The 127,572-nt window shown below is 48.1% G+C and overlaps 2 protein-coding genes across 4 annotated transcripts; one reads left to right on the plus strand and one right to left on the minus strand.

Moving 5' to 3' along the window:
• Positions 1-8,715: 8,715 nt before the first annotated feature.
• Positions 8,716-12,675, minus strand: CCDC185 (coiled-coil domain containing 185). Its single transcript, XM_083175581.1, has one exon. The coding sequence runs from the start codon at positions 12,497-12,499 to the stop codon at positions 10,925-10,927; it is 1,575 nt and encodes a 524-aa protein (XP_083031707.1). The 5' UTR covers positions 12,500-12,675; the 3' UTR covers positions 8,716-10,924.
• An 18,503-nt stretch (positions 12,676-31,178) lies between these two features.
• SUSD4 (sushi domain containing 4) lies at positions 31,179-109,580 on the plus strand. Of its 3 annotated transcripts, none has more exons than XM_083175584.1 (9): positions 31,179-31,327; positions 33,161-33,313; positions 67,093-67,305; positions 77,341-77,520; positions 89,212-89,400; positions 102,878-103,069; positions 103,714-103,858; positions 105,974-106,326; positions 109,028-109,580. In XM_083175584.1, exons 2-9 carry the CDS (start codon positions 33,199-33,201, stop codon positions 109,063-109,065), a joined length of 1,425 nt encoding a protein of 474 aa, XP_083031710.1. In that variant the 5' UTR covers positions 31,179-31,327; positions 33,161-33,198; the 3' UTR covers positions 109,066-109,580. The 3 variants fall into 3 exon arrangements, with proteins under 3 accessions (XP_083031710.1, XP_083031709.1, XP_083031711.1); XM_083175583.1 differs by lacking the exon at positions 31,179-31,327 and adding an exon at positions 31,557-31,711; XM_083175585.1 differs by lacking the exon at positions 31,179-31,327 and adding an exon at positions 31,747-31,766.
• Positions 109,581-127,572: the final 17,992 nt, after the last annotated feature.

A 127,572-nucleotide genomic window follows, 5' to 3' on the forward strand; every position in this document is an offset into this window, starting at 1 on the left:
ATACGGCCCCATACACCCGGTGTGAGGCATAGAATACGGCCCCATACACCCGGTGTGAGGCATAGAATACGGCCCCATACACCCGGTGTGAGGCATAGAATACGGCCCCATACACCCGGTGTGAGGCATAGAATACGGCCCCATACACCCGGTGTGAGGCATAGAATACGGCCCCATACACCCGGTGTGAGGCATAGAATACGGCCCCATACACCCGGTGTGAGGCATAGAATACGGCCCCATACACCCGGTGTGAGGCATAGAATACGGCCCCATACACCCGGTGTGAGGCATAGAATACGGCCCCATACACCCGGTGTGAGGCATAGAACACGGCCCCATACACCCGGTGTGAGGCATAGAACACGGCCCCATACACCCGGTGTGAGGCATAGAACACGGCCCCATACACCCGGTGTGAGGCATAGAACACGGCCCCATACACCCGGTGTGAGGCATAGAACACGGCCCCATACACCCGGTGTGAGGCATAGAACACGGCCCCATACACCCGGTGTGAGGCATAGAACACGGCCCCATACACCCGGTGTGAGGCATAGAACACGGCCCCATACACCCGGTGTGAGGCATAGAACACGGCCCCATACACCCGGTGTGAGGCATAGAACACGGCCCCATACACCCGGTGTGAGGCATAGAATACGGCCCCATACACCCGGTGTGAGGCATAGAATAAGGCCCCATACACCCGGTGTGAGGCATAGAATACGGCCCCATACACCCGGTGTGAGGCATAGAATACGGCCCCATACACCCGGTGTGAGGCATAGAATACGGCCCCATACACCCGGTGTGAGGCATAGAATACGGCCCCATACACCCGGTGTGAGGCATAGAATACGGCCCCATACACCCGGTGTGAGGCATAGAATACGGCCCCATACACCCGGTGTGAGGCATAGAATACGGCCCCATACACCCGGTGTGAGGCATAGAATACGGCCCCATACACCCGGTGTGAGGCATAGAATACGGCCCCATACACCCAGTGTGAGGCATAGAATACAGCCCCATACACCCAGTGTGAGGCATAGAATACAGCCCCATACACCCAGTGTGAGGCATAGAATACAGCCCCATACACCCAGTGTGAGGCATAGAATACAGCCCCATACACCCAGTGTGAGGCATAGAATACAGCCCCATACACCCAGTGTGAGGCATAGAATACAGCCCCATACACCCAGTTGTGAGGCATAGCATACAGCCCCATATACCCGGGTGCGAGGCATAGAATACATCCCCATATACCCAGTGTGAGGTATAGAATACAGCCCCATACACCCAGTGTGAGGTATAGAATACAGCCCCATACACCCAGTGTGAGGTATAGAATACAGCCCCATACACCCAGTGTGAGGCATAGAATACAGCCCCATACACCTGGTGTGAGGCATAGAATACAGCCCCATACACCCGGTGTGAGTCATAGAATACAGCCCCATACACCCGGTGTGAGGCATAGAATACGGCCCCATATACCCGATGTGAGGTATAGAATACGGCCCCAAATACCTAATGTGAGGTATCGAATACGGCCCCATACACCCAGTGTGAGGTATCGAATACGGCCCCATACACCCAGTTGTGAGGCATAGCATACAGCCCCATATACCCGGGTGCGAGGCATAGAATACATCCCCATATACCCGGTGTGGGTATATGGGGCAGAGCTCCATGTCACCAATGTGCAGTGACCATAAATAAGATGCCATACAGAGCCCCACATCACCAATGTGCAGTGCCCCAACCTAAGATGCATACAGAGCCCCACGTTACCAATGTGATGTGTCCCAACCTAAGATGCCATACAGAGCCCCACATCACCAATGTGCAGTGTCCCAACCTAAGATGCATACAGAGCCCCACGTCACCAATGTGCAGTGCCCCAACCTAAGATGCATACAGAGCCCCACGTCACCAATGTGCAGTACCCCAACCTAAGATGCATACAGAGCCCCACGTCACCAATGTGCAGTTCCCCAACCTAAGATGCCATACAGAGCCCCACGTCACCAATGCGCAGTACCCCAATCTAAGATGCCATACAGAGCCCCACGTCACCAATGTGCAGTGCCCCAACCTAAGATGCATACAGAGCCCCACGTCACCAATGTGCAGTACACAAACCTAAGATGCCATACAGAGCCCCACGTCACCAATGTGCAGTGCCCCAACCTAAGATGCCATACAGAGCCCCACGTCACCAATGTGCAGTGCCCCAACCTAAGATGCCATACAGAGCCCCACGTCACCAATGTGCAGTGCCCCAACCTAAGATGCATACAGAACCCCACGTCACCAATGTGCAGTGCCCCAACCTAAGATGCATACAGAGCCCCACGTCACCAATGTGCAGTGCCCCAACCTAAGATGCATACAGAGCCCCACGTCACCAATGTGCAGTACCCCAACCTAAGATGCATACAGAGCCCCACGTCACCAATGTGCAGTGTTCCAACCTAAGATGCATACAGAGCCCCACATCACCAATGTGCAGTGCCCCAACCTAAGATGCCATACAGAGCCCCACGTCACCAATGTGCAGTACCCCAACCTAAGATGCATACAGAGCCCCACGTCACCAATGTGCAGTACCCAAACCTAAGATGCCATACAGAGCCCCACGTCACCAATGTGCAGTGCCCCAACCTTAGATGCCATACAGAGCCCCACGTCACCAATGTGCAGTGCCCCAACCTAAGATGCCATACAGAGCCCCACGTCACCAATGTGCAGTGCCCCAACCTAAGATGCATACAGAGCCCCACGTCACCAATGTGCAGTGCCCCAACCTAAGATGCATACAGAGCCCCACGTCACCAATGTGCAGTGCCCCAACCTAAGATGCATACAGAGCCCCACGTCACCAATGTGCAGTACCCCAACCTAAGATGCATACAGAGCCCCACGTCACCAATGTGCAGTACCCCAACCTAAGATGCATACAGAGCCCCACGTCACCAATGTGCAGTGTTCCAACCTAAGATGCATACAGAGCCCCACATCACCAATGTGCAGTTCCTCAACCTAAGATGCCATACAGAGCCCCACGTCACCAATGTGCAGTGCCCCAACCTAAGATGCATACAGAGCCCCACGTCACCAATGTGCAGTACCCAAACCTAAGATGCCATACAGAGCCCCACGTCACCAATGTGCAGTGCCCCAACCTAAGATGCCATACAGAGCCCCACGTCACCAATGTGCAGTGCCCCAACCTAAGATGCCATACAGAGCCCCACGTCACCAATGTGCAGTGCCCCAACCTAAGATGCATACAGAACCCCACGTCACCAATGTGCAGTGCCCCAACCTAAGATGCATACAGAGCCCCACATCACCAATGTGCAGTACCCCAACCTAAGATGCATACAGAGCCCCACGTCACCAATGTGCAGTGTTCCAACCTAAGATGCATACAGAGCCCCACGTCACCAATGTGCAGTGCCCCAACCTAAGATGCATACAGAGCCCCACGTCACCAATGTGCAGTACCCCAACCTAAGATGCATACAGAGCCCCACGTCACCAATGTGCAGTACCCCAACCTAAGATGCATACAGAGCCCCACGTCACCAATGTGCAGTACCCCAACCTAAGATGCATACAGAGCCCCACATCACCAATGTGCAGTACCCCAACCTAAGATGCATACAGAGCCCCACGTCACCAATGTGCAGTACCCCAACCTAAGATGCATACAGAGCCCCACGTCACCAATGTGCAGTACCCCAACCTAAGATGCATACAGAGCCCCACATCACCAATGTGCAGTACCCCAACCTAAGATGCATACAGAGCCCCACGTCACCAATGTGCAGTACCCCAACCTAAGATGCCATACAGAGCCCCACGTCACCAATGTGCAGTACCCCAACCTAAGATGCATACAGAGCCCCACGTCACCAATGTGCAGTACCCCAACCTAAGATGCATACAGAGCCCCACGTCACCAATGTGCAGTACCCCAACCTAAGATGCATACAGAGCCCCACGTCACCAATGTGCAGTACCCCAACCTAAGATGCATACAGAGCCCCACGTCACCAATGTGCAGTGCCCCAACCTAAGATGCATACAGAGCCCCACGTCACCAATGTGCAGTACCCCAACCTAAGATGCATACAGAGCCCCACGTCACCAATGTGCAGTGCCCCAACCTAAGATGCATACAGAGCCCCACGTCACCAATGTGCAGTACCCCAACCTAAGATGCATACAGAGCCCCATGTCACCAATGTGCAGTGCCCCAACCTAAGATGCATACAGAGCCCCACGTCACCAATGTGCAGTACCCCAACCTAAGATGCATACAGAGTCCCACGTCACCAATGTGCAGTACCCCAACCTAAGATGCATACAGAGCCCCACGTCACCAATGTGCAGTACCCCAACCTAAGATGCATACAGAGCCCCACGTCACCAATGTGCAGTACCCCAACCTAAGATGCATACAGAGCCCCACGTCACCAATGTGCAGTACCCCAACCTAAGATGCATACAGAGCCCCATGTCACCAATGTGCAGTGCCCCAACCTAAGATGCATACAGAGCCCCACGTCACCAATGTGCAGTACCACAACCTAAGATGCATACAGAGCCCCACATCACCAATGTGCAGTGCCCCAACCTAAGATGCCCTACAGAGCCCCACGTCACCAATGTGCAGTACCCCAACCTAAGATGCATACAGAGCCCCACGTCACCAATGTGCAGTACCCCAACCTAAGATGCATACAGAGCCCCACATCACCAATGTGCAGTACCCCAACCTAAGATGCATACAGAGCCCCACGTCACCAATGTGCAGTACCCCAACCTAAGATGCATACAGAGCCCCACGTCACCAATGTGCAGTACCCCAACCTAAGATGCATACAGAGCCCCACGTCACCAATGTGCAGTGCCCCAACCTAAGATGCATACAGAGCCCCACGTCACCAATGTGCAGTACCCCAACCTAAGATGCATACAGAGCCCCACGTCACCAATGTGCAGTGCCCCAACCTAAGATGCATACAGAGCCCCACGTCACCAATGTGCAGTACCCCAACCTAAGATGCATACAGAGCCCCACGTCACCAATGTGCAGTACCCCAACCTAAGATGCATACAGAGCCCCACGTCACCAATGTGCAGTACCCCAACCTAAGATGCATACAGAGCCCCACGTCACCAATGTGCAGTACCCCAACCTAAGATGCATACAGAGCCCCACGTCACCAATGTGCAGTACCCCAACCTAAGATGCATACAGAGCCCCACGTCACCAATGTGCAGTGCCCCAACCTAAGATGCATACAGAGCCCCACGTCACCAATGTGCAGTACCCCAACCTAAGATGCATACAGAGCCCCACATCACCAATGTGCAGTGCCCCAACCTAAGATGCCCTACAGAGCCCCACGTCACCAATGTGCAGTACCCCAACCTAAGATGCATACAGAGCCCCATGTCACCAATGTGCAGTACCCCAACCTAAGATGCATACAGAGCCCCACGTCACCAATGTGCAGTGCCCCAACCTAAGATGCATACAGAGCCCCACGTCACCAATGTGCAGTACCCCAACCTAAGATGCATACAGAGCCCCACGCCACCAATGTGCAGTACCCCAACCTAAGATGCATACAGAGCCCCACATCACCAATGTGCAGTGCCCCAACCTAAGATGCCCTACAGAGCCCCACGTCACCAATGTGCAGTACCCCAACCTAAGATGCATACAGAGCCCCACGTCACCAATGTGCAGTACCCCAACCTAAGATGCATACAGAGCCCCACGTCACCAATGTGCAGTACCCCAACCTAAGATGCATACAGAGCCCCACGTCACCAATGTGCAGTGCCCCAACCTAAGATGCCATACAGAGCCCCACGCCACCAATGTGCAGTACCCCAACCTAAGATGCATACAGAGCCCCACGTCACCAATGTGCAGTACCCCAACCTAAGATGCATACAGAGCCCCACGTCACCAATGTGCAGTGCCCCAACCTAAGATGCATACAGAGCCCCACGTCACCAATGTGCAGTGCCCCAACCTAAGATGCATACAGAGCCCCACGCCACCAATGTGCAGTATCCCAACCTAAGATGCATACAGAGCCCCACGTCACCAATGTGCAGTACCCCAACCTAAGATGCATACAGAGCCCCACGTCACCAATGTGCAGTGCCCCAACCTAAGATGCATACAGAGCCCCACGTCACCAATGTGCAGTACCCCAACCTAAGATGCATACAGAGCCCCACGTCACCAATGTGCAGTACCCCAACCTAAGATGCATACAGAGCCCCACGTCACCAATGTGCAGTACCCCAACCTAAGATGCATACAGAGCCCCACGTCACCAATGTGCAGTACCCCAACCTAAGATGCATACAGAGCCCCATGTCACCAATGTGCAGTGCCCCAACCTAAGATGCATACAGAGCCCCACGTCACCAATGTGCAGTACCCCAACCTAAGATGCATACAGAGCCCCACGTCACCAATGTGCAGTGCCCCAACCTAAGATGCATACAGAGCCCCACGTCACCAATGTGCAGTACCCCAACCTAAGATGCATACAGAGCCCCACGTCACCAATGTGCAGTACCCCAACCTAAGATGCATACAGAGCCCCACGTCACCAATGTGCAGTACCCCAACCTAAGATGCATACAGAGCCCCATGTCACCAATGTGCAGTACCCCAACCTAAGATGCATACAGAGCCCCACGTCACCAATGTGCAGTACCCCAACCTAAGATGCATACAGAGCCCCATGTCACCAATGTGCAGTGCCCCAACCTAAGATGCATACAGAGCCCCACGTCACCAATGTGCAGTACCCCAACCTAAGATGCATACAGAGCCCCACATCACCAATGTGCAGTGCCCCAACCTAAGATGCCCTACAGAGCCCCACGTCACCAATGTGCAGTACCCCAACCTAAGATGCATACAGAGCCCCACGTCACCAATGTGCAGTACCCCAACCTAAGATGCATACAGAGCCCCACGTCACCAATGTGCAGTACCCCAACCTAAGATGCATACAGAGCCCCACGTCACCAATGTGCAGTGCCCCAACCTAAGATGCCATACAGAGCCCCACGCCACCAATGTGCAGTGCCCCAACCTAAGATGCCATACAGAGCCCCACGTCACCAATGTGCAGTGCCCCAACCTAAGATGCATACAGAGCCCCACGTCACCAATGTGCAGTACCCCAACCTAAGATGCATACAGAGCCCCACGTCACCAATGTGCAGTACCCCAACCTAAGATGCATACAGAGCCCCACGTCACCAATGTGCAGTACCCCAACCTAAGATGCATACAGAGCCCCACGTCACCAATGTGCAGTACCCCAGCCTAAGATGCATACAGAGCCCCACGTCACCAATGTGCAGTACTCCAACCTAAGATGCATACAGAGCCCCACGTCACCAATGTGCAGTGCCCCAACCTAAGATGCATACAGAGCCCCACGTCACCAATGTGCAGTACCCCAACCTAAGATGCATACAGAGCCCCACGTCACCAATGTGCAGTGCCCCAACCTAAGATGCATACAGAGCCCCACGTCACCAATGTGCAGTGCCCCAACCTAAGATGCATACAGAGCCCCACGTCACCAATGTGCAGTGCCCCAACCTAAGATGCATACAGAGCCCCACGTCACCAATGTGCAGTACCCCAACCTAAGATGCATGCAGAGCCCCACGTCACCAATGTGCAGTACCCCAACCTAAGATGCATACAGAGCCCCACATCACCAATGTGCAGTACCCCAACCTAAGATGCATACAGAGCCCCACGTCACCAATGTGCAGTACCCCAACATCTGATGACCGTTATACAATACTAAGCCCTATACCAGAACAGCAGCAATGTGACTGCACTTATAATGCACTGGGCCTGATTCACATGTGGCTGCAATTTCGATGGTGCCACAAGTCGATGTTCCTCACATCTGTGTGGCGTTTGTGACACGTACGCAGGTGTTTGGCAGGTTGCGGTGACTTCGGTGGCATCTGTTATACTTACACAAGTATATGCTGCGCCGGCATTGTGACCTGTTAGCTCAACCACTGAAGGCCAACAGGGCTTAGGTCGACAGGATTGGAAGGTGGACACAAGCATTAGGTCAAAGGGTCGACATGAGTTTTTCACTTTTTGTTTGTTAGTGTCGACCTTCCAACCCTGTCGACCTATGTGGGGTGGATCTAGTGACCATATCCAGATCTTCCAATCATGTTTACCAACTTGCTAGACAACTATCATATATAATTTGGTCGGATCATCGCCCCTGACTACAGTCCATGCTCCGGTGACCAGACAAAGTTGTGGTATGAGGGGGTAGTGGGCACATGCGTTATTCTGGTGATTACTATGATAGCTCACCACGCTGTCACACTGTGGGGGGATTCAGGTTGATTCCCAGCCTTGCAAGTGGTGGCCTGGCCGTCACCCATTCGCAGCGTGTGTTCGCACACGCTGAAGGCACATGAACACCTAAGGTTACTCAGAACAACCTTAGATGTGCGTGAGCATTCTGAAGGAAGTGGGCGGTCAGCTGACATCTGCTCCCATGGGCGACTCCCCAATTCGCATGGGAGCGAACAGACCAGAATAAGATCCTGTGTACTGTGACCCTTCCTTGTGTTATTTCCCTGTTCTACAAATCACGCAACGTCAGCTGTGTAAAACGACATTTATTTTGTTATGCATCAAACTCACAAAAATAGATTTCTAGACATAATATAGAAAATAATCTCCATGTTTCAATAACTCACTGCGGACTAACGTATCAATATTAATACATATGGAATACAAAAACAATTGAGCAATTGTGAATTGGGGTCTTTCTGTTTGAATCATTTGGCATCACATCGTACATCGCATTGTCCCATCTGATGTGCAGCACATCGGACAGAATCATGTGACCACAAGTCACCAAATGATGGATTGGGGGTACTCACTATAGGATGGAAGCTACAGTCCGTCGCAGGTCACAAAACTGGGTTCTCCTGCTCTGTTCTCCTAAAGCAGGCTTGGCGATCCTGAGGCTCTCCAACTGTTGTGAAACTACAAGTCCCAGCATGCCTTGCCACAGTTATGCTATTAGGGAATGCTGAAACTGTGGCAGGGCATGCTGGGATGTGTAGTTTCATAGCAGCTGGAGAGAGGATGGTTGGTCAGGCTTGTTGTAAAGGGACCCTTTGGCTATGTAAAGAACATTGGTTGATTTGTATAAAATACTGCTGTTTTTTCTAATCTCGGATACTAGTACACATCCGAGGCGTGTGCTTATAATACCATGTACTGCAATGGGACATTATATTATTCAGTGATACCACCACTTTCAGATGCCCGCTATCCGCTGAATTGGGGACAGGGGCTGACGTCATGCGTTTCCATGGGTGCGCCCACCATTTAAGTGTGCATCGTTAATGATATAGCGGGTACACACAAAATGACATACACTATAATATACTTAAAGATATCACTGTCCTGCATATCATTAATGAAAATGGCATAGTGTGTACCCAGCGTAAGAACGCCTCTTACACAAATCTATAGAATGTATCTCAAGATAATACTTTAAGTAACCTTGACTACCAGAAATTCCGAGGTCAGTATATACCATTAGGTGACGCATTGTCTCTGTATGAATACAACATATATATGAGGGTAAAAAACTATAACATAAATATGAAAAAAAATATAGATATATATATGCAATTCAATGATTAAAATAAGGTTAAGCGACCAAACACAGCTGTGCAATACACTATATAATATTATACCCTGCAAATGATAAATGTCCTCTACTGCCAGCAGGGTAATGTCATTAGGTTGTCAGTGTCTAGGTCGTCAATCAAAAGGTCGACAACCAATAATGGCCGACAGTCAAAAGGTCGACACAAGCAAAAGGACGCCATAGGTTTTAAAGGACTTGTTATGCTTATGTGAACGTGTGTGTGTGTGGGGGGGGGGGGGGGGGGATATAATAGTGTGCGAGGCACCATGCCATGGTACACTAATATGGTGTCCATGTCGACCGATAACATGTTGTCCATTTCATGTCGACATTTTGCATGTAAACCTTTTCACGTGTCGACATTTTGCATGTCGACCAAGAGTGGTCAACTTATTGACTGACGACCTTACTTGTGTCGATCTTATGACTCGTACCCTTGCCAGTAGCCATATGCTTCTGCAACAGCAGCACCTGAGAGGTAAAACAATATAATCCAAATAGATCTCGTTAAGTAGCACAGTTCCATTATTTGTCATTTCACAGAATACACTTAAAAAATATATTTTTCTCCCTAAAACGTTATTTACCAGCTCGCCTGTCTCAATAAGCAGGACTGTGGGGGTCCCATGCCAGGGGACTTCCACATTCAGGGGGTACTCACAGTAGCTTATTTTTAACTGACGGAAGAACCTTTGAAGATGACGTTAAAAGAGCAGAATCCAAATAAAGTTATAAAGAGCCAACATCAGGGTAAAAGGGGCAATAACAAAAATAATGAAAAATAATCCAAGTAAATGGTGATTTGTTCTCATGTAACCTTAAAAAGTCCCATGTTCAAAATACATGTCAGGGGGTAAGAAAAACTAGGACATGGTGTCTATGTACTAAGTCAGAGAGAGATAAAGCACCACAGCCCATTACTGTCATTATTCAAACATAGCCTGTGGTGTGACAGTTAGGAGCAGACTGGCTGCTGCTGCTTTATCTCCGTCCACTTTAATCTCTGTCCAAGGCTTATTAAATAAAGTCCTTTAACTCTGTCTACTTTATCTCTCTCCAAGGCTTAGTACATAGGCACCAGTATCTGTAAAGGTACTTTGGGAGCCTCTTGCCAAAGACTTGTTCTGCTGCACCCCACTTTACCATCACAGGAAGGATTTCATAAGACTTGCGTTTAATTGTGCCTGCAGAGCCATTTGGTCAAAGGTTCTGCTTTTGGTCTGTTCTCTGATCTTATCCCGAATATGGAAAGCAGCCTGGGCTACCCTCCTCCCTTGCTCAATTGTGGCTTCTTTCTCCTTGAGGAGCTGGTCACTTTTTCGATCTTTAATCCTGATATGGTGGGCTATCTCTCTCCTGTAGCTGTCCTCTTCTTGCTGGACTTTTTGCATTAAGAGGCGGTGGGCCCTGTCCTTGATGACGTTCATCTCTCGGGTCCTCTCAGCCTTACTCTGTATACTTCTCCCTAAAGAATCCTTTGCTTGTTTCGCCTTTAGATCAGTGAGCTGAAGCAGCACCTTCTTGTGCTTTATCTGCTCTTTCTCCTGCTTCTCGACCCTAATCTTGGCCATGAGTGTCAGCTCCTCTTCCCTGGTCGCTCTCTCTTGTAACTCCTTGTTCCTTTCCTCCACAATCTGATCATAGAGCTCTTTGAACCTCAGCTCCTTCTGCTGGATGGTCATCCTCTTGGAGCGCTCCTCCGCCCTCACCTGGCTGTCTACCTCCTCCTTCAACCTGGAATGTCTTAGTTTCTCATACTCATTTTTTACTTGGATGTTCTTCTTGTTCTGGAAGTCTTTGACCATCTTGGCCCTGATGGCCTGCATCATCCGTTCTTCCAAAGGACAGCTACTTGCTTCTCCTGTGTTGAAGTCCAAAGCTTCAGTCTCTTCTTGGAATCGCTCCTTGGTCTCTAGATCCTGCCTGGCTTTCGATAAGCCTCCAATTGACACAGTCTTTTGTTCTTTTCCAAATGCATTCCACTTGTTATTCTGGATGGGCCTGTGATGGACTGAGTTCAGTTTGGAGCCCCCGGGTTTTCCCCTGCGGTTTTGCAGATTACCCATGGTGCCCTTCTTGTTCATGGCCGCCCTAAGGGCCTGTTCCTTTCTCCGAAGTTCTTCCCAGGCCTGCTCAGCTTGCATCCTCTTCTGCTTGGACATTTCTTCCTCCTGGTGTTTGAGTAACATCAAGGCTGCGATTTTCTTATCTTTGTCGGGAACGGACAACCCGGTTTCCTTCTCGACCTTCCTGGCCAGACGATTCACCTCCACCTCGGGGCGAAGCAGGTCGCCATGACTCAGGCTTCTCCTCAGGCTCTCGTCTCCGCTTCTGAGGCTCTTACCCATGGAGTTCTGAGGGGCCAAGCGGAGCGAGGCGCTGGCTGGGGGATGAGGGCGGCCTCGGTCAGACAGGGAGGAATGGGGCATTTTATAGTCATTCTCCAGCATCTGGTGCCTCAGCTCCCGACACAACCTCAGCTTTCTGAGGCGCTGCCTCTCCTGTGCTTCGTACAGGTCGCTGACCTCCAGGCCCCCAGCACCAGGGTTCTCTTCTCTTACCTCAGCATAGGACTTGGACAACAGGTCCACAGGCCTCACCCCTAGCCTGGCACAGGCTTCCAGGGACCGGGGGCTGGTCAGTACATAGCGGCTGCCCGCACACTGCTGGAAGTTACTGAGGTCCAGGTGCAGCGTGGGTGACTGCCTGCCGTCCTCCATCTCCAGCGCTGGGTATGCGTTCCGTTGTTGCTAGGCTCGGGCCCGACGCTTCTCACGGTTGCCCAGGGTGACCTGCACGCATAGGAGGACGGTTAAGGAGCCGGAGTCGGACATCATAAACAAGAGGGCGCCCTCTAGTGACAGCGGAGGCTGCTGAGACTCGCCGGACGATTCCCCACTGCGCATGCGTAGCTGTTTTTTTTCCTAACACTAGTGGTAGCTGTTAGTATGTTATCATTGATTCTTAGGACCGCAACACGCTGACAGCCCGCCGCCATTTTCCCGAAGACACATTAATGCCCAAACTTTTGTACAGGTTAGCAATTCCTGACTAGTTTCAAATGTCTCTCAGAAGACAGATTAAAAAGCGAAACCAATAAACAGACCAATCTAAATATGATGTAGTTTTAATGGTGTTATTTGTGGAAATGAGTAAGACATTTTAGTGCTAGTTATAATATTTTGATATAATTGCACCAGTGACGGATACCAGACCAGTCCATATCTGGTTTTTCACACTGAGATTGTGGAGTAACTTACTAAAGCTACTAAAAATAAAAAAAGGTGATGTTGTTCATAGCAACCTGAACCAATCAGATTATGTCTATAATTCTAGGATGTAACAGAGAAATGTATTTATTATTACCAGTTATTTATATAGCGCACACATATTCCGCAGCCCTGCACCGAGAATATTTGAACAATCACATCAGTCCCTGCCATACTTGCCTACCTGACCCTCTCCATGCGGGAGAAAATGCTCTGTTCTTGGACTTCCCTGGTAATGTATGATTGCCAGCACCTGTGGTGAAACACCTTTACCTAGCTCCCCACAGGTGCTGGCAATCATAAATTACCAGGGAAGTCCAGGAACAGAGCATTTTCTCCAGCATGGAGAGGGTCAGGTAGGCAAGTATGGTCCCTGCCCCAGTAGAGCTTACAATCTATATTCCCTACCACAACACGCACACACAGACATTCTAGGGTTAATTTTGTTGTGTCATTTAACCTACCAGTATATTTTTGGATTATGGGGGGAAACCCATGCATACCTCCCAACTTTGTGTGATCAGCCGGCGGGACGCTGCTGCTGCGCGCCGTAGGCGCGTCAAAATTTTCGGGGGCGTGGCCTATACTAGCGGCTCTCCCGCGAGGCCACACCCCCATTTTGCCGCTATGGGGGCATGACCCAGAGGCTCTGTAAACCTCTAGCCATGCCCCCAGCCCCCTGGCTACGGGAATAGACGCTGTGCGCATGTGCACAGCGTTTATTCCCCGCTGCTTAGCAGCTGACAGGGGGGGACTCCCAACAGCCCCCCCCCCACACCGCGGGACACTGCCGCCCGCGGGTGGGACAGCGGGACAGGCCCTGATAATCGGGACTGTCCCGCTAAAATCGGGACTGTTGGGAGGTATGACCCATGCAAGGACGGGATAATATACAAACTCCGCACAGTTAGGACCATGGTGGGAATTAAACCTATGACCTCAGCGATGATTGGCTGCAATGAGCAAAATCACTTCTTTTACTCTTTAGAAGCTTATGGGGCCCATTTATCATTCAATATTTGTGGCAATATCCTTGAAAACACCCAAATATTAAGTATCACTGGAATGTATGTAGGAGGGACTGCAGCCAGAATCTCCGATCCCTGCTGCGATCCCTCCTGCACCGCCACCGGACGCATCCCCCATAGGTTTCTATAGGGAATGCGAAGCTGTCCGATGTATGAACATCGGGCAGCAGCGCAGCTCATCGCATCCCCGGGCTAACGCCATTCTGAGATGGAGGTAGTCCATTGTAGCCTATAGGCTTCAAATCGTATTGCTGCTGGGGCAGTGCGGTCAGCGAGGTCGGTGGAGGGGTCAGCGATATGCCAAGACTGACTCAGCACATCGCAGGGACAGGCTCCTTTCGGAGCCGTGTCCCTGCGAGTCAGTATTTATCCTCACGCAGCATAATGGGTTGAGGGTGTGCGTTTGCTGGGGTGTCGGGGCACAATTAAACTGCTCTCTAGGCTCCGAATAAACGCAGCCTAGGGAGAAGATCTGAAAGGGGCCCACTGTGCGAATTCGCAGCTCTGCGGTCATGAATCAGGCACTAAGTTATAGAATAAAAATAACGGTACTCTTTACCTAGATGGGCGCCCGTCGCGGGCATCGCGGGTACATTTATGTCTGGCCGCGACGCGACCGACGCGATGCCCGCGATTTCCCATTGAAACCAATGTTAAACTTGGAAATCGTGTCGGTCGCGTCGCGGCCGGCTATAAATGTACCCGCGATGCCCGCGACGCGATGCTCCCGATTTCCCATAGGAATCAATGTTAAAACGCACGATGGACCCGATTTTACTGTTAAATGGCTCAATCCACCCGATTTGGCCATAGGAATCAATGTTAAATGGGCCACAGAGCCCATTAACCCTTAAATGTCCCCCCAAATTTTTAACGCCACCCCACGATCCACGCCAACCCGAAGCGTGGCGAGCGCAGCGAGCCCGCGAGGGGCGGCGGTACGCGTCCTCTGACCTTTTCATGCCCTACTATCCACTAGGGCGTGGTGTGAGAATATAATAGTGTGGCGAGCGCAGCGAGCCACCGAGCCCGAAGCGTGGCGAGCGCAGCGAGCCCCACGAGGGGACGCGGATACCTTCACAGTTATGCGCGTCCCCTCGCGGGCTTCACAGGTGTCCGTGGCGAGGCGGACACCTGTGAAGCCCGCGAGGGGACGCGTCTACCTGTGAAGGTATCCGCGTCCCCTCGCGGGGCTCGCTGCGCTCGCCACGCTTCGGGCTCGGTGGCTCGCTGCGCTCGCCACACTATTATATTCTCACACCACGCCCTAGTGGATAGTAGGGCATGAAAAGGTCGGAGGACGCGTACCGCCGCCCCTCGCGGGCTCGCTGCGCTCGCCACGCTTCGGGTTGGCGTGGATCGTGGGGTGGCGTTAAAAATTTGGGGGGACATTTAAGGGTTAATTTGGCCCCAAATCGGGTCCATTGAGGCATTTAACAGTGAAATCGCGGTCAATCAGCCGTTTTAACATTGTTCCCTATGGGAAAATCGCGGTAATCGCGGTCATCGCGGGCATCGCGGCCATCCCGATTTACCCGCGATGCCCGCGATGACCGCGATTTTTACCCCCGACGACCGCGATTTCAATCGCTGGCGCCCATCTAAGTAAAGAGTACCAAAATAACATCAAGCGCATAGATAAGGTTCGGTTGCCCTCAAGATGCGCACAATTGCGTAAAATGTGTATATGGCTGTTACACGCTCACCTCTGCGTCAGCTGTGATCTAGCCCTTTAACAATGCTATACTGTATATTCAGATAATCTGATTGGGAATCTTTTTTTTAGGATCATCCACTTGTGGGGGTGTGTAATCATTTTCAGGTTATAGCCTGGGGTGACAGTCCTTTGATGGATGGTGTGGTCTATGTGGCAGCTCCAGAGATTTAGAATATGAAAACAACCTTTTCCCGATTCACGTTCCTTATTGTCAGTTATTTCCTCGCTCTACATCATGGGGTAAACGTTACCTCCTAACACATGCAGTAGATGCTCTTATATATCTAACACTCCTAACACATGCAGTAGATGCTCTTATCTATCTAACACTCCTAACACATGCAGTAGCTGCTCTTATCTATCTAACACTACTTACACATGCAGTAGATGCTCTTATCTATCTAAAGCTGGGTACACATATGTACAATCGTCGGGCCGTTCTTCCGATCTGCGGACGAACGGCCGTTCGATTGTATATATGTGTACGCTGTCCCGATCCCTTCGTTGCGATCGATAAACGGCCAAAAACGCTCTTGGCCGTCCACGGTCGGTCGGTCGCAGGTTCTTTGCTGCTTAATATTCTTCCGACAGGACGGCTCCATATCGAAAGAAAAGTGACATGTGTACGCACGTTCGATCGATATGCAGCCCGTTCCTGCGATCATTCCTCCCAAAAGCAGCACGCCCATGTGGGTGTTGACTAGCTGCGTCATCCCTCCATCAGCGCAGCATGTAAACAACAGGAAGTCTTCTCCCCCGTACTTTCCACGCCATGCTGTTAAAGAATATTCGTTGTGTGTGCATTCCTTTTGAAATAAATAATCGTTGTGTGTGCATTCCTGACAGATATAGTTATAGAAGATAGATAGATAGATAGATAGATAGATAGATAGATAGATATGTGATGTTCATTGTTCTGCATAAACACTTAACATTTATTAAGAAATACTGACAAAAAATACTGTGAACACTTTGTTTATTTGGGTGGTCGGACCTGAACAGAGTATATCACATACAGGTGCTTGCATTAAGGTGTAGCAGGAACGCCCACCCACCCAAAAAACATAAAAACACATTTGAACATGGTGGTGTATGTAGTGGAAAGCGGTCCCACGGCAGCAACGCATCACATGGGAACATCCCGGCCTGCTCACATGGGATGCGTTGCTGCCGTGGGACTGCTTGCCATGACATAAGTGCCACGTGTGAAGGTTTAGCAGGAAAGCCCACCCACCCAAAAAACATAAAAACACATTTGAACATGGTGGTGTATGTAGTGGAAAGCGGTCCCACGGCAGCAACGCATCACATGGGAACATCCCGGCCTGCTCACATGTGATGCGTTGCTGCCGTGGGACTGCTTGCCATGACATAAGTGCCACGTGTGAAGGTTTAGCAGGAAAGCCCACCCATCCAAAAAACATGCAGTATATCAGCTGTGGTACCTGCCAAAATCTAAATGTGCAAATGGACATATTTTCTCTATACAGGTGCTTGCGTTAAGGTGTAGCAGGAACGCCCACCCACCCAAAAAACATAAAAACACATTTGAACATGGTGGTGTATGTAGTGGAAAGCGGTCCCACGGCAGCAACGCATCACATGGGAACATCCCGGCCTGCTCACACGTGATGCGTTGCTGCCGTGGGACTGCTTGCCATGACATAAGTGCCACGTGTGAAGGTTTAGCAGGAAAGCCCACCCACCCAAAAAACATAAAAACACATTTGAACATGGTGGTGTATGTAGTGGAAAGCGGTCCCACGGCAGCAACGCATCACATGGGAACATCCCGGCCTGCTCACATGTGATGCGTTGCTGCCGTGGGACTGCTTGCCATGACATAAGTGCCACGTGTGAAGGTTTAGCAGGAAAGCCCACCCATCCAAAAAACATGCAGTATATCAGCTGTGGTACCTGCCAAAATCTAAATGTGCAAATGGACATATTTTCTCTATACAGGTGCTTGCGTTAAGGTGTAGCAGGAACGCCCACCCACCCAAAAAACATAAAAACACATTTGAACATGGTGGTGTATGTAGTGGAAAGCGGTCCCACGGCAGCAACGCATCACATGGGAACATCCCGGCCTGCTCACACGTGATGCGTTGCTGCCGTGGGACTGCTTGCCATGACATAAGTGCCACGTGTGAAGGTTTAGCAGGAAAGCCCACCCATCCAAAAAACATGCAGTATATCAGCTGTGGTACCTGCCAAAATCTAAATGTGCAAATGGACATATTTTCTCTATACAGGTGCTTGCGTTAAGGTGTAGCAGGAACGCCCACCCACCCAAAAAACATAAAAACACATTTGAACATGGTGGTGTATGTAGTGGAAAGCGGTCCCACGGCAGCAACGCATCACATGGGAACATCCCGGCCTGCTCACATGGGATGCGTTGCTGCCGTGAGACTGCTTGCCACGACATGCACCATGCTTCTGGCCTCCAAATAAACAAGAAGGAGAAAAAAAGTTAAATAAAGTACACAAACTATTTTTTGACTTTACAATGCAAACCGTTGTAAATTTTCTCATATAAAGAGTGTACTACTGCTACGCCTTTTTGGATTTTTGAAATTTTTTGGGCTACGGTATGGACTTTCCCGCTAAGTTCTTGTAGACATTTATGGACTTGTGTCATGTTTTCTTGCATTGTGCTTTCGTCGCTGGACGTGTCAGGTGATGGTGTGTTCTTCTCCCCCTCTGCACTGACATCTGAAATCTCGATGATATCTATAATAAGTACAGATAAAGAAAGGTTTACCTTTCCACAAATGATACGTCACTATCCCATAAAGATGATTTGCAGTATACACTCACCATCTACACTGCTGGTGATCGCAATCACTTGGTGGCCCTCTGCGGTCCCTTCCATCGGCTGCGCAGCCTGGATATCATCTATAGTGACAAGGTAAAGTGACATATTACTACCCCTTGTTGTGTGTATAAAACATGTGTTGTTCTGTTGGTGTGCTGGTACAAAACCTTACCTGTTGTACTCTCCTTCTTTATTTTTAGGTTGGAGGCCCTGTCTCTGCCTTCCTCATGTCTTCTCCTGGGATGGATTTCCTCTGAGTAAAAACAAGCAACATGTCAGCAAAACACACAAAATGTAATGGATCATGACAGTATATTAATAAAGCTACCTAGGGCATTGGACTCACTTCTTTTAATAATTCCACGAATTTTCTTGAGCTTGGCCTGCTCCTTGTGCTTCAGGTCCGACCACCGTTTTTGGAGCTGGTATTTGGACCTTCTTTTCCCAAACTTCTCCTTTATCTCCTTGCATACACGCTGCATAATAATTTCTTTTCTATAATTTGTCTTGGGGTATGTTTTTCTCGAACAATCGTAGTCCCTTCTATCCAGCATTTTGACCATCAGTTCCACCTCTGCAGATGACATGGCGGATGCGCGCGTCACTTTTTTCTCCTTGTTGTCAGCGATTTCTTTATCTGTTGTTATCAGTGCTGAATTGGAAAACAAAGGTTCTGTAGGTTCTGTACTGGCCTCCCCCATATGCGGTGGCGCCAGACCCTCCGACATGGCTCCTCGATGTCCCGTGTCTGTGTGACGCGAAGCACGTGAGTGGGGCGGAGATTCGTGTGCTCATCCAATCACTGTGTTTCAAGCCACGTTCAGCACGAAAGAATATTCCGTCGTTGCTGTTGGATTGATCGGAGCAGCGCAGCGAATTTTCCGGACTGTATCGACAATTATTTCGGTGAGTATTAAAACAAAATGTGTAGTTTTCTATGACAGGGACTTCAATCTGTGGGCCATGGGTATGCTGGGGCTTGTAGTGACCGTGTATCCTATGTCCCACAGAGTTTCAACTCCTGTACTATAGCTACAGTATATCTAGTGTCCCACAGACTGAACACCTGTACATTAAATGGTTTATGGTGTGCTTTGTGTATCAAGAAAATAATATGCCTTTTTATTTTATTTTTTGGAACAGAAATTCAACCATGGCAGAAAAAAATGTCGAATTTATGAAGGACTTCATTGAGGCCTACAGGGATCAGAATTGTCTCTGGAATACCAAATCCAAAGACCATTCGAATCGGCAGAAGAGGCTATCTGCTCTGGAGGAGCTGGTGAGGGTGAGCCAGACCTACTACCCCACAGCAAATGTAGAGTGGGTCCGGACTCGGATCGCTAATATGAGGACCGTATTTAAAAAGGAACTAAATAAGGTGGAGTCCTCAAAGCGGTCTGGGGCAGGGGCAGACCAAGTCTATGTGCCCAGGCTGTGGTACTACGACCTGCTGGCCTTCACGGTGGACCAGGAGCTGCCCAGGGATTCGGTCAGCAACACTACAAGGAACCAGCCTGCCCCCTCCACCTCCGCGTGCAACCAAGAGCTTTCTGATGACACCATTTGCGGCACAGTAAGTAGACGTATTTTATTTAAAAATTTTTTTTTTAAACCAGATAAATATAACAGCAAGTACAGTATAAAAATTGTGAACATGTAAAATGAAAAGGGGGGGTATCGCCCCCTGCAACTGACCTCTCTGTTGGGCACAACAGAGAGGTCAGTTGCAGGGGGCGATACCCACCCTTTTGGTTATACATCGTCAATTTGACCTTCTCTGTGGCCCTAATTCTGGTTCTTCTCAGTGGTGGAGGTATACTGTTATCCGCCTGAGAACACAGTGATCAATATTCAGACATCGCAAGTGCATTTACCACATTTTTTGTATTTGGAACTTTTGGTTGTCATTGGTAATCCCTGGTATCTACACTGTTGTAGTCTTTCTGGCGCGGATTATTGTAATATTTTTTGTTGTCTAAAATTAACGGAATAATATCATTCTGCCAATCCACAGCGCCAACACCAATAAAATACTGCATGTATTCATCCCTGTTAATTTAGCACGCATAGATGCATTTCTGGTGTTTAAATTAGTATTTGGTATGTCTGGTATCTAAATAATTAGTTTCCAGAGATGCCAGTCATAACGCCTCTTCAACTAGCTCACTTTCATCCATGGCAGCAACATGGTGGTGTATGGGCTGCGTTCTTCTGCGTAGATATAAAAATATATGGAAGTCTTAAAAATCGATAGTGATACATCATTGTCATCTTGTTTTGTTACAGCCATCGCTATTTGCCGAGGATGAATCTTCGGCATCGCTGGAGGTGGCATCACAGCTGCCTTCACCGGCCCTCTGCTCCACCCCCACACCAACCGCCATGACCAGCGCTGAACCGCAAACAAGCGCTCAACCTCCAGCAGAAGCGCCATCAAGAAGAGGGCGCAAAAGGCCGAGGCAGACTCCAGATGCTGCGGACGTGGCAACCACCAAGATCCTGGAGTCTGCCAACAGATTGATGAGCATGGATGAGGATGATGCGGACCGGGTGGGGAGTGTATTAGCTGACAATTTGCGAAAGTTGGACCCGGCTACAAGGGTGGAGGTAGAGCGCATATTTTATGAGACGCTGTACCGGGCCCGTGTGGGGACTCTGTCCCGGAACACACGTCTCACCGATGAGACCCCTCTGCCTAGGGTTGAATTTCAACCCATCAGCCCAGCTCCTATACCCCAACAAGCGGTATTTCACCCGGTGCAATATCCCCAGTATCAACATTTACAGCCACCAACTGGGCAAAGGCAGCACCAACCGGCAACGTTGGCTAATACGCTCCCACCAGGTCCACCTGGTGTCCCCTTCCAGAGTTTATTGGAAAGTCCATCTCCCTCCCAACCACCGATGGATACAGGGGATTATGGGGTGGGACAAGTTTACCACCATATGTAAATATTTTATATAGTTTATTTAAGTGCATTATTGTTTTAAATATTTTTATGTTTAAGTATTTCTTTATTATTTATTTACTTGTTATTTATGTTATATTTTTTATAAGTTTATAAGTTAATAATTTATATAAAAATTAAAAATTCTGTAATCTAGTTGGTGTCCGTGTGAAAATATCATTTACCATGCAGGGTGACTATAGGGCACAGATATACATACGTACAAAGTACCAGGAGAAATTGGCATAGAAATAGGTGTGGTGGAGCAACTACTTGCTAGTACATAAACACCAGTATACATAAACACCAGTACTGGGTACAGTCTGCACTCCAGGTGCCGTGGCATTGTGCCCTCCTGGAATGCCTGGCACCTGAGTACTACCACTCACTTGCCGTGATTCGGCCTCCACCTCCCCCTCCTTGCTGCAAGAAGACGCAGAGGACAACTTGTGCGGAACTGTGAGTATACAAATTTTATTGGCAAAATATTGATTATTACACACCAAAAAACAATATATTTACAATGACAAAAAGGTACATTTTTAAGCAATCATGTCATTCTGCCACTCCACAGCCCCAACACCATTGAAATAATTCAAGTACTCGTCTCTTGACAACTTTGCTTGCGTTGATGCATTTCTGGTGTTTAAATTAGTTGCCAAAGCTGTCAGACCAATAGGCTCGTCAACAACTTGGCTCTCGTCCACTGTAGCCCCCAGTTGTTGTGTGTGCACCGCTTTTCTGCGCATGTAGTTGTGCAGCACACAACAGGCCAGCACCACTTTGTCAATCTTATCTAGGCGCAGATTGATGGCACTGTGAAAAATTCTGAATTTATTACTCAGAATCCCAAACGCATTTTCAACCACTCGCCTGGCACGTGACAGGCGATAGTTAAAAATGCGTCGTTCCCTGTTCAGTGCCCTTTGTGGGTAGGGTTTAAGGACATTAGGGTGCAATGCAAAGGCCTCATCCGCCACAAAAACAAAGTTCAAACCGTGCTCATTTTCAGTCCGCTCTGGCAGATTCAGTTCATTTTTTTTCAGTTGGTCGTGGAAAAAGGTATTCTCCAGGGCTCCTCCATCTGAAACTCTACCATTTTTCCCAATGTCCACAAATACAAACTCGTATCGGGCATTAGCGATGGCCATTAGAACAATGCTGAAGAACCCCTTATAATTATAATAAAAAGATCCACTCTTTGCAGGGGGCATGATCCTGACGTGTTTGCCATCGATAGCTCCACCACAATTAGGGAAATTCCATAGATCACGGAAATCACGTGCAATATTTTGCCACTCCTCCTTGGTCGATGGAAACTGCAATATAAAAGTATATGCGTATTAATAATCTGTTTGGTTGATTTTAGACCCATCAGCCCTCCCCCATTGCAGCCTCAAAGCTATTACCCGCCTTATCAAAATGACCCCCCACCCACTGGTGTAAAAGATTAAATCAACAGGCATTGTAAAGATATACATATAGGGTACAGGTATGTGCACAGCTATACATATGGGGGACATGTATGTAATTTCCATATTTACCTTCATGTATTTGTCCTGAAGAACTTGGACGATGGCATCACAGGTGTCTGGTATTATCAACCCCAGCGCTTGAGATGATATTGCGGTGGTGAATCTCAGGTCGGCAAGGGTCCTGCCTGTTGCCAGGTAACGCAGCGTTGCCACCAGTCTCTGCTCTGCAGAAATGGGCCTCCTGAAATAGGTGTCCTCTCTCTCTATTAAAGGGGTAACCAGTGTCAGCAGCTCCATAAAGGTAGCGTCATCCATACGGAGATAATTCCTGAAATCATCAGGATTGTTCTCCCGTATCTCCTGTAGCAATGGCATGTGGGAGAAGGTGTCTCTCCTCAGAAGCCAGTCTCTGGTCCAGCAGCTCCGATTCTTGGTCCTTTTTCTTTTTTTAATAGCCCGCAATCTAATGGCCATAGCAGCCAAAATGCACGCACGAGCCTTCCTTCTCCTCAAGCTCATGATTAAAAAGGCCCAAATGCACCGATAGACGAACGAACGTACGTACGTATATCCAGTACAGCTAGCAATGATCTGAATAGTCACGGCTCTATTCACTGTACTACACGAACGATTCTTTGTTCCGTGATCACGCCTCGTTTTGGTATGCTCTTTTAAATCCAGCCCATTATGATAATGTTGTGTACATTTTTATCGTGCGAATAGCCAGAACGGGAGAGTGTGTACGGTGGTACAATCTTTTTCTTGCGATTGTTTGGACGGGAGTACATCGGACGTCGCAAGTAAAATTGTACATATGTGTACGCGCAGATCGGTCGTATGTTTCGGACGGCCGAACGTGTATTCGGTCGATCGAACGGTCGCAAGAAAAATTAAATTGTACATATGTGTACCCAGCTTAACACTACTTACACATGCAGTAGCTGCTCTTATCTATCTAACACTCCTAACACATGCAGTAGATGCTCTTATCTATCTAACACTCCTAACACATGCAGTAGCTGCTCTTATCTATCTAACACTCCTAACACATGCAGTAGCTGCTCTTATCTATCTAACAATCCTAACACATGCAGTAGCTGCTCTTATCTATCTAACACTCCTAACACATGCAGTAGATGCTCTTATCTATCTAACACTCCTAACACATGCAGTAGCTGCTCTTCTCTATCTAACACTCCTAACACATGCAGTAAATGCTCTTATCTATCTAACACTACTTACACATGCAGTAGCTGCTCTTATCTATCTAACACTCCTAACACATGCAGTAGATGCTCTTATCTATCTAACACTACTTACACATGCAGTAGATGCTCTTATCTATCTAACACTCCTAACACATGCAGTAGCTGCTCTTATCTATCTAACACTCCTAACACATGCAGTAGCTGCTCTTATCTATCTAACACTCCTAACACATGCAGTAGCTGCTCTTATCTATCTAACACTCCTAACACATGCAGTAGATGCTCTTATCTATCTAACACTCCTAACACATGCAGTAAATGCTCTTATCTATCTAACACTACTTACACATGCAGTAGATGCTCTTATCTATCTAACACTCCTAACACATGCAGTAGCTGCTCTTATCTATCTAACACTCCTAACACATGCAGTAGCTGCTCTTATCTATCTAACACTCCTAACACTTTCAGTAAATGCTCTTATCTATCTAACACTACTTACACATGCAGTAGCTGCTCTTATCTATCTAACACTCCTAACACATGCAGTATATGCTCTTATCTATCTAACACTACTTACACATGCAGTAACTGCTCTTATCTATCTAACACTCCTAACACATGCAGTAGCTGCTCTTATCTATCTAACACTCCTAACACATGCAGTAGCTGCTCTTATCTATCTAACAATCCTAACACATGCAGTAGCTGCTCTTATCTATCTAACACTCCTAACACATGCAGTAGATGCTCTTATCTATCTAACACTCCTAACACATGCAGTAGCTGCTCTTATCTATCTAACACTCCTAACACATGCAGTAGCTGCTCTTATCTATCTAACAATCCTAACACATGCAGTAGCTGCTCTTATCTATCTAACACTCCTAACACATGCAGTAGATGCTCTTATCTATCTAACACTCCTAACACATGCAGTAGCTGCTCTTCTCTATCTAACACTCCTAACACATGCAGTAAATGCTCTTATCTATCTAACACTACTTACACATGCAGTAGCTGCTCTTATCTATCTAACACTCCTAACACATGCAGTAGATGCTCTTATCTATCTAACACTACTTACACATGCAGTAGATGCTCTTATCTATCTAACACTCCTAACACATGCAGTAGCTGCTCTTATCTATCTAACACTCCTAACACATGCAGTAGCTGCTCTTATCTATCTAACACTCCTAACACATGCAGTAGCTGCTCTTATCTATCTAACACTCCTAACACATGCAGTAGATGCTCTTATCTATCTAACACTCCTAACACATGCAGTAAATGCTCTTATCTATCTAACACTACTTACACATGCAGTAGATGCTCTTATCTATCTAACACTCCTAACACATGCAGTAGCTGCTCTTATCTATCTAACACTCCTAACACATGCAGTAGCTGCTCTTATCTATCTAACACTCCTAACACTTTCAGTAAATGCTCTTATCTATCTAACACTCCTAACACATGCAGTAGCTGCTCTTATCTATCTAACACTCCTAACACATGCAGTAGCCGCTATTATCTATCTAACACTACTTACACATGCAGTAGCTGCTCTTATCTATCTAACACTCCTAACACATGCAGTATATGCTCTTATCTATCTAACACTACTTACACATGCAGTAACTGCTCTTATCTATCTAACACTCCTAACACATGCAGTAGCTGCTCTTATCTATCTAACACTCCTAACACATGCAGTAGATGCTCTTATCTATCTAACACTCCTAACACATGCAGTAGCTGCTCTTATCTATCTAACACTCCTAACACATGCAGTAGATGCTCTTATCTATCTAACACTACTTACACATGCAGTAACTGCTCTTATCTATCTAACACTCCTAACACATGCAGTAGCTGCTCTTATCTATCTAACACTACTAACACATGCAGTAAATGCTCTTATCTATCTAACACTACTAACACATGCAGTAGCCGCTCTTATCTATCTAACACATGCAGTAGCCGCTCTTATCTAACACTACTTACACATGCAGTAACTGCTCTTATCAATCTAACACTCCTAACACATGCAGTAGCCGCTATTATCTATCTAACACTACTAACACATGCAGTAGCCACTCTTATCTATCTAACACTCTTAACACATGCAGTAGCTGCTCTTATCTATCTAACACTACTAACACATGCAGTAGCCATTTTTATCTATCTTACACTACTAACACATGCAGTAGCCGCTCTTATCTAACACTACTTACACATGCAGTAGCTGCTCTTATGGAACACTCCTAACACATGCAGTAGATGCTCTTATCTATATAGCACTACTTACACATGCAGTAGCCGCTCCTATCTATCTATCTATCTATCACTACTAACACATGCAGTAGCTGCTCCTATCTAACACTCCTAACACATGCAGTAGCTGCTCTTATCCGTCTAACACTATTTAACACTTCTCTTGCTACACTAGTTTGATGCCATTGGGTGTTTTGGCTGGGCACGTTTGGGGGGGGGGGGGGTGTCCCAGGCCCTAGACTTGAACTCTTGGAATGTAGGGACTCACCCAATTAGGTTACCTGTATGTAACAAACAGTATACCCCTTTTACATCGCAAATGCAGGGTCGCAACCTGGGTTTGGACACTGGTCTGTCGCAAGAACGACCCGGTATTTGCACTTATTGCCAGGTCGCTGACATCATCCGAGGGTTGGGCCGGAGGCGTGGTGCTTCAGGCGGGGACAGTGGAGGAGGCATCACTAAAAATGTTCTCCAAAAATGGCCTAGCATCCATCATAACTGACTTCTTTAAAGCAGCAGCCATTTTGGGAGATACATTTTTTTTTGGGAGGCAGATGCAACTGACCCTCAGCGGAGACAACGAGCAGAACCCCTGAGATGGGTATCCCTTGACAATGAACAGGTACTAAGGGGGGGGGCTCCTATGCAGAGGTGGGTTTTCCACAAGGCAACCTAGTTGTGTGCCTAGGGCCCATCAGGTCTCAAGGGGCCCCATAAAGATATCCTGGCCATCTAAAACATTCCCAGAGGAGCTTTGAATGAAGTCATGACATCACTCAGACCTGCCCACAATCCCAAAGGTACTCTGTCAATGTCGGCTGCAATCGGCAGCAAACATATAGGGGGATATTCTGGTTCACTCCTTCAGACAAATTCATTCTTAGATGGACAAAACCATGTGCACTGCAGGTGGGGTAGATGTAACTTGTGCAGAGAGAATTAGATTTGGGTGAGTTATTTTGTTTCTGTGCAGGGAAAATACTGACTGCTTTATTTTTACACTGCAATATAGATTTTACTTTGAAGAAAAACACCACCCAAATCTAATTCTATCTAACACCACCCAAATCTAATTCTGCACATTTTACATCTGCCCCACCTGCAGTGCACATGGTTTTGTCCATCTAAGAAGGAATTTGTCAGAAGGAGTGAACCAGAATAACCCCCATAGTGCTATGGATTATTGGGGGGTTGGAGTTCCCCAAACCAGTATCTTGTCTAGGGCCCCAAAATGTCTAAATCCACCTCTGCTACTATGGTCTAGTTACACTACTGTCTGCAGGGCCGGCGCCACCACTAGGCAAATCTAGGCATTTGCCTAGGGCGCCGGCCACTGGAGGGCGGCATTTTGTGCCGCCCGGGTACCCGTCCTACGGCGCTGTGTATTTAAATCTGGCGGCGGAGGCAGCGGGGGTTCCTGCAGTCCATTACAAATCACGAGCGCTATCCGCCGGGCTATGCGGAAGCGCTTCTAGTGTGAAAACTCTGGCAGCACGGCGCACGCTGATCTCAGCCAATCAGCGTGCTGCCAGTGTTTTCACACTAGAAGCGCTTCCGCATAGCCCGGCGGATAGCGCTCGTGATTTCTAATGGACTGCAGGGACCCCCGCTGCCTCCGCCGCCAGATTTAAATACACAGCGCCGCAGCAGGACAGGTACTCCCCCCCCCCCCCCCGCACTGGGGCGCCCCCACCCCGACTCGCCTGGGGAGCTCCGGTGCCTTGCGCCGGCCCTGACTGTCTGGCACTATAAGCCCCAGCAAGATAACATGTATCATTACATGAGGTGTGCAGTCTAGTGCCCCTCCCCTGCTAGACTGTTCTGGGGTGCTGTATATTTTATTGACGTATACAATTACATTAATTATGTTGACACTGATGCTTTGTTGACATTATGGCAATATTATGGGACCGTTCACATTGTCTGCATCCCTGCGCCTCATGTCAGCATTCTGTAGTTTATGTGCGGAGTTTGGAATATTCATGTCTGTAAGGGTCCTTCCTGCACTGAATACAAATAGCCGCTGCACAGACCACAGGTTGGCGCGGCGAGCACATTACCAGGCGCGTCACTGACAGCTCCAAAGGTCTTGCCTAGTCGTCACTGCTGCAGAGTAGAGTTGCCCTACTAATTGTGCCAAGAGCTATATTGGCATTTATTCAGGAGCTTATTACAACAGAAGATACATGAGATAAAATCTATGTGAGAAGACTTTGCTCCTGTGTGCATCAGACTTTCTGACTGTAATCCCAGCAAATTACACTATAGTCATACCCTTTTGGTCTGGAGATACCTGATAACGGAGACCTATCTTGTGTTAGGCTACACAGCAAATACAGGCACCAATTCAGACCTGATGCTGTGCGAATTATCAATATACTGCACATGTGTATGGGCTGCCATGCGTGTGCGGGAGACCTGCAAGCGAAGGAATCCTGCTACATTTTTCCTTCGCTAGCTGTTTGCAAGGTGATTGACAGGAAGCCAGCATCTGGGGGGTGGTAACTATACATTTGATGCGAGTTGTACATTTGTGAGGATTCGCAAAACTATAACCCGCTGCGACAGCATGCCGGGCAGGGGGTTTTCCCCAACCCATGTCGGGTTCCACAGCGATGCAATCATAAAATACAGCAAAGTGCTTGCATATTACCGGCAGCCCATTGGCGAACGGCGCCATGTTTAGGGTGCAACGGCTGCGTGTGATATCACGCAGCTGCTGCGGTATGCCCCGCAAATGGTCCAGACATGCCTGCATTGTCCAGACTGCCCCACGCAATGCACAGTAGCCACCCCTTTGCCAATCCCATCGCACCTTAGATCACAGTCTAAAGGCCCCCATACACTAGGGCGACTTGTCCTTAGGACAAGTCGCCCCCGACTTCCCCCGGCTGCTCCCCGGGGGAGCTTGATTAGATTGGCACTTGATGTGCCATTTTTTACATGTGATAAATCGTCTCGATTTATCACATGTAAAAAACCCGGGGAGCAGGGGGGGGGGCTACAGAGGTGGGAGCAGGGGGGCTGGGGACGCTGCAGGGGACAGCATCTGTGCGGCGAGGCGGTAGAGTCTTATAAATAAAGGCGGTAGAGACTTATAAATAAAATTATAATAATAATAATAGAGGGAGCAGGGGGGGCTGGGGACGCTGCGGGGGACACAGGCGGCATAGAGCCGGCGGGAGCTGTCAGTGCTAGAAGAAAAAAAAATCTATTCAATGAATGGGCAGCCTGTGATTGGCTGAGCGCTCTCTCAGCCAATTGCTGACTGGCTGAGAGAGCGCTCAGCCAATCACAGGCCGCCCATGCATTGTATGGGCTTTTTTTTTTTTTATTCAATACTGACAGCTCCCACCGGCTCCCCCTGCCCGGCTCTATGCCGCCTGTGTCCCCCGCAGCGTCCCCAGCCCCCCCTGCTCCCTCTACTGCCTCGCCGCCCCACTAGGTCCCAAGTCGGGTGGTCGGACGTGCAGCAGGTCCGACCACCCGACGCAGATCCGATGCGCACGGGACCGCGCATCGGATCTGAGGGGACATCAAAACTAGCCGATTTTGGTCCGATTTCGGCCAGATCCGACTGATCTGGCTGAAATCTGACCAAAATCAGCTAGTGTATGGGGGCCTTAAGAGATCGCAGATTTGCGAACCCACCTGAATGAGGGTCATAGTAATCATTTCCAAACACAGGAACATGTCTGAATTGGAAGTGGTTAAAAAGGCCAACTATGGGGTGTATTTAATGCTTTCTGCAAGCTGTTTCCCCCCTCGCTAGGTTTTTGGAGCAAGGGGGAAACAGCGTGTGCAGCCACAAAACAGTGAGGCTCGCGGCTAAATGCAGCGTGCTCCCTGCTATAGCCACGAGCCTCGCTGTTTGGGGGAATCCTCCCCGTCCTCTGACAGCAAGGGGTTAAACAGCGAGGATTGCTTGTTTTCGGCGATCCCGGCCGTTTAACCCCCTCACCGGCCGCATTGAATACACCCCAGTGTCTAGGTAGACAGTCAGTAGGTTGACAAGACAAAAAGTTGACACACACTAGGTCGACATTGGAAAAAGGTCAACCTGCACTAATACACTAATTGGGGGGTCCATGTTGACAATTGGTAACATTAATAGGAAAACCAACAAAAAACTCATGGTAACCTTTTCATATGTTGACCTTTTCCATGTCGAACTTTGCTTGTGTCGACCTTGTTGGCCTATTGTATGTTGACCTTTTGTCTGTGTCGACCTATTGAATGTCGAATTTTTGTTGTGAACCTATGGACTGTCTAACTAGATACAGTAGACCATCAGAATGGTTAGCTGGCTGCCTCACAGCATTGAGGTCTTGTGTTCAACTCCCAGCAAGACACTCTCTGTGTGGAGTTTGCATCTTCTCCCCATGTACAAACTGCTTTACTCCCACATACCACATACATCCTAGTAGGTCAAATTGCCTACTGTGTGCTCTACACAAATAAAATAACTCTTAATAAATAAAAGTTCTAATTGATATAATGCTCTACAATGACTGGGTGCAATGATTATTACAATGCCAGTATCAGCACCATAGGATGGTATTGCATATGCGGAGGGGTCACTTAATGGCAGCACTACCTGCTCAATTCCAAAATTATACAACAGGTCTTCAACGTGCTGAGAGCTGTTGCTGCTTCAGGACCCTGGAGAGCGTCACCCGTGCGCGCTCCCGAGCCGAGAAAGGAGGCCCGGGGGCGCGCCTGTCAGGTGAAGCAGAGAGAAGAGGTGCACGGACGTGTTAAGTTCCCCTGTGAGCCCCCGCGTGGGTCTGCTGCAGGTAAGGAGCCCCCCCTGCCTGGGATGGGGGTCTGTTAACCCTAGAGATGCTGGCGAGGGGTAAATGAGCTGCAGGAGCCCCCCAGGGCTGATTAGAGTCACAGCAATGGAAAGGCTCCTGGCTGATAGCTTCTCCTTGACCTTATCAGGGTGCAGTAGAGGAGGAGGAGGAGAGCAGAGCCATGCATGTCTGATCGGGAAGGGGAGGGGCCGTACACTGTATTCCTGGGCTGACAGCCAATCAGAAGAGGGGACTGTTACATTGTAGCACAGAGATGAGACATTGTAACACTGTGATGAGACGGAGAGACCTGGTGAGGTAGAAGCCATGCACCTCTCCCCATACATGAAGCACGGCAGGGCCAGGGGGGACAGCCACTGACAGGTGAGTGTCCCCAATCCATCCCCAGCTGTCCATGTTACGGGGGATCCACTGCCAGGTGAGTGTCCCCAATCCCTCCCCAGCTGTCCATGTTACAGGGGGGAGCCACTGACAGGTCCCAATCCATACCCAGCTGTACATGTTACAGGGGAGCAATGACAGGTGAGTGTCCGAAATCCATCCCCAGCTGTCCATGTTAGGGGGGGGGGGGGGGAGACAACACTGACAGGTGAGTGTCCCCCAATCTATCCCCAGATGTCCATGTTAGAGAAAGTGGAGGAGCCACTGACAAGTGAGTGTCCGAATCCATCCCCAGCTGTCCATGTTATGGGTGGCACTGACAGGTCATTGTCCCCAATCCTCCCCCAGCTGTCCATATTACGGGGGAGGGGGGCGGCACTGACAGGTCATTGTCCCCAATCCTCCCCCAGCTGTCCATGTTACGGGGGAGGGGGGGCGGCACTGACAGGTGAGTGTCCCCAATACCTCCCCAGCTGTCCATGTTACGGGGGAGGGGGGGGGGGCGGCACTGACAGGTCATTGTCCCCAATCCTCCCCCAGCTGTCCATGTTACGGGGGAGGGGGGGCGGCACTGACAGGTGAGTGTCCCCAATCCCTCCCCAGCTGTCCATGTTACGGGGGAGGGGGGGCGGCACTGACAGGTGAGTGTCCCCAATCCCTCCCCAGCTGTCCATGTTACGGGGGAGAAGGGGGGCGGCACTGACAGGTGAGTGTCCCCAATCCCTCCCCAGCTGTCCATGTTACGGGGGAGGAGGGGCGGCACTGACAGGTGAGTGTCCCCAATCCCTCCCCAGCTGTCCATGTTACGGGGGAGGGGGGGCGGCACTGACAGGTGAGTGTTCTCAATCCCTCCCCAGCTGTCCATGTTACCCGGGGGGTGGGGGGCAATAACAGGTGAGTGTCCCCAATAGCTCCGCAGCTGTCCATGTTACCGGGGGGTGGGGGGCAATAACAGGTGAGTGTCCCCAATAGCTCCGCAGCTGTCCATGTTACCCGGGGGGTGGGGGGCAATAACAGGTGAGTGTCCCCAATAGCTCCGCAGCTGTCCATGTTACCCGGGGGGTGGGGGGCAATAACAGGTGAGTATCCCCAATAGCTCCGCAGCTGCAGCTTCCAGGTGTATCCCCAATCGATACCAGCCATCCATGTTACAGGGCAGGGGGTAGCCACTGACAGGTGATTGTCCCCAAACGAACCCCAGCCATCCATGTTACGGGGGAAGGGGTGGGGGGGGGGCTGCAGCTCCCAGATGTGTAGGAATGTGGTGCTCATAAGTATTATCTAGTGCACATGTTACAGGGTGATGCCCATAGACATGACCCAGTGCCCATGTTACATGGTGTGATGCCCATATACAGGACCCAGACCCCATGGCAGGTGGAGGGCAGTGCAGGATGTAAGCTGGTACCTCACCTCTGTGTCTCCTGGCAGGTCTCAGATCCCGCTCGGATGCCTCAGCTCGCTGAAAGATGTGTCATGGAATGAGAAGGGAGATATCGCTGGAGTGGCAGCAGTGGGCAGTGTTGGCGCTTCTCCTCTGGGTGCAGCTCTCGCTCTGTTTCGGCTCTGTCCAGCTCTCAGTGGGTAAGTGAGCACCAGAGGGTGATCCAGCTGCTGGGTGTTGGGTGTGTGCGGTTCCTAATGGGGATGAACTTATCTGTTACACACTTGTGTTAGATGATGGTAGAGCTGTATACACATCGTATCCAAGTCCCACATTCGGACCTACTGTAACCCTTCTGTTATTTGAACTTTATATTTGAATACTATAATGCTTCTCCATGGTGTCTCGTGGCAGGGAGGTCGAAATATGAAATGTATTGATAATAATATAATAAAGCATTAAGCGGCACATGGGGGGGTGGGGGGTACTTGACTGGGGCCCATTGATACTGGAGGTGAGGGTGGGGGCTTTGCCATGGGGACTGTTACCACTGCGGGGTGTCAGGATTAAGAATTCAGGGGCACTCATGACACAAGGAGGAATATTTCTAATTTGAAGTGGAAAGGAATATTACAATGGGGGCCAGCGGCCATTCTTCACTGAGTATATGTAATGTTTCCATATTGAGTGAATTGCATCGAGGCAGCTCACCGCCATGATTATCGTCTTCCTCAGAAAGTAACTAATTGTCTGCATTCTACATTTTCTTTTCTATGAATGGGGCCCGATGATGAATATGCCCCTTATCATCCACTGCGGCCTCGTGTGCTGCCTGTAGCCTTCTACAGAATCATATGTGTATTATGGAGAACAGAATATTAATGTGTTACAGGGAACATTCTGCTTCACCGTGGCATCAGTTTGTATTGTCCTGGCCGCAGTCTATGGATTATTGTCTTTCATTTATGAAGTTTTAATTATTAGGAGCTAGAAGGAGACCGTAGCGCCGCACAGAGGAATATAACTGGCATTACTAACTGTCACATTTCCCAGACCAATTAGCTGGTGCACAGGTGCAGTCATTACTAACTGTCACATTCCACAGACCTCCTAGCTAGTGCACAGGTATAGTCATTACTAACAGACATTTCCCAGACCTCCTAGCTGGTGCACAGGTGTAGTCATTACTAACTGTCATTTCCCAGACCACCTAGCTGGTGCACAGTTGCAGTCATTACTAACTTTCACATTTCCCAGACGACCTAACTGGTGCACAGGTCCACTCATTACTAACTGTCACATTTCACAGACCACCTAGCTGGTGCACAGGTGCAGTCATTACTAACTGTCACATTTCCCAGACCACCGAGCTGGTGCACAGGTGCAGTCATTACTTACTGTCACATTTCCTAGACCACCTAACTGGTGCACAGGTGCAGTCATTACTGTCACATTCCTCAGACCTCCTAGCTGGTGCACAGGTGCAGTCATTGCTAACTGTCACATTTCCCAGATCTCCTAGCTGGTGCACAGCTGCAGTCATTACTGTCACATTCCCCAGACCACCTAGCTGGTGCACAGGTGTAGTCATTACTGTCACATTTCCCAGACCTCCTAGCTGGTGCACAGGTGCATTCGTTACTAACTGTCACATTTCCCAGACCACCTAGCTGGTGCACAGGTGCAGCCATTACTAACCATCATATTTCCCAGACCACCGATCTGGTGCACAGGTGCAGTCATTACTTACTGTCACATTTCCTAGACCATCTAGCTGGTGCACAGGTGCAGTCATTACTGTCACACTTCCCAGACCTCCTAGCTGGTGCACAACAGCAGTCATTACTGTCACATTTCCCAGACCTCCTAGCTGGTGCACAGGTGTAGTCATTACTGTCACATTTCCCAGACCACCTAGCTGGTGCACAGGTGCAGTCATTAATAACTGTCACATTTCCCAGACCTCCTTGCTGGAGCACAGGTGCAGTCATTACTAACAGTCACATTCCCCAGACCTCCTAGCTGGTGCACAGGTGCAGTCATTACTAACTGTTACATTTCCCAGACCTCCTAGCTGGAGCACAGGTGCAGTCATTACTAACCATCACATTTCCAAGACCTCCTAGCTGGTGCACAGCTGCAGTCATTACTAACTGTTACATTTCGCAGACCTCCTAGCTGGTGCACAGGTGCAGTCATTACTCACGGTCACGTTTCCCTGGCCCCCTAACTGGTGCTCAGGTGCAGTCATTACTAATTAAACAGGACGCTGATTCCTTCTTTAACAATTAAATAAGCAACAAATTGATAACTTTCTGCGGAATCTGCAATCTCTATTCGGACTCATTAGCAGGCAATGCACCGGCTGTTTTCCCAGCGTTATGTGCTAATGTACAGGCAAACATTTCCAAGAGGAAAACCGTTTCTGTCCCCGCTGCAGGACTGTTGCTCCTTAATAGAAGATTGCCAATAGATTCACACAATAAGAAGCTAATTATGGAAGTGACAGCATTGTGCAGAGGTTGGAGAAGCAGCGCATATAACAGCACAGTGGGATGATGGAGTAACTGTTGTATTATGGTCATATGCGCTGGAAAATATTTCTCAGTTTATTCATTCAGAGAAAATATCTATTTATTAGCCATTATTTAACTAGCGCCAGCATGTTCCACTGCGCGTACAGCTGAGAACACCAGGACTGTGGCTCGGAGTGTGTGGTCGGTGCCACTGCGCAAAGCACCTCCTCTTCTAACGTAATGACATCATGTGCATAAGGTTGGGAGCTCAGGGGGCAGCTGGCACACAGGGCATTGAAGATGTTCTGGTCCTGGAGAAAACAATAATAAGACATGGCTGGGTAATGGCAGACAGAGAGGTAGGAGGGCCCTGCTCGGAACCTTACAAACCAAAGGGAAATAGGCACATGATACGGTATATGGTTGGCAGGTGGACATTAATAAGGTCAACAGTCATTAGGACAACAACTATTGGTCGACCTATGGCATCTAGACCAATAGTGGTCCTCCTATTGGCTGTCGACCTTATTACTTTTGAGAACATGGGAGAAGTGCTTCATGTTGCATGCTGGTGCTCTCAGATTACGGAGGTCCTTGGATGGCTGTATTAGTCCCAATGCAATGTTGGCCTTGGGTCAGAGGGATGGGTGAGTGTAGAACAAGAACACATGTAAGCTTTGTGTAAACTTTGTGTGAACTGTGCTGCGGGTACGTCATTGGGTAACTGTTGTAGTCTTGCCTGTGTGTATCACACCATCACTATGTATATTCGTCCATGCAGAGTTCCATGTGTCTGTATGTGCTTCCGGTCTGCTGCCGGCTATCATCACCAATAACCACTATCCCCTACCCAGGGCAGTATAGAGCCTGGATGGGCCCAGAGGGTGTGGATGCTTTTTAGAGGGTGTGGCTTAATTGCTGGAGGTGTTCCCATGGGTGGTGCTTAAAATAGTACTTTAAGCACCTCCTTGGCTGTGCTGGGTTGGAAGAGCTGCCAGGTAATGAGTGCCCTCCATCAAACTTGGGCCCGGATAATTAGTACCCCCCCCCCCCCCCCCCCTCTCACGGCATCACTTCAAACACCCTGCACTGGGACTGGTCCTGAGTTGTTTGCAAAAGCATTAAAAGCAGTATATCTGATCCCAAGCAAACCTATAATCCTAGGTATCCGGACTATTTGTAGACAACAAGTAGATAGACAGCCATTAGGTCGACACCATTAGTTCGACAACTCAATAGGTCGACATGCTTTTAAGTCGACATACCATTAGGTCGACATGTCATTAGGTCGACATACCATTAGGTCGACATACCATTAGGTCGACATGTTGTTAGGTCGACACTGCCATTAGGTCGACAGTGTCTAGGTCGACAGTCAAAGGTCGACATGGTTTTTTTCACTGTTGTTTGAGCCAACATGTGCCGACAGGCGGTATTTCATGCCCTACTATCCACTAGGGCGTGGTGGGAGAATAAAATAGTGTGCCGAGCGTAGCGAGACACCGTGCCCGAAGCGTAGCGAGCGATGCGAGGGGCTGCGGTTTACTTCAAACTGTGTCGAAATTTTGGCCAAAAAACAGTGAAAAAAACCATGTCGACCTTTTGACTGTCGACCTAGACACTGTCGACCTAATGGCAGTGTCGACCTAATGGCAGTGTCGACCTAATGACATGTCGACCTAATGACATGTCGACCCAATGGTATGTCGACCTAAAAGCATGTCGACCTATTGAGTTGTCGAACTAATGGTGTCGACCTAATGGCTGTCTATCTACTTGTTGTCTACAAATGGTCCCACAGCCATAATCCTAGGGGTGTAAATACATGTATTATGTCTGCATGCAGGGTAAATATTGGCTGCTTTTGCATCTACAGTAGCAATACAATTTAGAGTTGAGCATGGGCACACTCCTCCCAGCTCTCAGAGCAAATTCAGTAATGCGCAGGCTGCACTGCTCTCAGATTCCTGTTCTCACACTCCTCAGGTGCCAACAGAAACCTGCAGTAAGTAGGATTTCAGATTCCTCTCCGGGAGAAGCACAGAGCAGAATCTGGGCACTTTTTGGGGGCGGGACCAGGCTGTGGCATCATTAAGCTCCGCCCTTGTCATGGCGAAATGCTGGGATTCACATGTCCATGGCCAAATGAGTAAATTTTGTGTCTTTAGTGGCGGCCTGATGGAACTAAGAGCAGCAGACCCGTCAAGCTCTCCCTAATCTTCAGTGACAGAGATGGCATACACTGGATACAAGAAGTCTGTTTCTTTATTGGAAGCAGGTAGACATCATATGCGATTGGCCGCTTGGCAATTCACAGGTTACAGCATGGCAGGTTTAGAGGCCCCTAACCTAGTCCCCACACCCCAAGCCTATTGCCCAGCCACTAAATGGCATTGGGAACCCTGACCCTCTGCTCTGAACATACATTTAGCAGGAAACCACAGGTGTTGTTAATTAGCCAAACCATGATTCACATCACATTAGGAAAACCTGGACCGGATCTAACCAGTCCTGTTACTGCTGTAAACCCTGATCCTGATGCTCCACATTCACGTCATGTGGAATGATGCTGTCCCTGCCACGCCTCCTTAAGTCATACATTACCTCCCATATGCAGAAATGAAAAATGAGTGAGTTGGGTATGAAATTCCGATGGTCAGAACGCAGACGGACCCCACTGAGTATAATAATAGATCCTGTCTACTGTATATCCCAAATTAGTGAAGCAAACATGTATTGAAATGTCTGTTACAGTTCTGGAAGCGATTCGGGGGGGGGGGGGGGATCTATTTCTGTTTATGTCCTTGTCGCCTGGTGCTCGGTCTCTCTCTGATATACAGTACTAAGACATAAAGGCAGCTGTTATTCTAGGAGAAGGATCTGCACCAGGAGAAGCAGACTGCAGCAAGGCTGAGCTTCTGGTACCACGTCAGTGATTTATACATAGGCAGTCCTAGTAGTCCTGTACCATACGTATTAGCATTGGAGATAAGAGCTCTGCATAGAATGACAAATGCTGTGTATGGGGTGGCATAAAAGCGTAATGAGATCCTGGGGTAATATACAGAGAGGATCATTGATAGCATCGGTCACCTTCACATCCCCAGCAGCTGCCAGCTGTTCCGTTGGTTCTATACACTTATTACAGTTTAGCTGTAACAGACAAAGGGATTTATATGATCAGATTACAGTGTACAGAGAAACATCAGCTTGGCACGTCCTTGTCTCTGTATGGAGAACCAAAATACCCTGCCAAGTACCATGGGCTAGCTGGCATTGTCAGTGATGTGGTTTGCAGTATAGCCTGGCACACAGCCAGGGTCGGAGAGGATATGGTTAGGCTGTGGGGAGGGTTAAGTACTTAGAAGGAATGGGGGGTGGGTTGGGTTAGGCTACGGTGGAAGGGTTATAGGGCCTACACACATCCCGATTTTGGCCAGAGATATAGCATGCCAGATTTAGCATAGCAGATTTCCTTTGAGCACAAAATCATCTATATTGCTTAGAACGTGCAAAATGTGTCAACGATATGCCGCAGCGATTTTGCTTAGTGATTTAAGCATGCCAGATTGACACCACACAAAAGGCACCCGATATGCAGGGTCTTGCTAAACGATTTTGCTAGATTGATGGGACATGCTCATTCTTCATCTTAATGCGATTTAGACGCGCGGGGCCGCGCATCTATATCGGTTTAGCCCCCACACACACACCAATGTATGCTTAGTTTCTAAGCGACCTTGCTAAATCGCTTAGAAAATGGCACAAAATCGGCATGTGTGTAGGCCCCATTAGGGTTAGATTGGGTTGGTGCAAGGTTTTTCCGTTCAATATACACTGTTAAGAGGCATTCAGATGCTGAATATAGAGAGCATATGATGTGGAAGGGGGTGTGTATTGTTTTCTTTAATTAAAAAGCGGTTACAGAGTAAGATGTACATTGATAGTGTGGATGTTACAGTGACATTTGTGGGTGTGGGGGGTGGGGGGGGCTGTGTGTGCATGTTGTTTAGGTGTGTGTGTGCAATAGTATAGTAGGGTGTTTCTGAGTCAGCGGCTCCCCACTGGCGGAGGTCACGACACAGGAAAACAGGAGGCTGGGTAGTGATAGGGGTGTGTGGGCATAAGGGGGAATAAAGAGGAGGGTGGGAGATACTGTGCAGCTTCTGCCAGTGGGTGAGGGTCCAGCGTGGCAGTACAGGAGTACAGGATGGTGGCCCTTAGTCAGTGTCTCCTCCTACTGGGTGGGAGTTCGGGTGCATGAGAGCAGGAGGCTGGGCTATGAGGCATGATAGGGGCATGTGGGCAAAACAGCGTCAGCGACTCCCCAGTGGTGGAAGTTACGGTTCAGGAGAGCAGGAAGCTGGGTAGTGATAGGGGTGTGTGAGTATACGGGGTACTAAAGAGGGGCTTAGGGGTGCCGTGAATTGCGGGAGGGGCGCGGGGGTTGCTGTGAATCATGGAGGGGGGCCGCAGGTGTCGGTGAATCGCGGGAGAGGGCGGGGGTCCGCAAAGCGTGGGAGGGGGCGTGAATTGCGCGAGGGGGGGTTGCGAATCGAGGGAGGGGGGGTGCGCGGGGGGTCCGTGAATTGCGGGAGGGGGGGCACGGGGCGCGATGAATCACCTAGTTGGTTATATATTCTTGTAGAAGGATGGTAGGATGTTGCTGTCATTCAGAATGCATTTACATAAACAGTAATAGTAGCAGTAAAAGGTCTGACTTAAAACACCTACAGTAAAACAGAACAGGTGTTATATATTATACAAAGAATTGGTTGATGATGTGTAGGTTGACGTGCACATAGTTCATAGTTGTCACTGGAAAAAAATTGCTACAAGAAAAAATCAACACAGAAAGTTCAACACATGTAATTGTTGACATAAGTGTGGCACTTCATCGGTGTCCATGTCGACACATGAGAATGAATATGAAAACATTCCATAAAAGAAAAATAAATCTTCAAAAACTCATGTCAACCTTTTTCATTGTCGACCATAGCCGTGCCAGTGTTTTGCATGTGCCATTTAATCCTGGGGTTGCCGTGAATCGCGCGCGGGGGTGGGGGGGAGGAGGTGAGGGGTGTCCGTGAACCACGGGAGGAGGGGTCGTGGGTGGATGCCGTGAATTGCGGGAGGGGGGGTCGCGGGGGGGGGGGGGTGCTGCGAATTGTGGGAGGGGGGGGCGCGGGGGGTTGCAGTGAATCGCGGGAGGGTGGGTCGTGGGGGCGGGGGGGTTGCCGCAATGACAGGAGGGGGGTCAGGGGTGGGGAATCACGGTAGGGGGGGTCGTGGGGGGCACCGTGAACCGCGGGAGGGGGGGCCCGGGGGGTTGGCGCGAATCGTGGGAGGGGGGGTCGCGGGGTGCCGCGAATCGCAGGAGGGGGGGTGTCACGGGGTGGGGCCGCGAATTGCAGGGGGTGTGCTGCAAATCGCGGGAGGGGGGTCGCGGGGGGTGCCGCGAATCGCCACAAGAAAAAATCAACACAGAAAGTTCAACACATGTAAATGTTGACATAAGTGTGGCACTTCATCGGTGTCCATGTCGACACATGAGAATGAATATGAAAACATTCAAAAAAATAAAAATAAATCTTCAAAAACTCATATCAACCTTTTTCATTGTCGACCATAGCCGTGCCAGTGTTTTGCATGTGCCATTTAATCCTGGGGTTGCCGTGAATCGCGCGTGGGGGTGGGGTGGGAGGAGGTGAGGGGTGTCCGCGAATCACGGGAGGAGGGGTCTTGGGTGGACGCCGTGAATTGCGGGGGGGGGGGGTGTGGGTGCCGCGAATTGTGGGAGGGGGGGGTCGCGGGGGGTTGCAGTGAATCGCGGAAGGGTGGGTCGCGGGGGCGGGGGGTTGCCGCAATGACAGGAGGGGGGGTGGGGAATCGCGGTAGGGGGGGGTCGTGGGGGGCACCGTGAACCGCAGGAGGGGGGGCCCGGGGGGATGCCGCGAATCGCAGGAGGGGGGGTGTCACGGGGTGGGGCCGCGAATCGCAGGAGTCACCGGGGGTGCCGCGAATTGCGGGGGGGTGTGCTGCAAATCGCGGGAGAGGGGTCGCGGGGATGCCGCGAATCGCCACAAGAAAAAATCAACACAGAAAGGTCAACACATGTAAATGTTGACATAAGTGTGGCACTTCATTGTTGTCCATGTCGACACATGAGAATGAATATGAAAACATTGAAAAAGTGAAAAATAAATCTTGTCAACCTTTTTCATTGTCGACCATAGCCATGTCAGTGTTTTGCATGTGCCATTTAATCGTGGGGATGCCGTGAATGGGGGGGGGGGGAGGGAGGTGCATACCTCCCAACATGACCCTCTCGAGGAGGGACACATTGCTCTGTTTCTGGACTTTCTTCTTAATTTATGGATTACCATCACCTGTGCTTAAACACCTTTCTTATCAATTACCCTGTTTAAAACAGGTGAGGACAATCATAAATTAAGATGGAAGTCCACAACCCAGCGTTACAGCTCCAGACACACTTTGAGTGACAGATGTAGCCAAATATATAAGAGATGTGAGGTATACAGATGCTGAATATACACTGATGTGAGGCGTATAGATGCTGAATATACACTGATGTGAGGTATACAGATGCTGAATATACACTGATGTGAGGCGTATAGATGCTGTATATACACTGATGTGAGGCTTACAGATGCTGAATATACACTGATGTGAGGTATACAGATGCTTTATATACACTGATATGAGGTGTACAGATGCTTTATATACACTAATGTGAGGTATACATATGCTGTATATAAACTGATGTGAGGCGTACAGATGCTGTATATACACTGATGTGAGATATACAGATGCTGTATATACACTGATGCGAGGCTTACAGATGCTTTATATACACTGATGTGAGGCGTACAGATGTTGTATATACACTGATGTGAGGCGTACAGATGCTGTATATACACTGATGTGAGGTATACAGATGCTGTATATACACTGATATGAGGCACACCGATGCTGTATATACAATACACTGATGTGAGGCGTACAGATGCTGAATATACACTGATGTGAGGTATATAGATGCTGTATATACACTGATGTGAGGCTTACAGATGCTGAATATACACTGATGTGAGGTATACAGATGCTTTATATACACTGATGTGAGGCATACATGTGCTGTATATACACTGATGTGAGGCATACAGATGCTGTATATACACTGATGTGAGGCTTACAGATGCTGTATATACACTGATGTGAGGCTTACAGATGCTGTATATACACTGATGTGAGGTATACAGATGCTGTATATACACTGATGTGAGGTATACAGATGCTGTATATACACTGATATGAGGCACACCGATGCTGTATATACAATACACTGATGTGAGGCGTACAGATGCTGAATATACACTGATGTGAGGTATATAGATGCTGTATATACACTGATGTGAGGCTTACAGATGCTGAATATACACTGATGTGAGGTATACAGATGCTTTATATACACTGATGTGAGGCATACATGTGCTGTATATACACTGATGTGAGGCATACAGATGCTGTATATACACTGATGTGAGGCTTACAGATGTTGTATATACACTGATGTGAGGCATACAGATGCTGTATATACACTGATGTGAGGCTTACAGATGCTGTATATACACTGATGTGAGGCATACAGATGTTGTATATACACCGATGTGAGGCATACATATGCTGTATATACACCGATATGAGGCATACAGATGCTGTATATACACTGATGTGAGGCACACCGATGCTGTATATACACTGATGTGAGGCTTACAGATGCTTTATGTACACTGATGTGAGGCGTACAGATGCTGTATATACACTGATGTGAGGCGTACAGATGCTGTATATACACTGATGTGAGGCACACCGATGCTGTATATACACTGATGTGAGGCATACAGATGCTTTATATACACTGATGCGAGGCACACCGATGCTTTATATACACTGATGTGAGGCATACAGATGCTTTATATACACTGATGTGAGGCGTACTGATGCTTTATATACACTGATGTGAGGCGTACAGATGCTGTATATACACTGATGTGAGGCGTACAGATGCTGTTTATACACTGATGTGAGGCACACCGATGCTGTATATACACTGATGTGAGGCGTACAGATGCTGTATATACACTGACATACCTCCCAACTTCTGATCAAATGAAATAGGGACACTCGCCGCGCGAGCGCCCGAAAATGGGGCGGGGCGTATGCAAATGAGGGTGCGGCTTATGCTAATTAGCCGCAACCTCATTTTCATACGAGAATAGACGCTGTGCGCATGCGCACAGCGTCTATTCTATTAGATTGGGGGGTCTCCCAACTGCCACCCCCCGCAGCGGGACAATGCCTGCCGCGGGTGGGACAGCGGGACAGGACCCGAAATTGGGACTGTCCCGCTGTAATCGTGACAGTTGGGAGGTATGCACTAATGTGAGGCTTACAGGTGCTGTATATACACTGGTGTGAGGCGTACAGATGCTGTATATACACTGATGTGAGGCGTATAGATGCTGTATATACACTGATGTGAGGTATACATATGCTGTATATACACTGATGTGAGGCGTACAGATGCTGTATATACACTGATGTGAGGCACACCAATGCTGTATATACACTGATGTGAGGCGTACAGATGCTGTATATACAGTGATGTGAGGCACACCAATGCTGTATATACACTGATGTGAGGCGTACAGATGCTGTATATACAGTGATGTGAGGCCCACCGATGCTGTATATACACTGATGTGAGGCGTACAGATGCTGTATATACACTGATGTGAGGCGTACAGATGTTGTATATACACTGATGTGAGGCGTACAGATGCTGTATATACACTGATGTGAGGCTTACAGGTGCTGTATATACACTGATGTGAGGCGTACAGATGCTGTATATACACTGATGTGAGGCACACCGATGCTGCATATACACTGATGTGAGGCTTACAGATGCTTTATGTACACTGATGTGAGGCGTACAGATGCTGTATATACCCTGATGTGAGGCGTACAGATGCTGTTTATACACTGATGTGAGGCGTACAGATGCTGTATATAAACTGATGTGAGGCACACCGATGCTGTATATACACTGATGTGAGGCGTACAGATGTTGTATATACACTGAAGTGAGGCGTACAGATGCTGTATATACACTGATGTGAGGCGTACAGATGCTGTATATAAACTGATGTGAGGCACACCGATGCTGTATATACACTGATGTGAGGCTTACAGGTGCTGTATATACACTGATGTGAGGCGTACAGATGCTGTATATACACTGATGTGAGGCACACCGATGCTGCATATACACTGATGTGAGGCTTACAGATGCTTTATGTACACTGATGTGAGGCGTACAGATGCTGTATATACCCTGATGTGAGGCGTACAGATGCTGTATATACACTGATGTGAGGCGTACAGATGCTGTATATAAACTGATGTGAGGCACACCGATGCTGTATATACACTGATGTGAGGCGTACAGATATTGTATATACACTGAAGTGAGGCGTACAGATGCTGTATATACACTGATGTGAGGCATACAGATGTTGTATATACACTGATGTGAGGCGTACAGATGCTGTATATACACTGATGTGAGGTGTACAGATGTTGTAAATACACTGATGTGAGGTGTACAAATCCTGTATATACACTGATGTGAGGTGTACGGATGCTGTATATAAACTGGTGTGAGGCGTACAGATGCTGTATATACACTGATGTGAGGCGTACAGATGCTGTATATACACTGATGTGAGGCGTACAGATGCTGTATATACACTGATGTGAGGCATACAGATGTTGTATATACACTGATGTGAGGCGTACAGATGTTGTATATACACTGATGTGAGACGTGCAGATGTTGTATATACACTGATGCGAGGCATACAGATGCTGTATATACACTGATGTGAGGCGTACAGATGCTGTATATAAACTGATGTGAGGCACACCGATGTTGTATATACACTGATGTGAGGCGTACAGATGTTGTATATACACTGAAGTGAGGCGTACAGATGCTGTATATACACTGATGTGAGGCATACAGATGTTGTATATACACTGATGTGAGGCGTACAGATGCTGTATATACACTGATGTGAGGTGTACAGATGTTGTAAATACACTGATGTGAGGTGTACAAATCCTGTATATACACTGATGTGAGGTGTACAGATGCTGTATATAAACTGGTGTGAGGCGTACAGATGCTGTATATACACTGATGTGAGGCGTACAGATGCTGTATATACACTGATGTGAGGCGTACAGATGCTGTATATACACTGATGTGAGGCATACAGATGTTGTATATACACTGATGTGAGGCGTACAGATGTTGTATATACACTGATGTGAGACGTGCAGATGTTGTATATACACTGATGCAAGGCATACAGATGCTGTATATACACTGATGTGAGGCGTACAGATGCTGTATATAAACTGATGTGAGGCACACCGATGTTGTATATACACTGATGTGATGCGTACAGATGTTGTATATACACTGATGTGAGGCGTACAGATGCTGTATATACACTGATGTGAGGCATACAGATGTTGTATATACACTGATGTGAGGTGTATAGATGCTGTATATACAGTGATGTGAGGCGTACAGATGCTGTATATATACTGATGTGAGGCGTACAGATGCTGTATATACACTGATGTGAGGCATACAGATGTTGTATATACACTGATGTGAGATGTACAGATGCTGTATATACAGTGATGTGAGGCGTACAGATGCTGTATATACACTGATGTGAGGCGTACAGATGTTGTAAATACACTGATGTGAGGTGTACAAATCCTGTATATACACTGATGTGAGGTGTACAGATGCTGTATATAAACTGATGTGAGGCGTACAGATGCTGCAGGTTTCTGTAATAAATCTGCAATCTTTAATGTTCACATCTTTTATTTCTCATTTTCCCCATCCTATACCATCATGCTCATTGACCCGCAAAGCTGCAAAATTCCCGGCTCCCGCACGAATGCCAGCGACACGCACAGCGAATGTCCCCGCACGCATGCGATTGGATGTTTTGCATAAACATCCGTCCGCAGCTCGCGTGCAGGGGCAAAATCATTTGATGGTTGCCGATCATCAAATGATTTGCCAGTGCGCGCAGATCGAAGTCAGTCTCTGCTGGCCTTGATCTGTGGTGCCGCTGACGTCAGCTGCCCGCCTCCCGCACCCGCATGGGGGCGACGAATATCCATGGCAAGCCCAGCATTTTAATGGGAACGCACATGAAATGCTGGGTGTTCTCATGGCCCCACTCCCCACGGCCCCCATGCGCACCAGATAGTAATCGTTCTCTAGTAATCTACATTTGTATAATTAGAGTATATGATGTCCATAATGATTTGGCTAATGCTATAATGGTACAGAAAACAGCACATCCAATAAATATTGGTAGCGCCAGTCCTGTGTTCACAATAAAATAACATTTAATACACAGAAAACATACTTATATGCTTAGGGATGAATTCACACAAGGTCAAATTGCATTTGGAATTTATTGCATAGGCATCACATTACTCATGTATACTATATATATATAAATATCACAGTGAATATACAGTTGCAAACCAGAAACTCCAACACTTCCCAATTCTACTGTAATGTCCCTCATTCTAGATTTCAAAAGTAGGCAAGTGTGAGGAAAGTGTCTACCAAGGAGAACCCAGGGGCCATATGTCTACCAAGGAGAAACCAGGGGCCACAATACTTAAATGAAGGGAGATTGTAGTTCGCTGATCGGTTGCTATCGCTCCCTTATTTCCAATTCAGTACATGTGACCTGCTGAGGCATTAAGCATCTGATCTGTGAGTTTATGACCCTGCTCTTCTGTGCACAGCCTGCTGTGGGCACGTCGGCCCTGTAATCAGTTTACATTTGGAATTGATCTGTTGCAGCAACAACAACAACCCTTGTCCTCATTTGTTCCAGCGATACGGTTTTCATTTGTCTGTATCTCAGAACGCCAGTGACGGTGATGCTGATCGCTGCTCTGAATCCAGCTCACAAGAGATTATTGAGAAAGATGAAAGTTGAAAGAGATCTGGAACCGCCGCAAAGAAGGCCAACGGGTGCCTCCTGCCTGCATTACTGCTCGGATGTAACATCTGATCATCTGCAACACCATCGGCTGTGTGACCCATGGTGTTGCCAGATCCAACAAAGAGGCCAGGAAATGTCCGATGGAGATCGCGGCCTCATCACATCCCCACAAAGTTGCCATTTTGGGAAGCAGGGGCCGTCACTTCCCCCTCCCCGCCCCCAAATGGCAACAGCCTGTCAATCACTTGCAGTGTGCTGGCGATCTGATGTTGCAGATGTGAACTGCAGTACGGGACCGGAGCATGCGCAAAGTACCGATTAGAGAAAGACCCGTTGTCTCTCTCCCCATTGTGTCTACAGCACGGCTGTCGATAGCGATATCTTCCATCGTCCTGCATGTACAGACGACAGAGGACATCGCTAATGACCCGTGGGAGAGCGCATCGTTAACGATATAGTACCTACATTCAAGACGAGTCTAATTTATCATCTAGTGTGTATACATCATTAGAGTTTGCACCAATGATGCGACATGGCCCCCGACTGTCCCGCAATGCGTTCAAAATAGGTCGACATGGCTAAGGTGGACAGGGTCAGAAGGCTGACACACGCATTGCAGAAGGTCGACAGCCAAAAGGTGGACATAATTTTTCATGTTTCTTTTTCCAAAACAGGAGGTATTTCATACCCTACCATCCACTGGGGCATGGAGGGAGGAAATAATAGTGTGCCCGAAGCATGGCGCGTGGAGCGAGGGGGTGCGGTACACTGATACCGTGTCCAAGTCTACTTACAGCAAAATTCGACCCAAGAAAACGTGAAAAAACTCATGTCGACCTTTGGTACTTGTGAGTTATCCGGGCTGCCGATTTCTAAATCGGGTCGGATCGGGCACATCGCATCGCATCGCATGCGACCATCGGATGCGATGCGATGACCCGATTTTTCCATAGGAATCAATGTTAAAATGGACTGAGTCCATTTTAACATGGAATTCAATGGGAAAAAGGGGTCCTTTTCATACCCCTACTATCCAAGTGGGCATGGAGTTGGATATAAACCTGTGGTGAGCGTAGCGAGCCACCGAGCCCGAAGCGTGGCGAGCGTAGCGAGCCCCGCGAGGGGACACAGAATACCGTCCCCTCGCGGGGCTCGCTTCGCTCGCCACGCTTCGGGCTCGGTGGCTCGCTACGCTCGCCACAGGTTTATATCCAACTCCATGCCCACTTGGATAGTAGGGGTATGAAAAGGACCCCTTTTTCCCATTGAATTCCATGTTAAAATGGACTCAGTCAATTTTAACATTGATTCCTATGGAAAAATCGGGTCATCGCATCTGATGGTCGCATGCGATGCGATGCGATGCGATGCGATATCGCATCGCATCTGATTGTATGCCTTAACTTAAGGCATACAATCAAAAAATCGGCAGCCCGGATAACTCACAAGTACCCGACCTTTTGACTGTCGACTGTCCCATCGTCGACCTAATGCTTGCGTCGACATTCTGACCCTGTCGTTTTTAGTCATAACAACCTATTTCATGTGTCAACCTAAGCCCTGTCAACCTTTAGGGGTTGACCTAATGTATGTTGACCTCTAGGGGGGAAATTTACTAAAGGAAATTTGGAAAAAAAAAATTGGTGTATTTGTATCCAGAAATAAACGTATTTTTGACATTTACTATTCCGAAAATACGGCAATTCGTATTTGTATTGATAGCACATCAATACGACTACGAATTGCCGTATTTTCGGAATAGTTAATGTCAAAAATAAGTTTATTTCTGGATACAAATACACCTATTTTTTTTTACAAATTTCCTTTAGTAAATTCCCCCCCTAGAGTCAAATTGGTTCTGGCAAGTGAGCGCTAATACTGAGGGTCAGAATATTGGCGTCTCCCCCAGCCTCAGCTGGCCAGGTAACTGCCCCGAGGCTGTGCCCATACCCTCCAACATGACCCATTCCATTAGGTACAAACTGCTCTGTTTCTGGACTTCCCTGTCAGTGGCAGTTGCAGATGTGAGCCTGCAGCACAGTCCAATATTTAATAAGGGGAGCCACACCTACTGCCACTCCAAACATCACTGTCCTAGACTCGCTGGCAGTAGATGTGACCCCCCCTCTTTGAATTTTGGACTGTGCTGGAGCCCCACCTCTGTAACTGTCACTGGCAGGGAAATCCAGAAACAGAGCATTTTGTACCTAATGGAATGGGTCATGTTGGATGGTAAGCCAAGGCCTGCTTGGGTTCCAGCAAACAAGGCGTTTATTCCCAGACCTTGTCGCTGTTATCGTGTCATGTTCAGAGAAATGTTGTTGTTGATGAGACGACGCGGTATAAAATCAATCAGCGTTGAGTGTTTGTGATGATACAGCTCACACCGCTAGTCCATCTGTGCTAAGCTGTCTGCTGCCTGGGAATTGCGTATTATGGGAATGTCGCAGTAGTGGAGACACTTTGCAGCCAGTGTGTGTGTGTGTGTGTGGGGGGGGGGGGGGGGGTGGTGGAAGGGTTTCTGGAATGGGGTGCTATGCTAAGTGCTGGGAGTGCAGCTGTCAGCAGGACACATTACTCTGCAGGAGAGTGGTCATTATTTGCTGTCTCTCGGAAGGGTCTCCCTTACCTCAACCCTTTGTGAAATCCCCTGTAAAATCCCATACTACGCGCAATGAGGATTTATGATAAAAGGGATCTGAATGTAGACATGACGGGAGAGGGCTCTCTGGGCTCCGGGCCCGACCCAAGTGTTTCTGCTGATAAAGCCGGCCCTGTGCGTGATGGGGAGCGAGGCCGTATTAGGTGACACACAATTACATAACTAGAATTGGTAGCATGAGAGCACAAAGCCGGGAAGGAACCGCACAGCACCGGCTTGCTGTCACTTGCTGAGCGTTGGAGGCATTGCTGAGAGCAAGGTCACCCGGGACACCTAGTGAATGACAACGCTGCAGCCAGGCGTGGTCCTGAAGGAAGCTAGCGGAGCGTATCATCAGGCCAGAGAAGATGACGGTGACACGAGGAAGATGTGTCTGGCCAGTATCCGCTAAGCAGTGTTTACAGGTCCATCGCCCAGCACAGGCAAATGGTATAGGCAATGGTAGCGGCTTAGGGGCCTAGTTATTAGCAGCCGCCTCGTGATTTATCTATAACAGCAGAACGCAGGAGTAACCATGGAAATCTAACGCCGGATACCGCAAACCCAATGATCAACCAAACCGCCGCATTTCCACCACAGAGGGTAATGCCAGCTTTTTTCTGGTGTTACCCTATAGAAGCCTATGGGTTTCTTTTTGCATCCCCCGCTGTCCCACGTGGCCCATCCCCCTCATCTGCTGTCCGGGCAGCCTCCTGCTGTGCTACCCGGACCCAGTGACCTCCTCCTTCCTAGCAGCAGTACTTCCCCTTATGGGCGACGGGAGGATGAGGAGGAGCACGGGAGTCCCTGTACCCATCTGCAGCTGGAGGCTCCCAGGTGTAAGAGATAGGGGGACCCACGGGCATCCTCTCACCCCCCGCTGCTTGCTGTGCTGCCCGGACCCATGGACCTCCTCCCTAGCAGCAGTACTTCCCCTTACGGGTGACGGGATGATGAGGAGGAGCACGGCAGTCCCTGCACCCATCTGCAGCAGGAGGCTCCCAGGCGTAAGACATGTGGGGACCCACGGGCACCCTCTCACCCCCCGCTGCCTGCTGTGCTGCCCAGACCCCATGGACCTCCTCCTCCTCCCTAGCAGCAGTACTTCCCCTTACGGGTGACGGGAGGATGAGAAGGAGCACGGGAGTCCCTATTACTGTTTTCCCTATGACCCATACACACTGATAAGATAATGGGGTCACGGCAGGAGCACAGGAGCAGATGACTGGGGGTCACCGAACACCTGTCCCTGGATGCAGGCGGCTGATCACTGGGGCCAGATCTGAGAACAGATTTCACTTCCAGCAGGGGGGAGCTCAGAAAACACTATCCCAAGATAGCATTATTATCACAGGACTCCCTCCGGTGCTATTTCACTTTATTTTTAGTAAATTTGAGAAGTCCACATTTCTCATTACAAGGACGGGAAATGCGATCTTGAATTCGAATTTAAGGGCTTGGAGGAGAATTTTGCTAAGTCTCATTGAATTGTCCTTTAGTACAATCTGTTGATTCTAAAATAATGTGAAAATAAATAAATACACCTAATGGTCAGGAGAGAGTTCCCTTCAGGTTATGCAGCAGTAATTGCCAGTCACCGGAACCTGCACAGTGAGATAACGCAATGCGCTATGGAAATGTGTTATATTGTTGCTCTGAGATAAAGTCAAAATTATTTTCTGCTTCCATGAAAATTCAATATTTTGTGCCAACCACTGAACTGTGTATTAATCAGGTTGAACTTTCAACAGTTTGTCAGGAGTGAGTATAACGCACGGATGGTTCTGTTACTGGATGTGCGGTATGAGCACTGACAGGGGCTGGGGGTCTGAGAGCTGCTGTACGAAGGCCCTAGTACGGCACTCAGGGAGAGCTGCAAAATCTCTCTACTAGGGACATCAGGAAGCATTAGTGGCGAAACTAGAAATTTTGTTCCCCCCCCAGCCCCAAAAAAATGATGGCGCTCCCACCCCCTTATATTTATTCTAATTTTTTACCTAAATTCTTGTTGCCAGGGGTTACATGCTTACAGATAGGGGTTTAATGATTACTGCCAGGGGTTTCATTCTTGTTGCCCGAGGTTACATGCTCATTGCCAGGGATTACATGCTCATTGCTAGGGGTTGCATGCTTGTTGCCAGGGAGTTATATGCTCATTGCCAGGGATTACATGCTCATTACTAGGGGTTACATGCTTGTTGCCAGGGAGTTATATGCCCATTGCTAGGGAGTTACATGCACATTGCCATCGGGTTACATGCTCTTTGCCAAGGGCAATATGTATATTCCAGGGGCAATATATATATATATCGCTACCTGGAAACTGTAACTTCCGGGTAATGATATACGCTACCCAGTAGCATCTGTCTCCTCCAAGGCGGCAGCCATTTTTGGAGGGACATTTTCAGCAGATTCCATATGTATGGCCTGACCCATTGGAATCTGCAGAGACCATGCACCCCCACAAGGCCATGTCCCCCAAGCCAGTGCCATTGTTACGCCACTGGGATTGTAGACATATTGCAGGTTATAGATAGTCCTCTGATGCCGGCATTGACTCCAGAAGGACTTCCCTAATGCATCTGATAGAACCCCTGGATCTGCCTATATTCTCCCAGCATTAGGAGTTAGCAGAATGCCGCACCGCAGGATCGGTAAAGTGCGCCGATCACAGCGGTAGGGGAGCGTGGCGTGGGAGGGTATACTCATTGCGGGGTCTACATACTTAGGTGTTGCCACAAGAAATGTTAAAAACCCATGTCGACCTTCCCATGTCAACTTTTGCTTGTGTCGACCATTTCCAGTGTCGACCCCTTCCATGTTGACCTATGGCTGTCAACCTTTGATCTGCACGCCGCACCATTGCACAGAGGGAGGCAATGAAGTCATCCACCGCTGGGCTCCTGCTCCCAAGGGGGCACCTCTCCTCCCCTGTACGGGTGTCACACACTTGCAAGGCAGCAGAATAAATAAGCACTGCAGGCAGGAACCCTCGGCAGCATCGCACAGCATATACTCCGTTATATATGGCTGAGTATAAACCACCCTGGACTCCATCGGAATGCATAATTCATTCCCCATCTCCACACTCCCCATAAAGCTGCCTGTAAGTAGGGGATGGTTCTCCGTCTCCGTGCCTATTAGTGTAATCAGGTGGAATCTGCGGCATCAGTAGATTGCCGGGTAATGATCTCACTCTCTCCGCCGTTTCAGTACGTATGCACAGCCTGGCCGTAATTACTGTTTAGCTGCGCGTTACCGGATGGCATGCAAGAGAGCGCTTAGCAGATGTACACAATAATTACACTAATTAGCCCTATCAATGCAATAATGTCGCTGTAAAGCTTTTATTCCGCATTCAGCGTAAATTAGAAATACCAACAGATAAACAGAGGCTGGAAGCATCAATCGCTACACAAGGCACTGGGAGATGAAAGGACTCCGGATCCAGTCAGTGGTGGTACCCAGCAGTGGCGTGTGCCATGCCGGGCTGCCCACGCTGTGGTTATAATGGTTCACAGTGTGAGCCGGTCCGGACAGCAGGGGGGAATTCACTAAATTCTGGGGCTAAAATGCATATTTCTATGGGTTATCGCCAGCTTTTGCCCATCGACCTTCAGTGGTCACCCAATGCATGTGTCAGCCTAAATAGGGTTGACCTAATGACCTTTTAGTTTATATTTATTAGACAGGGAGCCAATCATAAGTGATCCTCTCATCACTGCTACTTTGTATTGCTAGCAGGCAGGGTTGCTCCTGGGTCCTTCCCGGACTACTGGCTGGTGTGAAAGGTGCAGGGACATGTCCCTCCTTCCCTTGCCTCTGCTGATGCTGATTGGCTAGCAGGGCAACTTCCTGTTGTGGTGGATGCTCACAGACACATCACCCACAGGCAGCATACAGCGTGCAGGGAGACACTGTGCATGTTCTGTGGCACTACAGACCCCAGCAGTGCGTTTTAACCCCTGACAGCCTGAAAGCCAAAAATGTCTGCATTGGCAATCACACAGCATATAGGAAGACACTGTGCAAGCTCTGTGGCACAACAGATCCCAGCAGTGCTATTACACCCCTGAAAGCCTGCAATGTCTGCAAAGGCCCGCCCTCCCCCTCTCCCTTTACCCCTTTCCCTAATTACCTAATCTTTGTGGGCCTAAAAAAGGCCATTTTCAATGATATTCTCATAGAAATGCAGGGTCATCCTGGGTTCAGTGTGAAAGGTGCCGACCCGGGTTGTCCTTGCTTCAAAAGTATGTGTGAATGGGTCCCAACGCGGGCATGTCCCTGCTGGGAAACACAGAGGGCTGACCGTCACCACCCCTGTGGCCCCAGTGGAATGGCGCCTGGAGAATTGCTCGTGGCACATATATAGGACAAAATGAAATGTTGACATAAGCGAAAGGTCGAAATGGAAAAAAGATCAACATGAATTGTTTATAATTTACCATCCCAGTGGGCGAATATAATAGTGGGCCATCCAAGGGGATGTGGTACACTAATATGGTATCTATGTCAACATAGACACACAAAAATTGAAACCGCATGTCGTCCTTGTGTCGACATTTTCACCACTTCGACCTATTGCATGCCATCCTTTTTCATGTTTCCACCTTCTACTTGTCAACCAATACTGCCTGTCGACCTGTTGATCCATACCTACTGCAAGCATCGCCCCAATTATTTGCTCAGGGTCAGTGATTTATCACCTCAGTAATTAGATCATTCCGAGGGCATCTGAGTCCTCATTAACGTCTCCTGAAACACTTCAGCAAATATTAAGCTGCAGATGTAGTGGTAGGAATCATGTAATCTAGTGCGGCCATTAAGTAATTCCTGTGTAATTTGCTAATTCACCAAAGTAATTTCTCTGTATCTGAATCACTGACTTTATGACGGAACATTTTATTTTCATCGTCAGCGCGGAGGGAGCGAATGTACAGTAACGGGCTCTATATATCCACTCCGGCGTTGCGCGGTTTATATCCTGTTCTGCAGCGCGCTCATTAATTCAGATCTTTTCACATTTAAAGTTAATTAAGAAGTAAGAATCTGAGTTATGCAATGTGTGCAGACATACAAGAAAACAAAAATTTAGGAGTCCGTGCTGCCTCAATGTTGATGGAGGGTCACTGGCACACCTCCTTTGGTGAATACTTGTTGCTAGAAGAACAGCACTGATGGCGCTTGACAATGTATAATAGATGACGGTGATCAGTATCAAAACTGATCACCGGTTTTGATACTGATCACCGTCATCTATTATATGAGTCAATCGCCATCAGTGTTGTTCTTCTAGCAACAAATGTGTGCAAACATGTCAGCCGGCGATAGAGTGTTACACCGCGACCTTATAGTTAGCCGGCGATAGAGTGTTACACCGCGGCCTTATAGTCAGCCGGGATACATTGTTACACTGTAGCCTTATAGTCAGCCGGCGATGGATTGTTACGCCGCGCAGCCTTATAGTGAGCCGGTGATAGATTGTTACACCGTGGCCTTATAGTCAGCCGGCGATAGAGTGTTACACCGTGACCTTATAGTTAGCCGGCGATAGAGTGTTACACCGTGGCCTTATAGTCAGCCGGGATACATTGTTACACTGTAGCCTTATAGTCAGCCGGCGATAGATTGTTACACTGTGGCCTTATAGTCAGCCGGCGATAGAGTGTTACACCGCGACCTTATAGTTAGCCGGCGATAGATTGTTACACCGTGGCCTTATAGTCAGCCGGGATACATTGTTACACTGTAGCCTTATAGTCAGCCGGCGATAGATTGTTACACTGTGGCCTTATAGTTAGCCGGCGATAGATTGTTACACCGTGGCCTTCTAGTGAGCCGGTGATAGATTGTTACACCGTGGCCTTCTAGTGAGCCGGTGATAGATTGTTACACCGTGGCCTTATAGTCAGCCGGCGATAGATTGTTACACCGCAGCCTTATAGTCAGCCGGCGATAGATTGTTACACCGCGGCCTTCTAGGGAGCCGGTGATAGATTGTTACACCGTGGCCTTATAGTGAGCCGGTGATAGATTGTTACACCGTGGCCTTATAGTGAGCCATCGACAGATTGTTACACCGCGGTCTTATAGTGAGCCGGCGATGGATTGTTACACCGTGGCCTTATAGTCAGCCGGCGATAGATTGTTACACCGCGGCCTTATAGTCAGCCGGCGATAGATTGTTACACCGCGGCCTTATAGTCAGCCGGCGATAGATTGTTACACCGCGGCCTTATAGTCAGCCGGCGATAGATTGTTACACCGCGGCCTTATAGTCAGCCGGCGATAGATTGTTACACTGCGGCCTTATAGTCAGCCGGCGACAGATTATTACACGGTGGGCTTATAGTCAGCCAGCGATAGATTGTTATACCAAGGTCTTATAGTCAGCCGGCGGTAGATTGTTATACCAAGGTCTTATAGTCAACCGGCGATAGATTGTTACTCCGCGGCCTTATAGTCAGCCGGCGGCAGATTGTTATACCAAGGCCTTATAGTCAACCGGCGATAGATTGTTACTCTGCGGCCTTATAGTCAGCCGGGATAGATTGTTACACTGCGGCCTCATAGTCAGCCGGCGATAGATTTTTACACCGCGGCCTTATAGTTAGCCGGGATAGATTGTTACACTGCGGCCTTATAGTTAGCCGGGATAGATTGTTACACTGCGGCCTTATAGTCAGCCGGCGACAGATTGTTACACGGTGGGCTTAAAGTCAGCCGGCGATAGCATGTTACACCGCAGCCTTATAGTCAGCCGGCGATAGATTGTTACATCGTGGCCTTGTGGGGGGTGGGATGAGGCGAAGTTTCGGGGGTGGGGCGATGCTGACGTCACATAGCCCCACCCCCAAAAGAAGCAGCCACATTAAATCGTGGGTCTGTGGATGGGGCTAAAATGATGCAAAATGACGCAATTCACGCCATTTTAGCCCCACCCCCTTCCGCGGACCTGCATTTTATACCGCGGGGAAGGGGGGGAACCGTGGCTGTGGTCAAAATGCGGGAGACTTACCCACCTTCCCGGGGGGCCAGAGGGGAACCCAATTTGCGGGACCCTCCCGGCCATTCCGGGAGGGTAGGCAAGTATGTTTTTAAGTGGACCACCCCACTTGGTGAGAGTCCGGTCTACATTGAGACCTTGATGGTTTTTAATATTTTATTCTGTTCCTCTATGGTGAATAGGATACCGCCATATGGTATATAATATATACATGCCATATGGTGTATGCAGCTAGGGGAATGAGGACACATCTACAGTCTATGAGGAACAGAGAATGAAAGTTATGAATCTAAAAAAAGTTGCCTGAAATGTTCTTTAACGTCCTGGAAAAGTAACGAGTCAGCTCGTTTGTGCCGTGAAAGCTGCAGATCAATTAATCACGGCTCTGTGGCTCGCAGGTGGGGAGAACTTAATTGTTTGGAGGATGTGGGGCCAGCACTAACGCTGCTCCCTGCACCCCATAGATCACAGGCTGATGTGCTGCGTGTTCTGCTGTACTCCTCCCCGGAGGTCTCCTCTGTCTGATTCCATTACAATAATGCGCATTGCTGTTTAATAACAGCCGAGCAGGTAACACAGAAGATGAGATTTATGACCCGAGCAGGGTGCTAGAAATGAGAATGTATTATTTAGTGCAGCGCTCGTTCCCATCATGCCAGGAGAACGCGGTGAGAGACCGGAGCGGGATATGGTCACTAGGTCGACACTATGAAGATTGACATACATTAGGACGACCTCTAAAGGTCGACACATGAAATAAGTCGACAGGGCCAAAAGGTTGACACAAGCATTTAGTCAACAATGGGAAGTTCGAAAGTGAATAGGTCGACATGAGTTTTTCACACCCTACCCTCCACTAGGGAAGGACAGGCTCTCTATGGCTCTCCAGATGTTGTGAAACTACAAATCCCAGCATGCCTTGCCACAGTTTAAACACTCCCTTATAGCAAAACTGTGGCAAGGCATGATGGGATTTGTAGTTTGATAACATCAGTGTCCACGTCAACAAAGACATCAAAACAGCAAAAAAGTGTGTTGACCGTTTTTCGGCGTCGACCATGTCAATATCCACCCCGGTATCTGGTGCTGCTTCATCGCACCAGTCCATACAGACTCCCCGCAGATGTCACAACATCCTAATGCCACTTACATGCCAGGCACAAAGCTTCCAGCCATGGGATTTCCTGATGCCAGTTAGGTAACATCTCACGCTGCAGCGCTGGCACCGAGCTGTCGCCTCCTGCGGTTTTCCCATAACTCAGCAGATTGCAGCTCACATCGCAGACTCCCTCTCCCGGGCCTGGTTCTGGGGAATGTAAATCTTTGTGCGCTTGGATGAATAAGCAGCAGCCGAGGATGGAACCTGAGTTGGTTACTTCATCTTTCTCATTTGCATCCTGTATGACATAGCAGGGCAGATATTCTGCATGTAGGAGCGTGCAAAGCGTACATAAGGGGCCTGATTCTGGATGGTTTGCTAAGCAGCGTACATTCGCTACTTAGTGAGCAGGTAAAGGCTGACCGACAGGTGAGTAAATGCCCCCACACCGCCTTGGGAAGGTCTCCGCCAGCATGCAAATGGATGCATTTACATACACATCCATTCGTGTACGTGCAAAAAATTATTCGTTAGTTGCCGACCATCGGATTATTTTCTTTAACTCTTCGTAAATAAAAGTCCGTCTTGGCTGACTTTTATTTACAAAGAACATGCCGAGAAAGTGTCGGGCTCTGACGTCATGCAGGCGTTCCCATGGGGATGCCCAGCAGTTTCCTGGACGCACCCACCGTTATTGTGGGCACGCCCAGAAATTGCCCCATTCGTCAGCCCCCTGTCTACCACCCTCTGTGCATCGCACATAGGGTGAGATGTACTAAGCCTTGAAAAGTGATAAAATGGAAAGTGAAAAACCTCCAACCAATCAGCTCCTATCTGTCATTTTTCAAACACAGCCTGTGACATAGCAAGTAGTTGCTGATTGGCTAGTTGTTTATCACTCTCCATTTTATCACTTTTCAAGCTTAGTACATCTGGCCCATAGGGTCTGCACATGCGTATATTCGCCGACACGCATGTGCAGACTGGAAACGTCGGTTTCCACAGCGAATTCTCTGGGGACCAATTGAAGCTGAATCAGGCCTAAGATCTGTTACATACAAGGAATGGAAACACACCTTGCTACAGAGCTTACCTGTGCAGGGTATCCACATAGTAGGTTGGCGGTGTCTAGATCGACGGTCAGTAAGTTGACACCAAAGGCCGACATAACATTTGGTCGACATTGACAAAAAGGTTGACAAAGCAAAAGGTCAACATGGGTCACCATGCGGGGGTATGCCCTACACTAATTGGGGTCCGCTTGCTGACACTGACACCAAAAAAATCTGAAAAACGTATGTTGACCTTTTCATGTGTCGACCTTTTATTAATGTAAGCCTAGTGAGAGTCGACCTTTTTTCAATGTCAACCAGTCGACTTAGTGCATGTTAACTTATTGGCTGTCAACCTAGACACTGTGTACCCTGCATCACGAACCCTGCACCTGCTACATATAAATATCCTGACTCCTCCCATGGCGTCGGAAATCACTGTGAACATAGTGTGGCGGCCATTTTCCTGGTGATTCGCAGAAAAGGGCATTTATGTCTCAGGGAGAGATGTACTAAACCATGGAGAGTGATAATGTGGAGAGAGATAAAGTATCAGCCATGTTTTATGGGTGTCCCCATATAACCGCTGGGCGTTCCTCCTGCTAATGCAGGCGTGGAAATGCCTGCTTGGGGCGGGTGGCTGACGTCACATGACGTCTAAGCCCGCCCCAAATTTGGAGTACAGCGGCCATCTTCTCCGTGCAGCCTGATGCGAGGGGATGTGGTACTGTACACACCCCATCGCATGTTACCGACGGGATTCGCGCAGCAGGGTGGGGGGGGGGGGGGGGGCGTTTGGCCTGATGGCTTTTCCCTTTTAACTAGGTTGCAAGCACAGCCTTGAATCAGGCCCTTTTATCTCTCTTAAAGGTTTTATGCCACCCGTAATCCCCTTCACGATGCAGCCCTATCAGAGGCATTAATATTGCCGGCGTCTGTTACCGTGGGCATTTAGATTACGTCGGAGGTCTATCCGAGAGAATAATATGACCTCTTCCAGAAGAGATTATCCTCATTTTAATTCCCCATTTAATTTGCAAATTGCTTTCCGCCAGGAGGAATCAGCCGAGCGCTTTGTTTCTTGCGTGCGTTATTTTTATCTGCTTGTAGCTATTTATTGTCTTCGGGGACGAGCGCCGTCAGGGCGGATCAATACGCACTTATCGGAAATCCCTTTCTTCCTAGCCAACAGGATGTTCTCATTGTGGACGCCTCACTTCCCTCGCTGTGTACGTGGCACGGGCCGGTGATCGGGCCTGTGAGCACACGTGTGTGTGAGGACGTAGGCCCAATGCCAGAGGTCAGACACCGTAATGAGGGGCAGATTTACTAAACCTGGGGAAGTGCTAAAATGACTTTACTGGCAAATCAGTACCTAACTGCCAAGTTACTTACTGGGTTTGAAAAATGACAGCTAGGAGCTGATTGGATGCTGTGTTATCAACTTACACTTTATCACTTCAACAGGCTTAATAAATCTGCCCCACGGTCTCCTAAAATGAACCCGGCCCTCCGGCCATAAAGAGCTTTATAGGACCTTTGCAGCAACTCAGAACACTGCAAATAATTCTGCGGTTCGGACTTGCGCGCGCGTGTGTGTGCGTGTGTGTGGAGAAATGATCTGTACCAATGACATTTCCACAGCCTTTACGGCATCTAATCAGGACTCCTCTCATCCGTGCCGCTGCATATTTATACCACATTCTGTGTCCAAGGGCAAACAAGGTTCGCTTCATAAGTCACAAACAGAAGAGATTAGACACGTATTAATGCTGCGCTCCGGTGACTTGTGCCAGTCTCACCACTACAATGGCATGAGCCGGGGAGAGGGAGGGAATAATGTGCTGCGGGCACAGGGAAGAGGTTGCATGTCTGTGGTGGCAGGAAGGGACGGTTACCCTGTGTCATGTAGTACAGGCATTGATCCATCTTAATGGGACATTGTTTTATAAGTTATTTTATTAAACCAGGGTAAAATGTATCATTCAATGGGGCTTATTCAGACCATGAGCAAGGCTGAAATGTTTGCATATGGACAAAACCACGCTGCACAGCAGGTGGGGCAGGTGTAACATGTACAGAGAGTAAGGTTTGCTGGGGTCACATGGCAACTAATATATGCTAATAATATTACATTATGTCACACACTGAAGTACCCACAATTAGTGTCCCCAGTATACACCTTATATCACACAGTTCCCACAGTATACACCTTGTGCCATCTAGTGTCCCCAGTATAAACATTATGCCGCACAGTGTCCCTTGTATACACATTATGCCACAAAGTGCTCCAGTATACACATTATGCCGCACAGTGTCTCCAGTATACACATTGGGCCTTATTCAGATCTGATCGCAGTACAAATTTGTTCTCAAAATGGGCAAAACCATGTGCACTGGGGGTGGGGGGCAGATGCTACATGTGCAGAGAGAATTAGATTTGGGTGAGTTATTTTCTGTGCAGGGAAAATACTGACAGCTTTATTTTTACAATGCAATATAGATCTCACTTTGAAGTAAAACCCCATTCAAATCTAACTCTCTATGCACAAGTTACATCTACCCCACTTGCAGTGCACATGGTTGTGTCCATTTGAGAAGGAATTTGCTTTTGCGAGTGAATCGGAATAAGGACCTATGCCACACAGTGACCCCAGTATACACATTATGCCTCACAGTGCCCCCCATATACACATTATGTTACACAGTGTCCCCAGAATACACATTATGTTACACGGTGTCCCTTGTATACACATTATGCCACACAGTGCCCCAGTATAATTATTATGCCACACAGTGCCCCAGTATAATCATTATGCCACACAGTGCCCCAGTATAATCATTATGCCACAAAGTGCCCCAGTATAAACATTATGCCATAAAGTGCCCCAGTATAAAAATTATGCCACAAAGTGCTCCAGTTTAAACATTATGCCACACAGTGTACACAAGATAAACATTATACCACACAGTGTCCCTTGTATACACATTCTGCCACACAGTGCCCCATTATAATCATTATGCCACAAAATGCCCCAGTATAAACATTATGCCACAAAATGCACCAGTATAAACATTATGCCACAAAGTGCCCCAGTATAAACATTATGCCACAAAGTTCTCCAGTTTAAACATTATGCCACACAGTGTTCACAAGATAAACATTATACCACACAATGTTCATTGTATACACATTATGCCACACAGTGCCTCAGTATAATCATTATGCCACAAAGTGCCCCAGTATAAACATTATGCTACAAAGTGCCCCAGTATAAACATTATGCCACAAAATGCCCCAGTATAAACACTGCCACAAAGTGCCCCAGTATAAACATTATGCCACACAGTGTTCACAAGATAAACATTATACCACACAATGTTCATTGTATACACATTATGCCACAAAGTGCCCCAGTATAAACATTATGCCACAAAGTGTCCCAGTATAGACAATATGCCATAAAGTGCTCCAGCTTAAACATTATGCCACACAGTGTACACAAGATAAACATTATACCACACAGTGTCCCTTGTATACACATTGTATGCACATTCTGCCACACAGTGCCCCCAGTATACATATTATACGGTACTTGTTTCCTAGCACGGCCACAATCTTATGGATCGTGTACCTTTAAGTTAAGGTACACGATCCAGACGATGGACCCGATTTCCTTTGAAATCAGGTCCATTTTTCCGGCTAGGACACAATATCGGGGGCATCGCGTCGGTCGGGACCATTAACATTGGTCCCGACGCGACCGACGCGATGCCCCCGATTTTTCCATAGGCTTCAATGTTAAAAAATATTTTAACATTGAAATCTTGTCGGGAAAGGTAAAATATCGGGGCGTCGGTCGGGACCATTAACATTGGTCCCAACGCGATGCCCCCGATTTTTCCATTGGCTTCAATGTTAAAATATTTTTTAACATTGAAATCGTGAGAAAATGTGAAAAATGTGAAATGGGCCAATATGACCCATTTCACATTATAGATGTCCCCGTCGTCACCCCACGATAGACGCGAACCCGAAGCGTGGCGAGCGCAGCGAGCCCGCGAGGGTCGGCGGTGCGCGTCCTCCGACCTTTTCATTCCCCTACTATCCACTAGGGCGTGGAGTGAGAATAGAATAGTGTGGCGAGCGCAGCGAGCCACCGAGCCCGAAGCGTGGCGAGCGCAGCGAGCCCCGCGAGGGGACGCGGATACCTTCACAGGTAAACGCGTCCCTTCACGGGCTTCACAGGTATCCGCGTCCCCTCGCGGGGCTCGCTGCGCTCGCCACGCTTCGGGCTCGGTGGCTCGCTGCGCTCGCCACACTATTCTATTCTCACTCCACGCCCTAGTGGATAGTAGGGGAATGAAAAGGTCGGAGGACGCGCACCGCCGCCCCTCGCGGGCTCGCTGCGCTCGCCACGCTTCGGGTTCGCGTCTATCGTGGGGTGGGGTTTACGTCGTTAAATTTGGGGGTCTAGGGAAGATTTTACATTGAATCCAATGTAAAATCGGGTCCCAGGGACCCAATTTACATTTTATTCAATCAAAAAATCGGGTCTAAAATCGGGTCGGTCGCGTCGATCGCATCGCATGCGACCAAATCGCATGCGATGCGATCGACCCGATTTTTCCGACACGACCACCCCGATGTAAATCGGTGTGGCCGTGCTAGGAAACAAGTACCTATTATACCACCCAGTGCCCACAGTATACATATTATACCACACAGAGCTCTAGTATACATATTATACCACACAGTGCCCCTAGCATAAACAATGAAAAACTCAAATTGACATTTAGCTTGTTGACATTGTGTATGTCGACTTAGGCATTGTCTCCCCCCCCCCCTCCCCCCAGAGACTCCCTTTTCACAGAAATTCTATCTCCATCTGTGACAAAGTCACAATACAAATGCCATCAGCTGCCGTGTCAGGCACTTGCTCAGACAGAACATGTAATTGGATGTGCATCAGTTTGCTGTAGCATTGAATATATCCCTAACCATCCGGTGACATTCTATGGGCACATTGTGAATGGAACAAATGAAACGAGTGCAAACATTTAAATAAAAAAATCTGTTAGAAAAACTGTAGCAGCAGAACACGATGTGCTCAGCAAAGACAAAGCGATGTATTCCTCGCTCGCGTAGCCTGGGAGCTCCTGCTTGTACATGTCATTGCTGTCAGTCAGACGCTGCCTCTGCAATGGAACACGTCGCGGCCTGATCAATGAGGAATGACAGGAGATGTTACACAATATATAACATTAAGCTGCACTCCGGTGGATCTCACATTATGGCGCTCCTGTGACTCTGTAAGCGTAAACGGTTCTTTGGTGAAAATGGGCCTGATTCTGAGTCATGGGAAAATACGTAAACCGCCGAGCCAATTGTCAGTCATCAGGCTGTAAGCTTGTGTAAATGACAGTGTAAGTATGCCTTCCCTTGTGTACATCCATATAGGTTTTGTCACGTTTGTAAATGGCCTGGTGTTACAGTACCGTATATCAGCACCACCACCCCAGTATGAACACTGTGCTGCAGCACTACAGTAGTTATAACACGGGGGATTATACCTACTCAGTGCTGCAGCACAGTGTGCGTACTGGGGTGGTGGTGCTGATATACTGTAATACCAGGCCAATAGGTCCCTACAGCAGGTACATTGCAAATTTACGATCTACTGCTAACTAATAAAATGATTACCATGTTCCGTTATTATTTAGGACAAGTTCCCAGTGACCTATCGATTATATCTTGGCATGCGCATATTTAGTTTAGAACATTAAAGTAATTACCTATTTAATTAAACCTGACCAACTATCAGTGGTAACACAGATTCAGAGACAGAAATTTGGCTCTGGCCTAGGAAATGCTGTCTCCTAATACACAGTGGGTGACATTTAACAGGATGAGATTTTTAGTCCCTTTACAAAATTGCGCATTATTGCACTTTTTAAAATTGCATTTTTTCCCTGCAATACTCCTATTTAATGAGATGCGAATTCGCTGCAAAAAAGTGCGATAATGGGCGATTTTTTGTCATGAAAATGTGCGAATTTTAGTCATGAAAATTGGTGAATTTAAGGACATGTATGATTTTTGAGCCAGACCTGGTTCCAACAATATGGGGAACAAAAAATCTGGGGGTCCCCCGTATTTCGAAACCAGCACTAGGCTCCAACAGCCCGTGGTGTCATGTCATCAGCCGGGGGACACTTTTTACATAAGGTCCCCCGGCCATACCATGAGCACCGTGGCTGGTCAGCCTTGGACGGGGTACCTGGGGGAGTGGGACTCCTCCAATATAGGGGTCCCCCCCAGGCTTCACCCGTTCAGGGCTGAAGCCTGGGGCTGTCACCGGCGTCCGTGGGCTTTGGACGCTGGCTTGATAGGGTTAAATCATTCATACATAACATTGCTTTATACAGGTGAACTGCAAGTGCCAACAGGCCTCCCTTGCATGCTGGCACTTGGCGAACCACAAGTCCCAGCATGTGGGGTATTAATGGGCATGCTGAGACTTGTAGTCCAACTGTAAAAAGAATGTAAAAATAAAACACACACACAGAAAAGTACAACTTTATTACACACATACCTCAATTTTACACCAATATACTTGCAGAACCAGGGTCCAGCGCTGCCTCCCACCTCCACAGCCAGCTCACCCTGCACTGACAGCGGGGTGCAATTCTAAGGACCAAGACCTTTGCATTTGATATATGTTCTGCCCTGCACAGACATCATAGAAATAAGTCACTCTTGAAAGTTGTCTTTCTGCTATTAATATATATTTCATACTTGCCTACCCTAATCTGGTCTGCCCCCCGGGGGATGTGGGCAAGTTCCTGGAGTCCCCCCAGTCTCCCAATCACCCCCCCGGCGAAGGGGGCAGAGGGGACCTGATGACGCAAATCTCATCATCGGGGTCCCACACTGTTAAATGTCATCATTGGACGGGGCCACAATGATGAGATGGCAATGGCTACGCCCTCAAACAGGATTTGTCCAGTTAGTCTCGCCTCCTACTCCACTCCTTTCACAGCCCCACCCCCTTTTCCTCCTAGCTGGCTGTCCCCTCCGGTAGAGGACAGCCCAAAAGTAGGCAACCCTGATATACTGTAGATAGTTGGCCTCATTGTACTATTAATAACCCACAGAGACAGAAGCCTATACCTGCTTTGAGTCAAAAGTGAAATAATTGCAAAGACATGTGTGATGGGGAGGGATCTGGCAGATCCCTCTTCTTGTAATTTTATCTCATAGGCTACAACAGCTTACTCCACTTTCAGATGGCATTCTATATGGGTGGCATTGATCGTGGATTTGTAGGTGTCTTTCATTGCAAAACTTTACAGAGACCCAGCGATGGTGATCTGTACCCAATCACATTGTCTCTCTGTGCCTCCCTGCAAGATGTACACTCCATGTCTTGGGGGGAATGCTTCAGGATGGTGGCCGTCTATGATTGCTTTGTCTTGTACCTGGTAATCACGCGCTGCACATTTCTGTTTTACTTTTCAGGGTTTGAAGACCTGAGCACCTGTAACGTCCCAGAAGTCCCTGAAAACGGCTACAGGACGCAGAGCATCGGTGTCTTCTTTGAAAATGCCATTGTCCGGTTTCACTGTCAGAATGGATACCGGCTTAAGGGTCCCTCAAAGAAGATGTGCGTGCTGCTTAATAACGGCTCTCTGTCCTGGCGGCCGAATGACACTCCGGTGTGCGTAGAAGAAGGTAGGACACTCTATAATCTGTGCAGTCTTCTGGGGCACCAAGAGTGTTAACCTAGGGGCATCTGAGACCCTTAACCCTTTGAGTGCCAACATCTCTGTGAGCGGTGTGCAAAATAGCCGCTAAAAATTGCCAGCGTCGCTCACATTTGTTATATAAATTCAAATAAAAAATATTGTGTAAAAAAAAGATTGTATCTCCTATATAAGGTAACATTATGGGTCATTATGGTGAATAATATTGTTTGCTTGGCGATTTTCACACCTATTTTGTTAAATGCACTTGGCCCTCAAAGGGTTAATCAGACCCTGGCCCATAATGATGCATAGGGGGACCGTAAATACGTTGGGCTGCTATCGTGTTGCTAGATCCGAGAGGGGCAATTTTCTCTGGAAACATTTTAATTGGGTGCGTCAAAAGCCAATCAGAGCTCAAGTCTCATTACCGAGCTAAGCGGATTGATTGATTTATTTATTTTACAGAAAATTGAAATGAGTGGACCCTTGAAATGATGTCATGTATGAGAAATCTCCAATATTTAAAATTTTTTTTTTTTTTTTTATTAAACAAGAGTCAGAATTGCCGTTATTTGCTTGTTTTTGTTGGAATAATTAGAGAGCTTGGTGAATCCGTTCACTATTGATTATGGCATTTTATAGAAATTTGAATGATGAAACACTGCAGAACCCATTAGATCTGTACAGACTATCATAATCCAACCCTCAGAGGTGATGAGATTCACAAGTTGTGCCCTGTGATATACTGTACATGACCTTAGACGGGGACTGGCTGAGAAAGGAATAGACCAGTATTAATAATCCATGTTAGGGACATATGTGGGTGAGCTGAAAATGCTAAATAAGTAATGCATGCACATCTTGGGATTGCCGATATACAGAGCGGTTCTGTATTATGTGCACCCAGGGCTTAGATTTATATAAAATATTGCTGCAGGTTTGTTCACCTTTAATTGTGTTAAATTTCAAATATTTGTCTGGAACAGTTCAGTAAATAGCAGCGTTACGCAGTATATAGGTTTAGTCATCTGAAGTCCGCATTTGGCACCAATGTTACAAATTCTTTGATGTACTGTGAATATGGAGACATCAGCAGCAACTCTCTCCCACCACCACCACAGGCACCTCTCTCCCATCCCCACTAGCAACAAACTCTCTCCCAGCACCTCTCTCCCACCACCACCACCACAAGCACCTCTCTCCCATCCCCACCAGCAACAAACTCTCTCCCAGCACCTCTCTCCCACCACCACAAGCACCTCTCTCCCATCACCACCAGCAACAAACTCTCTCCCAGCACCTCTCTCCCACCACCACCACCACCACAAGCACCTCTCTCCCATCCCCACCAGCAACAAACTCTCTCTCCCACCACCACCACCACCACCACAAGCACCTCTCTCCCATCACCACCAGCAAACTCTCTCTCACCACCACCACCACAAGCACCTCTCTCCCATCCCCACCAGCACCTCTCTGCCATCACCACCAGCAACAAACTCTCTCCCATCACCACCAGCAAAACTCTCCCATCACCACCAGAAAACTCTCTCCTTCCACCACCTGCATCTCTCTCCCATCACCACCATCAAATCTCTCCCACCAGCATCAGCAACTCCCTTCCACCACCACCACCAGCTACTCTATCCCGCCACCACCACCAGCAACTCTCTCCCATCACCCCAACAACAAACTCTCTCCCACCACCACCAACTATCTCCCACCCCCACCACCAACAAACTCTCTCCCAGCACCACCACCACCACCAGCAACTCTCTCCCACCACCACCACCAATGACTCTCTCCCATAGCCACCAGCAACTTTCTCACAGAAACAAACTCTCTCACACCACCAGCACCTCTCTCCTGCCACCAACAGCAAACTCCCTGCCTCCCACCACCACCAGCAAACTCTCTCCTTATCACCATCACCAGCAATCTTACTCCCGTCACCACCAGCTACTCCCTCCCACCACCACCAGCAAACTCTCTCCTATCACCATCACCAGCAATCTTACTCCCGTCACCACCAGCAACAAACTCTCTCCCATCACCACCAGCTACTCCCTTCCACCACTACCACTAGCAGCAACTCCCTCCCACCACCACCAGCATCCCCCCCTTCCCCACCGCCACCAGCAACAAGCTCACTCCAACCAGCAACAAGCTCTCTCCCACTACTGCCATCAGCTACTCCCTCCCACCACCAGCAAACTCTCTCTCACCACCACAACTCTCTCCCTCCACTACCAGCACCTCTCTGTAATCTCTCTCATAACCACCAGCTAACTCTGAACCCTATCAGTACTGGTGTTACATGAAACACTAAAACACATTGGGCAGTATTCAATGAGAAAAATTCGCCATGTTTTATGGCGAGTTTGTGCTATTTTCGCGTTGGAAGGAGCATTATTGACAGAAGTAAAGAGAAATGTTGCGCTAACCTCTGTGTAATATGTTCTGTACAGCCCCAGGCAGATACTGTATTTGTGGTTTGTGCATGCAATCTAAAATAGGCTGAAAGTCATGTGATAAACGCTACAATAAGACAATCAGATGTTCTGACCTCGATTGCGATGGGAGATAAAATGATAAATGAAGACCTGGGTTCTTCGGAAAAGAAATATGTAAGAAATGAAATGTGTGTAACACAATAATTCCCCTTCTATGGATGTTACGTTCTCTTTATAAGACACAGGGATGAAGGTCAGATTCCGGGCCCAGCTAATGTTTGCCAGTGCTTGGAGGTCACTTATGAAATCTACTGCAGAGGAAAAGAAGAGGGTTGTAGCTCATAGCAATTAGATGGTTCCTTGTCTTGTTCATTAGTGGTCTGGAAATCACAATCTGATTGCATTACAATCTACCAGTCATCCTCAGATGCTGTAATCATCAGAATAACATTATGTCTAAACAAATACTTCATTCCCACACACAGATTTATAGCTATTTTAGCAGTGGCGTGGCTGCAGGGTGACTAGACGGGTCATTAGGTCTACAACATGATGGTTGACACCTATTGGGTCGACACCATTAGGTCGACATGGGTCAAGGTCAATATGGGTCAAGTACGACATGGGTTTAGGTCGACAGGTCATTAGGTCAACACAAGCTTTAGGTCAACATGTCCAAAGTCGACAGCCAAAAGGTCGACATGTGGTTTTTCACTGTTTTTTTGAGCCGACATGTGCCGACAGGCGGTATTTCATGCCCTACCATCCACTAGGGCAGTGGTTCTCAAACACGGTCCTCGGGACCCCACACAGTACATGTTTTCCAGGTCACCCGACAGGTGCATTCATTACTTACTGACACGTTTGAAAAGATCCACAGGTGGAGCTAATTATTTCACTTTTGATTCTATGAGGAAACCTGCAAAACATGCGCTGTGTGGGGTCCTGAGGACCGAGTTTGAGAACCTGTGCACTAGGGCATGGTGGGAGAATAAATAGTGTGCTGAGCGTAGCGAGGCACCGTGCCCGAAGCATGGCAAGCCCAGCTGTGCACTTTAACCTGTGTCCATGTGGACAGTGTCGACATTCGGGTAAAAAAACTGAAAAACCCCATGTTGACCTTTTGACTGTCGACCTTGTACATGTCGACCTAATGCTTGTGTCGACCTAATGACCTGTCGACCCTTTCCCCATGTCCAGGGGCCCACAAGGTGAAGTAGCTCCATCATGTAAGCTCTGGTGTCCAGATAGACCCGAAGTCGCCGTCTGGATTTCCAGAGTCCCGGTTCCTCTTCTGCCACAAACATGCCGGCGCTGCTGTCTGATGGGCTCCCCATGAAATGCACCCGCTGCCTGTTGCACCTTCATATTGTCAACCTAGCAACCATATGCAGGGGTGAGGACAGAGGCGTAACTACTTTTTTTTGCGCCCCCCCACCGGACATTTCGGGCGCGCCCCCCCCCCCCCCCCCCGAAATATTAACCCCCTCCTTACCCGTCCCCATTGCCGCCGGCGCTTCTGCCTCTAACCCAACACGCAGATCTGTGTCGGGTGACGGGCGGTTCCCGGCTCCGGCTGCAGTGCTGATATAATAACAGACACTCGGAAAATGGCTGCCCCCATACAGCATTATGGGGGCAGCCATTTTCCGAGTGTCTCTTATTATATTAGCACTGCAGCCGGAGCCGGGGACCGCCCGTCACCCGACACAGATCTGCGTGTCGGGTTAGAGGCAGCGGCGCCGGCGGCAATGGGGTAAGGAGGGGGAGGGCAGAAGTCGGGAGCCGGGACCAGGTGGTAACTATAGTCCCGCAGACCCCCCAGGCGCCCACACCTGCCTAGCGCCTCCTAGCCACCGCGGGGGCTGCGAGACTATAGTTACGCCACTGGGTCAGGGAACCTCAGCCGGTCTGAGTGGCCCTCCCACCCGCCTGGCAGCTTTGCCTGTAGTCAAGTACAGGGGAATTCTCGCTAGAGGTCGGTAGTTCTCGCGAGAATCCTCTTAATCAACAGCAGCCAGAGACTGTCAGTCCTATTCAGTGGCAGCCGCCGGAGCGTGGGACGGCTGCAACAGGACAATTTGTGAAGAAAATTTTTTACATATGGCCCCCAAAGGATTTTTTCCCCATACAAACGGCCCTTGGCACAAAAAAGGTTCCCCCCCTGATATAGAGCAATACGTAATGTACATCACTAGTAAGGAGACTGTTCCATTGTACGCTGTATATAATGTTTTCTATGGCTCCGCGCTGTCATGTCGCCGGGCACCAACAGATGACATATAATCCACAGCCGGCGGGCGACTGCAGCCCTTGTACGCTGCTCCCAGCATGGCGGCCCTGACTTATATAAAGCATATTGATGTATGTGTCTTGTCACTGTTCCTCTCCGCTATATTTATGCCTTGTTGTCCCACAGACATTAATGGCTCCCGTATACTGTATATGTTTTATTGCTGTTGTTTTGTTGTCACAGGACCTGAGAAATAAACGTTCTTCATAGCAGAATATTTCTTCCATCTGTCGCTCCCCAGCTGAATCATATCGTACTGCTGGGTCAGGTGGTTCCCCGGCGATGTTTTGTGCTCCCGTTTCCTTAGCAGGGCACCATTTCTGGTGGCAAAGTGCCAATCTCCCCCTGCCAGCTTGTTACCCCTGGTAGCCCCTCTCTATTCAGGGAACGGGCTTGTATGCAGTCTCCTTCTGCGCCCCCTCCCTTCTGGCCAGTGGGACATGTGATAACACTCTGGCACTGAGCCAATGTCTACTGCCCCTGCCCAGTTCTACGGGTTAATGGCCCAGTGACCATTTTTCCTTTAGTGTTTCTATCGCGCATGAGCAGGTCACCAGGAAATTGCATGTTGTCATTTTCTCATTGAGCTGACGCAGGACTGCAGATAGGTAAGTATTGATGCAGGGTGTGCGGGATGAGCCCCCAGACCCAGGGGCCAGTGCTCGCTCTGTACCTATTATAGATACGCCACTACCTCTGCTGAGGGCTGTTATGGCAGCTCTGTACACCACATACACACATACATGTTTCCCCATAGCACTAGAATCCTGGGGGGGGGAATCATATTGTTGAAAGTGTCTACATTGACAACTAACAGGTCAAAACAATTAGGTTGACAGAATGTGCTCAATAGGTCAACAGTCAAAACGTTGAGACATGAAAAAGGCACCAAACAGGTGAAAAACTCATGTCGACCCTTTGCTTGTGTTGACATGTTGACAATGCCGACCTAACACATGTTGACCTTTTTGATGTGTCGACCTTTTGCCCATTGAGCAATAGTGGTTAACCTTTTGACTGTTCACCAAGACAATGTCGACGTAAAAACCCGTATCCACAGTCGACATGCATAATGTCGACATTGCTAAAATGTTGACACATGCAAAATGTCAAAGAAAAATTGGGGTGTCAATGTTGACACCTGAGCACATGGACTTGCAATTAGTGTACCTCGTCCCCACCTTTGGCTCTCTGCCCTTCCGTCCGGCCAGGTGTCTCTCTGCCTCTCTCTGCTTATGCTACGCTGGACACACTATATCGCGCCCAATCGGAGTCCACGTGGATGGTATAAGAAAAAGTCAAATGAATATCTAAAAACACATGAAAAACTCATGTCAAGCTTTGCATGTGTCAACCATCGCCGTGTTGACATATTGACATTGTCAACCTTTTGCACGTTGACATTTTGGCGTTGACCTATTGACTGTCGACATGCCCTGTCATCCAGTTCCCATCCCGTGAATGGGAAGATTTTCCGTGTATCAGTATGCGGCGGGCGGCCATTGCACATAGGCTCATGCTCCGCCCCCAGGTTTAGAAGATCTGTCAATCTCCCATCGCAGCAGCTGCAGGTCGGCGCTGATTGATGCTTTTTTTTAAAGACTGCATGAGAGCAAAAGATATTGTCAAAGGGACTTTCCTTGTGGCGGGATTTGCTGCCGGTATAACAGCACTGAGCACAAGCCCAGCTGTGCCACCAGCAGCGGATTGTACCTTGTACTGTACATGGGACCAGCAGTCAGTAATTACTGGCACACACACACAAAGCAGGCAGGTGCAGGCGCTGATTTCCAGGTGCCAGCCGCGGGCACAGCCGGAGAAGCCGCCTACACATTTATATCCCAGGAATATTTATTTTTTATTTTTTAATGACGTTTGGCCCATTCAATATGCGCTGATAAATGCGTAAATGCAGGTGATTTATACTAGTGGAACCCTATCCCCCCTTCCCTTTTCTTTCTGCAGCTGTCAGTAAGGTTCTACGTGTATGTGTAAAACCCAATCATAGAAAGAAATATTTAATCGCAATATATATTCTACAACAAAACCATCGAGCATCAGCGCCAAACCCATCGGTGGTAATTCCTACTCACGTTCCTCATAGTCCTGATCAATACAATAGTCTGCCTGAAGCATGGTGAGCGCATTGTGTATGTGGTACACTTGACCTTTAGCGGTTGACCTAATGTATGTCGACTGTCACAGTGTAGACCATATGGCCCATACCCTGTCCAGCTGCCTTGCTGGATCTCTGCTTGGTTTCATCTGAGTTCTTTGCGTGTTAATGGTGGAGGAAACGCCTAATATTATGGGGATGATTGAGAGACATACGCTGTTCCGATGGTGATGCAGATTTTCGATGTTTGTAGGCGCAGTTGACATGGGCCTCCATGCAGATGCAGCGTCAGTCGCAGTGCATGCTGCTGGCGTTTGGGGGCAGGGAGCGGTACAGAAAACAAGGGGGGGGAGTGTCGTCCACATTTATCGGGCGTGCAAAAGCCAAGGACTTGACCTTAAAACCTATCTAATTTCCCCCCTAAATGTTTAAAATTTGAAAATCAATAAAATAAATTTCTGCACTTTAATAACGTTTTCATTTTATAATCTAAGAACAAGCAATACATTAAAGATTGGGATGTTCCATCAAAATCCACATGCATTAGGGCAATAAAAGAACAATACAAGAACGTCAAATGGGTCAAAATTTTGACATTGTTCTAATGATGACAATGGGCCTGATTCAGGCCTGATTCGCTAGGTTGCCTATGTTCGTATTTCCAGCCCCCACCCCCCTCCCTTCTATGGGTGGAAAACGTACTGGACAGGACCACGGAGCGCCGGACCAGACAGGCTCCATTCATCAATATATGTAATTCTGGAGCTTGTAGTATCCGGTCCGGGGGGTGCATTGCCGGGGGTGTTCCGTCCGGTGGAGCTGCTGTGACCATAGCTGCCTACCCTCCTGCATTCTGCAGGAGCCTCCCTGACATAGCAGCAATCTCCCTCTCTCCCTCATTAGCCTATCAATCTCCCTCATGTCACCTAGCCCACATTACACTGTTACATCATAGTTACCTCCCCTCCTGCATTCTGCAGGAGACTCCCTGACATAGCAGCAATCTCCCTCTCTCCCTCATTAGTCTAGCAATCTCCCTCATGTCACCTAGCCCACATTACACTGTTACATCATAGTTACCTCCCCTCCTGCATTCTGCAGGAGACTCCCTGAAATAGCAGCAATCTCCCTCTCTCCCTCATTAGTCTAGCAATCTCCCTCATTTCACCTAGCCCACATTACACTGTTACATTTTTGGGAAAAAAAGGAATGAGAGATAGATACATTTACACTTAACCATCAGCACCATTTCCCAGCACTGTACCAAGTATAGTATATTCTCTAACCGAAACCCAAATGCTAACCCTACCGGCATTGGCGGCATTTTAATTGCTGACATCCAGGCAGCATCTATAATTCAGGCGGCAGTTTTACTACAGAGGGCAGATAATGAAAGCAGTATTAATATGCAATGCACCACTGCTGGCTAGAACAGCCTCGGACGCAGCGTTCCCTTAATACTGCGCAGAGAATTGTTTATGAGGATAATCCACGGTGAACAGTTCGGCCCGTTGGGCATAGTCCGGGTAATAGCCTCTGCCCGTCTGGCACAGCGCAGGGTCGGAATGACAAGTCTGCCGCAATTCCACTGTTAAAACTAATTTGGAGAACCCAGAACACAATCTGCAGATGTCCCCGGGACTGGGAAAGCAATCATGTAATCTTGGAAGGAAACATAAATATCTATTTAGTAAATTGTCACTTGTTTGTTTTCATCTCTTCCACACATGGGAGTTGGAGGCTGTCATGCCAGACATTGCTGGATAAAAGATCAGAGGATCCCTGTCATCTGGGATCAATGTTCTAACGGTCTCTAGCGTGTTGGTCTAATAAACCATTCATCAAAGCAATACATATCAAAATCATGTATGCAGTTACTCTGCTGCTTGTATGTACTGCAGAGTGTTAAAGATCAATCGCTCCTTCTGATTTTCCCACTTTCTTATTTTTTATCCTGTTGCAAGAACGCGATTTGAATGTTTTTCTTTGGAACGTTAGTTGATGCTATTAGTCAGGACAAGAAGCCCAGTTCAGAGGTTCTGCAGCTGATGTTACAGGTCTTGTTAGACAATGTGTGTATTACATTACAGGTGACCCCCCCCCCCATGCTGACCCCATGGGGGGTACAAACCGTTCAGCTCCGGTGTAACTGAATTCTCCAGTTGCAATTACCTGAATTATTCAGATAGTGTTTAGCAAACACCCTCTTCCTCAGTGTATTAATTAAATCCAGGAAACTGCAGCGAAAAAATGACGTGCGATGTTCGGGGGTAGAGCGTTTTGTTTTGTTCCAGGTGGAAGGGATCACGTTGGACAGTTTGCGAAACAGATAAAAAATGTGCAAAATATAAAATAATTTACAAAAAGTATTTGCATTTACTTACTTACATTTATTTATTTGTAAACATACAGCACCTGGTATTGGCTGCAGACAGGAAGTAGGGGGCTGCTGGGGTTTCTCTACACTGGATGCTGGATGAGGGCAGGGTACCAGCAGAGGCACTAATGAGGGGGCATTGAGATTACAGTCTGACACTTTCATCAATCAGAAGAGTAAGGCAGCCCTGCAACACACACTCAGGGGAAGGGTGTCGGACGGGGTCCCGACAGTTGGGATCCCGCCAGGCATTTACCCGACGTCGGGATCCCGACTGTCAAAACACTGACAGCCGGGTTCCCGGCGGCGACCTGCTGTTTTCCCTCGTGATGGTCCACGAACCCCCATAGAGGGAGAATAGAGTAGGTGGCAAGCGTAGCGAGCCACTGTGCCCGCAGAGGGGCTTAGTTGCGCTCACCATGCTAATGACTGTCGGGATCCCGACTGTCGGACCCATGTACCACACCCCAGGGGAAATGGGTTCACAAGGGCTACTGTCTGGGCAGCAGAAAAGGACAAAGAAGGGCAGAGAGCTGTGAAGGGGCAGTAAGGGCTGTGTGGGGGCAGTGAGAGCTGAGAGTGGGCAGTGAGAGCTGCGAGTGGGCAGTGAGAGCTGAGAAGGGGCAGTGAGAGCTGCAAGTGGGCAGTGAGTATATCCAGAATAATCACACAACACAAGCTCAGTTCATATATATTTGGAACATATGGTTACATAGTTTTTTATACCCCTGATAGTTGTATGACATCATGTACTTACTCTGTGCTGTTCTCTCTGTCATCAGTAACAGATTGCCTTGCTCCATACATTGAAGATGCTGATGTCCTGAACAAGACGTACAGGACTGGAGACAAGTTAATAATGAACTGCCGAGAAGGGTTCCAGACACGATATCCAGATCTGGACAATATGGCTTCATTGTGCCAAGACGACGGATCCTGGGAAAACCTGCCCATGTGTCAAGGTGTAGTAAGAACGTGGGCACTGGTGTGCACTCACAATGTAATGTTCTGTATTCCTGTGCAGTGTCACGCATGGGCACCGGGGCACGTACCCCCCCTGTCACCCCCCCACACAGAGACAGCCGACACCCAAAAGGACTGTATGCATACAGACAGAGAGCCGGGGGCTGCCCGGCTGTATTCACAGTGCTGCACGTCCCGGGCTCCCGGCTATATCAAATCTCGCCCTGCCATGAGGGAATGTCAGAAAGGACAGGGTATGGGGGGATGTTAGAAATGACAGGGGGAATTTGAATTAGCCAGGAGTAGGGGACTGCAGCCCTGTGAATACAGCCGGGGAGCCCCTGCCCGGCTGTCAGTGCATACAGTTCTTCCCGGAGGCAGTGGCTGTCCCCCATTACTGGGAGCATTTATTCCCCCTTGGCAATGAGCATTTATTTATTCCCACACGGCAACGACCATGTAACCCCCATGACAATGACCATGTAACCCCCATATCAACGGTCATGTAATCCCACATGGCAACGAACATGTAATCCCACATGGCAACGAGCGTAGAACCCCTGGAAGTGAGCATGGAACCCCTGGCAACGAGCATGTAATCCCAGATAGCAATGAACATGTAATCCCACATGGCAACGAACATGGAACCCCTGGCAACAAGCATGTAGGTAAGCAGCATTTATGTTGCATAATTTGTAATAGGCATTCCGGTGTTTGGCATAATACGTATTGGACATTCGGAGCGCAATGTCACTGTTTGTGGAATTTATTGGGCATTTTGGCTCAAACCGTGTGTGGCATTATGTGAATTTGGCTCAATCCATGTGGCATTATGTGAATTTTGGCTCAATCCCTGTGGCATTATGTGAATTTTGGCGTAATTCGTGTGGCATTATGTGAATTTGGCCTCATTCCATTTGGCGTCATGTGTAAGGGGCAAGTATAATGGGGTCTAGTATTTTGTTGCATAATGTGTAGAAGTGGTATATGGTGTGGTACACTACACTCAAGGACAAGCCGGAGTGCACTACTACATCCTTCACTTTTGACGCCAAGGTGGGCCTGTGTACTTTAAAGGCCAGGGTCTATGTATAATACCATTCCTCTCTCTCTCTCTCTGAGCGGGCACACTGGCACCCCCCCCCCCCCCATCCCCTCCCTCACATGGTGCCCCCCCCCCCCCCCCCCTGTCATTTTCTCCTCAATCCGCCCCTGGCAGTGTGTATGAGGATGGCATTTGGGGCCTGATGTCTGTGCAGCATGTGTGAGCCCGACTAGTCACAGGAGCGATAAGCATGGATACATCTGTGTATACGGCTTTCTGTTGTGTATACATCTATATATAGTGCCGACATGGGCAGACAACGTAAAGGTCAACAGTTAATAAGTTGACAGGCACATGGTCGACATTGATGAAAGGTCAACATCTGAGCTCCGGGATCAGGTTGACAGGGTCTAGGTTGACATTCAATTGGTCGATCACTATTGGTCGACACAAGCAAAAGGCCAACATGAAAAGGGTTGACACAGGAAAAGGTAGACATGAGTTTTTCATGTTTTTTTTTTTTTTTTTTTAAACCCACTTGTTCTTACTTCAGGATCCAAGTGGGCATAGAGTAAGATTATCATAGCGTGCCAAGCGCAGCGAGCCATGCGAGGGAGGGGGTGCCATTCACCTATACGGTGTACATGTCGGCACATTTGGATCACCTATTGCATAGTGAAGTGTTCTGCATTACAGTAAACAAATAGAAACCGCTCTGGTTTAGGCTGTTCTGTCTGGGGAGCGATAGCTGGATATAAACTAGGGATGTGCACCGGGCACTTTTCGCGTGTCCTCCCCCCCCCTTGCAGCCCCCATATGAGTCCCCCCCTCTGCAGACAGCACGGACACATCCTGTCCGTGCTGTCTGACATTCACTTGCCGAATGAAGTTGGCGCTGGAGCCGGGACTTATATAGCGATCAGGTCTTGCAAGAATCCGACGCGGGATGATGACGTTTTGGCCTAGTTTTGGACTCGGAAAGATGGCGGGACCCGGTGAACTCCTCAGATCCGGCCTCGGATTAGGTAAATTCGGGGAGGGTTCGGATCTCTAGGATCTGAACCCGCTCATCTCTAATATAAATAAACAGTAGCTCAGCGGTGGCTGGCTAATGTCCAGATCATCCAGACCGATGCATTCGGTGATCAAACACTGGGAATATAACATTGCACAATACCAGACAGTGGGCGAGGGCTGCTGAATACACAGAGCCCCGAATGTCTAATGCCGGAACAACGGCACAATTACAGTATATACTAATATTATGCTACAAACATGCAAATTATAGTCACAGCGTAAATACAGAGAGGTGGCGCAAATGGGCACAAGAAAGGAGGAGGATGTGCTGTTATCACAGCAGGAATGAATCACGAATGATACTATTAATAATTGTCGCTTATTACAAATCCATGTTATCGCTTATTGACTAGCATTGTGCACCCTTTAATCCAAAAATCTGTGTAAGTAGCAATATCTAACCCTCAATTGGTTAACACCGAAAATAACTACACAGGTGGCAAAAAATATATGAATCTGTCCCGAAGTTTCCATGTAGGGACCAGGGTTAAAGGTTAATAAGTATAATCAAGGGAGGATAGACCTGATACCGCTTGCCATACAGGACAAGTTGTTGGTTAATATGAGTCAGGGTAGCAGGAAGACGGCGCAATGAGTTAAAAAAAAAAAAACAAAAACAAACAAACAAACTGTATTTTATCATTGTCTATGTAACAAAAATGCACTGAATTGTAACGATACGTATGGGATTGTATGTTGTAAGTCTTTTTCTAAGTGTCTTTATATGTATAAAGAAATACAAATTTGAAGTTAAAAAAAAAAAGTAGCAATGCGACGCTACTAGGACAGACAGCGAGACTGAGTAATGTGATATGTATCACATGTATCTCTATAAACGCGCAAGCGCAAAGCCCCCACCAACGGGAAAAGGGGCTGAATTCAGCCCCAAATGAACAGGTCTGAATTGGACCTGAAGAGCAGTCAGGGTGTGCCAGTGACGTGCGGTGAGGTCAGTGGCTGGTGAGGCACTTGCGAGTATCAGAGCCAGAGTTTGCAGTGGTCAACTTGGACATAAGCCCCATACACACTAGATGACTAGAGGGTCATTAATGATGTACAGGAGCACGCGTTGTTATCAATATTGAGCGTACACACTAGACTTTTTTTTAAAAAACATATTGCTCAGAAGGGTCCTTTTGGCTGATATCTTATTTTTTTGTTTAGTGTGTATGGGGTATTGTAAACAGATGTTGGATCATTTTAACACTATATAGCCAAAGTGCACACCATGGTAGAAATGTTACTTATACAGGTGTGTCTATCTATCAAGTTTTTCAGAAAATAACTAAGGGGCTCAAACAGATGCAGCACATCAGAGAATGTTACCCCTTTATAAACAGTTTAAGGAGAAGTACGTTTAGTACTATAACACGTTATACTATCCTGTAGATGCAGATGAATAGGACACAAGCAGTACAGCCTAGGAGGATTGGCAGGGCAGCCAAGACCGAGCTGATACCTGGCTATATATGTATATTCTCTATTTTATTCTCTTTATTCTCTCTATATATATGAATGGTGATTACTCTACTGAAGTCCCAGAGGCCTGCTGGGGGAAGCTGCTCCACTGTGCCCAGGGGCTTCTTTCCCACTGTGTGTGCAGGGCCAGAATACTCCTGCGGGGTGCTGGCCTCCTCCCCATGTTCAGGTGTTTTATATATATATATATATATATATATATATATATATAGGATACAGGGGTTAGGTTTAAGCACTAGTGGGTGGGTTATGGTCAGGTTGTAGGGGGAGGGTGGGTTATCTTGTGGAGCCCCTGAGAATCTCTGTATTGGGATGCTGGGGACAGTCTTTATCATCGTGATATCATATATATTCCCCTCCGAGAGCAACTCACTCTGTTGATTATCACCCCTAACCCCCACCTCATATATAATCCCCAAAGCATTAAATATTTAATGATCCCCACTCACCCCCCCCCCCCCCCTCCCTATAATTTATTTGTACTTTCCCACTGCTACCTTTTAAATTAAGTGTAATGATTCACCCTCAAAAAGCTCTCCTCTTGGGGAGCAAAGCCATGCAGTGTCACACAGGCCTCCCGCACCTTAGCGTCGCAGACACCTACTAGTTTTCACCCGCACCTGCAGCAGTGATACAGGAGCAAGCAGCGCCGTAGCAGGCGAGTACAGCCAGAGGTGCACCCCACCGGTACAAGTCTACTTCTCTCCTTCAGCAGCGCTGCTTGCTTCTGTACTGCTCGGCATGGCCTGATTACTAGAAGACACCACGCTGGCCCCTGAGCCCTCACCTCACTGGATTCCTCCCAATGGATGCTGCGCTGCAATGCTCTTCAGCCCTGGATGCAAGGGGTGCTGCGGTCCTGGGAGCGGGTTTGCCGGCTCGGAGCAATGTCCTACAAGCAGGGTTGTCAGCACGGGACAGGTTGTAGAAGTGGTTGCCAGGGCTCAGCGGTTTCCGAGGAGCATGGTTGCTGCCACACAATGGGGTCCTGGGATGCAGCCATGTCACGCTCTATGTGGCTGCATCCCTACTATAATTGTCAGTCGGACCTGAGTGGAGGTCCGGGGGGGCACGCCAGTTGTATCCGGGTGGCAGGGAACTGTCCTCCCGGGCAAGAAGAAGGGGAGTGGAGTGCGTAAGTAGCTGCAGAACGTTCCTCCTTGATGGCGTCCACTCCCGCTGTCTGTGTGTTCCCCATTATATGCTGGAAGCTGCAGGGTATCTGATGTCCAATCACATCTGTCCCAGTGACAGGGACGTGCTTTCATATGGGCAGAAAGCACGTCCCTGTCACTGAGGCAGTGCTATAGGTGCCGCTTTTACATCTTTTTTAATAGGCTTTTACAGCCCGGTGCTCAGCCCTGCCTCCTACCCGCCCCCTCTTTCTGAACATTTTACATTTACAGCCGGAGGCACCGATCTCGGTGCCTCTGAAACCAATAATAAAAAATGTATGTAGTAAAAAATGATTACATTAATATAAAGCAAATACTTATAACAGAATATGTCATAAATATTTACTTTGTATTTTTTTTTTTATTTTAACCATTAATGACAGGGGAGGCACTGCCTCCCCTGCCTCCCCTGACTGCACGTCCCTGGGGTGTGCTCATGGGATTGTTACCCCAGTGTACGTGTGTATACAGATATCCAGTGACCCGCTATTGATGTTACATCATTAGCATTTCCAGTTAGGGGACTGCAGGACGGAGGATGCACGTTGGATTATTATGGGAAAAACATCAGATGTTCCTATGTCATTTACTTTGTACTTGTATTTCCTGTTTGTATGTAATTATACGTCACTTGGAGAATGTATTATTAATAACGCTGTCCAGACAGCGGTCATGCATCACGTAATCATATTACGGTGTACTGTACATATAGGGTGATGCATTTAGTGCTGACGCTGTGTATCTGCTCTGTGTTATGGTGGAGGGGAAGCCTCACTTACATCTGGCGCCTGTGCTACAGTTCTTCGCTGGAGGCACCATAAGATCATTCTTACCTACTTTTGAAAACTAGTTTCAGGGAGATTATAGTTGGTAGCAGAATTTTGCACAGCGCCTCATTGAGGGGACGTGTCATGCTCCACCCAAAGGGCGTGTCTAGTTCCATATATGGAGAGATTGTGAAAAGAGATTGTGAACGTGGCACCTAGAGGCGTGGGTGTGTACTGCTACATCTGGGAGGACTTATATCCAAATGTAGATGATCCCCAAAGCAGTTAGTAAGAGATACAGTACTATACTTGGTAAAGTGCTGGGAAATGGTGCCATACCTCCCAACTTATGACGTCCCCGGGGCGGGAAGTAGCTGCTGCGCGTCGTAGGCGCACTGAAAATTCCGGGGGCGTGGCCTAATTTCCGGGGGCGTGGTCTATACTCGCAGCTCCACACCCCCATTTTGCCGCTATGGGGGCATGACCCAGAGGCTTTATGTGCCTCTAGCCATGCCCCCAGCCCCCTGGCTGCGGGAATAGACGCTATGCGCATAGCGTTTATTCCCCGCTGCTTAGCAGCCGACAGGGGGGACTCCCAACAGCCCCCCCTCACCGTGGGACACTGCCGGCCACGGGAGGGACAGCGGAACAGGCCCTGATAATCGGGACTGTCCCGCTGTAATCGAGACTGTTGGGAGGTATGTGGTGCTGATGATTCAATGTAAATGTATCTGTCTCTCATTCCTTTTTCCCCAAAAAATGTAACGGTGTAATGTGGGCTAGGTGACATGAGGGAGATTGGTAGACTAATGAGGGAGAGAGGGAGATTGTGGTTATTTCAGGGAGTCACCTGCAGAATGCAGGAGGGTAGGCAACTATGCATGCATGTATTACATATTGCATATGTCTGAATCAAGCCTTCGTTTTATCAGTTAGATGAGGTGTTCACAACGCATTCATACACACAGTTCAATCATATGAGAGGCTGCCAGTACTTAACTACTATCGGTATGATGTGTTGTACCTCTGTGACCTTGCAATAACTATACCTATGTCTGGCATTGGCTTTGGCAGAGACAATGAAGATATTATACTGTGTATTTACCCAGCAATCACTATATATATTTAGTGTGTGCAGAGCAAAAGATCATTCACCCTCCTTATGCAGCTCTTTATAGGGGACAATGGAATTACTGCTCTGTGTGTTTACGCTTTGTCATCGGGATCTCCGATCGCTGCAGCTTTGCCTGTGAGTAAATAATCAGGCACACGGCTCGTTTATTGACTCATGAGACCAGGAATTATTGCACAATGTGCTCAGCTTAATGATCGCGCAGCTCTCTCCTGTGTGCTGGGTGACCTCACAGCCGGCCAGGAGGGGCCCATTTATCATATTCCGCTAGCTGTCCCCTTGTGCTTGGATTTCTATTTTTCACCCCATTTAGCATTGAATATTTGTGGCGTAATCTCTGAAAATACCCATTTCCAGGGGGTACCTGCAAATATTTCGTATCACCTTCTGCAATCCCACCATTCCCGCTGGCAGCCGCATCCCACCATAGACACTTGTGTTGCCAGGTTAACCAAGCTCCCGAATGTGAAGCATTCCCAATATTGGGTCCTGCAGCTAGCGCCATCTCGAAAAAGCATTAGCCCATTGTAGCCCATTGTGCCTTATACTGAGCTGGTGCTGCATACTGAGCTGGTGCCGCTTACTGAGCTGGTGCCACGTACTGAGCTGGTGCCACGTACTGAGCTGGTGCCGCATACTGAGCTGGTGCCGCATACTGTGCTGGTGCCGCATACTGAGCTGATGCCGCATATTGAGCTGATGCCGCATATTGAGCTGATGCCGCATACTGTGCTGGTGCCGCATACTGTGCTGGTGCCGCTTACTGAGCTGGTGCCGCTTACTGAGCTGATGCCGCATATTGAGCTGATGCCGCATATTGAGCTTGTGCCGCATACTGTGGTGGTGCCGCTTACTGAGCTGGTGCCGCATACTGTGCTGGTGCCGCATACTGTGCTGGTGCCGCATACTGTGCTGGTGCCGCTTACTGTGCTGGTGCCGCATACTGGGCTGATGCCACATACTGGGCTGATGCCACTTATTGAGCTGATGCCGCATATTGTGCTGGTGCCGCATACTGAGCTGGTGCCGCATACTGAGCTGGTGCCGCATACTGAGCTGGTGCCGCATACTGTGCTGGTGCCGCTTACTGGGCTGGTGCCGCTTACTGGGCTGGTGCCGCATACTGGGCTGATGCCGCATACTGAGCTGGTGCCGCATACTGAGCTGGTGCCGCATACTGTGCTAGTGCCGCATACTGAGCTGGTGCCGCTTACTGAGCTGATGCTGCATATTGAGCTGGTGCCGCATACCGTGCTGGTGTCGCATGCCGAGCTGGTGCCGCATACTGTGCTGGTGCCGCTTACTGAGCTGGTGCCGCTTACTGAGCTGATACCGCATATTGAGCTGGTGCCGCATACTGTGCTGGTGCCGCTTACTGAGCTGGTGCCGCATACTGAGCTGGTGCCGCATACTGAGCTGGTGCCGCTTACTGAGCTGGTGCCGGCCACATATTGAGCTGATGCCGCATATTGAGCTGGTACCGCATACTGAGCTGATGCCGCATATTGAGCTGGTGCCGCATACTGAGCTGGTGCCGCATACTGAGCTGGTGCCGCATACTGTGCTGGTGCCGCTTACTGAGTTGGTGCCGCTTACTGAGCTGATGCCACATATTGAGCTGATGCCGCATATTGAGCTGGTGCCGCATACTGAGCTGGTGCCGCATACTGAGCTGGTGCCGCATACTGTGCTGGTGCCGCTTACTGAGCTGGTGCCGCTTACTGAGCTGTTGCTGCATATTGAGCTGGTGCCGCATACTGAGCTGGTGCCGCATACTGAGCTGGTGCCGCATACTGAGCTGGTGCCGCTTACTGAGCTGGTGCCGCTTACTGAGCTGATGCCGCTTACTGAGCTGATGCCGCTTACTGAGCTGATGCCGCATATTGAGCTGATGCCGCATATTGAGCTGGTGCCGCATACTGAGCTGATGCCGCTTACTGTGCTGGTGCCGCTTACTGGGCTGATGCCGCATACTGGGCTGATGCCACATATTGAGCTGATGCCGCATATTGAGCTGGTACCACATACTGAGCTGATGCCGCATATTGAGCTGGTGCCGCATACTGAGCTGGTGCCGCATACTGTGCTAGTGACGCATACTGAGCTGGTGCCGCTTAATGAGCTGATGCCGCATATTGAGCTGATGCAGCATATTGAGCTGGTACCGCATACCGTGCTGGTGCAGCATACCGAGCTGGTGCCGCTTACTGAGCTGGTGCCGCTTACTGAGCTGGTGCCGCTTACTGAGCTGATGCCGCATATTGAGCTGGTGCCGCTTACTGAGCTGGTGCCGCTTACTGAGCTGATGCCGCATATTGAGCTGATGCCGCATACTGAGCTGATGCCGCTTACTGTGCTGGTGCCGCATACTGGGCTGATGCCGCATACTGGGCTGATGCCGCATATTGAGCTGGTACCACATACTAGGCTGGTGCAGCATATTGAGCTGGTGCCGCATACTGAGCTGGTGCCGCATACTGAGCTGGTGCCGAATACTGAGCTGGTGCCGCTTACTGAGCTGATGCCGCATATTGAGCTGATGCCGCATATTGAGCTGATGCCGCATATTGAGCTGGTGCCGCATACCGTGCTGGTGCCGCATACCGAGCTGGTGCCGCATACTGTGCTGGTGCCGCTTACTGAGCTGGTGCCGCTTACTGAGCTGATGCCGCATATTGAGCTGATGCCGCATATTGAGCTGGTGACGCATACTGTGCTGGTGCCGCTTACTGATCTGGTGCCGCATACTGAGCTGGTGCCGCTTACTGAGCTGGTGCCGCCCACATGATGAGCTTATGCCGCATATTGAGCTGGTACCACATACTGAGCTGATGCCGCATATTGAGCTGGTGCCGCATACTGAGCTGGTGCCGCATACTGTGCTGGTGCCGCTTACTGAGCTAGTGCCGCTTACTGAGCTGATGCCGCATATTGAGCTGGTACCACATACTGAGCTGATGCCGCATACTGAGCTGGTGCCGCATACTGAGCTGGTGCCGCTTACTGAGCTGGTACCGCATACTGAGCTGGTGCTGCATACTGAGCTGGTGCCGCATACCGAGCTGGTGCCGCATGCCGAGCTGGTGCCGCATGCCAAGCTGGTTCCACTGACTTTTTATTTTATCGCAGGATGCCCTTGTGCATGTGCGCTGCCATCTGTACGCATGTGCAGTCTATCGATAATCGTTCATGCTGTGAATTCGCAGCAGTGTGATCAGGTCTGAATTAGGCCCTTTGTATATTAGCTGCATGTAGCCAGAGCCGCCCTTTGCTGGTTACATTACATTGCAGTATGTTTATGTTGTATTATAGGTTTGCCCCAGACACCAGAAACCTGTATAAAGAAATAAATCTATATTACAGTCATTAGATTATAACCGGCTGCTGTTACCACAATGTGACGACTTATATTGTGTCACTTATCTGCAGACTTGGCAGAACTGCAGACACTTATTCATTATGTGGAGGGCTATAAATTCCCTGGTCAATAATCCAATTTCTTATTGAGTTCTATTCGGAATGTGTACAATATATATCTAGATGTATACAGAGGAAGATAAATGACTGTAGTAGTATTGATTCAGAAATAGCTCTGCCAAGAATCTATTAGCTACCTATTCAATTGTTGTATGGCTTTTACCCAGGATCAATTCTAGTTTACAAAGAGCTGCAAGCAGTGTGACCATTGTAGTGTAGTACACCCGAGGTGCCTATAGGGGGAGACTGTGCTAGAAACATTAACTCCCTTTATGAAAGTGCCACTGTTATCAAACAGGCGTTCATGTGCAGGATAAACTATATCAGTGTAATTCTAAATGAACCCTTTAATGACTTCATATAACCGTATACCAAATATGATAATTAAAACACAAGTTTTTATTATTCTTAGAACAATCCAGGGTAAACACGACACCACATTACAAAAAAAGACTACAATTAGCTCCAAAAATCTAAATACACAATACAGCTGGAATATAAAGTAAGTGAAGGAGTAATCGGCTTCCTACAAGGGGAGGGCAGTCGTAGGGAGAAATGAATGGCTATGAGGGTGAGGAGATGTGGGTTAGATGACCGCTGAGTAAGTGAGGGGTATAGTTGAAGTGCTAGAGAATAGGGCTGTGAGAACTGGAGAGAAGAGGGCCCTTCTCCAAGGAGCTTACAATGTAGGGGGGGGGGGGGGGGTAGACAAGATGGCTGACATGAGGTACCCGAAGGCAGGAAGTGAGAATTGCAGGGGTGGCCAGGACAAGAGCAGGCAGGTAAGGAGAGTGGTATTGGTGCTAGGTTATACGAAAGGGTAACTTTGATAAACAGGGGGGTTTCCAGTTCGGGTTTGAAGGATTGCAAGGTCCAGGAGAGTCTACAAAAGCAAGGGAGCTTGTTCCAGTGAAGAAGGGCAGCATGGACAATTAGTTTTTATTCAAGTGTGAGAAGCAGTGACCAGGGAAGAGGAGAGACGACGGTCATTGGACGACCAGAGAGGGCAGGATGGAGTGTCCAGGGAGATGAGGTTGGAGATGTAGAGAACAGTGGACTTAGAGAGGGCATTGTATGTGAGGGTAAGGAGTGTGAAGAGGATTCTGTAAGTGGTGTGGTGGGGTATAGACAGATAGGCGCTGTGGTGTGAATGGATAGGAGGCACTTTATGACTGCATAGGGAGCGTGGTGCGAGTATATAAGAGATGTGTTATAAGTAGATAGGAGGAGTGGTATGAGTGGATGGAATGAGGTATAAGTGGATAGGGAGCGTGGTGCCAGTATATATAAGAGCTGTGTAATAAGTAGATAGGGGGTGTGGTATAAATGGATAGGGGTGTGGTATAAGTGGATAGGGAGCGTGGTACGAGTATATAAGAGATGTGTTATAAGTAGATAGGGGGAGTGGTATAAGTGCATAGGGAGCGTAATGAGAGTAAATATGGGCATGGTATATACAGATAGGGGGCATGATGTAGATAAATGGGGGTATTGGGGTTAATGTTACATATAATGGGTTTGTGTTTGTCTCTCCGCAGGCTGCCTGAGACCTCTGGTTCTTCCCCACAGTTATGTAAATATCTCCGACTTTGACTCTTCGTTTCCCGTGGGGCGAGTGGTGTTCTTCCAGTGTTTCCCAGGATATAAGCTGGAGGGGGCAGAGTATCTGGAGTGTATGTACAACCTCATCTGGTCAGATGAACCTCCCAGGTGCCTTGATGTGGAAGGTAAATGCCATTTCTCTCCATTTTAATACTAATGATGTTAACAAAGGACTTTCAACCGGTAGCAAGTGATTCACACAAATGATGGGGAATTAACTTTTTAGCAAAAATGTGGGGGGGGGGAAGGGAATGTGCCTCCAACAGGCCTAGGCTGGGGTAAGGTGTGCCCCCTCCCCGCCCTCTCCGTAACTATACAATTTGCGCCCCCCTGCCGCAATTCGGGCAGCGCCCCCCCTCCCCTCTTTAGAGTTACCATACCCCCCTCCCCCGTGCAGCCGGTACCTTCTGCCGCCGGCGCTTCTGTCAGGTCCCGGCTCTCAGTCTCCCGGCTCCTGCAGCAGCATATAAAAAGTGACACTCAGAAAATGGCTGCCCCCATAATGCAGACAGTTTTTGAGGATGCAAGAGTAGGCGGCAGCCTCCTCTAGCAACCTTAAAAACGGTCTGCTGTATGGGGGCAGCCATTTTCTGAGTGTCACTTTTTATATGCTGCTGCAGGAGCGGGGACCCGACAGAAACGCCCGCGGCAGGAGGTACCGGCCGGCGGCAGGGGCAGAAGGCAGCGGGTAACAATAGCCCCGCAGACCCCTCTTGCGCCCACACCTTCTCAGCGCCTCCCCGCCACCGCAGGGGCTGCAGGACTATAGTTACGCCACTGCTACTGTACTTGCTGAAGAAAGACACTGATACGTGTCACAGCGTGTTCATGTACTGTGTTTTTTTACGCGTGGTTCTATGTAAGTGGCAACGAGAAACCTTAGTTAAATGTATGCCATAGGGATCATTGGGGAAAATATATTAAGCCTGGTAAAGTTATACAGTGGTGATAAAGCGGTGATAAAGAGGAAGGTGATAACGCACCAGTCAATCAACTGTGTTTGAAAAATAACAGTTAAAAGAGTTGATTGGCTGGTGCATTATCACCTTCCAATTTACCACTTTACCCGGTTTAATACATCTGCCCTTATAACCAATGCAGGGAAATGGCGCTGACGAATGTATATATCTCAGACATCTTTTTTTGGCCCAAAAATGTAACAGCTGCATAATATGGGTTAGGTGAAATCGGGGAGATTTGCTAGACTGGGAGTCGGGGAGATTGCTGCTATTTCCGGGAGTCTCCCGCAGACTGCAGGAGGGCAGGCACCTACATTATTTGCTGTAGTGACCGTAATCTCAGTCTTTGATAACTCTCAAGCTAGTTCCTGCACCACTAGCTGGGGGGGGGGGGGGGGTGTATAAAAATAGTTTTAATATTCTTACTGATGAACTGCAAATCCCAGATGACCTTGCCATACACGAGGAACCACAAGTGCCAGCATGCCCCCTGCAGTGCAGCTGTAAAGAAATGAGAAAAAAAAATCCAGACATGCTGTAGAAATATTCATAATGAATAAGTAATTACCGTATCGCAAACCTTTGTAACCAGACCCATCGGAGGCCGTCTGCGCGTGCGACACACAATCGTTGTTTGGACGTCTCATGAATATTAGACACCGCGAAGACACAATCTGGAGAAAAATCGCGCCCACTTGGCAGCGCAGATGTCGCTGCGTGCAACATATTTACAGAATATTTGTTTGATTCAACATTCAAGCACTGTAGTTCCAAAAACAAGTTGTTTGTTTAATAGCCATATGGTGGTATATTCATGGGAGAGCGATTCATTTTTTCTTTGAAATTATATTTATCGTGCGCTTTGCAGTATATTTAGATTTTAGATCTGGGAGAATGGACAGCTGATATGTGGAAGACTATCCAAAAACTGCTCATCTATGTAATATTGGCATCAACAAGAGCGATGAGCCCTCCCACCAGCATTGGTGTATCTATAACGGGTGTAGGGTGACTCTGGGTGACTGCACAGAGAGGAGGGGACCACACAGAGCCCGTTCATGTTTAGACCACAGACCAGCAATCATCACACTGTAAATGTTCCTGCCCTATCGCCAGTGATGTGCGGTGAGGTCATTGCCTGGGGAAGCACTGACCTCACCACCTCCCCCCCCCCCGGACATGGCGGTGCTACATATGCAGCGGCCGCCGGTACATGCGCCCCCACCTCCCCTCCCACCACCCGGCGGACTCACCTGTCCTCGGTGGTGGCGGCGGCCAGTCCTCTCGACGGTGAGACGGGTGAGTGACATCTGCTTTCTCCCTGCAGGCGCCGAACTGCCGCTGCCGGATCCTCTCCAGGGCCCTGCATGTATGTGAATGTGATTGGACAGTGGATCCAGCACTGGATATGCTGGCCCAATCACATCTGGGGGCGTGCGTTTATACTGGTGCCCCTGTCATTGTGGCATCAGTATAAGTGCCGCCCCACGCTGCCCGGAGTTCTAATGTTAACAGCGGGAGGCACCTCTCCCGCTGCCTCCCACCCTCACACGCAGCAGTGTAAGAAGGTGGGAGGCAGCCGGAGAGGTAGAAATGATGAAAATAATAAAAGAAGATATATAAATATTTTCTTTTTATTATTTTCATCATTATGACAGGGGAGGCTCTGCCTCCCCTGCCTCCACGTGCCTGCCTATCGCTATATATCAGAGATCTACTCCCTCTAGTTATCGGCCAGTTTTTCCATCGTTGGTCATTTTCATAAATGTCACAGACAGTCCTTAGACTCCCTCTCCCTCCAAAACATACAGAAACAGACCCACATGGGGGGGCCCTCGGGATGCACAGAAGAAGGGAGGACGTCACTAAAAGTACTATAGCAAAAATATAACTGAGCAGCAGTTAGGTTTCTGTCCTTCCTGAGCCTGCCTTAGGACACCTGCGTTACGGTTTGGCAGGTGTACCGCCCCAGTCAAACTCCCCACCTGCCACTGTCCCCGGACCGGGAAAATCTGTATGTAATTAATATGTAAAATCTATATAATAAAACTAACTGCTGATTAAAAAAAAAAAAAAATTGAGGACAGGAGCTTGAAATAGGGGGTGCCCAGGTAAGAGCTTATGCTCTGGAGCATGTGCACTAAGGGACTGGCTCAGAGGTGGATGTACTTCCATTGTCAGATTTAGTGGAGGCATATACCCAGATGACGATACTGCCGCAGGGCAGTGCTAGTCACTATGGTGGACACAACAATTAGTGTTTCAGTGTCTGTGCCGTAACTGGAGTGCCACCACCCAGGTTGCGGTATCAGCTGCACTCGGCCTGTAATTCAGGTTCTAATCTAAGCATTATATTAAGAGCTACACAACATTTAAGCTTTGCTCCAATCTGCAGCCTTCCAAGTCCCCACCTCACACACGGGCAGGGCAGAGCCAATTCATACTACAATGTCATTATCCCGTGATGTTTATGCCAGTTATGGCACATCTGCTCCATCTGTCGCTGACTGCGCTCCAAGCGCGCCGAGGGTCTAATATCAGGTAAATGAGGATTGGCCCCAATTAGCCACATCAGGGCCAGAAATGTACAATTAAACTGTTTTGCAGGGTGTTTGTTAGAAGCATTTGTTCTAGCGCTAGCTGGCCGCATATCGGATTAAATCTATTTTTCTCACACACTTTTTTTACGCAATTATAGCTGCTCTATAAATATACCAAGGATTGTTTTTCAAACTATATTTTAAATGTTAAATTTGTCATTTTGGCTGCACTCATTTTAATAAGATACACAAAAGATAAGTCTAGCGCTATAAGTTCGATAGAAATACAGCAATTAAAACAGTGATATTACTGGACCAGCGATATGTAAAGAAAATCCGATTACGCTCTCATAGCCTGTGCCGCTGTTTTGTTCGGGATTGCTCAGTATCCTGATACCAGTGAATTAGAAAAGAAAAAAAAACTGCACATAGTCTAGAGCAGTGGTTCTCAAACTGTGGGTCCTGACCCCAAAGTGGGTCCCGACCTTCCCAGCATGGGGTCGCGACTCCATGTTGTTGACCATCAGGCTGATGACTTTTCTAATCTCAGTCAGTGATTCAAGGAGTCTAGAAAATCTGTTGAATTGTCTGTTACTTCAGGCTCCTCCCATCATGTTGTGCCTCCACAATGCTGCCATGTATGTGCTGTCTGCTGACTACACATGTGATGTGATGGGTTATGGTATATCAGGCTCCTCCCATCATGTTGTGCCTCCACAATGCTGCCATGTATGTGCTGTCTGCTGACTACACCTGTGATGTGATGGGTTATGGTATATTAGACTCCTCCCATCATGTTGTGCCTCCACAATGCTGCCATGTATGTGCTGTCTGCTGACTACACATGTGATGTGATGGGTTATGGTATATTAGACTCCTCCCATCATGTTGTGCCTCCACAATGCTGCCATGTATGTGCTGTCTACTGACTACACGTGTGATGTGATGGGGTATGGTATATTAGACTCCTCCCATCATGTTGTGCCTCCACAATGCTGCCATGTATGTGCTGTCTGCTGACTACACATGTGATGTGATGGGGTATGGTATATCAGGCTCCTCCCATCATGTTGTGCCTCCACAATGCTGCCATGTATGTGCTGTCTGCTGACTACACATGTGATGTGATGGGTTATGGTATATTAGACTCCTCCCATCATGTTGTGCCTCCACAATGCTGCCATGTATGTGCTGTCTACTGACTACACATGTGATGTCATGGCCTTCTGCAGTAACTTGCTGGGGTCCTGTCATTATTTTTATTGTCTGGTGGGGTCCCAGAGCAAAATAGTTTGAGGACCCCTGGTCTAGAGTGAATTAATCAATAATTGGTATTTAAAAATTAAGAAAAATAAAACATAAACTGTAATTTTTAGGCCTTCTTATATAGCTATATACAATAAAGAAAGAGTAAAGCACAAAATAAAAACATAAATAACTTATAATACCATATTGCAAAGCAACAAATATAAATGGACTTTAATATTAATGGGAATTAGTAATTAGATGGGCAATTAGTGTTTTTTTTCCAGATGTGTCTATATTAGTTGTTATTAACAGACATTCCCGTGACACCATGTATACGGCTAATATTTGTTAGTACAGGTAGAGTCTCCCGTATCTGGAGATATGTTATCCGAAATATTCCAAAGAAACGTGGCTTTTCTTCAGCAGTCCCAGGAGTGCATTGCGCGGGTGCGCGGGTGACATCACCCGCGTGCCTGCAAACTCGCGCAATGCACCACTGGGACCACTGAAGAAGATCCTGAAGGCTGCCGAGGACGCTGGGGGACGCCGTGGGACCATTGGGAGGGACCAGGTAAGTATGTAAAAAAAAATCCTACAACCGTAAAAATCCCTTATCCAAAATGCTTGTGGTCCCGAGCATTTCAGATAAGGGATACTCAACCTGTAATTGGAAGTCTCTTTCAAATTTTGTTAGTAGCAGTACGAAGCAAGATTAATAGAATTATTTTTCGGTAGTCAGATGTACAGTTAAGTTGATGTGTATAAATGTCCAGTTATTGGGTGAAATTTAATAGGATGAGAGATTCAGAAAGTGAGAGATTTGGTAAGAAATCTCCCGTTTTTTTTAAAGCGGCAATCATTTACACTGCAAAACCAAACTGAGGTGTAAATGATTGCCGCTTTAAAAAAACTGGAGATTTCTGACCAAATCTCTCACTTTCTGAATCTCTCATCCTATTAAATTTCACCATTATGTCTGGCCAGATAGTAACAGAAAATACCTTACAGCAGTGGTTACTTACAGCAGTGGTTCCCAAACTTTTTGAATCACGGCACCCTAAAGAATCAGAATATTTTTCATGGCATCCCTAGGCCAAAATTTGGTTACTAATTTCAGGAAAAAATATTAAATAAGTTGTGATTGAAATGTTTTCCTTAGGTCCAGTTACTGTATGTGGTGATAAAAATGATTCACTTATGTTTATCACTGATTTTGCATATTTCATTGGCCATGAATAATTTGGACCATCAACCTGAGGCACCCCTGCAAGTGCTCCATGGCACCCCAAGTTTGGGAACCACTGCCTTACAGGTTAGAACAGTTTGCTGGATCTCATGCCTCCCAGTTGCTGGTGCTGATTAACCTGAGGTGCAAATTTATCCAAAATAGGCGTTGAGCATGATTTCCATGTCCACTGTAGGAATATGTAGAAAAGGGTCTTTCTTGTTCAAAGCTGTGGTATTAGCTGTAACGCATTTCCCGCCTGCTTTCAGCAATCAGCGGCTTATGCAGAGAGACAGAGTAATTTATCTCTCTGAAGAAGCTGCTGATAGCTGACCGCTTTGCACAAGAAAAACCCTTTTCTAAATATACCTACAGTGGACACGGCAATCGGAGGCACCGTAGCTGCATTAGGGTGTGCACAGCATTAGGCTGTGCCTGCACACACCTCACACACTCGTGCGCACGCCTATGATTCTGATCTTGGTTTTAAGATTCCTTCATTCCTCGCCCTGTACACACGGTGTGATTTCAGCCATTATCGCCGTGGATTAGGGATGGCCATCGTTGCCTTTGCCATCGATGGCAAAAGTGCAGTCAACCATCGATGGTGTATAAGTATGCAGTGGCTGACCATCAATGTTTTTACATATCGATGGTCATCCATTTGTTTTGTTTGATAGATTGGCCTATGGGCCAATCAAAATATGGGGCGGGGCTTCATGGGTGTTGGGGGCGGGGCTATGCTCTGTGACCCGGGCCCCTTCATGAAAATAAATAAAAACGAAACTATTCAGTTAAACCTGACCTCGATGGTGGGAAACCATCTGGTTCTCCCCCATCAATGTCAAAACTATTCGACATCGGCCATAAACCAACGATGATTTCTAATCATCGATAGTCGATGGCCATCCCTACCGTGGATATGGTCGCTGAGTGTTGGGTGACTGTCGCCAGGAGCGCGCTCTTGCGAACAGCCCTGGGGTGGTCGCTGGTTGGAGGAGCATGCTACTGCAACCCCCGGCTTCCCCTGGCAGTCAGCTGCATACCTCCCAACTTCTGTGTTGGTGAACTTGGGACACTCGTGCCCGAAAAGGGGGCGGGGCATATGCAAATGAGGGTGCGGCTTATGCTAATTAGCCGCAACCTCATTTTCATACGACAATAGACGCTGTGCGCATGCGCACAGCGTCTATTCTATTAGATTGGGGGGGTCTCCCAACTGCCACCCCCCGCAGCGGGACAATGCCTGCCGCGGGTGGGACAGCGGGACAGGACCCGAAAATCGGGACTGTCCCGCTGTAATCGTGACAGTTGGGAGGTATGCAGCTGTTTCCCTGCATCTTCTCCCAGCAGTGTCTCATTTTCATCAGCGGCCATCTCTGGTCGCTGATAAAACAGGACACTGAGCAATATATTGTGATGTATTTACAGAGCTATAGTGCTACTTCAGCTGACCCAAGGGTCCAATATGGATCACACGCCCGGGCCATATATATACCCCAGGCTGGCAGAAGTATAATGGTTAGAAAAGGTAATCAATCTCTTTCTTTTTTTCAATAAGCTATTAGGGAAAAATAACCGGGAAAGGACAAAGAAGAACATATTGTAAGATATAATAATAGCGCCGGCGAGTCAGAACAACAAAGTAAACGTAGCAAGCAATCAAACGCAGACGTCTTTCGCTGATTAGGTCATTCCGTTCTGATTAGGGGCTGATTACATGATTTGATTAGATACCGCTACACAAGAAATGAAAACCACAATAATGCATTCTTCCATACTTCTGTTCCCTCCTCTCTGGAAAAATCCTGGGGACATGCAGGTAAAGATTACCGTGGTTATATACAGGACCACAAGTCTACAAATCCATTATCGCAGTGGCTTGCAAAGGAACCAGACTCACTGGTCATGGCTCATATCTGACAATGTAAATATCTGGGCATAATGGCTCTTTCAGAACCACGGAGAGCACCGTATGCATCTTCCTGTATGTGCTGTACCCCGCCACTACCCCAGTATATGCAATGCAGGGGGCAGGAGAGCGCAGGACAGTCACAACTACAACTACGGGAAATCTCTAAAACTTTAGGGAATAAGAGTTCTGTGGAAGTTGGGGGGGAGATGATTCTTCATAATGAAGGGATATTAGGATACGGATCTCCCAACACTGCGGAGGTAATTTGATAATACATGATTCCAGTTGACATTCTGCAATCTTGTAGCGTGCTGTAAGCATTTGCAAGCAAATATCTTATCCGTTGCCATGGCGATGCCAGGAGACACATCTGTGTTATTGTGGATATCTGGCGCTTGTATTCCCATCAATGCGCACACCCTCCAACATGACCCATTCCATTAGGTACAAAATGCTCTCTTCCTGGACTTCCCTTTACAGAGTTAAGCTGCCCATACACTTACAGATTTATCTTTAGATCTGGCTGGTTGGAACAAAAACATGGTTATGGATGAGAGCAAATGACAGCTGACCATTTGCTTGGAAATGCTGGAAAACTGACAAACTGTCATTCAGATATTAACAGGTGTTTGTTCCAACCAGACAGATCTGAAGATACAGTAAATCTGTAGGTGTATAGTCACCTTAACACATGTGAGCCTGCAGCACAGTCCAATATTCAAAAAGGGGAGCCACACCTACTGTCACCCCAAACATCACTGTCCTGGACTCACTGGCAGTTGATGTGACCCCCCTCTTTGAATATTGGACTGTGCTCTGTAACTGCCACTGGAAGGGAAGTCCAGGAACAGAGCATTTTGTACTTAATGGAATGGGTCATGTTGGAGGGAATGAATGCGCATCCCATACATGCAGTAAAATCTTGTGCCAAGTGATGTTACCTTTCCCACTTACAATCAGAGCATCTCTACGACGCCTGTCTCAGAGCCCACTAGCTAATCTCCGTCACTATCCCTTTTAGCCCAATAGCTAATCTCCAGCAATATCCCATTTGGCAAGAACCGTAAGTGGATTTGGCAGAGGTGCGGGGACTCTCCGAGCAGGGACCTCGCCATCCAATGAGCCCCAGCCAGTTAATTGTCTCCTTTGTGGCGAGCGGGCAGATGCTGTTAGCAGATGCCTCCTGTCTGATAAACCTGCATTACAGGGACTCCGGCATGCCACTCCTGCGTGCTGGCAGAGTCGCCCGGGCACAGCACCAATAAAACATCCCCGGGTTCTGAGATGCCAGCTGTCACGTGTCCAAGTTATTTACTGCACTCGGAGGAAATGCACTTTTATGTTCTGTCTGTGGACGTGCCGGCGTGCTGGTGTGCTGACATGTAGATTGGTACGCTGCCAGGTGCAGTTAATATCAGCAGATTCCAGATCTAGGATGATTCCAGATCTAGGGGCCGATTCAGAGCTGTTCGCACAGGGCGGGATTTTCTTCGTGCAGGGCAGCGTTTACCCGATCACTGCGCTCCGAAAACTCGCAGCTCTGCGATCAGGTCTGAATCAGGCCTGCATATATGTCAGCTTGGGTATACGGATGATATATCAGCAAGCACTAGGTTGACATTGACAATATACCGACACAAACAAAATGTCGACATGTCAATGGTCGACTCTTGGAAATTTTAACATAAGTTTTTTATGATTTTTTTTTCTTTGTACTTTTTCATGCCTGACAATCCACATGGGCTCCAATTGGTAACTGTAACGTGTGCCGCGTGCAGCCAGACACTCTGCCAAGGTACACGCTGCACTAACTGTGGGTCCAGGTGCTCAGGCGTCAACGCCAAAAGATGTGAAAAATCCATGTCGACATTTTACTCGGGGGAAGGGCAACGGCAGCCCAGTTACAGTACAGCGTCGTCCGGACAAATGCTGCTAAGTACAGCCCTCACAAAGACAGACCGTGACCATTACCACTGTTTGTTTTTTAAAAAGTTTTTAATAAGTAGTTTCAATGTCCATTCCCTGCCTAAATTCTACCAGCACCTGCGGTCATGGCCTAGGCTCGCTGCTGCAGAATTGGGGGAACAAACTAATGTCCCCATCCCCCACCCACAGAAAACAGTTGGAATTATTATGTATGTTTTTTTTTATTTTTCTGGTGCACCACTAGTCCCAGCATGAACTCGCATGACTCATGTGTTCATAAATAAAATCTGAGGAGCTGGTACTCTGGGTGACATTTAATAGGATGAGATCATTTGACTTTTGCGATTTTTATAAAAAAAAAAAAATCAAAATTTGCATGTTTTTCCAAAAATCGACAATTTCATAGGATGCGAATTGCGGTAAAAATCATATATTTTTTCTCACACTTCAATTCGGATACAGATGTTTCCCCATTATAAAGTATAAAACTCGCAAATTTAATAGGATGCAATTTTTTTTTTTTTAGAAAACATTACCAAATATCTCAAAACAAATAGTTCTAGTTTGACAGAACCATGCACAGACCAGTGAGATCTGTACATGGTTCTGCCCAAAAAAATGGGTAAAGGTCCAAACACACTGGGCGACTATGCCCAGCGTGTATGGACAGCGATGATAGCGCTCATCGCTGCGGGGAAAGCCACTCCGTGCGTACACACTGAGCGGCTTCCCCCTGCCCGGCGCCGACGGAGGGGGGAGGACGGCGTTGCATGGTGGAGCGCTATGCAAAGCTGTCCTGAAAGCCGCTCATATACTGGTATAACCAGCAGATGAGCGGCTTTCCCGGCGATGTTGCGGGAGCGCGCAGCAGCGCTCACCGATCATCGCCGGGCCATACACACTGGGTGGCTTTTCAAAGTCGCCCCGTGTGTAGGGGCCTTAAAATTAAAATTTTTTTAAAAATACAGCATGGGTTCTCCCCTCATGAGCATATCCAGCCTTGGGCTCAAAGAACCGGTCCTGATTTTAGAAATTCAGGGGACAAAATCAGCCTCAAGGGTTGGTCCTGGTTCCCAAAGTATAGGGGACAAATTGAGTAGGGGGTCCCCCGTATTTTGGCAACCAGCACCAGGCCCAAACAGCCAACAGGGTAATGCCACAGGCGGGTTATAATTTTTGCGCAACTTCCCCCGACCAATACAACAATCCTTTTGGCTGGTCAGCCCAGACAGGGACCCTGGAGGAGTGGGGACCCCCCTCCAGAATGAACCTGCCCAGGCTGAAGCCCGGGGCTGTCCCTGGGCTGTGGGCACTGGGCTGATTGTTGTGTAAATATACACAAAACTATTTTACATTGTTGTGGAACTACAAGTCCCAGCAAGCATGCACCGCATGCAGGAACTTGGTGAACCACAAGTCTCAGCATGCGGGGCATTAAAGGGCCTGCTGGGTCTTGTAGTTCTACAGCAATGGAAATATAAAAAAACACACACATTAGAAAAGTAAAGTGTTTTTTTTTTTTTACAAAAACCTAACAAATCGCACATGTGCATTCATTTGCACTTTATTGCATCACATCGCATTTTTCATGCCACAAAAATGTGTTATTCGAAAGGATGCAATATGGTGCGATTTCAGAACCTTACTAAACATTCCATCCTGTTAAATGTCACCCTAAATCTCTGTCCACTTTATCTCTCTCTCAGGCTTAGTACAAAGAGCCCTTAGTCTTCTTATCCTAATCAGTTCCCGTGCATTCGAATCATCGACCGAGGGCGCGGGATACACGACAGACTCATTAGTCACATTTTGTGTCTCCTGTCATCAGCTCTGATAATTGCAAACACCTTAATACGTGTCACACGCGTCGGCAGTCTCTTTAAGTTGACACATTAGTTTAAGAAGTGTTGTCACGGTATCAGGGGAGCTCGCGCACACATTAGCGCGCATCAGCAGAGGGGAACGTGCCGCGGGAGACAACCTCAGATCGCGTCTCTATTACTAAGCTGGAGATCATTTACCCGCCGACAGCCGCGTCGCTTCTCGCTGTGACACTTCCCGCTGAATATTTTATTCTGTGATTTATTTTTTCTTCCCCAGAAGCGATTTCTCTCAATTGTTTACTTAATGAATTTGATGAGACGGAGGATGTTTATTCCCCCAATTGATTTCACATCAAATAATAACTCGGAGCACTTAATGTGCTCTCCTCGTCTTGCTCGGCTTTTTCCTTGCTGTGATTTAAAATCAAATAAAACCGTAAAGAGGAATAAAGATCCCAAATTCATCCTGTTGTCTGCTGAGTATTGCGCCTTTATCACGCCTATACAACACGTGGGTATGGGTCGACCCGATTTATGTCGACATGCATTGGATTGATCACTGAAGGTCGACACATGGCATAGATTGACATAGCTAAGGTCGACAGGACTGGAAGATCGACACAAGCATTAGGTCGACAGTCAACATGAGTTTTTCATGTTTGTTTTGTTCCGAATGCCGATATAGTCGATTTGGATACTGCGTCCCCTCGCACGGCGAGCAGCTTCAGGCACACTATTCTATTCTCCTACCATGCAGTAATGGATGGTAGGGCATGAAATACCACCTGTCGACACATGTCGACTCATAAAAACCGAGAAACTCATGTCGACCTTTTTAATGTCAACCTTTTAATTGTGGACCTCATGCTTGTGGTGACCTTCTAACCCTGTTGAACTTAGCCATTTTGACATATTTTAGGTGTCAATCTAATCCATGTCGACCTTCAGTGGTCTTTGCAATGTATGTCGACCTAAATTGGTGGGCCCAATGACCTATGCCTGTATAGAAATAGAGGGTACATGTACAGTAGGTGCAGATAAGATGCGGTGTATAAGGATAACACCCGTGTTGTAGTGTTAGATGATCACTGTCCCCTGTGACAGTATGTTCTCTTACTGACGATAAACCAGAACAGCGTCAGCAGCTGAGCGACGGGAAAGGTCAGCGTCTGTCTGTGGCGGCAATGTCTAGTTCCTGCAAGGCTCTGTAGGCCAATGCTGCGGGTGATAGCGGCTGCGCTCCAACTAAATATAGTCACCCGTTCCCCAATTTACACAGAGATGCTAAACTAGAACTGGCAGCGAGAGGATCCCGTGGGCAAATCTCAGGGAGACTTCAGGACAGTTCCCAATTTAGTAAAATAGAAACATAGAAACATAGAATTTGACGGCAGATAAGAACCACTTGGCCCATCTAGTCTGCCCCTTTTTTTAAACATGTTACCTCAAACCATATTTGATCCTTATTTTTTTGTAAGGATATCAATATGCTTATCCCAAGCATGTTTAAATTGTACTACTGTATTTGCGTCTACCACCTCTGTTGGGAGGCTATTCCACTTATCTAGCTGCAGCAGAAGCACAGTGTACGCACGTTATTAGCACTGATGGGATCGCCATACCGCCATGTGGCACCACTGTGCTGCAGCTATTTATATAACACATAATATGCTGCACTATACAGATAATATTTCCCTCATTCACATCAGTCCCTGCCCCAGTGAGCTTACACTCTACAGTATATTCCATACCACATGTACACACACATTACAGAGAGCGTATCGGTCACATCAGATCCTTATTACGGTTACACCGTTGATCCTGTAGTTCTAGGTGCAGATAAGATGACTTCATAGCTGTGACCGGACAATGTCATATTGTACCCCGTTTTTTAAAATATATATATTGAAAGAGATAAAAATGAAATTTGTTACTGACATTTGTCCTGTTCCGTGTTCTCTGACAGTGTGTCCTCTCCCCCCGATGGTCGTCCATGGAGATTACATTTGCCACCCACAACCCTGTGAGCGCTACATACACGGGACTGTGATAGAATTTTACTGTGACCCCGGCTATATGCTGTCCAATGATTACAAGTACTTCACCTGCCAGTCCGGGGAGTGGTTCCCAACATCTCCACTCTACTGTATCAAGACAGGTGAGTGGATCCTGGGACATGGGCGCACTCTGTACTGCGCACAAAAACCCACGTATGCCTCCGCAGAGAAAGGTGTGCAAGGGATAAAAGCGTGGACTGGGATCCTGCCCACGTCTGGGAGCAAAATGTATAGATAACGAGATTATGCTAAGATTCTATATACTGTTTATTGCATCAGTCATATGGATCAATGGGGCATATGTATTGAGCCTGGTGGAAGATGATAACGCAGCAGCCAAACAGACCCTGGGCTAAGCTTCAAAAGTGATAAAATGGAGAGTGATAAACAGCCAGCCAATCAGCTCCTACCTGCCATGTCACAGGCTGGGTTTGAAAAATGTCACGCAGGAGCTGATTGGCTGGCTGTTTATCACTCTCCATTTTATCACTTTTGAAGCTTAGTGCATCTGGCCCCACTGTCCTTTTTCAGGCCCAGCCTTTTACTTGGCGGTTGGCTGTTTTATTATCGCCTTCTACTTTATCACTTCGCTAGACTCAATACATCTGCCACAATGATCCCTACTCTTGTCTCAGCTTTATAAGTCTGTATTGCCCGTACTCCTCTGACGTTATGGTGTGGAGACACTTCTTTTGCCGTGTCTGTTAAACCTCTGTCTCCGTCCTTGGTTATCATTTCTGCGCAGAGAGATCCTGGCCGAGCACGCAGGAGACCATGCTGACGACGTGGAAGATTGTGGCGTTCACGGCCAGCAGCGTCCTCCTCGCTCTGCTGTTGGTCATTATTGCCAGGAGCTTCCAGACCAAGTTCAAGACACATTTCCTGCCAAGGTGCGAACGCACAGTGTTGCAAGTAAGGTGGTACGGGGTGGTACGTAGTACCTGTAAGAAATATGTTGCAGGTACGCAGTACCACTTACCTCCTGACCCACTGTCAATTTTATTTTTATTTTAAGTCTAAATATAATGCATCCGAAGCCTGCCTACCCAGCGTTATGATTAGTGCTGTATGCAGCTACCGGCTACTGCTGATTTAGCCTGTCACATTGATAGGCATCAGCGGCGCCGGCAGCATGAAGAGCAAGCTCCACAATTGTAAGCAGAAGCTGCCTGGCTCTCCCCCAAGCAAGAGCCAACCCACCCCTAGTCATTCCCTGCTTCTCATTCCCTGTCTCCTGATGCCACGCCACTATTGTCATTTAGTCACTCCTCTAGCTTTGTGTGACCACGCCCCCTCATGACACATAGCCACCCCCATTTTTGGTGGAGGCTATCAGTACCACCAAGAAAAAAAATCTACTTGCACCACTGCGAATGCATCTTCTCTTACTGGGGGCTTTGTGTTGGCGCATAGGGGAGCCGCACAGGAGAGCGCTGACGGGACACTACTCTGTCGGCATCTCAGGTTTTTAGGGTAAAACATAAGACAGTGTCGCTCGAATAATCCCTGGTGCTGCTGCCATGACACAGTTTTATTACAGACTAGATATAGATAAAAACCCGTCAAATGACGTCTAAGTCCCTATGGATATGGATCATTAGGTCTACACAATGATGGTCGACAAGGTCGACATACTGAAAGGTCGACGTGGGTCTAGGTTGACAGGTCATAAGGTTGACACAAGCATTAGGTCGACATGGGTTTAAGTCGACAGGTCATTAGGTCGACACAATCACTATAGCACTTGCCTGTGCGGATACATCCCATCCCCCCTCTCCCTTAAAAATTTACGACACAATCATTAGGTAGACATGGGCAAGGTCGACAGTCAAAAGGACGACATGGAGGTTTTACAGTGTTTTTTAACCAGAATGTCAACACAGTCGACATGGACACTGAATCGTAGCACCGCATCCAATCGCATGGCTTGCTACCCTCGCCATGCTTTGGGCACACTATTTTATTCTCCCTTCACACCCTAGTGGATGGTAGGGCATGAAATACCGCCTGTCGGCACATGTTGTGTAGACATGGACAGTGAAACGTAGCACTGCGTACCCTCGCATGGCTCGCTGTGCATGCTTCGGGCACGGTGCATCGCCACGCTCGGAACACTATTTTATTTTCTCTCCACAGCCTAGTGGATGGTAGGGCATGAAATACCGCCTGTTCGCACATGTCGGCTCCAAAAACAGTGAAAAACCCTATGTCGACCTTTTGACTGTTGACCTGACCTGTCAACCTACAGCCATGTCGACCTAATGACCTGTCGACCTAATGACCTGTCGACCTAAAGCCACGACGATCTAGACCCATGTCGACCTTTCAGCATGTCGACCTAATGGTGTCGACCTAATGCTTGTCGACCATTATGCTGTAGACTTAATGACCGTATCCTATCCCTATCTGCTCCTACCTCCAATCTCTGTCCTCACGGCTCCCTCTCTCCATATCCAGCAAGTATGAAACAGATTGTTTTTGCTTTCACTTTCTGGTAAGGAGTAATTTGGTCAGTCAAGTGGCCTCTAGTGGTTGCTGGCGGTACTTCACCTCAGAGGTGAGTGTTTTTTGTTACCAGTTATTTATATTACACATTTATATATACACATATTCCGCAGAGCTTTACAGAGAATAATTGAACATTCACATCAGTCCCTGCCCCAGTGGAGCTTACAATCTATATTCCCTACCACATGTACATGCACAGTTGTATAGAGTGAAGAAATACAGAACCAGTACACTCTACACATTACTCTGCACCTAGGCGGCTTTGTTAAGATTCATATATGTGCCAAATTACAGTCTGAGATGTAGGGGACATGACTTGTTTTGCCCAGTAGAGGGCAGTGGTAAGGTGTGGGTAGAAGAAGCACAGGGATAATACTCCGCACTGCACCCACACAGACCAATATCAGATGCGTCTCACTCTGCGTCTCTGTTCTGTTTAGGATTTTATATACCGTAAGACTGATCAGTGTAACAGTATTTTCCTTTTCCACTTCCAGAAGTCCCCAGGACAGCTCTGCGGAACCGGACTTTGTGGTGGTGGACGGTGTCCTGGTCATGTTACCTTCCTATGACGAAGCGGTCAGCAGCAATGTCACCCCACCCGGCTATCTGTCCCCTGCTGAGCAGAGCGACCCGGATCAGACTGAAGAATCCCACCCTCCTGCGTATCCCGGAGATCCCCACACGGACAGTCTGTGCGAGGAGTCAGAGACCATTGACAGCATCTTGGATTCCACTGACCGCCTACACACCTTACATTCCTCTTCCATGACGCACGTGAGGACGCCGGGCACTCAGAATGTGAACAACGAGGCAGCGTCGACCAGCCCGAGCATTGACATAGCAGATGGTAATTATATCCGGCGGTTGGTTCCCTGGCACCGATGATGTTAGTAATGGCAGTGGTGAGAGGAGGGGGGCTTCCGCCGGCTCACCCCTGCCACCACTGCTCCTCCTGGTTCCTGCTGCATTGTTCTCAGTGCTTGTACAATGATGACAGGCACCGGGACTGGTGTTGTTATTTTTCACTTATTATCATTTACGATCCAGTGTGGAATTGTAACCTGTGTGGAGTTCAAGAATCAAATCAGTGTAACGCGTTCTATGAACAAATCATTGCAACTCGTTCTAGAATCAAATAATTGCAACACATTCTATAATGAAATTATTGCAATGCATTCTATCAACAAATCATTGCAATGCGTTCTAGAATCATATCATTGCAGTGTGTTCTACCAATAAATCAGTGCAACGCATTCTATCAACAAATCATTGCAACTCGTGCTAGAATCAAATCATTGCAATGCGTTCTACCAATAAATTAGTGCAACGCGTTCCATTAACAAATCATTGCAACACCTTCTATGAACAAATCATTGCAACATGTTCTAGAATCATATCATTGCAGTGTGTTCTACCAATAAATCAGTGCAACGCATTCTATCAACAAATCATTGCAACTCGTGCTAGAATCAAATCATTGCAATGCGTTCTACCAATAAATCAGTGCAACGCGTTCCATTAACAAATCATTGCAACACCTTCTATGAACAAATCATTGCAACATGTTCTAGAATCATATCATTGCAGTGTGTTCTACCAATAAATCAGTGCAACGCATTCTATCAACAAATCATTGCAACACGTGCTAGAATCAAATCATTGCAATGCGTTCTAGAATCATATCATTGCAGTGTGTTCTACCAATAAATCAGTGCAACGCGTTCCATTAACAAATCATTGCAACGCCTTCTGTGAACAAATCATTGCAACGCGTTCTAGAATCATATCATTGCAGTGTGTTCTACCAATAAATCAGTGCAACGCATTCTATCAACAAATCATTGCAACTCGTGCTAGAATCAAATCATTGCAATGCATTCTAGAATCATATCATTGCAATGCATTCTACCAATAAATCAGTGCAACGCGTTCCATTAACAAATCATTGCAACACCTTCTATGAACAAATCATTGCAACATGTTCTAGAATCATATCATTGCAGTGTGTTCTAACAATAAATCAGTGTAACGCATTCTATCAACAAATCATTGCAACACGTGCTAGAATCAAATCATTGCAATGCGTTCTAGAATCATATCATTGCAGTGTGTTCTACCAATAAATCAGTGCAACGCGTTCCATTAACAAATCATTGCAACACCTTCTATGGACTAATCATTGCAACATGTTCTAGAATCATATCATTGCAGTGTGTTCTACCAATAAATCAGTGCAACGCATTCTATCAACAAATCATTGCAACACGTGCTAGAATCAAATCATTGCAATGCGTTCTAGAATCATATCATTGCAGTGTGTTCTACCAATAAATCAGTGCAATGCGTTCCATTAACAAATCATTGCAACGCCTTCTATGGACTAATCATTGCAACATGTTCTAGAATCAAATAATTGCAGCGCGTTCTGCCAACAAATAATTGTGACACGTGCTAGAATCAAATCACTGCAATGCTTCTAGAATCAAATCAGTGCAACGCGTTCTATTAACAAATCATTGCAACGCCTTCTATGAACAAATCATTGCAATGCGTTCTAGATTCAAATAATTGCAGCACATTCTACCAACAAATCAGTGCAACGCATTCTACCAACAAATCATTGCAACACGTTCTAGAATCAAATCATGGCAACACATTCTAGAATCAAATCATTGCAGCACGTTCTACCCACAAGCCATTGCAACACTTTTTACCAACAAGTCATTCCAATGCTTTCTCTCAACCAATCATTGCAACGTGTTCTATAATCAAATCATTGCAGAGCTTTCTGCAATCAAATCATTGCAACTTGTTCTAGAATCAAATAATTGCATCACGTTCTACCGACAAATCAGTGCAACGCATTCTATCAACAAATCATTGCAACACATTTTAGAATCAAATCATTGCAATGCGTTCTAGAATCAAATCATTGCATCACGTTCTAACAAATCATTGCATCACGTTCTATCAACAAATCAGTGCAACACGTTCTATCAATAAATCATTGCAACATGTTTTAGAATCAAATCATTGCAATGCGTTCTACAATCAAATCATTGCATCACATTCTATCAACAAATCAGTGCAACACGTTCTATCAACAAATCATTGCAATGTATTCTATCAACCAATCATCGCAACGCTTTCTAGAATCAAATCATTGCAGCGCTTTCTGCCTTCAAATCATTGCGGCATGTTCTGCCTATAAATCATTGCAACACTTTCTAGAATAAAGTAATTGCAACACATTCTAGAATCAAATAATTGCAACAAGTTCTAGAATTGCAATGCTTTCTGCCAACAATTCATTGCAACGCTTTCTACCAACAAGTCATTGCAGCGCTTTCTATCACAAAATCATTGCAACGCGTTCTAGAATCAAATCATTGCAGCGCTTTCTGCCTTCAAATAATTGCAGCTTGTTCTGCCAATAAATCATTGCTACACGTTCTAGAATCAAATCATTGCAAACTAATTATGACCAGAATTTTTTCTGCTCTAATAACTAATTATACTTTATTATTTATACATTTTTGTTTTTGCAGAAATCCCGCTGATGGACGAAGACAGCATCGAATCATAGTGGGAATTAATCACCCTTGCAGCAATTACTATTATTTTCTGTATATTTCCATTATTTATCAAGCAATTCTCCATTTGAACTGCAATAATCCAGGATGAGGAGATTACATGAAATAAGACACTGGAAAAATGATGTTGATTCCAAAGACTGGCGGGCAGGAGATGGCGATGGAACGCATGCCCTGCAGCACCACAAAGACTTGACCCGCTCCGCACTGGAGAACTAATGTAGTAACTGTGGCCCAGTCATTCTATTCTATCCAGATGAAGGCAATAAGAGTCGGTCGAAAGCCAAACGCTCATTCTCCCCTTCACGGCTGTTCGTGGTGGAAGCGCCGGTAATGGTTTCTGCCCTATAGGTCCATTTGAAGGGAAGCAGACCTGTACATAGCCCACAGATTCCTATGACTACAATGTGCCTTCCCCCAAGAACCCCTGGCAGACAAACCATGAACCCTCCTGCTGAAGTTACTGTTGTCACTTTACAAATAAACACCGCAATCTGATTATACAAGATGGCTCCAGCATTGGCGGGTCTCTATGGTCAGGTGTATGGCGTGGTTTTTATTTATCTGTAACAATCCTGGATGGTAAAAAGGGCCCCAGACCAGTACATTCAGGTGGACCCTTTCCTGCAGCCTTACAGGAAATAAGTCTGGTGCAAATCCAATGCCAGCCACACTGGCAAAGGGACAGCGGGGGTCAGAGACAGAGATGGGTCAGCAACAGGTTCATAGTGATGCCCAAAATCAGTCCTTAATTTACTGCAATGATCCAGGGTCTGCAAAATAGGACCTTATTTTAACAGAGGGAATACACAGTGATAGCCTATGTCACAGCGCCACCTACTGTCCTTCCACTTCGCCTTCCCAAGATTGCATGGCCTTTAGCTGTTACTAGGGGCCTTATTATAGTTCACTCTTAGTGGCAAATTCCGTCTTAACTGGACAAAACCATGTGCACTGCAGGTGGGGCAGATGTAAGATGTGCAGAGACAATTAACCCCTTCCCGACATTGCCTTTTTTGTAAAATTTTTTTTTTTTCCTCCTTGCGTTCAAATAAGCGTAACTTTTTTAATTTTCCGGCTATATAGACACATGAGGGCTTTTTTTTTGCGGGACAAGTTGTACTTTGTAATGGTACCATTTACTATACCGTATAATATTCTGGGGAATCAGGAAATAATTCAATGTGGGGTAAAAAAAAAAAAAACGCCATTCCACAATTTTGCGCTGGTTACGCTTTTTTTGGAGTTCATAGTTCGTTTAAAATTATGGGTTATCTTTATTCTATGGGTCGTTACGATTCTGGTGATACCAAACTTATATAGTTTTCGTTATGTTTTACCACTAAAAAAAAAAAATAGCAACTTTTACGGTTTTTCTAATTTGCGTCGCCATGTTCTGCGGCTTATAACTTTTTTATTTTTCCACCTACGGACCTGGGTGAGGGCTCATTTTTTGCGGGCTGAAGTGTACTTTTTAATTAATACCATTATGGGATATGGGCGACTTTCTGATCTCTTTTAGTTATTTTTTTTTGGGTAGGCGATGCGACCAAAAAACGTAGTTTTGGCGTTGGGAACTTTTTTCCGTTTACGCCTTTAACCGTGCGGGATAACTAATGTTATATTTTAATAGATCGGACTTTTAGGAACGCGGCGATACCAAATATGTTTATTTTTTTATTTTTTATTTATTTTTATTTGTGAAATGGGGAAAGGGGGGCGATTTGAACTTTTAATATTTTTTTATTTTTTTTTTATTTTTAAACTTTATTTTTTTTTTTTTTTTACTTTTACTACAAGGCCCCCTAGTGTACTTGACCACTAGGGGGCACGATCGCCTGTACTAGGTTCAGCCATAGAGCTCTATGGCTGAACATAGTGATTTTCAGCACTTCCTATTACATCCTGCCTCAGGCAGGATGTAATAGGAATGCTGACACGGCCAGCACAGGGGTCTACATTAGACCCCTGGCTACCATGGCAACCGATCGGCACCCTCCGATCTCGCCGCGGGGGGCCGCGATCGGCGCCGGAGGGGGGCGCCCCCCCCTCCGATCAGCTATTTAAGCACTGCGGGCGCTTTGCCCGCGGTGCTTAAAGGGTTAAACGGCCACGATCGGCGAACTCGCCGCTCGTGGCCGTGAGAGCAGGTGCCTGGCTGTAATATACAGCCATTACCTGCTCTCTTTCAAGCCAGCTCACTCCGTGAGCTGGCTTGATTCCCCCGCAACCGACACATGACGTATATATACGTCATGTGTCGGGAAGGGGTTAAATTTGGGTGGGGTTTTACACTACAAAGTGAGATCCATATTGCAGTGTAAAAATAAAGCAGCCAGTATTTTCCCTGCACAGAAACAAAATAACTCACCCAAAGCTCTCTGCACATGTTACATCTGCCTCCCTGCAGTGCACGTGGTTTTGTCCAGCTAAGAAGGAATTTTCCTCTAAGAGTGAACTAGAATAAGGCCCTATGTTCCGACGGTGGTGCACATATAATAATATGTATACCATGCATACTTGTTAGACATCACACATGGGAAATACTGGAAGTGAGGTCCTGGGTGCAATGTGTGTGCAGTGAATATGGGCCCCTACTACACCCATGTCTTGTTATTTTCAGGAGTCCGTTGTGGCCAAAAATCGCTCAGAGACAAAATTCATACTGTGCATGGTCAGCAGCCATTTTGCCGGTGATTTTTGTCTGTGACTGCAGCTCCTGCAGCAGGACTGCGGAGAGGTAAGTAACAAAACACCACTGTTGCAGTGCATGTGGTGTGGGCCCCCCTGGATCCAAGGGCCCATGTGCACTGCACCCATTATAGAAACGCCTATGCTCATTACAGTGCAGAGCACATATTCTGGTTTTCTCAGTACAGTGCAGAGCACATTTGGTTGTATTCAGTACAATGTGGAGCCATCTTATGACCTCCATCGTACAGTGCAGAGCACATATGACCCCCATGGTACAGTGCAGAGCACATATTATGACCCCCATGGTACAGTGCAGAGCACATATTATGACCTCCATGGTACAGTGCAGAGCACATATTATGTCCCCCATGGTACAGTGCAGAGCACATATTATGTCCCCCATGGTACAGTGCAGAGCACATATTATGACCCCCATGGTACAGTGCAGAGCACATATTATGACCCCCATGGTACAGAGCAGAGCACATATTATGACCTCCATGGTACAGTGCAGAGCACATATGACCTCCATGGTACAGTGCAGAGCACATATTGTGACCTCCATGGTACAGTGCAGAGCACATATTGTGACCTCCATGGTACAGTGCAGAGCACATATTGTGACCTCCATGGTACAGTGCAGAGCACATATTATGAACCCCATGGTACAGTGCAGAGCACATATGACCTCCATGGTACAGTGCAGAGCACATATTATGACCCCCATGGTACAGTGCAGAGCACATAGTATGACCTCCATGGTACAGTGCAGAGCACATATTATGACCTCCATGGTACAGTGCAGAGCACATATTATGACCTCCATGGTACAGTGCAGAGCACATATTATGACTTCCATGGTACAGTGCAGAGCACATATTGTGACCTCCATGGTACAGTGCAGAGCACATATTGTAACCTCCATGGTACAGTGCAGAGCACATATTGTAACCTCCATGGTACAGTGCAGAGCACATATTATGACCTCCATGGTACAGTGCAGAGCACATATTATGACTTCCATGGTACAGTGCAGAGCACATATTATGACTTCCATGGTACAGTGCAGAGCACATATTGTGACCTCCATGGTACAGTGCAGAGCACATATTGTAACCTCCATGGTACAGTGCAGAGCACATATGACCTCCATGGTACAGTGCAGAGCACATATTATGACCTCCATGGTACAGTGCAGAGCACATATTATGACTTCCATGGTACAGTGCAGAGCACATATACATTAACCTCCTGAGCCTTTCTATATTTTGGGAAATGGAGTAGAGGATTCTGCTGCTGATCACTGCTCTCACGTACTCATGGACAATGAAACACTTTGGAGGCCACCTGCGGCCGGGGGCCCAGCCAATTGCACTTTTCTCCAGTGCAGGGCCATCTTTTCACATGGGCTTAGTGGGCAGTTGCCCAAGGGCCCCACAATCCTAAGGACCCAGGCCATTCCATCCCCAACCAAAACAGTACGGAACCACATATCCGATCTAACTCCAATCTGCGGCTCTGCACTGATTGCTGCTGGCGCTGCCCGCAGAGCATTACTTGGACAGCCCCTCTTACCCTGAGAGATAAAGTAGGCAAATAAATAAACCATGGCACTCAGAGTCTTGTGAGAAAAAAAAAAGCTGCATAGAGCTACATATGGTCCATTTGATCAACATTTTGGTCTACACAGAGACCTCAAAGGTCCTGCTTTTGCAGTATTGGGGGGATGTGCAGTACTGGGGGCGGGGGGCTCGATGACATTCACATAAGGCCCAACCCCCTGAAGTGCTGCTGACAGTCTCCTCTACGGGCTTTTCCCTGAGAGGAGACTTTGAAAGTAGGCAACCCTTTGCCATATCATTGTGAGTGATGGTGTATGTAGGTAGGGGCCCCAATGCACTGTTTTGCCCGGGGGCGCATAATGCTGTTAAGATGGCTCTGCTCCAGTGCTACGGTGTGTGTAGTATTGTACATATCAATGACCATATCTGTATACAGAATATACAATGATTATTTAGTAACTACCCTCCAGTATTACTGTCAGCATCATCCATAATGTAATCTCTTCACCAGATAGCAGAGCTTTGATGATGTGAGGAAGAAATAAAGGTCATTCCTGCGCATTTATCGCCATCTAGAGGGCTTTATTAGAATGACACTATGGCACATGATAGCAGGAGGCACACCTCCCTACATTATTATTATTTTATTTATAAGGCGCCACAAGTGTTTCGCAGCGCCGTACAAAGGAACAATACAGGGAGACAAAGCTTGGCATAACATTGAATAAATAACAAAAATACAGTACAAATAAATAGCGCCACAGATCAATACACATTACAGCTTAAATGTAAGTAGTGAGGACTCAATCAACATACAACTAGAGGCTTGATGCCAATTATGGAGAGGAGTATGCGGACAAAGATGGTCACTGAGTGTTGGAGTATAGGAGAGCTGTGAGTGAAATGTGAAGAGAAGTGGGCTTTGACAACAGGAGGGAAGAGGGCCCTGCTCAGAGGAGCTTACAATCTAGTAGGAAGGGGAGACAGACAGATTACAAGAGGTGCAAGCGAGTGGGTGGTGGTTAGATAGCAGGATGTATAAAGGCAAGGGGTCGGAGAACCAGCTGGTTTATGCAGTGGAAGGGTACGCTTTGATGAATAGGTGAGTTTTCAGTGCCCGTTTGAAGCTTTGCAAGGTCGGGGAGAGTCTAATGGAGCGAGGGAGTGCGTTCCACTGAAGGGGTGCAGCACGGGCAAAGTCCTGTACTCTAGCATGGGAAGCAGTGATCATTCATTACAGCCAATATCTTCATTACATCTTCATTACAGCCAATATGGGGTTTCTGTGCCACTACTGTGGGGTCAGTCTCCTCCTCACTGGGCCGGAGGGTATTTCCCCTGAATCCCCTCCACCTTGCTGATGCATAGCTGGGAAGACGGTCTGATTCAGCGCTGTATGCAAATACATTCACAGCTGCAAATGTGTACTCAGCGAAAATATGCAAATGTCCCAGTCACCTGGATTTGTAATGAGACACTTTGCAAATCCCAGCGGCTTTGTACACAGACACCACATTTGTTGTCAATCATACAAGTATAGACGTTCTGAGTAGCATTGTGGTCCCACCGGATGTCCGCAGGAAGTATATGTTGCCCATCCACTAGCGCGATGCTGCATACAATCCTTCCATTTCGACCACATCTCTATTGTACGCAAATCGAATGGGTCATCCAATGCGTTTCGCAGGCTGGCTGGTCACATTGATATATATTTTGTGCTGCACATAATATGTATCGAATTGCTTTAGTGATCGCTCACAATGCGATCGGTGACTGGCGGGGAGTGGGGTATGGAGCATGGGCGCCGGGTTCGGGTGCCTGCGGCGTTGGAGCGCATCGCTGTGAAGGAGTGTGGCCGCCAGCTCTCTTAGCCAATTGGCAGCCATCCGACCTTCCCATGGTTGTGTCGACCTTGTTAACCTAAGGCCATGTCAACCTTTATCAGGTGTCGACCAAAGCCCTGTCAACCTCCGGTAGTTGACCCAATGCATGCCAACCTTTCCTAAGTCGAGCAAGTGACCATATGTATACAGCACCTTCGTCTTGTATTCTAAACACTTTTTTTTACCACCAGGGGGCAGCAGTTGTCCAGTATCTGATACAAGTGATGTAACGATATTTTACATCACTTGAAATGTATTAAACCTTGGAGAGAATAATAGAGTGGATAAAATAGATGGAGCTCAAGTACCAAACAATCAGCTCCTAACTGTCACTTTTCAAACACCGTCTACAAAACAATTGGATACTGATTGGCTGGTACATTATCTCTCTCGAAGCTTTGGTACATCTTCTGCGCTGTCACTAGCTTTTGCCTCTATGTAGACGCAGCAGTTTTTGTTTCCTGTTTACAATATGGGTGTGGGTCGGCACTGGCAAGTTTAACAATTTCTAATTGAAAATTACGAACGTACAAATTGTATATTATTCCAACGTATTTACCGCACTTTTAAAGAAAATGTTTCCTATCAGACAAGAAATTTGGTAAAAAATAAACGGATTTAAGAAAAAAACAAAAAACCCTTCAAATGTAAACTTAGGCAACTGAACTACTACCGATGTGACGCAGGTGTCGCCGCTACGCTCAGCTGTGCACATATATCAGGGTTGCCGACTTTTACAATCTCCTCTCCGGGAGAACCCCGGAGAGGAGACTGTCAACATCACTTCTGGGGGCGGCGCAATATGAGGGCCTCCGATGAGGGGGTGGGGCTAAATATTCCCGATTTGCATATTTAGCCCTGCCCCCTTCCACCGAAAAGCTGCGAATCGCGGCAATTTAAAGCTTCACCAGGTGAGGGGGGGAGGGGACCGCCGGAATCCGGGAGGGTTGCCCACATTTCAGGGGGGGCCGGGAGGGGGACACGATTTTCGGGATCCTCCCGGCCATTCCGGGAGGGTTGGCAACCCTGACATATATAGGAAAAAAACATTTGGTATCCCAATTGCACACTGAGTGAAAAATAACTACATAATAATCAGATCAGAGATCTTGGTTGCATATATCTGCAGATATAGGGCTAAGCCCCCAGGCCATACGTCAAGGCATCTCTGTCACTGGGGGTCCCTAATACTGGGTATGGGTGTGGGCCCCCAACATGCCGACACAGGCTGAGTACTCCAGGGCAGCACACAAATGAAAATTAGTAAGGGTTAATAAAAAGCACATAAGTGCTATGTAGGGAAGTGAAGGTGTGATTAAAATACAAAATATATACAATGTGATAGGAAAAAAAAGTGTTGATAAAGTGTTAGGGTGTGCTAACCTGGAGCAGACCAGCCCCACCAACACAGGGGGCACCACACTCCCAACCCCATCCCATTAGCAGTAACATATGTCTGGGCTTAATACCCAGTGTAAGGCCACATGATAATGGCTTATAACGTCTGAGAGCCAGCTTACCTGGAGCTACCCCTGGCTTCTCCAATGGCACTCAGGTGTCAGCAATCCCTCCTAATGATGACCCATCTATGCCTCTCTCAACTGCACAACACTTTTGTTGGTAAGCTGCTCAATCAGAGGTGTGTCACTCAGGTGCCAAAAGGGAGTAATTCTGTCTAGGAAAAAAACATTTGGTATCCCAATTGCACACTGAATGAGAAAATAACTACATATTAATCATATAATACAGAGATTTTGGTTGCATATATCTGCAGATATAGGGCTAAGACCCCAGGCTGCCCTGGAGTACTCAGCCTGTGTCGGCATGTTGGGGGCCCCAAAGAGCACATAATGCAAAGAAATAAAAATACAGATGTAGCGCCCCTCATTCAGGCAGGGGCTGGCGAAAATATCGCCAGTCCCCGTCTGCCGCCAGCTCCTGCCAGGGGGCGCGCGCGCACTAGACACTCGCGCGCCTGGTGGTGACGGAGCTCCACCCGGGTCCCTGCCCCCTCTTTCCCATGCTTCCCCGCCACCTCCCCTAACCCTGCCCGTCTCCCTGCAGCCGCCAAGAGACTGGGACGCGCGTGCGTCCCATTTGAATGGAGTCTCTGTCCGCCGGCGCTCGCCAGAGGGGGTGTTCTGTTGGGCACTGGGCAAGGACAAGGGACGCTCCATCTGTAAGTGCAAGATGGAATTATCCTCAGGCCCTCCCACCTAGCCTTATGTTGTATAGTAAATTGGACATGAACACTGTCTTTAACAAAAAATTCAGCAACAGGGTCTGCCACAAGACTGTGACTGAAATGATTGGTTTGTTTGAGCCCCCACAAACAAATAAACAAATCATCTCTCCCTGTGCAAACTGGCTCGGTAGAGGCAAGATGTTGCCGTCATCCTCATCCTCCGATTCCTCACCCCTTTCAGTACATACTGTACATCTTCATCCTCACACATTATCAATTCGTCCCCGCTGGAATCCACAAACACAGGTCCCTCTGTAGTCTCTGGAGGCAATTGCTGGTCTTTGTTGAAGAATTGATCATTCATTTTGCTGAACATCATCTTCTCCATATTTTGCGGAAGCACCCTCCTTTGCCGCTCACTGACCAGGTTCCCCTGCTGCACTAAAAACTCTTTCAGAGTACACACTGGAGGGGGACAACTCGGGTAAAATAGAGTCAGTTTGTACAGGAGCCTCCAAACTGCCTCTTTTTCCTGCCAGTACAGGTACGGATGGTCTGACATGTCTATATGGATGATGTCACCAAAGAAATCCTCCACCATTATTTCAATGGCGACAGCATCGTATGCAGCAACAGTAGACATGTCAGCAATCGTTGGCATGTCCTTCAGATGTTCAAACTCGCTCCTGCCCGCCCTGCATCACCGCCAGCGGGTAGGGTAGGAAATCTTAGTTGTTCCCTCACAGCCACATGTGTGGGAGAAAATGAATGAGAAGCTGTTGCCATGTCACGGTCCGCTTCAGATGACAATCTCCTGACCAGCAAGTCTTTGCACCGCTGTAGACTTGTGTCTGCTGGAAGCAGAGACACAAAATAAGCTTTAAACCAAGGAACAAGCAAGGTGGCCAATATGTAGTGCTCTGACTTTAACAGATTGACCACCCTCATATCCTGGCAAAGCTTATGTTGTGCTTGATCCACAAGAGCTACATGCTTTGCGGAATCGCCACGCTTATGCTCCTCCTTCACTTTCTCCAGCTGCTTCTGCAACAGCCTGATGAGGGGAATGACCTGACTCAAGCTGGCAGTGTCGGAACTTACTTAATGTGTGGCAAGTTCAAATGGCTGGAGAACCTTGCACAACATGGAAATCAGTCTCCACTGCGCTTTAGTCAGGTGCAACCCCGCTCCTCTGCCTATGTCGTAGGTGGCCGTGTAGACTTGAATGGCCTTTTGCTCCTCCTCTGTCCTCTGCAGCATATAGAGGGTGGAGTTCCAGCGGGTCACCGAAAGTATTCAACAATTTTGCGGGCCACTGCAAGCATCTCCTGCATGCTTTTTAGGAAATGCTGCACCACCAAATTTATTGTGTGGACAAAACATTGCACATCTTGGAAATTGCCCATATGTAATGCCTGCACAATGTTACTGGCATTGTCCAATGCCACAAATCCCCAGGAGAGTCTAAGGGAGGTAAACCACTGTCAGTTTCTCTAAGAGGTTGTCGGCATTGTGCCTCTTCCAGAAACCGGTGATACACAGTGTAGCCTACCTTGAAAGGAGCTGGCATGCAGGAGATGCTGCTGTTGTGGAACACGATGCAGCTACCCAGTGGGTTGTCACAGTCATATAGTCCTTAGTTTACCCTGAGCCACTTGTCCATATATCCGTGGTTAAGTGGACAGTGGGTACAAACACAATTTTTAGGACACTTTCGGATGTCTCCCCTGCCTAGTGAAGTGGAATCTAAATGGGATTTGGTACCGGGCACACAATATCTCCATCAATAAATCCCACTCCACTGATGGCAGACACCGGACGCATGTCTAACTCCAACATAGCTGGCAAGGCTGCAGTTATCCGCTTTGCCATAGGATGACCGCTGTCATACTTCGTCTTCATCGCAAATGACTGTTGGGCAGTCAATTGCTTAGTGAAAGACGTAGCAGTGTTCTGACTTTCCCTCTGGGATGATGACCGACTCCCAGCAGCATCAACAGCAGCAGCAGTAGGCGTAGCACTGTATATGTGTAAGTGACACTACATGGACCACTATGTATATAATGGGGCACTGCTGGGGGGCATTATATGTGTAAGTGACACTACAGGGTGCATTATGTGTAAGTGACACTAAAATGCAATGGGGGGGCTGCAAAATGTATAATTATGCCATTGCGTGTATAGCGTTACCCTGAAGCATTACAGTGCTGGCATAATGTATATAAAATGGGCATAAAAGTGATTTAAGCATTATGGTGTGTGGCATATGCAATGGGGATTACAGCGTGAGGCATAAAGTTACTTAAACCTTATGGTGTGTGGCATAATGTGTACTAGGCATACAGTGTGGGTCATAATGTGTAACAGGCATTATGGTGTGTGGCATATTCTGTAATGGGCATTACAGTTTGTGTGGCACCAAAACATACCGTTATTTCGGGTACAATGTCACCTAGCTACTCCTCTGGGCCTACACGTGGGGAGATCCAGAGTGATGCTAGATCGCTCATGATACTCAACAAGATCTGGATATTAATTGGTGGGCGATAGTGTCACGCGTGGCCGCGCATTGCTATAGTCCCCACACACGGAGCGATGTAGGAGCTTTTTCTAGTGAGACCGCTTAGAAAATGCCCCAAAATCACTATCTGCATAGGCCTCATTAGCCCTGGGGGTTGGGGGCAGTTGGTGGAACCCGAGTGGACTGCCCAGCTGCTCAGGAAGTACACACCCCCAAAAGGAGTGATCGTGCCACTATGCCCCTCCCACTCTGCTCCAGGCCCCACCCCCAATCCCCCATACCTCTGTGAGGGTTGGGATCGTTTGGTCTACAACAAGTTGGTCAACAGCCATTAGGTCGGCACACTATTTTATTCACTCACCACACCCTAGTGGATGGTAGAGCATTAAATACCGCCTGTCGGCACATGTCGGCTCAAAAAACAGTGAAAAACCCCACGCCGACATTTTGACTGTCGACCTAGACTCTGTCGACCTAATGCTTGTGTCGACCTTAACACCTGTTGACCTTGTCCCATGTAGACCTAGACCCATATCGACCTTGCAGTATGTCGACCTAGTGGTGTCAACCTAATGACTGTTGACCATCTTTAGCATATCTGTTGCAATTTGGCCATAATCAAACTGTTGCACAGCATGCTGGGATGTGTAGTTCAACACGAGCTGGAGGGCCAAAGGTTCCCCTGTTCTAGACCCAGCCGCTTATGTCCTTTATAAGCTGGGCCCTGTTGCTGTTTGCATTGATCTGCTTTCCCGTGCACCAATCCGGACGTCTCCAACCATTTTCGATTCTAGCAAACCTATACCGTCCTGCTATTCTTTCCAGACTCCAACTCCAGGCCATTACCGTAGTAAGGGAAGGGAATGTCAGGCTTGAGACCAGAGCTGGACTGGCCATGCACTCTCTGGAGACTGGGAGCATGGGCCCCTACCACTTTAGTGAGGGCCCAACACTGCTTGATACTGAGGTGAGGAAAGACTATTTTACCTCAGAAGTGACCCATGCTAGTCAGAGCAATGGAAAATATAGGTATGAGGGAGCCCCTAGAACAGTCGCTCGCGAGCTACTGGTAGCGCATGGTAGCGATCCGGTTGGCTCTACCACTGCCGCCCACCTGTGCGTCTCTCCCTCCTGTCCATCTCTCACTCCATTGATCGCCACCACTGCCGCCCGCCTGTCCGTCTCTGCCTCCCATCCATCTCTCCATCCCTCCATTGATTGCCACCACTGCCGCCGCCGCTAGTTCTGAGGAAAGGACACCCTTAGGGGGACAAAGTGCCGGCATTGCAGGGGTCCGGATTCCGACCCCCGGCATATTGACTGCATCCCATAAAAACTATAGTACTAAAAGCAGCAAAAAAGGGAAAAAAGTTGCAATATAAATACACTAGAGTAATTATATACATGCGGTGTTTGTGTAATATTACATGCTACACAGACCCATATTATACCCAGTGCATGCTACACAGCCCCATATTATACCCAGTGCATGCTACACAGCCCCACTCCCCCATATTACACCCAGTGCATGCTACACAGCCCCACTCCCCCATATTACACCCAGTGCATGCTACACAGCCCCACTCACCCATATTACACCCAGTGCATGCTACACAGCCCCACTCCCTCATATTACACCCAGTGCATGCTACACAGCTCCATATTATACCCAGCGCATGCTACACAGCCCCATATTACACCCAGTGCATGCTACACAGCCCCACTCCCCCATATTACACCCAGTGCATGCTACACAGCCCCACTCCATCATATTACACCCAGTGCATGCTACACAGCTCCCCATCCCCCATATTACACCCAGTGCATGCTACATAGCCCCACTCCCCCATATTACACCCAGTGCATGCTACACAGCCCCATAGTAAACCCAGTGCATGCTACACAGCCCCATATTATACCTAGTGCATGCTACACAGCCCATCTCCCCCATATTACACCCAGTGCATGCTACACAGCCCCACTCCCCCATATTACACCCAGTGCATGCTACACAGCCCCACTCTCCCATATTACACCCAGTGCATGCTACACTGCCCCACTCCCCCATATTACACCCAGTGCATGCTACACAGCCCGACTCCCCCATATTACACCCAGTGCATGCTACACAGCCCCACTACCCCATATTACACCCAGTGCATGCTACACAGCCCCATATTATACCCAGTGCATGCTACACAGCCCCACTCCCCCATATTACACCCAGTGCATGCTACACAGCCCCACTCCCCCATATTACACCCAGTGCATGCTACACAGCCCCATATTACACCCAGTGCATGCTACACAGCCCCACTCCCCCATATTACACCCAGTACATGCTACACAGCCCCACTCCCCCACATTACACCCAGTGCATGCTACACAGCCCCACTCCCCCATATTACACCTAGTGCATGCTACACAGCCCCACTCCCCCATATTACACCCAGTGCATGCTACACAGCCCCACTCCCCCATATTACACCCAGTGCATGCTACACAGCCCCACTCTCCCATATTACACCCAGTGCATGCTACATAGCCCCACTCCCCCATATTACACCCAGTGCATGCTACACAGCCCCACTCCCCCATATTACACCCAGTGCATGCTACACAGCCCCACTCCCCCATATCACACCCAGTGCATGCTACAAAGCCCCACTACCCCATATTACACCCAGTGCATGCTACACAACCCCACTACCCCATATTACACCCAGTGCAGGCTACACAGCCGCACTCCCCCATATTACACCCAGTGCATGCTACACAGCTCCCCATCCCCCATATTACACCCAGTGCATGCTACATAGCCCCACTCCCCCATATTACACCCAGTGCATGCTACACAGCCCCATAGTAAACCCAGTGCATGCTACACAGCCCCATATTATACCTAGTGCATGCTACACAGCCCCACTCCCCCATATTACACCCAGTGCATGCTACACAGCCCCACTCCCCCATATTACACCCAGTGCATGCTACACAGCCCCACTCTCCCATATTACACCCAGTGCATGCTACACAGCCCCACTCTCCCATATTACACCCAGTGCATGCTACACTGCCCCACTCCCCCATATTACACCCAGTGCATGCTACACAGCCCGACTCCCCCATATTACACCCAGTGCATGCTACACAGCCCCACTACCCCATATTACACCCAGTGCATGCTACACAGCCCCATATTATACCCAGTGCATGCTACACAGCCCCACTCCCCCATATTACACCCAGTGCATGCTACACAGCCCCACTCCCCCATATTACACCCAGTGCATGCTACACAGCCCCATATTACACCCAGTGCATGCTACACAGCCCCACTCTCCCATATTACACCCAGTACATGCTACACAGCCCCACTCCCCCATATTACACCCAGTGCATGCTACACAGCCCCACTCCCCCATATTACACCCAGTGCATGCTACACAGCCCCACTCCCCCATATTACACCCAGTGCATGCTACACAGCCCCACTCTCCCATATTACACCCAGTGCATGCTACACAGCCCCACTCTCCCATATTACACCCAGTGCATGCTACACTGCCCCACTCCCCCATATTACACCCAGTGCATGCTACACAGCCCCACTCCCCCATATTACACCCAGTGCATGCTACACAGCCCCACTACCCCATATTACACCCAGTGCATGCTACACAGCCCCACTACCCCATATTACACCCAGTGCAGGCTACACAGCCGCACTCCCCCATATTACACCCAGTGCATGCTACACAGCCCCACTTCCCCATATCACACCCAGTGCATGCTACACAGCCCCACTCCCCCATATTACACCCAGTGGATGCTACACAGCCCCACTCCCCCATATTACACCCAGTGGATGCTACACAGCCCCACTCTCCCATATTACACCCAGTGCATGCTACACAGCCCCACTCCCCCATATTACACCCAGTGCATGCTACACAGCCCCACTCCCCCATATCACACCCAGTGCATGCTACACAGCCCCACTACCCCATATTACACCCAGTGCATGCTACACAGCCCCACTACCCCATATTACACCCAGTGCAGGCTACACAGCCGCACTCCCCCATATTACACCCAGTGCATGCTACACAGCCCCACTACCCCATATTACACCCAGTGCATGCTACATAGCCGCACTCCCCCATATTACACCCAGTACATGCTACACAGCCCCACTCCCCCATATTACACCCAGTACATGCTATACAGCCCCACTCCCCCATATTGCACCCAGTACATGCTACACAGCCCCCCATCCCCATATTATACCCAGTGCATGCTACACAGCCCCACTCCCCCATATTACACCCAGTATATGCTACACTGCCCCACTCCCCCATATTGCACCCAGTACATGCTACACAGCTCCCCATCCCCATATTACATCCATTACTCACCCCACTTGGTGTCTTCCTGTGCCATGAAGATCAGGGCGCCACCCAGGCAGGCAGTGTGGTGGGGGAGGTAGTGTACAGAAGGCAGAATAACTGCAGAAGCCAGGAAGGGCAGGCCTGGCCTGATACAGACACAGCCCATTGTGGTGGGCGGGGCCAGCCTCAGGAAAAGCCCTGGCTGCTGGAGAAGCTAAACTACCACCTCTGTCCTGATATCCCCCTGACGCTGAGACAGCCTCCGCTCACACCGTCTGCCTACAAGACAGCACGCACAGCAGGCCAGCCCCCTTCTCATGCTTGCTGCCTGTCAGAGGCTGAACCATACTTACCAACTTTTCAGCTGCCCTCTCTGTTAGGCAGGAGGCGGGGCCATCTCCAGGAGTGAAAATGAGTCAGTTCGGGGGCGGTGCCACATACATGGCCCCCCCGCTGTGCAATGCCGGTATTTCAGACATTGCACTGTGGGGGGCGGGGCTAAAATGCCGCGATCGCGGCATTTTACCTACGGAACCCCCCGCCGAGGGACAGATCGCGGGAGATGGGGGAGGATTGCCACCCTTTCCGGGAGGCTGGCAGGGGGACCTGATTTCCGGGACCCTCCCGGCCATTCCGGGAGGGTAGGCAACCATGGGCTGAACCTGACAAACACTGTGCAGCAGACACCTTGAAGGTGACAGACTGCAGTGGCCCCATTGGACAGCCTGCCGCACTCCCTCCCATTGGACAACCCACCCGCCCTTCAAATACTTATAGACACATTGTCATGGCCACGCCTGTGCCGACTCGCCAGTGATCAGCGAGCGCATGGGCAGCGGTAGGTGGCAGGCAGCCGCATCTCTATGTAGTGTAGTGTGACAGACTTACTGATGATTGTCTGTCACACTCACTCAGTGCGCCGGCCACCGGGTGGGTGCCAGCGCCCACACAGCCCCCCGATCCCCCAAGCAGCAGCGGGGGCTGCTTTACAGTATCTACGCCACTGGCCCAAGTGCATATATAAGTCAGTGGAGACTGACGGCACACTCTGTCATGGCTGCATTTACATGGGAATGCCCAGCGTTTGCATGGGAATGCTAAGCCTCACCCCATTTACACCCATACCTCTTTGATGGCCGCTTCAACTTGACAGAGTTGTGAGTTATATATAATAACCTGTAATTGCAAGCTGCCCGATGTATGCAATTCAGATTCAACGCCATGCCGGTTTCCTGGTGCAAAAACCTCCAAATCACAAAGCGGTTTCATTACACCCTGGTTTTGACAATAACTTTATTACTATTCTATACTTACTGACTTTTTTTTAACCATTGTTCTTACTTTATACAGTTTACTCCATATTTATTATTTTACTATACTGATTTATCTATTACTATGTTGCATGCGCTCACCACACTGTATAAAATCATCTCCACGCCGACGTGGATAGTGGGGGTATGAAAAGGAGGGGAGGACGCGTTCCGCCGCCGCTCGCCACGCTTCGGGGTAGTGTGGATAGTAGGGGGTGCCTAAATCTCATTGCATCTCATACAAATGTATAGCAAAGTCAATGGCATCGCACCCTATAAAATCGCATGCGATCTTGCGGTGCGATCGCATGCAATGCGATCGCACCTGCAGCCAGAGTTAAGTGAATAAATTACATAGGAAAATCACATTACATGCGATCGCATCGCACACAAAAATTGCATGCGATGCGATGCAATTTTCTTACGCAGAATCGCCCGCTAAGCAATGCTATTACATAAATACCGATTTTGCTTCTTTAAACAAAATCGAATCGAAATCATAAGCTGCTTTGCCGGCATTGATGCGGGAGCGGGCGCAGCAGTGCTCACCGCTCATCGCCGGGGCATACACACTGGGCGGCTTAGAGCTGAAAGCCGCTCAAACATGCTGTTTTGGGCAACTTTAAGCTCAAAGTCGCCCAGAGTGTAGGGGCCTTTAGTAAACGTATCCCTGTGTTAAGGTGCGTACACACTGCTGCAATAAGTCATGAAATCGCTGGCAAAATGGTCGCTCAGTGACCATATTGCCAGTAATTTCATGTGCAGCCAGCGATAAATGGCTGAAAGCGCGCTCCCGCGGCCAGCCCTTCATGGTCGCTGGTCGCAGGAGCTTGCTCCTCCGATTCTCCCCCAAAATTGCTGGTCGCCGGTGCACAAAGCACTGTGCACCAGCGACAAGCGACACCTACTAGTACAGCGCCGGCCGTTTCACCGCCCACCCGCCGTGTCACCGCCCACCCGCCGTGTCACGGAGCCAGCCCCTGCTTCTACAGTACCTCCGTTTCTCTGCCCGCGCTGACAGCAGCATCTCCCCCCATCAGCACGCTAGTCCTGCACAGCCGCACTATCCAGTAAGTGCATAGGCTGTAGTAGAGGGTATTGGTGTTGGGCAGCATGATTATGTTCATGCTGCCCATCGATGGTGATTTGCACCATCGGTGGGCAGCATGAGCATTACCATGCTGCCCCACACCAATAGTATGTGACATAAAAAAAAAAATTAAGGGCCATTGGTGTCCGGCAGCATGATTATGTTCATGCTGCCCATCGATGGTGATTTGCACCATCGGTGGGCAGCATGAGCATTACCATGCTGCCCCACACCAATAGTATGTGACATCCCAAAAAATAAAGGGGGCATTGGTGTACGGCAGCATGATTATGTTCAAGCTGCCCATCGATGGTGATTTGCAACATCGGTGGGCAGCATGAGCATTACCATGCTGCCCCACACCAATAGTACGTGACATCAAATAAAATGAAGGGGCATTGGTGTACGGCAGCATGATTATGTTCATGCTGCCCATCGATGGTGATTTGCACCATCGGTGGGCAGCATGAGCATTACCATGCTGCCCCACACCAATAGTACGTGACATAAAAAAAAATGAAGGGCCATTGGTGTCCGGCAGCATGATTATGTTCATGCTGCCCATCGATGGTGATTTGCACCATCGGTGGGCAGCATGAGCATTACCATGCTGCCCCACACCAATAGTATGTGAACTCATTTTAAATGAAGGGGGCATTGGTGTCGGGGGGGCAGGGGCCGCACGGCCGTCTTGTGCCCCCACACCCCTGGCAGGAGCGGGGCAGATTATCCTGCCCCTACAAAGATGACCCCTGCTACATCTGTATATACACCATATACACTTTTATTCCCTTCCAGAAGGACTTCCCACAACCCATGTCAATCATAAATGAATTTAAATAGAGGGTAAAAAAAATCTAGTCA

The sequence above is a fragment of the Crinia signifera genome, chromosome 3 (assembly GCF_055691185.1).
Source record: "Crinia signifera chromosome 3, ASM5569118v1, whole genome shotgun sequence".
NCBI lineage: Eukaryota > Metazoa > Chordata > Amphibia > Anura > Myobatrachidae > Crinia > Crinia signifera.

Excerpts from the sequence above, each read along its gene's own strand:
- CCDC185 (XM_083175581.1), bottom strand. The coding sequence starts at position 12,499 with ATGGAGGACGGCAGGCAGTCACCCACGCTGCACCTGGACCTCAGTAAC.
- SUSD4 (XM_083175584.1), top strand. The coding sequence starts at position 33,199 with ATGTGTCATGGAATGAGAAGGGAGATATCGCTGGAGTGGCAGCAGTGG. Across the intron at positions 77,521-89,211 it reads AAACCTGCCCATGTGTCAAG|GCTGCCTGAGACCTCTGGTT; the intron begins GTGTAGTAAGAA and ends GTCTCTCCGCAG. Across the intron at positions 106,327-109,027 it reads GAGCATTGACATAGCAGATG|AAATCCCGCTGATGGACGAA; the intron begins GTAATTATATCC and ends TTGTTTTTGCAG.